At 34.2% G+C, this 144179-nt stretch overlaps 4 protein-coding genes and 1 pseudogene across 7 annotated transcripts; all 5 read right to left on the bottom strand.

The window, feature by feature from the left end:
- Positions 1–16666: 16666 nt before the first annotated feature.
- LOC101396619 (NKG2-A/NKG2-B type II integral membrane protein-like) lies at positions 16667–41728 on the bottom strand. 2 transcript variants are annotated; one of them, XM_087442762.1, is made up of 6 exons: positions 41545–41728; positions 41055–41186; positions 40503–40556; positions 39817–39968; positions 19791–19894; positions 16667–19557 (listed from the first exon to the last, which is right to left on the bottom strand). In XM_087442762.1, the coding sequence occupies exons 1-6, from the start codon at positions 41726–41728 to the stop codon at positions 19437–19439; spliced, it is 747 nt and encodes a 248-aa protein (XP_087298888.1). In that variant the 3' UTR covers positions 16667–19436. The 2 variants fall into 2 exon arrangements, with proteins under 2 accessions (XP_087298888.1, XP_087298889.1); XM_087442763.1 differs by having other exon boundaries at positions 41055–41153.
- Positions 41729–63153: 21425 nt separating this feature from the next.
- LOC147914812 (NKG2-A/NKG2-B type II integral membrane protein-like) lies at positions 63154–75734 on the bottom strand. The gene is made up of 6 exons (XM_087441985.1): positions 75513–75734; positions 75011–75136; positions 74458–74511; positions 73759–73910; positions 65050–65153; positions 63154–64815 (listed from the first exon to the last, which is right to left on the bottom strand). The coding sequence occupies exons 1-6, from the start codon at positions 75697–75699 to the stop codon at positions 64695–64697; spliced, it is 744 nt and encodes a 247-aa protein (XP_087298111.1). The 5' UTR covers positions 75700–75734; the 3' UTR covers positions 63154–64694.
- Positions 75735–83000: 7266 nt separating this feature from the next.
- LOC147914811 (NKG2-A/NKG2-B type II integral membrane protein-like) lies at positions 83001–93574 on the bottom strand (annotated as a pseudogene).
- Positions 93575–106860: 13286 nt separating this feature from the next.
- Positions 106861–123393, bottom strand: LOC101390718 (NKG2-A/NKG2-B type II integral membrane protein-like). Of its 3 annotated transcripts, XM_014779658.2 has the most exons (6): positions 123106–123393; positions 122612–122710; positions 122057–122110; positions 121372–121523; positions 110058–110161; positions 106861–109823 (listed from the first exon to the last, which is right to left on the bottom strand). In XM_014779658.2, exons 1-6 carry the CDS (start codon positions 123290–123292, stop codon positions 109694–109696), a joined length of 726 nt encoding a protein of 241 aa, XP_014635144.1. In that variant the 5' UTR covers positions 123293–123393; the 3' UTR covers positions 106861–109693. The 3 variants fall into 3 exon arrangements, with proteins under 3 accessions (XP_014635144.1, XP_087298886.1, XP_087298887.1); XM_087442760.1 differs by lacking the exon at positions 110058–110161 and having other exon boundaries at positions 109699–109823; XM_087442761.1 differs by lacking the exons at positions 106861–109823; positions 110058–110161 and adding an exon at positions 117067–117573.
- A 5593-nt stretch (positions 123394–128986) lies between these two features.
- LOC101389953 (NKG2-A/NKG2-B type II integral membrane protein-like) lies at positions 128987–134957 on the bottom strand. Its single transcript, XM_004443654.3, has 6 exons — positions 134755–134957; positions 134258–134356; positions 133706–133759; positions 133016–133167; positions 130955–131055; positions 128987–130639 (listed from the first exon to the last, which is right to left on the bottom strand). Exons 1-6 carry the CDS (start codon positions 134939–134941, stop codon positions 130528–130530), a joined length of 705 nt encoding a protein of 234 aa, XP_004443711.2. The 5' UTR covers positions 134942–134957; the 3' UTR covers positions 128987–130527.
- Between the last annotated feature and the right edge of the window lie 9222 nt (positions 134958–144179).

The raw sequence follows: 144179 nt of genomic DNA, 5'->3' as shown, positions 1-144179 counted from the left end.
GATTCTAAGAATTTGTCCGTTTCTTGTAGGTTATCCAATTGGTTAGTGTATAGCTTTTCATAGTAATCTCTTATAATTCTTTATATATCTGTGGTATCCACTGTAATCACTCCTCTCCCATTTTTGATTTTATTTGAGCCCATTCTCTTTTTTCTTAGTGAGTGTAGCTAAGGATTTGTCAATTTTATTTATCTTTTGAAAGAACCATCTCTTAATTTCACTGATCTTTTCTATTGTCTCTTTAGTATCTATTTCATCATTTCCACTCTGTTTTATTATTTCCTTCCTTCTGCCGACTTCAGGCTTCCTTTGTTCTTCCTTTTCTAGTTCTTTTAAGTGTTTTATTAGACTCTTTATTTGAAATTTTTCTTGTTTCTTAAGGTAAACTTGCATTCTTATATACTTTCCTCTTACTACCACTCTTTCCCATAGGTTTTAGTATATTGTATTTTCATTTTCTTTTTTCTCCAGGTATTTTTTTGTATTTCTCCTTTCATTCTTCATTGATCCAATTGTTCAGTGGCATGTTGTTTAGTCTCCTCATATTTGTGACTTTTCCAGCTTTCTTATTGTAGTTGATTTCTAGTTTCATACCATTGTGGTTAAAAAAGATGCTTCATATGTCTTCAATCTTCTTAAATTTATGGAGACTTATTTTGTTTCTCAAGATATGGTTTATATTTGAGAGTTTTCCATGTGCATTTGAGAAGAATGGGTATTCTGTTGCTTTTTGTATGGAATGTTCTATATGTATCTTTTAAGTCCATCTGGTCTTGTGTTCCATTTAAGGCCAATTTTTCCTTCTTGACTTTCTGTCCTGATGACCTACCAATTTGTGCTAGTGGGGTATTAAATTCTCTTGCTATTAATGTATTTCTGTCAATTTCTCCCTTTAGGTCTCTTAATAGTTGCTTTATATACTTTGGTAATCCTCTGTTAAGTGCATATATATTAATAAGTATGATGTTTTCTTGTGGAATGTCCAATTTATCATTACATAATGCCCATCTTTGTCTCTTGTTACCTTTTTTGACTTAAAGTCTATTTTTTCTCATATAAGTACAGTGACATCCACTTTCTTTTGGTTGCCATTTGCTTGGAGTATAATCTTCCATCCCTTCACTCGGAGCCTACGTTTGTCTTTACAGATGACATGAGTCTCCTGGAGGTGGCATATTTTGGGGTCGTGTTTTTTAATCCATTCAGCCACTCTGTGCCTTTTGATTGATAAATTCAATCCATTTCCATTTGCAGTGAATGTTGATATATGACAGATTAATACTGCCATTTTATGTTTTGTTTTCTGGTTATTCTATATTTCCATTGTTTCTTTTCCCTTGTGTTTCTGTCTACCATTTCAGTTTGGTGCTTTTCTATGGTGTATTTCTCAGTTTCCTCTTTTTTTATGTTTTGTGATCTGCTCTTAGTTTTTGTTATATGGTTATCGTGAGGTCTGTATGAAAGAGCTCATAGATGAGATTGTCCTTTTTCTGCTGATACCATCTTATCTCTATTTGCCTATGCAGAATCCATCCTTTTCCTCTTCCCCTTCTATGTCTTTGTTGTTACCAATTATTCTTTTCTGTGTCATTACCAAATTGAAGTAGTTATAGCCATTTTCATTGCTTTCTTTCCCTTTAGCTTTTATGTTATAATTAAGTGTTTACTAACGTATTCTGATATAGAGTTGCAGTTTCCTGATTCTCTGTCTATTTATCATCTTGCTCAAAGCTTTGTAAATCTTTCACTTTTGTTTCTGATAAGAGGGTACCTTTCAACATTTCTTGTAAGGCAAGGCTACTGGCAATGAACTCCCTCAGCTTTTGTTTGTCTGGGAAAGCTTCTATTTCTCCTTTACATCTGAAGGATAACTTTGTTGGATAGAGTATTCTTGGCTGATAGTTTTTACCTTTTAATATTTTGAATATATCATTCCACTCTCTCCCAGCCTGTAGAGTTCCTGTTGAGAAATCCACTGATGGCCTAATGGGGGTTCCTTTGTAAGTTATTTTCTTCTGTCTCGCAACCTTTTGTATTCTTTCTTTGTCATTTACTTTTGGCAGTTTGAAGATAATGTGCCTGGGAGAACATCTTTTTGTTTTGAGATAATTATGTGTTCTATTAGCTTCATGTGTTTGTAAATCCAGTTCCTTCCCCAAGTTTGGGAAGTTCTGAGCTATTATTTCTTTGAATAAGCTCTCTGCTCCTTTCTCTCTCTCTTCTCCTTCTGGGGTACCCGTTATCCTTATGTCGCTTTTCCTAATTTAGTCAACTGTTTCTCATATAATTTTTTTCCGTTTTTTTTTTTTTCTTTTTTAGTCTCTCTTTTCTTCCAACTGAATTATTTCTAGTTTTCCATCTTCAAGCTCACTAATTCTGTCTTCCATATGGTCTTCTCTATTTCCAATTCTTTCTACTTTATCTTTACTCTCTTTTAATGTTTTCTTCAGCTCCATAATTTCTATTTGGTTTTTTAATTTTTCAGAGTTTCAACCTCTTTGGTGAAGTATTCCTTCTACTCATTAATTTTATTCCTTAGCTCATTGAACCGTCTTTCTGAGTTTTCCAATAACTCAGTGAGATCTTTCATGACAGCTATTTTGAATTCTCTGTCAGATCGCAAACTTCCATAACGTCGAGTTTGGTTTCTGGAAATTTGTCACCTTCTTTTTGTACTATCATGCTACTGTTGTTCTTCATGGTGCTTGATGAGTTGTTCCTCTGTCAGTGCTTTTGTGGTAACAAACACCTTTCTTATTTGTGTAAGGTTTTGTTTATTTTGATTCTCAGCTCTTCTGGTTGTATTTGAGATCCTGTGCTTTTCACCCTCCACTGCCTCTTCGAGTGTCTTTTTCAGCACCCACTTTATACTGTTTCTGCCTATGAGGTTGCTGGTGCCCTGCTGCCCATGAAGTTGCCGCAGACATGGACATTGCCACTGCATTCACCATGCTGGAGCACCTCTGCTGCCTTCAGGGTTGCCTGCGTCATGTGTTCCCCTACTGTGGTGATTGGGAAGGGAAGGTTGGGGCTGGAGCTGGGGTCACAAGCACCTCTGCCACATTTGGGTTTGTTGAGTCTGCAGGTTCTGCTCATATGGGTGGGGGTGACTCTGCAGCTATGGGGACTGGAATTGTGGGCTCTGTTATTGCTGTAACTTGGCTCTCTGCACACTTTCCATTGGCTCAGTCACTGGCACCACATGTGCCACCTGCACTGCTGCTCCTAGGTTATCTGGGGGTGCTGGCATTGCCACTGTGGGTGGTGCTGGATTCATGAGTGTCACCACCACTGCTGGGGCCAGAGGTCTTGTATGCAGGCCCTGCTGCTGGAAGGCCCTCTGTAGGATGTACTGCTGTCATGGAAGTGGGAGGTGGCTGGGTCATGGGCTTCTCTGAATTTCCTGAAAGCTTAGGTCAAAGGTGCCACTTAGCTTTTCTGTGGGAGGGGTAGGGGCTGAGCCATGAGTGCCTCCACAAAGCATGCCAGCACTGCTGCCATTGCAAGGGATATCCATATCTCAGATGCAGGCACCACTGCTGGAAGGACCACTGTCAGAGATGCTGCTGCCAGGGAGAGGGAGGGTGCTAGGTTTCAGGCACCAGTGCATTTCCTGAAGCTTCAGGTCTTGGGAACCACCCACCACTGTTGGGGGAGGTAGAGGGGATGAGCCAGTAGTGTCACTGCTGTTCCTGCAGTCCCTGGTTTCAGGTGCTGGTGTGTTCTTTGCAACCTCAGGTCATGTGCAATGCTGCCACTGCATTAGGGGCATCTGAATCTTGCATGCTACCCCTCCTACTGGAAGGGCTGGTGTTTGAGATACTGCTGCTGGGGGAGAGAGAGGGCACTCGGTCACAGGTTTCATCGCAGTTCCTGGAGTCTCCAGTCACGGGCTTACAGTGATTCCGGTGCCTCTGACAGCATGGGCTGCCTGGATTTGGGAGCTCCCTTCATGGGAGTTACCTCAGATCCTGGAATCTCTGGTCTCGGGAGCTGACACCCTGCTCTCCTGATTCCCATGCCTCCAGAATATCTAGACCACCCACCTTCAGATGTATAGATACATGGATTTGTCAGGCATCCTGGTGTGCTGGGCAGAGAGGCCTTTGTTGATCAGTGGATGTCCTACTGGTTGTAACTTACAGAGGAAAGACAAAGGGAACAACTCACTTCACCATGATGCTGACCCACAGAAACATTTTAACACTATTAGAATAACTGTGTTAAAATTAAAATGATGCATTGGAAAGAAAATGCAACAATTTTTATGAAAATTCTTAAAGCCATTAATGGTTGAACATTGAGTGTTATGAAGTTGGGAGAATAGTAGTGTTAAGATATACAGCAATTTTCTCTACTAAATTACTTTTATTTAGTGAATTACATTTATTGATTAAGAGGGAATGAGGTGTTGTCAAATGACAGTTTCTTTTGAAAAATTGTGTGGTTCTGAGAAATGATTAAAATTCTAATGAAATATGTTATACTTTGAAAAGTGTTGCATGACTCACTACAGTTATCCAAAACATAATATATAATGAAAACTAATATAAAAAGATTTCTAAAAAATACTTATTCTATACAAATAATTGACAGTTGATTTAATGGCAAAGATATGAAACCATAAAATGAGAAGTAACAGTGTAGGTCATGTGTGGAAGAGTACTGTTGGTGCAAACTCCCAGGAAGATTCTAAGACTGTCACAGTGAGTGAAGGTAGCTTTAATTGTGTCAGCAACTATAATAATTCAGATAATGTAATTTAATAATTCAGTCAATGAGCTTTGTCGTCAGTGAGATTAAGAATACATTCTGGTTTTGAAATGTACAATGTATGACCTTTAAAAAGTTATGTAGTTCTAGCAAGTCGGTTTAGTATTCTAAAATGAGAAGAAAAATACGTATGATATAATGAATGTAAAACAATTAACACTCAATTGGTATTTATAAGGTCTCAGTAATATGTTAGTTATTTTAGAAATTATTTTATCACAATTGCCATTGTTTTATTTCTGATTTATATCCGTAGAAAATGTAACGTCATTAAACAGGAGTCTCTTTTCAGTGTGGTGTATCTTTTTTTGCAACCTTTTGTTCAATTCTTAAAAACATCTTTTCACTTTTCATAATTAAGTTCAAATTAGCATTTTATGAAAGCTACGTCATCCTGATTTATATTAACAATCAAACTGCTTATATTTAATCAAAGGAGTGTATACAGAATCATGTTTGACATTTGTGATTTGATGAATTCAATTTAAAAATCTATTTTTAAAGGGTAGGATAAATATAAAATAATATATATATATAATTACATCTGTGTTTATTACAAAATCCAAAATTAACAGTTCATTGTCACGATGCTTAAGGGATTTCACTTTAAGTTGTATTGATTTTGTTGTTATTAGTGCCATCGAGTTAATTCCCACTCCAAACAACACTGTGTACAACAGATTGGAACCCTGCCCAGTCTTTTTGTGCCATTCTCTCATTTTCCAGTGCTATATTCAGACAATGCTCCACTGCTATTCATAGGGTTTCCATGGCCAATTTTTTGGAAGTGGGTGCCAGCTCTAACATCCTAGTCTGCTAATATGGAAGCTCTACTGAAACCTGACCACTATGGGTGACCCGACTGGTATTTGAAATACGATGGCTTAGCTTTTAGCATCACAGCAATGCACAGTTGCCGCTTTATGACAACTGACAGACTGTTGGTGTGGTTCTTTGACTGGGAAATGAACCTGGTCCACAGGGATGATGACACCGAATCTTAACCACTAAACAACCAGGGCTGGCTATATTGATACACAAGCCCAATTATGCACATGTGTATGCATTCTCCACAGACAAGGATTGGAATATTTTAAGGAATCCTTGAACATTTTTCATGTTTTATACTTATTTTTTTACTCTGTATTGTACAAAGATAGCAGTATTATTTTTTATTTGCTTGCATATTAATTGTTGCAGCACATGTAGCACTTGTAATCTCCCACTAAATAAGATGGGCTAGTAGAGAGACAGGAGAGTAGCATCACATACCTTCTGTCAGCCAGAGAGTTGTACATCCTCTAGTGGGAGACCAGGTTACTCTTGTAAACAAACCATATCTCTGGTCATCACAGACTGCCCTGTGGAGCCTCAGAGTGAAGAAATAATGGACAAAGTAGATTCTCCTCAAGGTGTCACTTAAAGTTGAACAGAAAATTCTTACACTTGGGCTATTTTGAAGACAGTTTATTTAATCATACATTTCCGGAATACAGGAGACTATGAGCTTGTAGTGTGTCATTTAGTTTGTCCATTGGCAAGTGCCCCTGAGAAATTGTTTTAATACTCTAAAAGATATCAGTAGACAGACTTGACCACCCATACAGTTAACAGTTAACCCATGCAGTTAACAGTTAACAAGTACCATATGATCTAGCAATCCCACTTCTGGATGTATGTCCAAAGGAAATGACACCATTATCTCGAAGAGATATCTGTATTCTCATGTTCACTGCAGCATGATTCACAATAACCAAGGTATGGAAACAACCTAAGTGTCTATCAATGGACAAATGGATTTAGAAAACATGGTATATATACAATGGATTATTATTCAGCCATGAGAAAGAGGAAATCCTTTCACTGTGAGAAGGATGAAATCGAGGCCATTGTGCTAAGTGAGAAGATAGACAGAGAAAGACAAACACTGCATGTATCAGTTATATGTGGAACAAAATAAAACCAAACTCATAGAAACAGTAGAAAAGTGGTTGCCAGTGTCTAACGGGTCGAGAAAATAGGGAAATGTTGGGCAAAGGGTACAAACTTTCACTTATTAAATAAATAAAGTCTGAGGATCTCATGTATAACATGATGACTATAGCTGATAACACTGTATTGTTTATAATTGAAATTTACCAAGAGGGTAGAACTTAAATATTCTCACCCCCCAAAAACTTAAAAAAATAATGCACAATAATGCAATTGGTATGCAGTCGTACTAAATATAAAAGCTGCAGCAGAAAATTCTGTAATATGTTTTATGTCACTATTAAGTGCAATTTTTAACAGCTTTGTGCCCAATGCCATTGCTGTTGCATTCTGAGAAATATGATTGAGGTCAGACTATTAATTGGTGAAAGTTTGGGGTATTAAAAACCTGGAATTCATCAATAAAAAAGAACAGAAAAGCCAACACAAACAATTTTCTCTGAGTGAATGATATGTTTTTTCATTAGGAAAAAGATTAGCAAATGTTTTGCTGTTTTGAGAAAAAGCCTGAATTATTTATTGTTGTTAGCTTGATTTTCACTCCATAAGTTTTTAATTTTCTATATTAATAAAGTTAAGAAATATGTTTATGGCATCAAGGAGATTATTTCCATTACATCATTGGAGAGAGAAATAATAATCTGACTGATCATTTTATTTTTAACCAATTGGCTTAACTGTGTAATTAGTCTAAAATGATTTATCTAGAAAGTATTCACAAAAAAGAAAATTATGTAGTCTCAGATATCATGTTTACCCATCATTTTTTTTTTTTTTTTGCAGGAGAAGTTTCGCCCTAAGTTAACATCTTTGCCAATCTTCCTCCTTTTTTCTTCTTTGTCCCCTGCAAAGCCATAATACATAGTTGTGTATAGTTCAAGTTCTTCTGGTTCTTCTATGTGAGCCGCCGCCATAGCATGGCTACTGACAGACGATAAGTAGTGTGGTTCTGCACCTGGGAACCAAACCCAGGCCACAGGAGCAGAGCACGCTGAACTTTAACTGCTAGGATATCAGGGCTGGCTCACATCATGTTTTTTTGCCATTGTTTTCCTAGATTTTCTTCTGTCCTTTGTCTTTTCACTCTGTCTCTAAACTGTCAGAATCAGTAAATGTTATAAGATAATGTAAACATGGCCTTCTAAACTCTGAAGCACAAATAGGCAAAGGATCACCGTTCAGTCTGGTCTCTCTGCTTCTGATAGGGTTAGTTCAAAAGCAACTTTTAAACAAATCATATCATTGACAAGTGATGACTGTTGTGAAGAAACTGTGGAAAGAGTAAATGAGCAGCTTAAGCATGTAATCAAAGAAACACGTTGTTAACTATATAAATTGTAAATTTAATTATTAAAAAATGAGGTATGTTACAAATAGGATTTGTCTGTAAATCAAGTTAAAATTTTGACACTTTCTAAACTGAAATGGACTCAAGTCAAGGAAATTACAGTCTGGTTAAGGAAATTCCTATTGTAGTCTTTTGTATTAACCATAGAACGGCTGGATAATTTCTACACAGATGAGATCCTGTAATTTTACTTCTCAGATCCTCATCTTCTAGGCTTCCTCAGCCATTTATGGGAGAAATTCTAGTGAACTGGTATCTATCACTATTCTTCTTTTGCTATACTTATGTATTTTTTGTGTTATTTGAATTTTATTATACTCTGTCTTGTTGATCCCTAAAAGAATTGAAGAGTTTAATTTGAGGAAAGAATAAAAACACAATGTTAAAAAATTCAGAAATTTAATTGTGATACAAAAGGTGATATATGTGTAAGTGGTAATCTTTCCAAAAAAGTTATCAATACTATCTACTAAAACCAAATACTTTATTTGGTTTTCTTAGTGTTACATATTAAAATGTTAAGAATATTTAGAGATTTGGAATGCCATGGAGAGATGAATACTAAGTGAACTGTTGCTTCTTATTTTATGCTCAGGACTTTTTTTCTCTGGTTCCTCTGAGAACCTTGACATCACTCTGACAGTCTATCATGTATATGTGATTGGAATCAAGTTTTCACAAATATCAAGTCAAATATTATTTCTAGTTACACTGACACCCAGATAAAAGATTTCAAACACTGACTTGCTATTTTTAGCTATTTTCTGTTTTTCACATTTTACTGAATAGTATCACACTACCCCACTGCCCCACTACCAAATTCATGTCCACCTGGAGCCTGTGAATGTGATCTTATATGGAAATAGAGCCTTTACAGATGTAATCAAGGTAAGATGAGGTCATACTAGAGTAGGGTAGGCCCTTAATTAATACATCTGATGTCCTACAAGAAGAGGGAAATTGGGACAAGGAGACAGTGACACACAGGGAGGACTGCATGTGAACAGAGGTGGAGGTTGGAGTAATACGTTTATCAGCTAAGGAATACCAAGGACTGCTGGCTAACCTAAAGCTAAAAGAAAGTCAAGAAACAGGCTCCCCAGGAGTCTTCAAAGTGAGCATAGCTCTGTGGACACCCTGATTTCAGACTTCTAGCCTCCAGATCCGTACTAGAATAAATATTTGTTCTTTTAATCCCCAAAAAGTTAAATTATGTAACATGTTATGTGAAATGAAGGAGAATAATCTCCACTAAATTGGAGTGAGGAAGGCCTGTAGGGGGAGCTCTCATGCCCTGTCATACATGTTAATGCTCCAAACAGGAAGAGATATGAGCTTGCATCTCTGGAAGGAAGTACAACTACTTTACTAATGAAGGACGATTTCTCCCCACCCTGGAAATAGCTCAGCCAATGAGCAAAGCTCCAGCTCAGAGAATAGAAGCCATTGCCACCCTGAACTGTTACTTTCACCCAGTGGACTTTCCGTTAGAATAGCCCCTACTCCTCCCCCTTTTCTCTACAAAAACAAGCTCCCACCTTTGTTCTCTGGGTTTGCTTATGGTTTCCATAGCATGCACATTCTGAAATGCAATTCTTTTGGTTAGTTCCAAATAAACTTGTTTGAGGGTAAAATAACATGTGAATTTGCTCTTTAAGTTGACAGTTAGAACGTGATAAATGTTATATGAAAACCTTTTTGAACAGAGTAAGAGGAATTGGGAGTGCCATCTACACATGAGAACTGCAATTCAAGTGGGATTCATTGCGGAGGTAATAACAGGACAAAGACATGAGGTAGGTGAGGAAACTAGCAATGCAGATAAATGGGGAAGAGCATTTCTCATAGAGCAAATAACTAATAGAATTTCCTATTGAAGAAGCTGACATCTGAGGATGAGCAAGGAGGCTCATATAGCTGGAGCAGAGTGAGTGAAGGGAATAGTGTTAGAGCATGCATTCTCATGGAGATGATCCCTCCGACAAGGGGACAAAAATTGATTCTTGAGAGTAGTCAAAAAATCCTGTTCATTTAATGTATACAACACAGATATACATGAACTACATAAAGAGAGGTGTAGTATATTTGTGGTTTTGAATTTTCATGGGGATAGGTTAATAAAAGACATCTGTAAAGGTTCCTTAGTGGGTTGAAGTTGGAGGTGATAATGAAAAAATGGTTGAGAAACTCTGTATTAGAAGATAAGCTGCAGAGGTCACAGGGCTCGCATCATCCAGGCTTTTGTAAGGCTTTAGCTTCTTCAGGGAAAAGCATGGAGAGCCACTTCTCACTTTGAACAGATGAGTAACATAATCTGACTATGTTTTAATAGTGTCAATTTGGCTGAAGAAACGAATACAGAGTAAGGCAAGAAATAGGAAGACGCAAAATAATTCAAGCAAGAGATGATGGTGACAAAGAGTAGAAATGATAAGTGATTGAATTTTGGCATATTTTGAAGTTAGTGCTAACAAGACTCTCTAATGTAAAATGCGACCTGAGAAAGAAGGAGGGGAGTCAAGGATGAACCACCGTTTTTGCTTTGAGAAACTAGAAATACTGTAATTCCAATAAATGAATTGGGAAAGATCATACATGAAGTAGACGTAGGATAGAGAGATCAGCAGTTTGTTTTTTGGATTGGACATGTCAAGTATGAATTCTCTCTTAAACAAACAAGTAATGCTGTTGAATAGGAACTCAGATATCTAAATATTGAGTTAAATAGTGATATTTGGACTGGAAAGTATAAAATTGGGCTCTTCGGCTTATATGTGGTGCTTAAAATAAAGGGACTGATAATATCACCAGGGAAATTAATGTAGATATAAAAAAAGAAAATCTAAAGACTGAGCCATGTGGCACTCAGAGGTTAAGAGGTAAAGGTAAAGAGGTGAAATCAGCCAGCAAAGGAGTAACAATGAGATAGGAATAAAAATCCTAAGAAAATGCATTGCCATGGGTGCCAAGTGAAAAAAGGGCTTCCACGAGGCACAAGTGATCCACTGTGTCTACTGCTGAACCTAATTCAACTAAGATGAGTATTTATTAATAGATTTACAAAATAGGGAATAGTTTCAGTGTGCTCTTGGGGCAAAAGCCCAATGTGATATATTTAAAAGAAAGTAGAGGAATCAGAAATAGTGTTATGATGGAGCCAAATGTTTATGAAATGTATGTTTTCTGATAGTGGTGAATTGTGCTTCTTGAATCTGAGTATCGTATGCGTTATCAATCCTGAATACAGTAGCTGGTGGTCTCTTCTAATGTTACTTGTCCTTGTTTTCCATATCTTCCCATTCTGGAAATTTTATTCTTTACTTAAATATAATTTAAGTAAATTATATTTACTTAATTAACTTATATATATATATATATATAAGTTAATTAACTTAATAAACTCTAATGTATTTTATAGTTTCTATCTCCTTTTCTCTCTTCTTCAATTGTTTTTCCATGCACTTACTTTCTCCCTAAGTGTTTCTATTCTTGTTCTTTAATCACATTGCGAAGTTTTCATTTAAATGATTTTGTTTTCATTTCTAGAATTCTTTTTTGTGACTTTTCCAAATTTCTGTGGCTCCTCCCCATCACTCAACCCTCAGACACTAACTCCATTTCTGGTGTGTCCATTTCTATCTCTTCTACTTTTATTGACTTTAAGTGTTTTTACCTTATAATCTATATTCAAGAATATCATCATTCAGTGTCATTTTTTTTTTTTTTTGCATGAGTTGCCATTTAGGATTGTGCCTTCCAAATCCTATGTGGCCTAGGTTGAGAATGATTCTAGAATTTTTCTATTTTATTCTATTTATATTTTATAATTACAGTTTCATATTTATATTTTATCCCCAGTCAAAACACAATATCAATCTTCCTGATGGTTTCAAGTACATGCTCCATCCCTCATACCTTGTTTCTTATTTCTCTATTTGTGTTTATGATGGATATCTCCAAAGAGATTCATATTCAAACTCTTCAAGTATCACATGCTGCTTCGGCTAGTTGTTATTATTACCAGAGTAGTAGCTGTTGAGATGAAGAGAGATTTAACTATATTCACAGAAGCCATCATTTTTCCAAAATCATTCCCAGAAGTCTGATTACTTTTACTTGGAATTCTTGTCTTTGATCAATTAATTTACTGTTCAGACTTATTCTCTTCTTCTCTTAGTTGGTCATTTTTTTCCTCAAAAGTTTGGCGATTCTTATTTGTCTATTCATATTGATAATTGGTACTTTAAATATGAGCAATGTTTTTCTATCATGAAATAGTGTGTCTTTTAATTTGTTAACTAATTCAGATAATATACAAAGAAGTTTATCTCTGGCAATATTGAAATTGTGGAAGGAACTTTGTAGCTGAGCAGAGTATGTGGATATCTTAGATTCTGACTTCTGCCATTTCCATACCTCCTGCAGGTGATTGTAACTGGAGGTACGATATCCTCGTCACCACGTTTAGTGTAAAATCTTGTATCTTCTATGCCAAAAATCACATTCTTGTGTGTCATTCTCGCAGAGTCATAATAACAGGGCAAAATCTATTGCTTTTTGTTTTTTCAAGGTTGATAAAGATGCCAGAGAGCCTAGATCAACTTTAAAGCAAATTAAAGAATTTAATGAAGGTCTGTAATTTCTTGCTCTGACAATGGTCCTAAGCATCCAACTTTTCTTACCTGTTACCTTTAAGCTGATCTTATATCTTATTTCTGTTTTATTTTCTATATTTGGCCTTAAATGATGTAATTTATAATTTAATTTTGATTTGTAATTTAATTTAATTTTAATTAAGTTTTGTGTGAATCCCAGTGCATTTGTCTTGTCATGTCAAGTAGTTTCACAAAATTTTTTCTGCATTCATTTGACATCGTTTTCAAGGTCTGGTAGGAATTGGTTATTTTTTAAGTATTTTTTCTTATGATTTCAATGGATATGCCATGGGAAGTGAAATACCCATATACACTAAATCTCTTCATCTTGATCCAATAAAGTAATATTTTTAAATGGAAAAAAATTATTTGTTAATTTCTTTTTATTCTTATATTTAAACAGCCCAAAAGTGCCTGTATTACAACCTTCTCCCAGCATAGCCATGGTTTTATATCTAAAAAGCATATTGAGCATATGGGAATCTTGTGTGATATATATATAGGGAATACTATAGTAACGTAAAAATTACTTCATAGAAATTTATAGAGAAATTCAATTAGGGAAATACATTTGTCTTGGCCAGGAATCAAAAAGAAATCAAAAGCAAATAAAGCACACAAAACTATTATATCAGTCAAGAGAGGCGAGATTATCCTGCAGTAACAATCCCAAAATATTGGAGGCTTACATCAACACACATTGATATCTGCAGTAAGAGAGCTTAATTTTTACTTATGCCACAGAACCCCTCACCCACATCACCTTCACTCCTGGACAGTTTTATGGTGGAACATTGCTGGTCACTGTGTCAGAGAGAAAAAAGCTACAGAAAACCATGAACTGCCTCTTAGTATTTCATCACAGAAGTGTCCAATTTGAATTAAACAGGGTAAAGACATATAATCCTCTCACCAGGAAAATTAGTATACAACAGCCATTAAACTGAATTTAACAGTTACAAATTCAGCTAGCCTGATTAATTTATGTATGCAAGTGGAATAAATAGAACACTAGAAGAATATAACAAAAGTGAAAAAATATATTTCTTATATATGTAAATATCTCAGAAATATAAAGAAATAACGATATATATGTGGGGAGAGAGGGAGAATCCCCCTCTGCCCTTTCCCTTAAGGTTCTTATGGCTGGCCAAATAATCAACAAGACAGGTTAGCAGGAGAAGATAATACCAAGTTTAATAACATGTATACATGGGAGAAACTCAGAAATGAGCAACTTGTCCCTCTCTCTAAGCTGCTTGTTTAAGTATTGTAGCTAAAGGCAAGGAAGGTGTTGGGGGTGGGTAGCAGTCTGGGTCTCCAGAGGGCAAGAAGGTAATTCACATGGAGATAGAAATGCAAATGTTTGTTTGACAATTCTTTTCAGGTACATCTATAGATAATGTGGCCAGGGAGAGAGAGAGTTTTTGATAAAAGGGGCTTAGTGCTTTTAACATCTCTTTTACATTATCATTACAGCCATCATGAGAATAACTCCTTCCTGAAACAGATCTTTTGTTTTAAATTCTTTAGGCAGTTTGGGTGGGGAAACTCAAATATTCTTCCTGAGTTTTCTGAGTCTTTATTGTCTTCAGCTCGAAATAATCGGTATACCAGAGTGGTGTTTCCTGGGGTAACTTGCCCTGAGCACCATCTTATATATAACAAATATATAAATATACGCACATACAATATCTCTGAAATAAATGCTCACAAAGACTAGACTATTCAAAAGCTGTGAAAAGACAGTATAAGGAAGACACGGAGGAGTTGTCATTTCTCTTGAGACAGGTCACATTTTTCTGTTTTTTATATGTTAAATTACTTTAAATATTGACTCTCTTGTGAGCACTCTGGATTCAGTTATATTTTTCTGAAGAGTGTTGATGTTATTTTTTAGAAGGCATTTAGGTTAGCTAGACTAGTACTGAAAATTTTCTCTTGGCTGGCAGCTCAAATCTCATTTTAGTTCTCTAATTTATGTTTAGGTTGAGTTTTTTTCACACAAGGATTGTTTTGGTGTCAGCCAGGATTTGGGGCAGAGTTTATACACCAAATTTTTTATTGCCACTCTCTGGCTCTCTCCTTTATGGAATTCCACCACAATTTTCCAGCAGCTGTGGTTGTCTTGAACTCTGTCCTCTGTTTTTTTAGATAGCAAATACAGCAAGATTTTTATTGGAGTTTTAGTCAAATTAATTGAGTTGAATTTGGTCTACCTTCACGTACCAAGTGGTAAAAACAGGTAACTCTCTGTGACATTTCGTTTTTGGAAATCTGAACTGTCTTTCAAAACTCTTTGCCTTTTTTCCCCCCCATCTTCAGAGAGGGGTGTGTGTGGTGTGTGTGTGTGTGTGTCCTTTGTTCAGAGTTTATAATTGTTATCAGCAGTGGAGTCCAGTAAGAGCTTATTTAGCCAAACCAAAAGCAGAACACAAATTCCTTTAAATTTAAATATCTTTTTACCTTAATTTGAAAGAGATCTTTGTTTTACCTATGGGAATCTCGATAGTGCCTATTAAATTTTGAGGTTTCTCTCTGATGCTGGCATTTTATCATTTGCATGTATTTATGCATTTATTATTGTAGTACCTTTATGTTGTTATTGAATTTTATTCCAGAATGTCTGATAGGGAATCTTGGATAATGCTGACATATATAATTTGGAAGAGAATGTGAAATAGAACAGAAAAGTATAAACCTTGGGTACAGAAGGGAATTGTGCTCATTTAAGTATATGGTCTTTAGCCAATTCAGAGCCTTTGGGGGGAAAAAACTTAAATTTTTGCATGTTGTCTTAGGAGAAGGCACAAAAAACAATGGTTGTAATTAAGGGAGGAGACATAAAATTTAGAGCAGAAGGACACATTAAATGATAATGTTTATCCATAACTTTACACTCATTATTCACTAGAAAATAGAATTTTCAGATTAGTAAATTTGGAACACAAGATTGGACATACACAAATCAATCCTTCCTCCATTCTCTTTGGAACTGGCTGCCTGCAAAGAACACACATTCTGCTCTGCTCCAATATATAGTAAACTTCAAAGGGGCACCATCTTTCTTTGATATTAGTACTGTAATGATACTGTTTAATTCTGGAGTTCAGAATAAGAAGCCCAGTATTTTCCACACCGAAGGTGGTACATTCTCAGAAAGTTAGACACAAATAACACTACCATTGAGATCTAACTTCTTTATGAATTTCTATTCTAAACTTACCCTTGTTTAGCATCCCCCTAATGTTGTTCCATATATATATATCAGGTCGTTTCGGGGCTATGACCTAAGCTCACTGTACCAAGTAATTCCCATGCCTTATTACGTACACATATGAAACTTTAGGCACCTTTTTTGTACCTGCAAAACTTTCATCTGTTCTCAAATCTAGGAACCATTAAAGGCTATCTCACCAAAACTTAACAATTTCTTTGAAAATTTCTTCAATTCCAAAAAAGATAGCCTTTACATACGTATAAAAAACCACATTGAGCAGGAGGTGGGAGGTCTTAACCAATGTAATTGCAACTTGATTTCAATAATGGAAATGCATGCCCAGTAAAAAACTAGTTTCGTTATTGTCCACATACGACATGTATTGCATTTGTTAAAAGCCTACTTTAAAATGAAAATATCTTTGATGTATATGATTTAATTGGTTAAATCAGACATATTTTTTTTGCCTGGCTAAAACTAGGTCATTGAAACAATAGAGGCTTGATAAGTGAACAAAGGAAGACAAAGTTTTGGAGCTTGGGTCCTCTTGGAAATCAGACTTCATTAAATATTTAGGGAAGTAAAATGTAAAAAAGATCACACAGAAAACACTTAAAATAGTTAGGCTTTATTTTAGGGATCTTTAAGCATTATGCTATTTATTCCTAGCAACTATTAAGTGCTACAATTATGGTAATCATGTCACAAGTGATAGAACTGAAGCATAAAGTTATTAAATAAAAATAACAGATATTTAGTGAATACTTATGTGCCAGGAGATGTTTTTCAAGGGCTTTTCAAATATTCTTCAAGTAACGCTATGAATAAGATCCATTCTCTCATAGTTCACAAGAGAAGAAATGGAGCCAGCACATTTACAAAACTAAGTCACAGGGCTAATAGGGTGCATGTACAATTTATACTCAAATGACCTGGTTTAATTTCCATGTCTTTAAACTGGACGCCACACTGCTCACTCCTCATTTGTATATGGATCAAGGATCTTGGTGAAAGATCTATATGATGATCTTTACCACTATACAAAACCACTTCACCAGAATTTTTGGCACAGAGGAAACAAAAACCTAGCTGGGAAGTCAAAAAAGTGTTATCTTTTTTTCTGTTTTCCAATATTTTTCTTTTAAGAATAAACTTACCTATCTCATGAAACATAATGAGAAAAATATTCCTATGGCTATGATGGTGGATTAGCTTATTTATCAGTGAATCTACATTTCCTCTTTCTGACCACTATGAGAAAGCATATACTTTGCAGAAAATTAATAAGTTTGGCCATGTGACTTCTTTTGACAATACCATGTAAATGGGAAGTGACAGCCATGAGTTCTGAGCCCAGGAATTAAGCAGCACATTTCTGCTTGCTCCTCTGAGAGCTGCTAATCTCTGCTATAGAAGGTCATGTACCAAGTAGCCCATTGTTCTGAGAATAACATATATTAAAAAAAGATGTGACCTGAATCTGTGGTCTAAAGCCAAACCCATTTATGCCTAGGCTACCTCAACTGAAACCCAGCCAAACCACAAATGGCTTAATGAGAAATAAATTCTTATTTTTAAGTGTCGGTGCTGTCTTGGGTTTTTAACACAAGTTTAGCAATTAGTTACATCTACCATTAACATATTATATGAAATTAATTTTGAACAGTCATATATTTTCTCTACATGAATACAAGGAATAAATATAGAGAGTATAAAGAATATGTATATATTAAAAGAGATAAATGTGTATGAAATATTAAGTTATTTTTTAAATAGTAATCAAGTGTAAGCTTTCTCCCTCTTGTAATTGAATTAGGTAGAAATATCTCTGCATCATTGTCAAGTTACTAAAGTTTATCTCAAATTCTGTCAATAACTAGCAGTTTGACCCACACAAATATTTTTATCCACTTATTCTTGTTTTCTTCATTAACATTTTATTTTTTCCATGAAAGTATTTTCTAACCATGCTAATAAGCAGTCACAGAAGGGGAGAGATAGAAAATTTAGTAAAACAAGATACCTTCCAAAATATCTCATATCCAGTGGAGGTAAAAAACAGACATGTAAAAAATATCAGCGGACACCAATTATTACCAAACGAAAATGCCAACCTCCACCAAAAATAAATCTAATCATTGATAATGCTAGACAAAAACAGATTCAGAACATACAAACAGGTTCCATTCTCGGAGGAGGTGGGGCAGATCCAAATGGTACTTATACAACAACCTTGTTGTTTTGCATAGTAACCTTGAGTGCCAATAAGAAATTTATTACTCTCAGCTCCAAATCTAACACTCATTGCCCTGTTCTGAGATAATGGAGCTAGATCCTGTAAACTTTTCTTCCTTGTAGGCTCACATGCTCTTTCGTCAGTAAAAGGCACTGGAGAGACACTGCAGGAGAAGGGGCTCTTCTTCCTGGTTTCATGGTGTTTTCTCTCCTTTGGCTGCTATGGTGCTGTTTCCAGCTGCATGATGCAGGAAGTCCTGTGGTATTCCCTCTCCAGCAAGTTTTGTGTCCAGTCCCAGTCATAGTTCCTTGCCCTTCAGTCTCTGCTTGCTGACACTCTGGTAGGGAGGTCTTCCTGCTTCCCAGTCACAGCCTGAGATCCATCCTCACCCACTGACTGAGGAACCGCTCTGTCCCAGGGCCATCCAGTGAACATGACTGCCACGAAGTTGTCTGCAGACACACTGTCTGCAGTGATGTCTGAAACCCAACCTCAGTGAGTAGACCTGGCTGCAAAGTGATTCCTCCTTTGGGTACTCTCCTTTAACCCTAAGGCAGTTTATGTAATTTTCTTTTACTCCCTCTTACTAGGCTATCCCCTACAAATAGTTAATAATTCTTTACATCAAACTTCTCCTGGTTTCCGTCTCCTGGCTCGACTCTGACTTATGCACTTTACCACTTTGGGGTTGAATACACATTTTCAACACATTCATGGGCTAGGACAAATGAATTAATTTGAAAATATGAGTGGAATTATTCAGCTTATCAAGCCTTATAAATAACAGTTCTTGATGTTATGTTTTGAGATTTATATATCATTTGTTTTAATAAATAACAAAAGTTTAAAAAATATATAATATGTACCTGGGTATATATTTTAAAAATTAACAGATACAAAGATTTAAAAATAATTCTACACACAAAAGGTGAAGCCTTAGAAAACTGCGGAATTTGGTGATTATGATACATCAATGTGGAGTCATCCTTGGTAACAAATGTCCATTCTGGTGAGTGATGTTGATAATAGGGGAGGCTATGCATGTGTGAGGACAAGGGGCATATGGGAAATTTCTGTACCTTCCTCTTAATTTTGCTTTCAACCTAAAACTACTCTAAAAAATAGTATCTTAAAAAGTAGTCTGCTTTTGAAGAAATGACGAATATGATTTTTATAGATGGTGAGAGTAGCATTATACCAAATTTAGTTCAGCTAAAGTGCCTGGTGCTTACAAACATATCTTTTTGTATCTGAACAGGATTCAGAAGACAGTCTGTTTTCAGGAAAATCCAAGAATGCACAATTCTTATCTCCCTCTGAAGATATTGAGAACCTGAAATACGTAGGTAATATATCATTTATTTTAGGAATATATAATAATATTTTGATAAATAAATACTATATTTAGACTAGGAGTTTTATATCTAAATCTGAATAGTTGCCATATATTTTTTTCTATGGAAACAGTTAAATAACTATGTTTGTACAATTGTTCATATATTGCTTTTTTCCTTCTAAGATTAATTCCTTCAAGGCATAAAATAGAAGAGCTCTCAAGAAACTTACAGTTTGGAAGAAAAAGTTGATCCGTTTGGCCACACCCATGAATTAGTATTGCTTCTATGGAAGAGTCCAATCCATGAAAAAACCCTGAACAATTTCAAAATATTCTATGGAAGAGAAATTTTATTAGAAGTGAAATAAATTATGATGATGATGAAGATGATGATGATGATGATGATGATTTTTGTTGGAGAAGATGTGCCCTGAGCTAGCATCTGTGCTGATGTTCCTCAATTTGGTATTTGGGTTGCCACCACAGCATGGCCATTGACGAGTGGTGTAGGCCCACACCCGGGAACTGAATCCAGGCTGCCGAACTTAATCACTGGGCCACAGGCCAGCCCCTAGAAGTCAAATAAATTTTTGGTACTAATTTGAATTTTGTAATAAGAAATAAAGTTAATTCTTTTTACTTCATAGTGTCTTTCAATGTAGAATATAATGTTACACACTGGAACATTAGGTAAATATGTTAGTATGACTAAGTGAAGTGGATAAACTGACAAAGATGCAATTTCTAGGCTCTGAGAATTAATCAAAGACTAACAATAATTTGTGAGGTGGAAAAACTGCTAGAGATTCAAGTGAAATAGAGCAAATTTGTAGTTTTCTCGCCTAGCACTACTCCAGTGTCTACCCTCATCCCCACTCCAGCTCAGTGAGCAAGAAAAATTGTAGTTTTTACATTTGGGGAAGGCTGCAAAAATCAACACTCTAGTTGCCAAAGGGGCAGACTTGATTAGCAGAGGGGAACGGGTCATGAGATAGCCCACTACTTTTTCATTTCAAAGTGCTGAATTTTCTTGATAACTAATGAGAAAAACCCATACATTTTCTTCTTCAAGGTTGTGATATTCTTTGTGTCAAGCGCAGTGCCAACCATAAATAAATGTGAAGGGAATAAAATGAGAGCACAAGAGAAGATATGACATTACTCTACACAGTCTTGGATGATGGAAAATATGTGCAGATGTGTGGAGGAGACCAAGATGAGCCCAATAAAAAGTAGACACCAAAGAAGACATGAGAACTGAGTGCAAAGTTATAAGCACTCCCCAAAACACACACACACACACACACACACACACACACAAGTGGCAGAGAGTAGAAGCCCTACTGACTTGTAGTATTTGAATACAGCCTTTTAAAAAAATTACTGATTGACAACTAAGCTATGTAATCACAAGGGTAATCCTTAGGAAGTCAGGCTAGAAAATAAAAACAAACAATAAGAATTTGAAAAAAAAACTGAACGGAAATATCAGAGGCACACTTCCGAGGAGAAGATTCTGCAGAAAAGTTTATGCACATTACAAAAAATAATAAATCTAAGAAACATGAAATAAAATCCACATTTACTAAACTATATTATAAAATGTATCTACTTAAAAAAATAGAAAACTTGCAAGGAAATTGGAAATTATCTTCCATACTCAGGGGAAAAAAAACAGACAATAGAATCTTTTACTGAGATTAAATGTTGGATGTATTAGAAAAATGTTTTAATGTAATTATTATAAATATATGTAATTTATAGAGTAAAGTATGTTTGAGTAATTAAATGAAAATATGATGGCAGTGACAAAACAAGCAGAAAATTTCAATAGAGAAATAAAAATTATATAAAAGAACTCAATAGGAATTCTGAGTCCAAAAATATATTGTGTGAAATGAAAACTTCACCAGATTGATTCTACAGAAAATTTCAGATGCAGAAGAAAGAACTGATGAAATTGAGGATGGAATAATACAAATTATTTATCCCAGAGGATGAGAGAGAAAAATTAACACAGTTCAGGACCTTTGAAACAGTATCAAGAAAATCAACAAAGGTGTAAATATAGTCTGAGAATAAGAGAGACAGGAAGGGACAGGAAAACAATTTTAAGACACTATGAATGAACAACTTCTTAATTTTGATTTTAAAAATATTTATAGAGCTAAGGAGCCCAGAAAATACTAATAGACTCAGCACATTGAAATTCACATCTCAAAACATCATAATCAAATGACTGAAGAACACTTGAAGACAAAGACAAAAAAATAATCTTGAAGGAACAGGCAGGATTATGAAGTGACTAGAGTCAGTGAGAAAATCAGGGAATGGGTGGGATATCTCCCACCCCCAGCAACACGTAGGCCACGTCACCTCCACATTTGTCCTAGACACTATTTCAGATTGGGGTTGGTGACATTAGCAAGATGGAGGAATAGGAAGCCTCAGGTCCTTATTCTCCCATGAAAACATTTGAACAATATATCCAGAAATAAACTGTTTTATTTGATCTAATGATTTTTGACAAGAGTGTCAAGACATTCAATGGGGAAAGGACAGTATCCTCCACAAATAGTGTTAGGAAAACTGGCTATCCTCATGCAAAACAATGAAGTTGGATGCTTACATTACACTATAAGCAAAAGTTAACTCAAAATAGATTAAAGATTACATCATGTTCACCACCAAAATACTAATTACAACCCATCACCACGCACATGTACCGAATTATCCCTTTCACCCTCCTCCCTCCCTCCTTCCCCTCTGGTAACCACCAATCCAATCTCTGTCCCTATGTGTTTGTTTATTGTTGTTATTATCTACTACTTAATGAAGGAAATCATACGGAAATAGAAGTACAATGATGTACACCAGAAATTTTTACAATGTTATAAACCAACGTTACTGCAATAAACAAAAAATTTTTTAAAAAGGCAATAATAATAGACTATTAAAAAGGCTTACCTAAACCATAAAAAAAAAATAGATTAAAGACCTAAACATAAGACCTAAAACTCGTAGAAGAAAACAAATGGGGAAAGTTAATGACATTGTATTTGGCATTGATTTCTTGGACATGACACCAAAAGAACAGGCCACAAAAGCAAAAATAGTCAAATTGTACTACATCAAACTAAAACTCTCTCTTCATTAAAGGACACAAGGTATAGAATAAGAGAAAATATTTGCAAATCATATCTGATAAGGGATTAATATCCAAAATATATAAGGTACTTCTACAATTCAACAACAACAAAAAACAACCTAATTAAAAAATGGGCAAAGCAATTGAAGAGATACCTCTCCAAGAAAGATATTCAGAGGCCAACAAGCCTATGAAAAGATGCTCAATAGCACTAATTATTAGAGAAATGCAAATCGAAACCTCAATGAGATATCACTTCATGCCCATTAGGATGGCTATTACCAAAAAAAAAAAAACAAAGAAAATGATAAGTGTTGGAAAGGATGTGGAGAAAAAAACTCTTGTAGACTGTTGGTGGGAATGTAAATTGGCATCCACTATGGAAAACAGTACGGAGGTTCCTCAAAAAATTAAAAACAGAATTACTATATAAATCAGCAATCCCACCGGTGGAAATATATCCAAAAGAATTGAAAGCAAGATCTCAAAGAGATGTTTGTACACCTATGTTCATTGCAGTCAAGAATGTTCAATGTTCAAGATAGGCAAGTGGTAAAAGCAACCCAAATGTCCATTGATGGATGAATGGATAAAGAAAATGTGGGGTATACATATGTGATATTATTCTTTCTTAAAAAGGAAGGAAATACTGTCACATGCTACAACGTGGATGAAACTCCCCAAATATGCTAAGGCAAATAAGCCAGTCACAAAAAAAATATATGATTCTAGTTATATGAGGTTTCTATAGTAGTGAAACTCATAAAAACAGAAAGTAGAATGGCAATTGCTAAGGGTTGGGTGGTTAGAGAGACAATGGGATTTATTGGTCATGAGTATAGAGTTTGAGTTTTGAAACTTCAAAAAGTCCTAGATATAGTTCTAGATATCTGTTGCACAACAATCTGAATATAGTCAACATGACTAAACTGTACACTTGATTTCTTTGTAGTGTACAGAGATATCAAATCATAATGTTGCACACATGACTCTTATATAATAAAAAAGAAAGATCCTCCTAATTTAAAAAAATGGTTAGGATGCATTATATAGTTAAAATGTAATAAATAATTTGTAAGATATTGAATGATTCCACTCTATGACATTCTGGAAAAGGCAAAACTATGGTAAATACTGTTAAGTGTTTTTGCAATCATCAAGAGAAAAACTGCTGATTACATATAGGAAAAAAATATGATTAATAGATGAGTTCTCATCAGAAGCAATAAAGATGAGAAGACACTGGATGACAAATTCAAAGAACTGAAAGTACCAAAAAAAAACAATGAAACTCTCAAACAACAATTCTAAATTCAGCAAAACAGTCCTTCAAAAGAGAAGGTACAATAAGGATCTTACAACACACACGAAAAGGAGAGAATTTATTAGCAGAACTGTCTTCAAAAAATATTCTTCAGCTAAAAGCAAATGATCCTAGATGTAACTCATATCCACAAGAAGGAATGAAAAGCAACCGAAATGTTAAATATGGGGGTAAATATGAGGTTTTTTTGTGTGTTCATTTTCTTCTCTTAGTTTCTTTAAAAAATAAGATTATTTAAACAACAATTATAACACCGTATGGTTGGGTCTTTATCACGAGTACAACCTTGGCAAGTGGGTATCTCGTGGGAGGAAAGTAAACTTAATTTTTTAGCATTTGTTGATTTCTGTGATGTAAAGACTCCTAGAATTGTTCATTTCAAGACACCGATGTGAAATCATAAATGCAGTGCTAGAAAGGATGTGCATAATTGGTGTTCCCAAAGCAGGGCTAGCTGGCTTCAGTACAACATTGTTAGAAGTAATATTAAGACCACAAAGGAGGGGGAGAGGAAATGGAGCTGTTAGTGCTAAGTTTCTGTATTTACTGGAATTCAGTCAGAATTAATTTGAAGTAGATGGTAATCAGTTAAAGATATATTTGTAATACTCTCAGCAACTACTGAGAAAATAATTTTTAAAATATAGCCGAACTATCAACAGAGGAATTAAAACGGAACACCAAAATAATGTGTTTTAACACCGAGATGTCAGAAAAGGTGGAAGAAAGGATCAAAAGACACAGACATAGAACAAAGGGTGAAATGGCATATCTTAATCCAACTATACCAATGATTAACTTAAATGTGAATGGATAAACATTCTAATCAAAAGATAGAAATCATTATACTGAATAAAAAAGTAAGATGCCGGGGCCGGCCTGGTGGCATAGGGGTTAAGTTCACACGCTCCGCTGCAGCAGCCCAGGGTTCGCAGGTTCGGATCCTGGGCATGGACCGATGCACTGCTTATGAAGCCATGCTGTGGTGGCATCCATATAAAGCAGAGGAAGATGGGCATGGATGTTAGCCCAGGGCAATCTTCCTTAGCAAAAGAGGAGGACTGGCAAGAGACGTTAGCTCAGGGCTAATCTTCCTCACAAAAAAAAGTAAGATTCATCTGTCTCTATATCAAACATACTTTAGATTCAAAGGCACAAATAGGCAAAAGTAAAGGATGACTTTAGATTCAAAGGCACAAATAGGCAAAAGTAAAGGATGGAAAAAGATATACCCTATAAACACTAATCATAAGTGAGCAGAAGTGGTTCTTTTAATATCAGAAAAAGTAACTGTTAAAACAAGATATATTATTAGAAATAAAAAAAAAATTTCAAAATGTTAAAGCTGTCATTACAAAGGAAGGTAAAACAACTAAAACATACATTCACCTACCAACAGAACCCTCAAACACATGAAGTGGCAACTATCAGAATCAAAAGATGAAATAAACAATTTAATAATTATTGTTGGAGATTTAAAAGTTCTTCTTTCAGTGATTGATAGAACAGCTAGCATTAAGACTATGGAAGACTGTAAAAACATTATGAACCAGCTTGATATAACTGGCATTTATAGAAACTATTCTAGTTTATAAAGGTTCACATAGTTCAAAGATGAAATCAAAAAGGAAATCAGAAAATACCTTATACTAAATAATAATAAAATGAGAATATATAAAAAAGTCAGGATGGAACTACATTAATACTTAAAGACTATTCATAGCTTTGTCTCTCATATTTAAAATGAAGAATGTTCTAAAATGAATGATCTGAGCAGCTTCCTTCTCTAGAAGCTATAAAAAGAAGAGTCACTTAAAGTTATAGAAGGAAGAAATGATAAACATATATTTAGCTGAAAGTTTATGCTGAAATCTGTATACTGTTTATTCTGAAATCTGTATATTGTTTATGCTGAAATTTGTATACCAGCATAACTCATGGTGGCCCCAAATGGATCACTACCCAAATATCCATGAGCGTCAGCAATAGAATAGATAAATACGCTGTAGTATAATCAGAAAATGGAACAGCAAGGAGGTATTGACCGTTTACAACTTCATGGAACAACATGGATGAATCTCACAAGTTTAGCTTTACCTGAAAAAGCCAAAAATAAAGAATACGTAAGGTATGATTCCATTTATATAAAGTAGTTTTTAATTCAGAAGACTACGAGAGGGTCATTTTGTAGTGCGGGGGAATTTCAATTTCTCATTTCAGGTGATGATTACATTTGATGAAAATTCAGTAAGCTGTTGGGATATAGTACATGCATCCCTCTGTGTGTATATTACTCTTCAATAAAATTATCATAAAAACAATATTATGAAAATATGCAAATATACTTTAAAATATATATATAATGTGGAAGAAATTCTAACAAATACAACTTGTAAAAACTAAAACCAAACAAAAAGAAATACAAATACTAGAATTGTCTTACAACTTCTATTAGAATTTTACCTGTAATTCAAAAAACTTTCCACATTCAGTTGCAGATCATTTTGATGCTGAAGTAAGCAACATGTACAAAGAAAATATAATGCCAATCTTACAATATCTTTTGTAGGGTAGAGAAAAGAGAAGATACTTTCAACAAGATGAAACAGGCTAATAAAATATCAGTTATGAGTATTTTTGATGATAGTATCACACAAAAAAGGAAATTACATGTCAATGGCAATCATAAATTGACATAAAGATTGCAGCAATACATAAAAATAATAGACCATGACACAAGTGGATTGATTGAGCAATACCATGTTGGATTCACATTTGAAATTCCATAAAATTAATCCATCTCATTAACAGAGTAAAAAAGAAAAATGATGTCATCGGGGCCGGGCTGGTGGTGTAGTGGTTAAGTTCTCACACTCCACTTTGGTGGCCCGGGGTTCGCAGGTTCGGATCCGGGGTGCAGACCTATTGTACCACTCATTAAGCCATGCTGTGTTGATGTCCCATATACAAAATCGAGGAAGATGGGCACAGATGTTAGCTCAGGGCCAATCTTCCTCAGCGAAAAGAGGAAGATTGGCAATGGGTGTTAGGTCATGGCCAATCTTCTTCATGAGAAAAAAATTTTTTTTAATTAGAAAAAAAAGAAAAATGATGTCGTCACTTTGATGCAGAAGGTATTGATAAAATTATCACTCATTCTTGCTTTAAACAAGAAAAGCAAAACGATCTTTAAAAAAGATAGGAATAAAAAGGAAAAATCCATGCAAAGACCTTGAACAGACAGGATAATTTTGAGAAAGAAGAACTGATAAAGTAGTATAAATTTACCATTAAAAAAAACAGTGCCTAAAGTAGTAAGGAATTGACATAAAAACAGATAACTAGATCGTGAAACATGTTAGAAAGTGCAAAACTATACCTACACATATACAGAATGCAGATTTCAACAAAAACGCAAACTCATTAAGTGGAGAAAGTACAATCTTTTCAATAAACATTGTGGAAACAGTTGACTATCAATATGAAATATAATAAAAATAATAATTTTATCCTTACCTTACACTGTATGTACAAATAAGCTCAAAATTGGTCACAAACCAAAGTGTAAATTATAAAACCTCAAAAAGATGTATTAGATAATCTACATGACCTTGGGTTAGGTAGAGATTTCTTAGATACAACACCAAAGCTATGATCCATAAAAGAACAATTTAATGAACTGTTCCTCATCAAAATAAAAAATGTCTGCTCTTTCAAGAGAAAAACAAGACAAGTCATAGACTTGGAGAAAATATTTGCAAATCATACATCTGATGAAAGGCTAACTTCCAGTGTGTATAAAGAACTCTCACGGGGCAGGCCTGGTGGCACAGCAGTTGCTTTTGCCTGCTCTGCTTTGGCGGCCTGGGGTTTGCTGGTTCGGATCCCGGGTGCGGACCTAGGCACCGCTCATCAAGCCACGCTGAGGTGGCATCTCACATGGAGCAACTAGAAGGATGCACAACTACGACATACAGCTACCTACTGGGGCTTTGGGGAGAAAAAGGAGGAAGATTGGCAACAGATGTTACCTCAGGGCCAGTCTTCCTCAAAAAAAAAAAAAACCTCTCAAAATAAATAACAAAAAATATGCAAAATATTTCAATGAATATTTCACCAAAAACATATAGATTGCAAATAAGTACATGAAAGGACGCTCAATATTTTTAGCCTTAGGAAAATTAAATTAAAACTACTACACATGGGACTTCCTGTTCTGGAAACATGGAATGGATGAACTTTTTAGGGGTAGCAGTTTTACTGGATAGTACTCCCGGAAAGAGAGAGTGGATAGTACTTTTCCCTATTCCTCCCACTAAATACAGCTCAGAGCAGTGGGCATTGTACATAAGACAAGGAAAGAAGATTCTGAAAGCTGAGAAAGCTGACGGAACTGGGACCTGGGAGCTGAGGGGTTGTACGTGCTGAGCTCCCTGGAATTTCTTTGACCTCATGTATCTCAGACTGGATGCTGGAGAAGCAGGCAAACCAGAACACCAATGGCTACAGACAACAGTCCCAAGAAAAGTCTTTTCTCTCCAGTCAAAGGACCAGAAAAGGGGCAGGCTAGAGAAGCAGTAAACTTTGCATGTAAAACATGCAAAGAAACTGAATATTGTCTGTCATAATCAAGGAGAAAAATCAGATAATAAAATCTTTTATTGGGATAAGATGTTAGATTTGTTAGACAAAATATTTAAAATAATTTTTATAAATATATGGAAATTATATAGAAAACTAAATGAAAATGGTGGCAGTGACAAAACAAGTAGGAAATATCACTAGGGAAATAAAAACTATATGAATGAAACAAATAGAAATTCTGAGTTGAAAAATACACTACCTGAAATGAAAAATTTACTAAGTTGATTCCACAGAAAATTTGAGATGCAGAAAAAAGAGTTGATGAAATTGGAGATGGAGTAATAGAAATCATTTATCCCAGAGGATGATAGAGAAAAATTAACACAGTTCACAGACCTTTGAATCAGTATCAAGAAAAACAATATAGATGTAAACATAGTCTGAGAAGAAGAAGACAGACAGAAAGGGACAGAAAAGCTATTCTAAACTCAATGAATGAACAAATTTTTAATTTTGATTTTAAAAATATTTGTAGACCCAAGGCCCTCAGTGAATACTCATAGACTCAGCACATTGAAATCCACATCTGAAAACGTCATAACCAAAGGACTGAAGAACTTTGAAAGACAAAAACAAAAATAATTTTGATATAACAAGCAGAAGTATTAGGTAATTATCAAGTCAGCATGAAAATCAGGGAATGGGTGAGATATCTCTCACCTCCAGCAGCACTTAAGCTGCATTACCTCACACAGAATCCACGTTTTTCTGAAATCTGTTCCAGATAGGAGGAGGATGACATTAGCAAAATGGAGGAATAGGAAGCCTCAGCCCCTCATTCCTCTATGGAAACAACTTAACAAATATCCAGAAGTGAACCCATGGAAATTTGGTCTAATGATTTTTGACAAGGGTATCAAGACTCTTCAATGGGGAAAGGACATTATCTTTCATAAATGGTGCTGGGAAAACTGGCTATTCACATGCAAAAGAATGAAGTTGGAAGCTTACGTTACCCTATACACAAAAGTTAACTCAAAATGGATTAAAGATCTAAACATAAGACCTGAAACTCCTAGAAGAAAACATGGGGAGAAAGCTAATGACATTGTATTTGGCAATGATTTCTTGGATATGACATCAAAAACACAAGCAGCAAAAGCAAAAATAGACAAATGGGATTACATCAAACTAAAACACTATGTGCATCAAGGGACACAAACAAGAATGAAAAGCCAAGGTACAGAATAGGAGAAAATATTTGCACATCATATCTGATAAGGGGTTAATATCCAAAATATATAAAGAGCTCCTACAATTCAACAACAAAAAAATAAATAATCCAATTAAGAAATGGACAAAGGAATAGACATTTTTTCAAAGAAGATATACAAATGGAAAACAAGCATATGAAAAGATGCTCAATATCATTAAATATTAGAGAAACACAAATCAAAACCACAATGAGATATCACCTTATACCCATTAGGATGGCTAGTATTAAAAAAAAAAAAACACAAAATATCAAGCATTGATGAGAATGTGGAGGAAAAGGAATCCTTGTATACTGTTGGTGGGAAGGTAAATTGGTCAGTCATCATAGAAAACAGTATGGAGTTTTCTCAAAAAGTTAAAAATAGAATTACCATATGAATCAGCAATCTTACATGTGGAAATATATCCAAATGAATTAAAAGCAAGATCTTGAAGAGATATTTGTACACCCATGTTCATTGCAGTCAAGAATGTTCAATGTTCAAGATAGCTAAGTGGTAAATGCAACCCAAATGTCCATTAATGGATGAATGGATAAACAAAATGTGATATACACAGACAATGTAAGATTATTCAGTCTTCAAAAGGAAGGAAATCCTGTCACGTGCTACAACATGGATGAAACTCCAGGTCATTATGCTAAGGGAAACAAGCCAGTCACTGAGAAAAGTGTGTAATTCCAGTTGTATGAGGTTTCTAAAATAGTGCTACTCATAAAAACAGAAAGTAGAATGGCAATTGCTAAGATTTGGGAGGCTGGGGGGACAAGGAGATTTATTGTTCAATGCGCATAGAGTTGCAGTTTTAGATGGTGACAAAGTTCTAGACATCTGTTCCACAACAATGTGAATATAGTCAACACTATTCAACTGTACATTTGATCACTTCGTAGTGTAAACAGGTGTCAAATATAATGTTTTACAGTTGAAACTTACATAAAAAAAGATACTCAACTAAAACAAATTGGTTAAGATGCACGATATATTTAAAAAGTAATGAATAAGATATAAGATATTATATGATTCTACTGTATGACTTTCTGGAAAGGCAAAACCACGGAGACAGTAAAAAGTCAGTGGTTGCCAAAATTTAGCAAGGAGGAAAGGATTAATAGAGAGACCATGGAAGATTTTTAGGACAGTAAAATTATTCTGTATAATTCTACAATGGCAGATACATGTCATTATACATTTGTCCAAATTCATAAAATGTACAACACCAAAAGTAAACCTTAATGCAAACTATGGTTTTGGATGATAATGATGTGTCATTGCAGGTTCATCACCTGTAACAAATGTACCACTCTGATGGGAGATATTGATAATGGGAGAGACTATGCATGTGTTGACCCTGGGGGTGTATAGGAAATCTCTGTACCTGTCCCAATTTTGTTTTGTAAACCTAAGAATGCTCTCAGAAAATAAAGTCTATTTCTAAAAAAAGTGGGTAATGTGGCAAATTCTATGTTATGTCTTTTTGAAATCAGTAGTGGGAAAACTGCTAATTATATATAAGAAAATAATAACATGATTATTAGGTGAGTTCTCATCAAAATTGAAGAATAAAAGGCAGGGAATGACATGTCCAAAGAACTAAAAGTACAGAATAATAATAAATAAAAAAACTCCTTGAAACAAGAATTCTAAATTCAGCAAAACAGCCCTTCAAAAAACAGAAGGTACAATAAGGACCTTACACCATACAAAAACACTGAGAGAATTTATTAACAGAACTGCCTTCCAAAATATTCTTCAGCTAAAAATAAATGACATTAGAAGGTAACTCACCTCAACAAGAAGGAATGAAGAGCACAGAAATGGCCTGCATAGATTGGTGACTGGATTCTCTGCAGCCTGGCAACTGAGCCGACTTGAATGGTGCAGGGTGTGCACAAGGAGCGGGTGGAGAGTGTGGGGCGGTGGCAGAGTGTGTGGGGCTCCCACCTGGAGAGACTGGGTCCACTTGGGGAGGTCGGGGCACTCACACGGGGCAGGACTGTGTTGACTGTGTGTGTGGACCTGTGGGCGGCAGGGCTTCTCAGCCGCAGAAGACTTGTGCTTCTCAAAGACCCACATAGGAGGCTTGCTCCACCTTCCAAAACCTGAAACAATTGGGTGCTCCTGTGCCTGAGGCCAGCCCCACCCAGCTGCAATCCTCAGAGAGCTGACAAGAGACCTAATAGGCTAGAAGCTTACAGCAATTGTAAGGCCCTGAGCCTAACAACCTGCCACCCTGGGGGCCTACTCACTTAAAAGAAATACTGCAACACAAATGTGGTATTAGAACTTGCAGCCAACAGTGCTGGGGCTCCCCACACCTGATAAAGAGACTGAAGGGCCCACAACAACTACAAGCAGCTGAGCATTACAACAGCTGGACAGGAGCATAACTCAGCCTCCCTGGGCACCTACAGGGAGAGCAAACAGGCCACAGCAGAAGGATACACATAGCCCACATAGGGGTCACCCCTGGAACACGGAGAACTGAGGGAAGCACACTGGAAGCCTCCTAAGCCATCACTTACATAAGGTCACCTATCCAAGAGCAGGAGATGTAGCTGACTTACCTAATACGTAGACACAAGCACAGGGAAAGAGGCAAAATGAAGAGGCAAAAGAATACATTCCAAGTAAGGGAACAGGACAAAACCCCAGAAAAGGAACTAAGTGAAACAGAAATGAGCAACCTACCCGACAGAGAGTTCAAACTAAGAGTGTTAAGGATGCTCACTGATCTGGGGAGAAGAATAGATGAACTCAGTGAGAATGTCAACAAAGAAATGGAAGATATAAAAAAGAACCAATCAGAAATGAAGAATACAATACTGGAAAGGAAAAATTCATTAGAGGGACTCAAAAGCAGTGTAGAGGATACAGAAGAATGGATCTGTGAGCTGGACGAAAGACTAGAAGAAATTACCGGAGGTGAACAGGTAAAAGAGAAAAGAATTAAAAAGACTGAGGACAGTCTAAGGGACCTCTGGGACAACATCAAGTGCACTAATATCCACGTTACAGGTGTCCCGGAAGGAGAAGAGCGAGACAAGGGGTCAGAGAATCTATTTCAAGAAATAATAGATGAAAACTTCCCTAACCTGAGGAAGGAAACAGTCATCCAGGTACAGGAAGCACAGAGAGCCCCAAACAAGATAAACCCAAAGAGGCCCACACCAAGACACATCATAATCAAAATGTCCAGAATTAAAGATAAAGAGAGAATCCTAAAAGCTGCAAGAGAATGTCAAGTTACATACAAAGGAAACCCCATAAGGCTATCAGCTGACTTCTCAGCAGAAACCTTACAGGCTAGAAGAGAATGGCGCAATATATTTAAAGTGCTAAAAGGAAAAAAACTTACAGCCAAGAATACTCTACCCAGAAAGGTTATCATTCAAAATGGAAGGAGAGATCAAAATTTTCCCAGATAAGCAAAAATTAGAGGAGTTTGTCACCAAGAAACCAGTGCTACAAGAAATGTTAAAGGGACTGATTTAAGGGGAAAAGAAAAGACCACAAATAGGAAAAATTATCTATTTCCATCATTAGAACGTAATGGATACAAATGCACAACAAAGAGGTTAGATATGATATCAAAAACATGAGGGAGGAGGGGAGTTAAAGAGTACAGCTTTCAGACAGAGGTCAAACTAAAGTGACCATCAATTCTGTATAGAAGAACAAAGGAACAGAGAAGGACTACTAAAACACTGAGAAAAAAAGAGTTAAAAAATGGCAGTAAGTACATACTTATCAATAGCTACTTTAAACGTCAATGGACTAAATGCTCCAATTAAAAGGCATAGGGTGGCTGACTGCATAAAAAAATAAGACCCATATATATGCTGCATACAAGAGACACACTTAAGACCTAAAGACACTCACAAACTGAAAGTGAAGGGATGGAAAAAGATACTCCATGCAAATGGCAATGAAAAGAAAGCTGGGGTAGCAGTACTCATATCAGACAAAATAGACTTTAAAACAAAAACTGTAAAAAGAGACAAAGAAGGGTATTACATAATGATCAAGGGAACAATCCAACAAGAGGATATAACACTTGTAAATATCTACGCACCCAATGTAGGTGCACCTAAATATATAAAGCAATTATTAACAGACATAAAAACAGAAATAGACGGTAACACAATAATAGTAGGGGACTTTAACACTCCACTTACACCAACGGATAGATCATCCAAACAGAAAATCAATAAGGAAACATTGGCCTTAAATGACACACTAGAAGAGATGGACCTAGTAGATATATACAGAGCATTTCATCCAAAAACCGAAGAATACACGTTCTTTTCAAAGGCACATGGAACATTCTCCAGGATTGATCACATATTAGGCCACAAAACAAGTCTCCATAAATTTAAGAAGATTGAAATAATACCAAGCATCTTTTCTGACCAAAACTGTATGAAACTAGAAATCAACTATAGGAAGAAAATCAGGAAAGCCACAAATACGTGGAGATTAAAGAAAATGCTACTGAACAACGACTGGGTTACCGAAGAAATCAAAGAAGAAATCAAAAAATACCTGGAGACAAATGAAAATGAAAATACGACATGCCAGAATTTATGGGATACAGCAAAAGCGGTTCTAAGAGGGAAGTTTATAGCGATACAGGCCTATCTCAACAAACAAGAAAAATCTCAAATAAACAATCTAACAATGCACCTGAAGGAACAGGAAAAGAAGAACAAACAAAGCACAAAATCAGTAGAAGAAGGGAAATAATAAAAATCAGAGCAGAAATAAATGAAATAGAGACCAAAAAAACAATAGAAAAAATTAATAAAACCAAGAGCTGGTTCTTTGAAAAGATCAACAAAATTGACAATCTTTTAGCTAGACTCACCAAGAAAAAAAGAGAGAAGGCACAAATAAGTAAAATCAGAAATGAAAGAGGAGAGGTTACAACAGACACCTCAGAAATACAAAAGATTATAAGAGAATACTATGAAAAGCTATATGCCAACCAATTCGACAATCTGGAAGAAATGGATAAATTCTTAGAATCATACAACCTTCCAAAACTGGATCAAGAAGAAGTAGAGAATTTGAATAGACCAATCACCAGTAAGGAGATCGAAACAGTAATCACAAACCTCCCCAAAAATAAATGTCCAGGACCAGACGGCTTCCCTGGTGAATTCTACCAAACATTCAAAGAAGACTTAACAGCTATCCTTCTCAAACTCTTCCAAAAAATTGAGGAGGGGGGGAAGCTCCCTAACTCATTCTATGAAGCTGACATTACCCTGATACCAAAACCAGACAAGGACAACACAAAAAAAGAAAATTACAGGCCAATATCTCTGATGAACATCGATGCAAAAATCCTCAACAAAATACTAGCAAATCGCATACAACAATACGTTAAAAAGATTATACACCATGATCAAGTGGGATTTATTCCAGGGATGCAGGGATGGTTTAACATTCACAAATCAATCAACGTAATACACCACATTAATAAAATGAAGAATAAAAATCACATGATCATCTCAATAGATGCAGAGAAAGCATTTGACAAGATACAGCATCCATTTATGATAAAAACTCTGAATAAAATGGGTATAGAAGGAAAGTACCTCAACATAATAAAGACCATATATGAGAAGCCCACAGCTAATATCATCCTCAATGGTGAAAAACTGAAAGCTATCCCTCTAAGAACAGGAACCAGACAAGGATGCCCACTGTCACCACTCCTATTTAACATAGTACTGGAAGTCCTAGCCAGAGCAATCAGGCAAGAGAAAGAAATAAAAGGGATCCAAATTGGAAAGGAAGAAGTGAAACTGTCACTATTTGCAGATGACATGATTTTATATATAGAAAACCCTAAAGAATCCACCAGAAAACTTTTACAAGTAATAAACGAATATGGTAAAGTTGCAGGATACAAAATCAACATACAAAAATCAGTTGCATTTCTGTACACTAACAACGAAGTAGCAGAAAGAGAAATTAAGAATACCATCCCATTTACAATTGCAACAAAAAGAATAAAATACCTAGGAATAAACTTAACCAAAGAGGTGAAAGATCTGTACACCGAAAACTATAAAACATTTCCGAAAGAAATGGAAGAAGACACAAATAAATGGAAAGATATTCCGTGCGCTTGGATCGGAAGAATTAACATAGTTAATATGTCCATACTTCCTAAATCCATCTATAGATTCAATGCAGTCCCTATCAAAGTTCCAACAACATTTTTCACAGAAATAGAACAAAGAATCTTAAAATTTATATGCAACAACAAAAGACCCCGAATAGCTAAAGGAATCCTGAGAAAAAAGAACAAAGCTGGAGGTATCACACTCCCTGATTTCAAAACATGCTACAAAGCTGTAGTAACCAAAACAGCATGGTACTGGCACAAAAACAGACACACAGATCAATGGAATAGAGTCGAAAGCCCAGAAATAAACCCACACATCTATGGACAGCTAATCTTTGACAAAGGAGCCAAGAACATACAATGGAGAAAAGAAAGTCTCTTCAAAAAATGGTGTTGGGAAAACTGGGTAGCCACATGCAAAAAAATGAAAGTAGACCCTTACCTTACACCATACACAAAAATTAACTCCAAATGGATTAAAGACTTTAATGTAAGACCTGAAACTATGAAACTTCTAGAAGAAAACATAGGCAGTACGCTCTTCGACATCAGTCTTAGCAACATCTTTTCAAACACCACGTCTGACTGGGCAAGAGAAACAATAGAAAAAATAAACAAATGGGACTACATCAAACTAAAAACCTTCTGCATAGCAAAGGAAACCATCAACAAAATGAAAAGACAACCTAACAATTGGGAGAAGATATTTGCAAACCATACTTCTGATAAGTGCTTAATCTCCAAAATATATAAAGAACTCATGCATCTTACCAACAAGAAAACTACCAACCCAATTAAAAAATGGGCAAAAGACCTGAACAGACATTTCTCCAAAGAAGATATACAGATGGCCACCAGACACATGAAAAGATGTTCAAAATCACTAACTATCAGGGAAATGCAAATCAAAACTACAATGAGATATCACCTGACGCCCGTCAGAATGGCTATAATTAACAAGACAGGAAACAACATGTGTTGGAGAGGATGTGGAGAGAAGGGAACTCTCATACACTGCTGGTGGGAGTGCAAACTGGTGCAGCCACTATGGAAAACAGTATGGAGATTCCTCAAAAAATCAAGGATAGAACTACCATATGATCCAGCTATCCCACTGCTGGGTATTTATCCAAAGAACTTGAAAACACCAATTTGTAAAGGTACATGCACCCCTGTGTTCATTGCAGCCTTATTCACGATAGCCAAGACTTGGAAGCAACCTAAGTGCCCATCAAGGGACGAATGGATAAAAAAGCTGTGGTATATATACACAATGGAATACTACTCAGCCATAAGAAACGACGAAATCCAGCCATTTGTGACAACGTGGATGGACATTGAAGGTATGATGCAAAGTGAAATAAGTCAGAGGAAGAAGGTCAAATATCGTATGATTTCCTTCATTAAGTAGTAGATAATAACAACAATAAACAAACACATAGGGACAGAGATTGGATTGGTGGTTACCAGAGGGGAAGGGGGGAGGGGGGAGGGTGAAAGGGATAATTTGGTACATGTGTGTGGTGATGGGTTGTAATTAGTATTTTGGTGGGGAACATGATGTAATCTCTGCAGAAATAGAAGTACAATGATGTACTCCTGAAATTTTTACAATGTTATAAACCAATGTTACTGCAATAAACAAAAAATTAAACAAAAAAAAGAAAAAAAAAGAAACTCCAAAATATGAATCCATCACATTAACAAGATAAAATGAAGTGATCACTCCGATGCAGAAGGCATTGGTAAAATTAAGATTCATGCTTGCTTAAAAAAAAAATAAAGCTAAACAATCTTCAAAAAGATAGAAATAATTAGGAAACATCCATACAAAGTCCTAGAACAGAAAAGACACCTTTGAAAAAGAACTAATGTAACTAATATAAACTTACTGTAAAGAAAAAGAGTGCTTAAATTATAGATTTGGCATGAAAATTGATTACTAGGTCAATGAAACAGATTAAAAAGTGAAAAACTATACCCACACATATATGGAATACAGATTTCAACAAAGATGCTGACTGATTAAGTGGAGAAATTATAGTCTTGTCAACAAATGTTGTGGAAACAAGTGGCTAAAATATGCAAAATAATACTAATATAATAATAGTTATTATTTTAGCCATACCTCACACTATATACAAAAATAAGCTCAAAATTGCTCACAAACCTAAGTTTAAACTAGAAAACTTCAAGAAGATAAATTATCTATATAAAGAAGATTAGAGCATATATATGTGTATATGTAACTTTATATATACATATATATTTATGTATATATATATATATTTATGTATATATATATATATATATAAAGTTATTTATGGAGAAAAGATCACCTTTGCTCTAAATAATGCTTCATGATTTAGATAATGATGTAGAAAAGTATAAACTTCACTTCCACCTCCCAGCATCACAAAAAATAAATTCTCGGTGGATTATAGACCTAAATGTAAAACTTTAAAAATAAAAAGATATAACTTAGAGAGTAATGTAGATTATCTTCATGACTTTTGACTAATTTCTGAAATAGGTCCAAAATAATCATACACACTCAAAATGATATATTGGACTCTGATAATATGAATAACTTCTGTTCATTAGAAGACTCCAATATGAGAGTAAAAATGTAAGTCACAGAGTCAAAAAAGCTATTTGCAGCTTATAAAATCCAAAACGGTCTCATATGCAAAAAGGAGCAGCAACTTCTAGGAAGGAGAAAGACAGACACCACATAGGAGAAATGGGCAAGAGACACAAACAGGCATTTCTCATTCTCACACAAAAGAATATTCTAATGATTAAGAGCTCAGAAAAATGTGTTCAATCTAATAGTAACCAGGAAAACCTCTACTAATGTAATAATGATACTGTTATACAACAATCAGAATTATTAAAAATTCCTGATAGCACTAAGTATTGGTTCAAGGTACTATTCATTAAACTGTGTATTTACACAATAAACTAAAAAAAGGTTAAGATAATATAATAAATTTGACATACACTTATATTTATGACCTTGCAATTTCATTCTGATGCATAGATGACAGTATACTATAATTATACCGAAATACAGTTATAATACAATTATATTTATAAATTATTATAATATTGTTATAAATACAATATTTATATTGTATAAAGATAAATTATTAAATAGGATATATTTATATATATTATGATTTTACCAAAATGTCATAATCATATAATACAGAAGTGAAAATTAACACACTGCAGATAAATGTAATAATATAAAAATATCATAGGGAGTAAAAGACATAAAAATGTACACTGAATGTTCCATTTACATAAAGTTTAAAAATAAGCAAAGATCATTTATAATATTAAATATGAAAAATCAGAATAGTGGTTAAGTGAGGAGGCAGGAGAAGCGATGAGAGTACACTCAGGGGCGGGCTGCTGTGGGTCTGAAACTTCTATTTCATGACGTGATTTGTAATTGCATCTGTTTTTTCACTTGCAATCAACCTGCACAATTGTGTTACGTTTAGTTTCCTTGATGTATGGTAAAATTAAACAGGCAAGTTTATTTTAGAAAAGAAAAAGCATTTATAGAAAGATGGTTTTCTCTGAAAAGCAAGAACTGGAAATTATCAAATGTGCATTAGTGATATAAAAATATAAATAAAATATTATAAAATCAAGAAGTGGAACAGTAACAGACTTTAAAATAAAGACTACAAATATGTACAAAAATATGGATGATTTTCACAAATATTGACTGAAATAGCTTTTAATAAAATGTTGGAAACATTTAAAATCTTACCAGTTCTTCTTCATTATCTATATAAAGCAGGTTAGAGTTCTTAGAAGCACAGGCCATCAAACTCTCATTCCATGTTTTTCTCTCAATACTAATGTAATAGCAGTTGTTGGAATATGTTAACCACTCCTTTGGACAATGACCACAATGATATGCTGAAGAAAGATTATGAATTGTTATCCAAAAACAATTCGAATTTTAAAAAATGAAAATTAACCTACATATTTGCATAGGTAGAAACATATGTGTACATAACATATCTATGCGCCCTCACAAGCTGCTACATATAAAACAAAACACACTCACACACACACGTCCAGAGAAGGGTCAGCCTCTCAACCCCTAATTTATATGCTCGTATAAAGAAACACACAAACAAAAATATTCACTCTATATTGTCTTGAAATTCAACCAACAAAACCACTTTTTTTAGAATAGTAAAATATTTATCTCTCATCAGTAGAAAATTTGGGCCAATTAGCAACAATGAGTATGGTGATTTTAAATGAATTTCCTTCCTATTGCTGCACAAAAAGGAAGACTGTGCGATAATTATTATAAGTGAACATGTATTACCTGATATTGTAATTCATTGTCCCCCAAAAAGTCTATTATCATATTTAACTAGCCCAATATAGTGACAAAATAAAAAGTATACTAATATCAGAACTTTGAAAATCATTATATACCTTTCTGGTTCCTTGTTACCAGGGATGAATTGTTCCACTCCAGGATTACAGCAGCTAGAAAAATCAAGTAATTTTTATACAAAATAATATTGATCTAAATAAATAGAAATAATTTTAGTATTTTGCTTTGAAATTTGGCATATTGTTTAGAATTAGAATAATCTGGAAAAATATGATTTTACCAAAAAAATAATAAAGTAATGAAGATTGGGGGAAAAATATTTCAAAGCCTAAAGAACCAAACGTCACAATGTCTTGCAGTATTTGGTTTAACCAATCTCAAAAATTAATTTGTATTCCTCAACAAGGTCTGTCAGTCTCCTAAAGAAGTCTTTGAGTTATGAAATCAGAATATGTGTATATATATATAAAATACTGTCTACAATCATTCTGTTATTTATACTTTTGACAAATTCAGAATAACCATTCCACAGTTAGTCTAAATGCATACATTAAAATGAGAGTTCTAGTCCATAATATTAGAAATGTTTAGAGGCACTGATGATCATTAAAGCGAAAAGTTCCCTTATAATCTTTCAAAAATTTACTTACAGGGACCAAAAAGTATAATTTTTACTACAATGTACATCAAGACAACGCAGATGATTCCCAGGATCCCCGCAATGAGCTTCTCGGGAGGTGATGGTAAACCTGCACGGAGAGAAATGGAAACACTGAGAAAGAGAGATGGAGACAATTGTTATACAGTTTACACAGGAGAGAACCCACATGCACAGGGAATCATATATATAAACTTGGGCCCCCAAACCCACACCTACCATTGTAATCTTTCTCTCAGAATATGCTATTGCATTTTCAGTAAATATAATGCTCTGTGGTTTGTTGGTCAAAGACTACAAATTTTACCAATGCCTGAATTCAATTGTTCCTCGGATTTTATATTAGAATATCATATTCCTACTTCACGTTCTGATTCTCGCAAATGAAAAATATGTGAGCTTATTCCGTACCCCTTCCCCACACCTCCGCACCCCAGCTGCATATCCTAGAAGTTACACTGTGTGTCTATTAAATGTTTTACCTTTGCAGTGGTCGTTCTTGTCATTGCACTGAAGATACTGAGAAGCATTTTGAAGGTTTAATTCCACATCAGTTATTTCCTGTTCAGTGACTGAAAGGAGCTTAGTGTCCTTACCTTTCGTTTGCTGTCTCCTTGCGCCTTTAACCAGATTCAGTTCTGAGTAGTTTTCTCTTTGGTTTTTCATCCCTGCAGCTGAGTAACGACAGGGACTGTGCTCCATGATCACTGTACTAAAGTAGTTAATCAATGGTGTGTATAACGACGAGATCCCTAGTATAGTAAAATGGGTAGAGTGAGGTGAGTAATAGTACTTATTTTGCCTTTGAACAACGTAAAATCTAGTTCTAATTTCCCTAGACCTTTATTTATTAATTTTTTTTGAGGTATAACTGACATACAACATTACACTAGTTTCAGGTGCCTTAAAGCTTTAAATAAATGTTTTATGAGAGAATAAGTAGTTTTTAAAACAATATTCTACATTTCACACAATGTTATTGGTTGGAGTAATGAAAAGAATCAGTGTGGAATAAAGAAGTTGATGAATAATAATGTCCTCATTAATTTAAATTCAGATTCTATAGAAACAATTTAACAGTATTAAAATGACCATTAAAATTAAAATGCCATACTGGAAAAAAAATGATGCATCAGTTTTTATGACAATTTTTAAATCCATTGATGGTTAAAGTTTGAGTGTTCTAAAGTTGAGGAAATAATAGTGTTGGCGTCTATAGTAATTTCCTGCGATAAATTATTTTTATTTAGTAACTTAAATTTATTTTTTAAAAGGGGATGAGGTGTTATCCATTAAACTTTATTTTGAATGACTGTGTAGTTCTGAGAAACTATTAAAATTTCAAAGATATATTTTATATGTTGAAAAATGTTACATGACGCACTAAATTTGTCCAAAACCTAATACGTATTAACAAAACAACAGAAAGTTTTTTTAAATATACATTTTACATACGTAATTGGCAATCGATTTAATGGCTAAGATACGAAACTATAAAATGATGAATAAAAGTGTAGATGATCTATGGAAAAACACTGTTTGTGCAAACCTCCAGAAAGATCCTATGGCTGCCAAAGTCAGTGAGGGTAGCTTGAGTTGTGTAAGCGATTGTAATAAATCAGATAATGTAATTTAATAATTCAGTCAATAGGCTCTCTAGTCAGTAGGATCTGGAATTAATTCTGGTTTTGAAACTTACAACGTGTGACCTTAAAAAGTTACTTAGTGTCTAGCAACCTAGTTTACTAACTTAAAATGAGAATAAATATATATATGATATGACACGTGAAACAATTAAGACTCAATCTGGCATATAGAAGCTCTCAATAATATGTTAGTTATGTTAATTATTATTTTAAAACAGCAATTTATTATTTCTGAACCATATCAGTCAGACAATATAACAATTCATTAGACAGGAGTCTCTTGATCATTGTGGCATACTGTTTTGTGCAATGTTTTGTTTAATGTTTTAAAGTCTTTTGATTGTTTATACTTAACTCTAAATTAGCATTTTATGGAAATTACCTCCTTGTGATTTTTATTAAAAATCAAACTACTTTTATTTAATGTAAGAAAGTGTATGGGTGATTACATTTCATCTTCGTGATTGGATGAATGCATTTTAAAAATCTATTTCTAAAGGCTGGGATAAATATAAAATAATGTATAAAATAGTGTTTATACTGATTACAAAATCCAAAATTAACTGTTCATTGTCATGCTCCCTATGAGATTTCCCTTTAAATTATATTGATTTACAAGTCCAAATATCCATGTGTATAGGCAGTTGACCCCATAGGTAAGAATTTCAAAATTTAAGAAATTCTCCAATATATTTCGTATTTTTATGCTTTTTTTACCCTGAATTATTCAAATAACGATACCAATGTTCTCTGTGATTTGATTATATGTTAATTGTCGCATCACATCTAACATTTGTAATCTCCCACTTAATGAGAGGAGCTAGGAGAGAGACAGGAGAGTAACGTCACATACCTTCTGTTGGCCAGAGTCTTGCATCCTCTAGTTGGAGACCAGGTCACTCTTGTAACAGGCAATGTCTGTGGTCTTCACAGACTGGCCTGTGAAGTCTCAGAGTGAAGTAATAGTGGACAAAGTAAATTTCTCATCGACGTGTCACTTATAGTATGAACAGGAAATTCTTACACTTGGTTATTTTGAAGACAGTTTATCTCCTCACACAGCCCTAGAATACAGGAGACTTTGAGCTTGTAGTGTGTCATTTAGTTTGTCCATTGGCAAGTACCTCTGAGAAATTGTTTTCATATTCTAAAAGATATCAGGGGACAGACTTGACCACCCATGCAGTGTAAAAACCTGCAGTTCATCAACACAAAACAACAGAAAAGCCAACACAAACGATTTTCCCTAAGTAAATGATACGCTTGTTTGCTAGGAAAAAAGTTTTGCTATTTTGAGAGAAAAATGCTAAATCAGTTCAAGTTATAAGCTTGATAGTCATCCCATAAGTTTTTAACTCTTTTAAGCTAATAAAATGAAGAAATATGTTTGGCATCGAGGAGATTATTTCCATTACAGCATTGGAGAGAGAAATAATAATCTGACTGATGATTTTACTTTTTAACAATTGGTTTCACTGTGTAATTAGTCTAAAATAAGTTATGTGGGAAATATTCACTAAAAAGACAATTATGTAGTCTCAGTGTCATGCTTACTCATGATATATTTGCTATTCTTTTTCTAGTTATTTTTTCTCTCCTTTGCCTTTTCACTCTGACCCTAAACTGTGAGAACCAGTAAATGTCATAGGATCATGTAAACATGGCCTTCTAAACTCAGAAGCATAAAAAGGCAGAGAATCACCATTCAGTCTGGTCTCTCTGCTTCTGATGGGGCTCGTTCTAAAGAAACTTTTAAACAATCTTATAATTGACAAGTGGTGACTGTTATGAGGAAACTATGGAAAAAGAAGATGAGCAGCTTAAGCAGGTAACGAAATAAACACATTGTAAACTACATAAATTGTAAATCTATTCTTAGAAAAATGAGCTATATAACCAATAAGATTTGTGTATGCACCAAATTAAACTTTTGACATTTTCTAAACTGAAATTTACTCAGCTTAAGCAAATTACAGTCTGGTTAAGGAAATTCATATTGCAGTCTTTTGTATTAACCATAGAACAGCAGGATAATATCTATGCAGGTGAGATCCTATAATTTTACATCATTAGATCCATATTTTGTGGATTTTCTCACCCTTTAGGGGAGAAATTCTAGGTTAACTGGTCTCTGTTAAAATTCATCTTTTGCTATACTCATTGGTCTGTGTGATTTGAATTTTCTATATTCTGTCATATTGACCTCTAAAATAATGGAAGAATTTAATTTGTAGAAAGAATAAAACACATAATGTTAATAAAATTCAGAAATTTGTGTCATACAAAATGTGATAAATGTGTATGAGGTAATTACTCCAAAATAATTCTCATTACTATCTACTAAAACTAGTTTGTTTTTTGGTTGTTATATTTTATTTATTTATTTATTTATTTGAGTTTATTGTGGTAACGTTGGTTTTTAACATTGTATAAATTTCAGGTGTACATCATTGTATTCTATTTCCGCGTGGATTACATGGTGTTTTCATGTTCACTGTCAAAATACTAATTACAATCCATCACCACACACATGTGCCAAATTATCCCTTTCACCCTCCTCCCTCCCCCCTGCCCCTCTGGTAACCACCAATCCAATCTCTGTCTCTATGTGTTTGTTTGATGTTATTATCTACTACTTAATGAGTGAGATCATACGGTATCTGACCTTCTCCCTCTGATTTATTTCACTTTGCGTAATACCCTCAATGTCCATCCATGTTGTCACAAATGGCTGGATTTCATCGTTTCTTATGGCTGAGTAGTATTCCATTGTGTATATATAGCACATCTTCTTTATCCGTTCTTCCCTTGATGGGCACTTAGGTTGCTTCCACGTCTTGGCTATTGTGAGTAAAACCGCAATGAACAGAGGGGTGCATGTATCTTTACGCATTGGTGTTTTCACATTCTTTGGATAAATACCCAGCAGTGGAATAGCTGGATCCTATGGGAGATCTATCCTTAATTTTTTGAGGAATGTCCATCCTGTTTTCCATAGTGGCTGCACCAGTTTGCACTCCCACCAGCAGTGTATGAGAGTTCCCTTCTCTCCACATCCTCTCCAATACTTGTTGTTTCCTGTCTTGTTAATTATAGCCATTCTGATGGGCATGAGGTGATAGCTCAATGCAGTTTTGATTTCGATTTCCCTGATAGTTAATGATGCTGAACATCTTTTCATGTGCCTGTTGGCCGTCTGTATATGTTCTTTGGAGAAATGTCTGTTCAGGTCTTTTGCCCATTTTTTAATTGGGTTGTTAGATTTTTCCTTGTTGAGATGCATGAGTTCTTTCTATATTTTTGAGATTAGCCCCTTATCAGATCTATGGTTTGCAAATATCTTCTCCCAGTTGTTAGCTTGTCGTTTCGTTTTGTTGATGGTTTCCTTTGCTGTGCAGAAGCTTTTTAGTTTGATATAGTCCCATTTGTTCATTTTTTCTATCGTTTCTCTTGCCCAGTCAGACATGGTGCTTGAAAACATGTTGCTAAGATCGATGTCGAAGAGCGTACTGCCTATGTTTTCTTCTAGGAGTTTCATTGTTTCAGGTCTTACATTCAAGTCTTTAATCCACTTGGAGTTAATTTTTGTGTATGGTATAAGGTAATGGTCTATTTTCATTTTTTTGCATATGGCTGTCCAGTTTTCCCAACACCATTTGTTGAAGAGACTTTCCTTTCTCCATTGTATGTTCTTGGTTCCCTTGTTGAAGATTAGCTGTCCATAGAAGTGTGGGTTTATTTCTGAGCTTTCAATTCTATTCCATTGATCTGTGTGTCTGCTTTTGTGCCTGTACCATGCTGTTTTGGTTACTATAGCTTTGTAGTATATTTTGAAGTGGGAATGTGATAGCTCCAGCTTCGTTCTTTTTTCTCAGGATTCCTTTAGCTATTCAGGGTCTTTTGTTGTTGCATATAAATTTTAAGATTCTTTGTTCTATTTCTGTGAAAAATAATGTTGGAACTTTGATAGGGATTGCATTGAATCTATAGATTGCTTTAGGAAGCATGGACGTCTTAACTATGTTCATTCTTCCAATCCAAGAGCATGGAATATCTTTCCATTTCTTTGTGTCTTCTTCAATTTCTTTCAGCAATGTTTGATAGTTTTCAGTGTACAGATATCTCACCTCTTTGGTTAAGTTTATTCCTAGTTATTTTATTCTTTCTATTGCAATTGTAAATGGGATTGTATTCTTAATTTCTCTCCCTGCTACTTTGTTGTTAGTGTATAGAAATGCAAATGATTTTTGTATGTTGATTTTGTACCCTGCAACTTTACCATATTCATTTATTACTTCTAAAAGTTTATCAGTGGATTCTTGAGGGTTTTCTATACACAAAATCATGTCATCTGCAAATAGTGACCATTTCACTTCTTCCTTTCCAATTTGGATACCTTTTATTTCTTTTTCTTGCCTGATTGCTCTGGCTAGGACTTTCAATACTATGTTAAATAGGAGTGGTGAGAGTGGGCATTTTTGTCTGGTTCCTGTTGTTAGAGAGGTAGCTTTCAGTTTTTCACCATTGAGGATGATATTAGCTATGGGTTTGTCATATATGACCTTTATTATGTTGAGGTACTTTCCTTCTATACCCATTTATTCAGAGATTTTATCATAAATGGATGCTGTATCTTGTCAACTGCTTTCTCTGCATCTATAGAGATGATCATGTGATTTTTATTCTTCATTTTATTAATGTGGTGTATCAAGTTGATTCATTTGTGAAAGTTGAACCATCCCTGTATCCTGGACTAAATCCCACCTGATCATCGTGTATAATCTTTTTAATATATTGTTGTATGCGAATTGCTAGCATTTTGTTGAGGATTTTTGCATCAATGTTCATCAGTGATATTGGCCTGTAATTTTCTTTCTTTGTGTTGTCCTTTTCTGGTTTTGCTATCAGGGTAATGTCAGCTTCATAGAATGAGTTAATGAGCTTCCTCCCGTCCTCAATTTTTGGAAGAGTTTGAGAAGAATATGTATTAAGTCTTCTTTGAATGTTTGGTAGAATTCTCCAGGGAGGCCATCTGGTCCTGGACTTTTATTTTTGGGGAGGTTTTTGATTACAGTTTCTATCTCCTTACTGATGATTTGTCTATTCAAATTCTCTATTTCTTCGTGATCCAGTTTTGCATGATTCTAAGAATTTGTCCATTTTTTCCAGATTGTCACATTTGTAGGTATATAGCTTTTCATTGTCTTCTCTTATAATCTTTGGTATTTCTGAGGTGTCCGTTATAATTTCTCCTCTTTCATTTCTGATTTTACTTATTTGAGAATTCTCTCATTTTTCTATGTGAGTCTAGCTAAAGGTTTGTCAATTTTCTTTATCTTTTCAAAAAACCAGCTCTCGGTTTTATTAATTTTTTCTATATTTTTTTTTAGTCTCGATTTCATTTATTTCTGCTCTGATTTTTATTATTTCCCTTCTTCTACTGATTTTGGGTTTGTTTGTTCTTCTTTTTCCAATTCCTTTAGGCACATTGTTAGATTGTTTATTTGCGATTTTTCTTGTTTGTTGAGATAGGCCTGTATTGCTATAAACTTCCTTCTTAGAAGTGCTTTTGCTGTAGCCCATAAATTCTGGCGTGTCATATTTTCATTTTCATTTGTATCTAAGTATATTTTGATTTCTCCTTTGATTTCTTCATTGACCCAATCATTGCTCAATAGCATTTTGTTTAGTCTCCACATATTTGTGCCTTTTCTGATTTTCTTCCTATAGTTGATTTCTAGTTTATACCATTGTGGTCAGAAAAGATGCTTGGTATTATTTCAATCTTCTTAAATTTATGGAGACTTGTTTTGTGGCCTAATATGTGATCAATCCTGGACAATGTTCCATGTGCATTTGAAAAGAATGTGTATTCTTCAGTTTTTGGATGGAATGTTCTGTATATATCTACTAGGTCCATCTCTTCTAGTGTGTCATTTAAGGCCAATGTTTCCTTATGGATCTTCTGTTTGGAAGATCTATCCGTTGGTCTAAGTGGAGTGTTAATGTCGCCTACTGTTGTGTTCCTGTCTATTTCTCTTTTTATGTCTGTTAATAATTGCTTTATATATTTAGGTGCTCCTGCATTGGGTGCATAGATATTTACAAGTGTTAAGTCCTCTTGTTGGATTGTTCTCTTCATCATTCTGTAGTGTCTTTCTTTGTCTCTTTTTACAGTTTTTGTTTTAAAGTCTATTTTTTCTGATATGAGTATTGCTACCACGGTTTTCTTTTCATTGCCATTAGCATGGAGTATCTTTTTGCATCCCTTTACTTTTAGTTTGTGAGTGTCTTTAGGTCTGAAGTGTGTCTCTTGTAAGCAGCATATGTATGGGTCTTGTTGTTTTATCTAGTCAGCCACCCTATGCCTTTTAATTGGAGCATTTAGTCCATTAACGTTTAAAGTAGCTATTGATAAGTATGTACTTACTGCCTTAAAAAAATTTTTTTTTCTTGGCATTTCTGTAGTTCTTCTCTGTTCCTTTCTTCTTCTCTTGTTCTCTTCCCTTGTGGTTTGATGGCTTTCTTTAGTATTGTGTTTCGGTTCCTTTCTCTTAGTTTTTTGTGTATTTACTATAGGTTTCTGGTTTGTGATTACCATGGGGTTCATAAATAGTAACCTACGTATATAGCAGTCTATATTCAGGTGATAGTCTCTTTAATTTGACCTCTGTTTGAAAGCTCTACTCTTTTACTCCCCTCCTCCCACATTGTATGTTTTTGATATCATATCTAACCTGTCTTTTGTGCATTTTTATCCATTAACTTCTTATCATGGAAATAGATAATTTTTCATATTTGTGGTCTTCTCTTTTCCTCTTAATTAAGTCCCCTTAGCATTTCTTGTAGTACTGGTTTCTTGGTGACAAACTCCTTTAATTTTTGCTTGTCTGGGAAACTTTTTATCTCTCCTTCCATTTTGAATGATAATCTTGCTGGATAGAGTATTCTTGGCTGTAGGTGTTTTCCTTTTAGCACTTTAAATATATCATGCCACTCTCTTCTAGCCTGTAAGGTTTCTGCTGAGAAGTCAGCTGATAGCCTTATGGGGTTTCCTTTGTATGTAACTTGTCTTTCTCTTGTGGCTTTTAGGATTCTCTCTTTATCTTTAAATCCGGACATTTTAATTATGATGTGTCCTGGTGTGGGCCTCTTTGGGTTTATCTTGTTTGGTTCTCTCTGTGCTTCCTGTACATGGATGTCTGTTTCCTTCCTTAAGTTAGGCAAGTTTTCAGCTATTATTTCTTTAAATAGATTCTTTGCCCCTTTGTCTCGCTCTTCTCCTTCTGGGACACCTATAACACGGATCTTAGTGCGCTTGATGTTGTCCCAGAGCTCCCTTAGACTGACTTCACTCTTTTTAATTCTTTTTTCTTTTATCTGTTCAGCTTGGGTGATTTCTTCTAGTCTTTCATCCAGCTTGCAGATCCGTTCTTCTGTATCCTTTACTCTGATTTTGAGTCCCTCTAGTGAATTTTTCATTTCCAGTATTGTATTCTTCATTTCTGATTGGTTCTTTTTTTATCTTCCATTTCTTTGTTGATGTTCTCACTGAGTTCATCCATTCTTCTCCCAAGATCAGTGAGCATCCTTAACACTCGTTTTGAACTCTCTGTTGGGTGGGTTGCTCATTTCTGTTTCACTTAATTCCTTGTCTGGGGCTTTTTCCTGTTCCCTTACTCGGAACATATTCCTTTGCCTCCTGTTTTGCCTCTTTCCCTGTGCTTGTGTCCGTGTATTAGTTAGCTCGGCTACATCTCCTGCTCTGGGAGAGGTGACATTATATAAGTGATGCCTTAGGAGTTCTGGCAGTGTGCTTCCCTCTCCTCTCCAGTTGCAAATCTTCCAGGAGTGACCCCTATGTGGGCTATGTGTGTCCTTCTGTTGTAGCAGGGTTGTTCTTTCTGTAGGTGCCCAGGGAGGCTGAGCTATGCCTCTGGCCAGCTGCTGTAATGCTCAGCTGCTTGTAGTTGTTGTGGGCCCTTCAGTCTCTTTACTGGTTGTGGGCTGTCCCAGCACAGTTGGCTGCAAGGTCTAAAAGCACATTCCTGTTGCCGTATTTCTATTAAGTGAATAGGCCCACAGTGTGGCTGGTTGTTAGGCTCAGGGGCTTACAATTGCTATAAGCCTGCAGCCTTTAGGTCCCTTGTCAATTCTCTGAGGATTGCAGCCAGATGGGGCTGGCCTTAGGCACTGGAGCACCCGATTGTTTCAGGCTTTGGAAGGTGGGGCCAATCCCCTACATTGCTCTTTGAGAAGCACAAGTCTTCTGCAGCTGAGAAGCCCCACCACCTATAGGTCCACAGCACAGTCAACACAGTCCTGCCCCATGTGCATGCCCTGACCTCCTGAAGTGGACCCAGTCTCCCCAAGGAGTGAGCCCCACACTCTCCACCACCACCCCATACTCTCCACCCTCTCCTTGCACACACCCTGCCCTACAGAGGCAGACCCAGTCACCAGGCTTTGGAGAGTCCAGGCAGCTCCATTAGCAGCCCCACAAGTTGCCCAAGGGCTTGTTATTGGGTGGAGCCAGTCCCTAGGGTGGACTGCCTGCCCTGGCTGAGCCGGATTAAATCAGTGCTCTAGCTGGTGGGGCAGACCCTGGGCTAGCAGGCCCCAGGGAGAACTCCAATGGCACCTGCCAGCGTCTGTGTCAACATGCCCACACCACAGCAATGGCCGCCACCAATATCCCAGTCCCTGGAGAGGTCTCACCTCTCGCCGAGATGCACTCAGAGCCTATCAGGTGAGTCTCTTTTCCCCAAAGGGCTGTGCACCTTTCTTTCTGCTGATTTTAGGTTGCTTTCCGAAACTGGTGAATTTGTGTGTGGGCCCTTTAAGAGCCAGTTCTAATTTCTTTGTGCACCAGCTTTTCTGGGGGTACTCCCCAATGTTTTAGTAGCAGGAAAAGTCAGATATTATGCCACTTGTCTCGATTCTGCTGGGTCCAAAAAATGCCTATTGCGGGAGCACTCCTGGCTCAGGGCCCCCCTCCTCCAGGGAGGCTGCATATTTTTGGGCTGCTCCCCAGCGGCCATGAGGCGCTGCGGCTTGTGAAGGTGGCGTTTTTTCTGTCCAGAAGGGAATTTCTGTCTCTTCCACCTCAATTAGGATTGTCGTTTGTTGCAGGAGGTCCTCATATCCAGCTTTCAGTTCTCTCTCAGGGGTAATTTTTCCAAGAGTAGTTGTCAATTGGCTGTGTCCACGGGAGGAGGTGAGTTCAGTGTCTGCCTATGCAGCCATCTTGACTTCTCCCTGGTTGTTATATTTTAAAGTGTTAAGAATGTTTAATGATTTATTAACATTCCATGGGGAGATGAATACTAGGTGAACTGTGTCTTCTGATTTTTATGTCCAGGACATTTTTCCCTCTCTCTTCTAAGAGCCTCCACATCACTCTTACAGCCTTTAATATATACATGTTGGAATCAAGTTTTCACAAACACCCAACAAAATACTATTTCCAGTTACAGTGACACCCAAATACAATTTTTGGACATTGACCTGCTATTTTTAGTCATTCTCTGGTTTTACATTGTACTGAATTGTGTTACACTACCTTTCCCCACTCAATTAATCCAAATTAATGTCCACCTGGAGCCTGTGGATGTGATTTTATTTGGAAATAGAGTCTTTGTAAAAGTAAACAGGTTAAGAAGAGGTCATACTTGTGTAGAGTGGGCCTTAATTCGTACATCCTATGTCCTATAAGAAGAGGGATTTTTGGACAGAGAGACTGAGACACACAAGGAGAATACCATGTGATGACAGAGGATTGGAATAATATGTCTGTAAGCCAAATAATGCCAAGGACTGGGGTCTACATTAAAATCTAAGAGAGAGGCATGAAACAGAGATCCCCAAGAGTCCTCAGAGGGAAGATAGCCCTGTTGACACCTGACTTCAGACTTCTGGCCTCAAGAACTGTGATGGCATAAATATTTGTTATTTTAAGCACAAAAAACTCAAATATACAATATGTTAGAAGGTGATAAATTTTGTATGAAAACTTCTGAACAGAGTAACAGAAATTGGGAGAGCCATCTATAAGAGGGAACTGCAATTTAAGTAGGTTTCACTGGGAAAGTAAATATTTAGGACAAAGATATGAAGTAGGTGTGGCAACTAGCAATGCACATAAGTGGAGAAGAACATTTCTAATAGAGCAAATAACTAATGAAATTTCCTATTGAAGAAGCATGCCTGACATATCTGAGGATGAGCAAGGAGGCTGATACAGCTGGAGCAAAGTGGGTGTGGGGAATATCCTTAGACCTGCATTCTCCACGGAAGTGACGTCACAGACAACGGGACAAGATTGGCTCTTGAGGGTGGTGAAAAATCTTACTCATTTTATGTATACAGCACAGATATACACAAAAGGCTTAAAGAGAAGGGTAGTGTATTTGTGGTTTTGAATTTTCATGGAGATGGGTTAAGAAAATATGCCTGTAAAGTCTCCTTAGTGAGTTGAGGGCAATAATGAAAAAAAAAAGTTGAGAAACACTGTACCAGAGAATAGGATGCAAGAGGTCACAGGGCTCAGATCATCCAGGCTTTTGTAAGGCTTTAGATTCTTCATGGAGAAGCATGGACAAGCCACTTCTAACTTTGAACAGATGAGTAACACAATCTGACTATATTTTAATAGTGTCAATTAGGCTGCTAAAATGAAAAACAGAGTAAGGTCAGAAATAAGGAGACCCTTTAAATAATTCAAGCGAGAGATGATGATGGCCTGGACCAGGGTAAACAGTGGAAATGGTGAGAAGTGGTTGGATGCCGGCATATTTTGAAGTTAGTGTTAACAGGACTCACTAATGTAAAATGTGGCCTGAGAAAGAAGGAGAGGAGTCAAAGATGAAGCACAGTCTTTGATTTGAGAAACTGGAAATATTTGGTTTCCATTAAATGAGTTGGAAAGATTATTCATGAAGTAGATATGGGCCAGAGAGATTAGGAGTTTGTTTTCTGATTGGACATACCAAGCGTGAATTATCTATTAACCATACAACCGAAGCTGTTGAATAGCAACGCAGACATCTAAGTTGTGAATTAAATCGTGAGATTTGGGCTGGAAAGTATAAAATTGGGCTTTTCAGTTTATACGTGGTGCTTAAGAGTAAGGGACTGATAATATCACCAAAGAAATTACTTGTAAAAAAGAGTAAGTCCAAGGACTGAGCCTTGTGGTACTCAGAGGTTGAGAGGTAAAGGTGAAGAGGTGAAATCAGTGAACAAGGCTGAAAGGTGTAGCAGTGAGATAGGAATAAAAAGCAAGAAAATGTATTTATTGCCCTGGGTGCCAAGTGAAGAAAAGTTTTCCATGAGGCATGAACGATCCACTGTGTCTAATGCTGCTGCTAATTCAAGTAAGATGAGAATTTATTAATAGATTTACAAAACAGGGAATAGTTCGTGTGATAGTGGGGTAAACATCTGATGTGATAGATTTAAAGAAAAATAGGAGAGGAGTACAAAATAGTTTTACCATGATGCAGCCAGATATTTATTAAATGTATTTTTTCCGCTAGTGATGAATTGCGCTTCTGGAATCTGAGTATCTTACGTGTTATCAGTCCTGAATACAATCAGTTGTGGTCTCTTCTAATATTACTTGTCATCAATTTCCCTATCTTTCCATCCTGGAGATTTTGTCCTTCATGTCTTAGTATCTTTTATATTTTCTACAGTTTCTCTTCTCTTCAATTGTTCTTTCAATTCACTTACTTTCTCCTTAAATGTTTCTAATCTGTTCTTCAATCCCTCCACTGACTTTTCATTTAAATGATTACGTTTTAATCTCTGGAATTCATATTTGTGACTTTTCCAGTTTCTCTGGTTCTTTCCCATCACACAAACCTCAGATGCTAACTTGTTTTTTATTTTACTTTATTTTTGGTGAGGAAGTTTAGCCCTGTGCTAACATCTGCCAATCCTCCTCTTTTTGCTGAGGAAGATTGGCCCTGGGCTAACATCCACGCCCATCTTCCTCTACTTTGTATGTGGGAAGCCGCCACAGTACAGCTTGATAAGCAGTATGTAGGTCCACACCTAGGATCCAAACCTGCAAACCCTGGGCTTCTGAAGCAGAGTGCACAAACTTAACCACTACGCCAACAAGCCAGCCCCCTAATTTCTTTCTTAATGTGTTCCTTTCCATCTCTTATATTTTATTCATTTTAGTATCTATATTTTATAATCCATACTCAAGAATTACAGCATTTGATGTTTTTTTTTTTTTGCAAGACTTGCAATTTTGAATTGTGGCTTCCAAATCCTACGCAGCCTGGATTGAGAATGTCTCTGGAATTATTTTGTTTATATTTTTTATCTGCATATAATAATTTTATTTCATATTTATAGTTTCATGTTTATATTTTGCCCTTAAGCATCACAAAATATCAGTCTTCCTGATGGTTTCAAGGAGATTCCCCATCCCTCATACCTTGTTTCTTATTTCTCTGTTATTTATGCTGAATATCTCTGAAGAGGAGAGGGCTTCAGATTCAAACTCTTCAATCATTACCATTCTGCTTGTTGTAGGTGTTATTTTATACCAGAGTGGTAGCTGTTGAGATGAAAAGAGATTTCACTACATACACAAAAAACATCATTTTCCCAAGATCATCTGAGGAAGTCTGATTACTTTTGTTTGAAAATCTTGTCTTTGATCAATTAATTTCCTCTTTAAACTTATTCTGTTCTTTTGGTTGATGATTTCTCCTCAAAAGTTTGGTGATTCGTATTTGTCCATTCATATTGATAACCGGTGCTTTCAATTTGATCAATGTTTTTCTATCATAAAATAGTATCTCTATTAATTTATTAACTAATGCAAATAATCTCCAAAGAAACTTATCTCTGGCAATACTGCAGTTGTGGCAGGAAGCTTTAGCTGAACAGGGTATGTGGATATCTTATATTCTGACTTCTGGGATTTCCATACCTTCTGCAGGTGGTTATAATTTGTGGTACAATGCTCTTTTCACCACACTTAGTGGGAAAGCTGGTATCTCCTATGCCAAATATCACATTCCAGACTGCCTTTCTCACAGAGCCATAATAACAAGGAAAATTCTATTGCTTTTTATTTTTCAAGGTTCCAAAAAAATAAAGGCCACATAGCCTAGATCATCTTTAAGTAAAATTTTAAAAATTAATCCAGGTCTTTAATTTCTTGCTCTGACAATGGTCCTAAAAATCCAACAACTGCTATTACCTGTTACCTTTAAGCTGATCTTGTATCTCTCATTTTTGTTTCATTAGCTCTATTTACATTTAAATAATTTAATTTACATTTATAATTTAATTTGATTTACTTTTATATTTAATTTAATTTTCCGTAAATCTCATTACATTTGTCTTATCATGTCAAGTAGTTTTGAAAATTTTTTTGTGTGTGTTTATTTTATGTTGTTTTCAAGTTGTGGTAAGAGTTGGTTATAAGTATTTTGTCCTATGATTTCAATGGATTTGCCACGGGAAGTGAAGTAGCCATATATGCTAAATCTTTTCATCTTGATCCAATAAAGGAGTTACATTTTTAAATGAAAAAACTTTATTTGTTAATGAATCTTTCATTCTTATATTCAAACAGTCGAAAAGCACCTGTGTTATAATGTTCTCCTAGCATAACTATGCCTTTGTCTCAAAGAGCATATGGAGGTTCTCTGTGAAAAGGTACATGTGTATATATATTGAGGATAAATTGAGGATCCTATAGTAAAGTAAAAACTACTGCATAGAAAGTTATTGAGAAAGCCAATTAGAGAAACACAGTTGTCTTGGCCAGGGATCAAATGGAAAGAAAAAGCAAATAAAGCACTCAAAACCATTATATTAGTCAAGATAGGCGAGGTCATCCTGTGGTAACAAATAATCCCAAAATGTTGGAAGCTTTCATTCACAAACATTTATATCTGCCGCAAGAGAGCTTTATTTATTGCTTATGCCATAGAACCCCTCACCCACATCAACTTCACTCCTGGACAAAGTTTTACGGAACAGCCTCTATCTGGAACATTACTGAACCTTGTGTCAGAGAGAAAAAAGCTACAGAAAACCATGAACTACCTCTCAGTATTTCAGCTCAGAGGTGTCCAATTTGAATTCAATGTGGTGAAGATATGTAACCCTCTCACCAAGTACATCAATATACCACAGCCATTAAATTGAGCTTGATGATTACAAGTTCCACTAGCCTGATTAAATTGAGTAGGCAAGTGGAATAAATAAAACACTAGAGGTATACAACAATAGTCAACAAATATGTATATAAATATCTCATAAATAAATATTTATAAAGGATAATGATATATAATAAATATTTATATTCACATATATGTATATCTCAGAAATAAATGCTAGCAAGGACTAGACAATTCAAAAGCTGTGAAAAGACAACATCAGGAAGACATGGAGGAGTTATTATGCCTAATCATGTCTCTAGACTGGTTATAAGTATCAGTAGTGGTTTGAGTTTAGGAGTATGGTAAAGATGACTTTTCCAGTTACCATCGTGAAAGAGGTATGAAAATCTTCCTTAGGATACAGATTTCATAGACCTAAATATTTCCAAATCCAAAGGCTATCATAGCAGCCAGTGTCAGATAAGATGAAATTGCCAATTCAGAGAGAATGTAGACGTTATGTCACTAGAAATGACCTACACTCAATGTTCTATCAGAGTTCCAGCACACAGAGATCAAAGGGAGAAGGAAAATTCAGAGATTTTTGAATGTACAAGTAAAGTACTTCTAGTAAGACCTGCTAAATTGAGTAGAAAACCTTTTACATTTCTAAATTTTACAATAAAAGCACCATATCTAAGAGAAGATCATACTAGAATTTTATTTTTATTTCTGATATATAAACGTACTGTCATATTTAACTATCTAAAGAAGATTTCTCCCAAGATGTACAAGCTCATATGTCAAGTAAAGTGGACAATTAGCATTTAAAATAGGCAGTCTCCCAGAAAATGTCAAGATATTTTCCTTTGATCTGATATCATTATATTTGCCGTTATCTTTGCCAACAATGATCCCTATGTTTCGAGAAAAAAATTTTGCCTATGAGAAACTCTAAGGGTGGGGCATTTTGTTTTTTATGAAGACGATGATGATGATGTGGATGAGAGACTAACGTTTGGTGTTTTATTTGTTTGTTTTGGTGAGGAAGATTCACCCTGAGCTAACATCCATTGCCAATCTTCTTCTACTTTGTATGTGGGATGCCTTCACAGCGTCACTGATGAGTGGAGTAGGTCCAGGACCAGGATCTGAATCCACGAACCAAGGCCTCCGAAGTGGAACGCGCAGAACTTTCACCACTTGGCCACGGGACCGGCCCCAAGACTAATGTTTGAATAATTCTTTATGTTCTAATACATATTTGGAGATTTAAAAATAAGTAACATGAAATTTTTAAAATCCATTTCTTTGTGGTCTGGAAAATACCACATCCACTTCAGAGGAGGCAAACTAAATTGAATTTTCCAAAGGAACACTAACTTAATCCAGACAACACAATCTTTATGGTGAAGAATAAATAGAACAAGGATTTTGCGTACATGAATTTTTTCCATAATTATTTTTAGTCTTTTATATCATATAAGTGTTAGTTCCAAAATTAAATACTTTTGGATTTTTAGTTTATTTTGACTTTGTGCCCTCTGTTCCTGCCTTCTTTGGGATTACTTGAATCTTTTGTAGAATTCCATTTTAATCAATATATTGGCTTCTAGGCTATCCCTGTTTACATTATAATTTCCATGGTTGTTCTAAAGATTATTGCATACATTCTCCACTTTTCACAGTCTGTTTAGAGTTAATCTTCTACAATGTAGGAAATTTTATATCATACAATTTGTCACCTCCCGTATCCGTAATGGTATACTTGTCATATGTATTACGTGTTATATGCATTGTAAACATTGGAAAACAATGTTATAATTTTTGCTTTAAATAGTCATGCATGCTGTAAAGAAATGAACAGAAGAGAGTCTTTCACATTTACACAGATATTTAAAATTTTTGATGCTCTTCTTACCTTCTCAAATACCCAATTTTCCATTTGGTATTATTACTGATAACCTGAAGAATTTTTTCCTTTAGCATTTCTTGTAATGCGGGACTGCTGGTGATGGACGTTCTCAGTAGTTTTTTGAAAATGTTTGAATTTACCTTCCTTTTTGAAGGATATCATTGATATGGAATTCTGAGTTGGTAGGTTTTACTTTTTTCTTGAGATGAAAATTCTATTTTCTTATTTTCATTATTTCTAATGAATTTCTGGGTTTATAACGTGTCATTATTCTCTGGGTGCTTTCAATATGTTCTCTTTATCTAATTCAGAAGTTTAACTATTATAAATATTTTAAATTCATGATTTAGTTTTTATTTATCTTGTTTGGGTTTTGCTGGGCTTTCTGAATCTAAGTTTGTGTTTTTCAACAAATTTGGTATCATTTCAGACATTATTTCTTCCAATATTTTTCTGGCAAAAGTTTCGTGCTCCTGCTTGTAAGATTTTAATTACATGTTTCAACTTTCGATGTTATCTCATTGGTCACTTTTTTAAAATGTGTTTTTGCTCTCTACTTCAGATAAGATTATTTCTGTTGATCTACGTTACAGTTAATTGACTCTTTGTCATGTCCGTTGTGCTATGAAACCAGTAAAGTGAATTTTTTATTTTATATATTCTACATTTTGTTGTAAATGTTTTGTTTTATACCATTTACAGGGATGTCTTACCTTTTTATTTATTGTGAGTACATTTTCTTATACATCCTTGAGAATTCTTTTCATACTGCTTTAAAAATATTTGTCTGATAATTTAAAAATCTTGTTCATCTTGGGAGTGGTCTTATTTGATTGTCATTTCTCCTGAGACAGGTCACATTTCTCTGGTTTTTTTAATATGTTACTTTAAATCTTGAATCTCCTAGGAGGACTCAGGGTTCACTGATATTTCTCTGAAGAGTGTTGATATTATTTTTTAGAAGGCAGTTAATTAGGGGCACTGGCACTGAAAACTGTTTCTTGGCTGGCAGCTCAGATATCATGTTAGTTCTCTAATTTATCCTCAGGTGGAATCTCTTTCACACAAGATTGTTTTGGTGGCAGCCTGAATTTGGGGCAGAGTTTATAGACTGAATTTATTATTCCCACTCTCTGGCTCTCTCTTTTCTGGGATTCCACCATCATGTCTAAGTGGCTATGGTTGTCTTCAATGCTATCCTCTGTTTTTTTGAGATAGGAAAGACTGCAAGGTTTTTGTTGGAGTTTTAGTCACATAAATGCAATTGAATTTGGTCTGCCTTCAGGCTAAAAATGGTACAAATAGGTAACTATCATTGTGCCATTTTCTTCATCCAGGTTTGAACTATTTTTGCAAAACTCTCTATGGTTTCCTACTTAATCTCCAGGGAGGGGTGTCTGTGTGTGTGTTTGCGTCGTCCAGCGTTTATAATTTTTATCGGTGGTAGGTTCCAGTAGGAGCTTACTTAGCCACACCAGAAGCAGAAGCCCAAATTCCTTTGGCTTCAAATGTCTTTTTACTTTAATTTGAAAGAGATCTGCAATTGTTTTACCTCTAGTATACTCAAGATCTCTATACTGCCTATTAAAATTGGAGGTACTTCCTCATTGCCGGCATTTTATTATTTGTATGTGTCTATACATCTTACTATTATAGTAATTCCATGATGCTATTGAATTTTATTCCAGAATCTGTGATAGGGAATTTTGGATAACATTGACATATGTAATTTGGAACAGAAGGTGAAATCGAACAGAAACATATAAACCTTGGATACAGAAAGACATTTGGTTCATTTCAGTAGTGCAAGGTTTTTATCCAGTTCAGAGCCTTAAGGGAGCAAAAGCTAAATGTTTACATGTTGTCTTAGGAGGAGCCACAAAGAAACAATGGTTGTAATTAAGGAAGGAGACCCATAAAGTGTAGGGCATAACACTGATTAAATGCTAATGTCTTATTTTATCCATAACTTTACACCCATTAATTACCAGAAAATAGAATTTTGAGGTCAGTAAATTTGGAACGCAAGATGGACATAAACCAGTCCTTCCTGCATTCTCTTTGAACTGGCTGTCTGTAAAGAACACATGTTCTACTCTGCTCCAACAGACAGTAAATGTTAAAGGGGCACCATTATCCTCTGAAATTAGTGCTGAAATGAGGACTGTTTAATTCTGGAGTCCAGAACACAAGGTCAATATGTTCCACACTGAAGGCACCTTCTCAGAAAGTTAGACACAAAGAAAACTACCATTTTGGTTTTTATATACCTGACTTCTCTCTGACTCTTTCTACTCTAAATTCACCTTAGTTTAACATCTGCAGATATTATTCCCTATATTTATATCAGGTGGTTCTTTAGGGCTATGACCTAAGCTCACTCTACCAAGTAATTCCCACGGCTTATTATGGACACATGTAAAAATTTAGGCATCTTTTCTGTGCAAGATTTAAATATGTCAAAAATAGTTTGGGAGACAATTGTGAGGCTTTCCTCATTAGAATGGAGTAAGCAGCTTCTCTATTACTTTTCTCCATTTTCAATGGTAAGAGATGCACATATGTGAATGGGATACTACAACTTTGGAAGGAAAAGGGGATTTCAGTCTCTTCTTCCCCCAGGAGTCTGTCACACTTTCATCTGGTCCCAAATCTAGGAGCTGTTAGAGGTTATCTTGCCAAAATTTGACAATTCCTTAAAAAGTTTCTTCAATTCCAAAAAAATAGCCTTTAAATATGCCAAAATAACACATTGGGGAGGAGACTGGGGCTCTTGACCAATAAGAAAAAAGATAGTTATGTAATTGGAGTTCAATAATAGGAATTCACGTTCAATAAAAAATTACTCCCGTTTGTTGTCCACATGTAACTTGTATTGAATTGTCATAGTCTTCTTTAAAATGCAAATATCTTTCACATATATGATTGAATTGGTTACACCAGATTATATTTTTGACACCCGACTAAAACTAATTTATGAAACAGTAGAGATTTGATAGGTGAAAGAAGGAAGACAAAGGTTTAGAGCTTGACGCTTCTTAGAAGTCAAACTTTACTGAATATTTGGGGAAGCAAAGTACAAAAAGATCACATATAACAAACACTTAATATGGTTAGGCTTTATTTTAAGGATCTTTAGGCATTACATTATTTATTCCTCAGAGCAGACTTATTAGGTGGCTACAATTATGGTCATGATGTCACAGGTGATAGAATGGAAGCATAAAGGGTTTAAATAAAAATGACTTTGATTTAGTGAATGCCTACGTGCCAGGAAGTACTTTTCAAAAAATCTTCAAATATTCTATGGATAAGATACTATTTCTATCATATTTTGCAGAAGAGGAAACTGAGCCAGAATGTTTATGTAATGAAGTCATAGGGTTAACAGGATGCTTGTAGTATTTACACTCAAATGACCTGGTGCTTAAATTTTGTGCCATACTGCTCACTTCCCATTTGTACATGGATCAAGGACCCTGGTGAAGGCATCTAGATGACGATCTTTACCACTATACAAACCACTTTACCAGAGTTTTTGGCACAGAGGAAACAAAAACTTAGATGGGAAGTCAAAAAGTACTAATATTTCTTTCAATTTTCCAATATTTTTCTTTTAAAAATGAACTTATCTCATGAAATATAATGAGAAAAATATTCCTATGGCTATGATGTAGATTAGATTAGTTTTCAGTGAATGTACATTTCCTCCCTCTGACCACTATGAGAAGAGTATACTTTGCACACAACCTATGATAGGTTTGGCCATGTGACTTCTTTTGACAATACAATGGGAGTGGGAAAGTGACAGCTTATGAGTTCTGAGCCCAGGCATTAAGAAGCACATTCTACTTGGCTCTCTGAGAGCTGATAATCTCTGCTTTACAAGGTCTTGTACCAACTAGCCCACTCTTCTTAGAATAAATGTATAAAAAGAGGTCTGAGCTGAATCTATTGTTTGGAGCCAAATCCATATATTCCTAGCCTACATCAACTGAAACCCAGGCAAACCACAAATGAGCGGATGAGAAATAAATGCTTGTTTTTAAATGTCAATACCATCTTGGATTTTTGTAACAGAATTTTAGCAATTTGTTACAGCTGCCATTTACATATTATATAAAATTAATTTAAATATTCACATATTTTCTCTATATGAATGTAAGGAATAATTATAGAGAATATAAAGGATATGTCTATGCTCAAAGAGATAAATAAATATGAAATCTTAATTTATTTTGCAAAAATAATCAAAGGTATGATCTATCACTCTTGTAACTGAATTATGGCAGATTTATTTCTGAATCATTGTCCAATTACTAAAGTTTATCTCAATTTGTTCAATAACTAGCTGTTTGACCACACAAATATTTTTATTGTTTCAAGTCATTTTGTTCATTATTTGACACTTTATTTGTTCCATCAAAGTATTTTCTAAGCATGGTAATAAACAATGACAGAAGTGGGAGCAACAGAAAATTTAATAAAAGAAATACCTTCCAAAATATTTGAAAACTAGTAGAGAAATATAAAAAGATATGTAAAACATATCAAATGTTTTAACCCAATGAAAATACCAATCTCCACCAGAAAAAGCCTCTAACCATTGATAATGCTGCCCTAAAACAGATTCAGAAGATACAAGTTGGTTCCATTCTCTGAGGAAGTGGGGCAGATCCAAATGACTCTTATACAGCAATGTTCTGGTTGTTGCATAGTAACCCTGAGTGCCAATTAACAATTTATTACTCTCAGCTCCAAATCTATCCTTCATTGCCCTGTTCTGAGATAGTGGAGCTAGATCTTATAAACTTTTCTCCCTTGTAGGCTCACATGATGTTTCGTCAGTAAAAGGCACTGGAGAGACACTGCAGGACAAGGGGCTCTTCTTCCTGGTTCATGGTGTTTTCTCTCCTTTGGCTGCTATGGTGCTGTTTCCAGCTGCATGATGCAGGAAGTCCTGTGGTATTCCCTCTCCAGCAAGTTTTGTGTCCAGTCCCAGTCATAGTTCCTTGCTCTCCAGCCTCTGCTTGCTGACACTCTGGTAGGGAGGTCTTCCTGCTTCCCAGTCACAGCCTGAGATCCATCCTCACCCACTGACTGAGGAACCACTCTGTCCCAGGGCCATCCAGTGAACACGACTGCCATGAAGCTGTCTGCACCCACACTGTCTTCCGTGATTTCTAAAACCCATCCTCAGGGAGTAGACCTGGCTACATAGTGATTCCTTCTTTGGGTACTCTCCTTTAACCCTACGGTAGACTTGTAATTTTATTTTATCCCCTCTTAGTAGGCTATTCTCTACAAATAGTTAACAATTCTTTGTATCAAACTTCCCCTGGTTTCTGTCTCCTGACTCGACTCTGTCTTATACACCTTGCCCCCTGAGATTGTTAAGTCCTCATTTTCAATACTTTCAAAGATAGGACAAAAAAAACTAATTTGAAAATATGAATGGAATTATTCAACTTACTGAGGATAGAAATAACAGTTCTAGATATTGTTATTTGCAATTTATACATGATTTATTTTAATAAATAGCATGAGATTAAGAAATGTATAATATGTACCTGGGTATATATTTTAAAAATTAATAAAGATAAAGAATTAAAAATAATTCTACAACACCAAGAGTGAAGCCTCAGGCAAACTATGGACTTTAGGTGATTGTGCTGCATTAATGTGGATTCATCCTAGGTAACAAATGTCCATTCTGGTGAGTCATGTTGATAATGAGGGAGGCTATGCATGTGTGGGGACTGGGGGTATATAGACATATTTGTAACTTTCTCTTTATTCTGTTGTGAACCTAAAACTGCTCCAAAAAATAATACCTTGAAAAATTAACTCTAAGAAAATAATTTATGGCTTTGGAGGAAACTACAAATATGTTCTTTATAGATGGTGAGAGTAGCCTTATATCAAATTTAGGTAAGCTAAAATGCTGAGTGCTTACAAACATATATTTTTTTTTCCAAACAAGATGCAGGAGAAAGTGTATTTTTTCGAAAATTAAAAAATGCACAATTTTTGTCCCTTTCTGATGATATTGAGAACCTGAAATACAGAGAATAATATATCATTAATATTGGTAATATATAACTTCATATTTTGATGAATAAACAATGTATTTAGACTAGCGGTTATTTACCTAAATCTGAATATTTCCCATATATTTTTCTACGGAAACACTTAAATAAATGTGTTTATATATTGTTCATCTATTTCTTTTTTTCTTTCTAAGATTACTTCCTTCAAGGCATAAAATATAAAAATTCTCAAGAAACTTACAGTTTAGACGAGAAAGTTGAGCCGTTTGGCCACATCCATAAATCACTATTGGTTCTATGGGAGACTCTAGTCCATGAGAAAACATTTAAGAAGTTCAAAAAATTCTATGAGAAACAAAATTTGATGAGAAGCCACAAAAGAGCTTTTATACTAATTTGAATTTTGTAATAACAAAGTTAATTCTTTTTCATTTATACAGTCTTTCAATTTATAATATAATGTTACACAATGGACATATCAGGAAAATGTATTAGTATGACTAAGTGCAGAGGATAAACTGACAAAGACACAATTTCAGGGCTCTGAGAATTGATCAAAGATTAATAATAATTTGTGAAGTATTTATTATTGGAAAAACTGTTAGAGATTCAAGTAAGAGTGAAGCAAATTTGTAGTCTTCTTGCCTAGGACTACTCCCATGCCTGCTCTCTTCTCCAACCCAGCTCACTGAGCAAGAAGAATTGTAGTTTTTACAGTTTCAGTAAGAATGAAAACAATTAGTGGTGCTGTCACCACAGAGGCAGACTTGATTAGCAGAGGGGAATGGGTCACTAAATAGCCCACTACTTTTCAGCTCAAAGTGCTGAATTTGCTGAGTAATGAATGAGGGAAACTCATACTTTTTCTTGTCCAAGGTTGTGATCTCCTTTGTGTCACACGCAGTGCCAACTATAAATATAATGAGAAGGTACTAAAATTGAGAGTACAATAGAAGAGATGACATAAGCTCTACGCATTCTTGCATAATGCAAAAATGTGTACATGTGTAGAAGAGATCAAGATGATCCAGTAAAAAGTAAAAACCAAGTAGACTTGAGAACTGATTGCAAAGTTATGAGCACTCCCCAAAACACACACAGATACCCACACACACATCAATTGGCAGAGCGTGGAAGCCAAACTGACTCGTGATATTTCAATATAGCCTTTTGAAAAATCATTGCTTGGCAACTAAGCTATTCAATCACAAGGGCAATCCCTAGGAAGCCTGGCTAAAAAGTAGAAATAAACAATAAGAATTGGAAAAAAACTGAGCAGAAATATCACAGGCACACATTAGAGAAGAAGGAGCTGCAGTAAAAGTTTATGCAAGTTACAAAAAGTAATAAATCTAAGAAAAAATAGAATCTATGTTTACTATAGTATATTATCAAAAATGTCTCCTTAAAAAAATGTAAAACATGCAAAGAAACTGAATATTGTCTGTCATAATCAAGGAGAAAAATCAGATAATAAAATCTTTTATTGGGATAAGATGTTAGATTTATTAGACAAAATATTTAAAATAATTTTTATAAATATATGGAAATTATATAGAAAACTAAATAAAAATATGGTGGCAGTGACAAAACAAGTAGTAAATATCACTAGGGAAATAAAAGCTATATGAATGAAACAAATAGAAATTCTGAGTTGAAAAATACACTACCTGAAATGAAAAATTTACTAAGTTGATTCTACAGAAAATTTGAGATGCAGAAAAAAGAGTTGATGAAATTGGAGATGGAGTAATAGAAATCATTTATCCCAGAGGATGATAGGGAAAAATTAACACAGTTCACAGACCTTTGAATCAGTATCAAGAAAACCAATATAGATGAAACATAGTCTGAGAAGAAGACAGACAGAAAGGGACAGAAAAGCTATTCTAAGACTCAATGAATGAACAACTTTTTAATTTTGATTTTAAAAATATTTATAGACCCAAGGAGCTCAGCAAATACTAATAGACTCAGCACATTGAAATCCACATCTGAAAACGTCATAACCAAAGGACTGAAGAACTTTCAAAGACAAAAACAAAAATAATTTTGATAGAACAAGAAGAAGTATTAGGTCATTATCAAGTCAGCGTGAAAATCAGGGAATGGGTGAGATATCTCTCACCTCCAACAGCACTTAAGCTGCATTACCTCACACAGAATCCACGTTTTTCTGAAATCTGTTCCAGATTGGAGGAGGATGACATTAGCAAAATGGAGGAATAGGAAGCCTCAGCCCCTCATTCCTCTATGGAAACAACTTAACAAATATCGAGAAATGAACCCATGGAAATTTGGTCTAATGATTTTTGACAAGGGTATCAAGACTCTTCAATGGGGAAAGGACAGTATCTTTCATAAATGGTGCTGGGAAAACTGGCTATTCAAAGGCAAAAGAATGAAGTTGGAAGCTTATGTTACCCCATACATAAATGTTAACTCAAAATGGATTAAAGATCTAAACATAAGACCTGAAACTCCTAGAAGAAAACATGGGGAGAAAACTAATGACGTTGTATTTGGCAATGATTTCTTGGCAAAAGCAAAAATAGACAAATGGGATTACACCAAACTAAAACCTTATGTGCCTTGAGGGACACAAACAAGAATGAAAAGCCAAGGTACAGAATAGGAGAAAATATTTGCAAATCATATCTGAAATGGGTTAATATCAAAAATATATAAAGAGCTCCTACAATTCAACAACAAAAAATAAATAATCCAATTAAGAAACGGACAAAGGAATTGAATAGATACTTTTTCAAAGAAGATATGCAAATGGAAAACAAGCATACAAGATGCTCAATATCATTAATTATTAGAGTTATGAAAATCAAAACCACAATGATATATCACCTTATACCCATTAGGATGGCTACTATTAAAAAAAAAAACAACAAAATAACAAGCATTGATGAGAATGTGGAGGAAAAGGAATCCTTGTATACTGTTGGTGGGAATGTAAATTGGTCAGCCATCATAGAAAACAGTATGGAGTTTTCTCAAAAAGTTAAAAATAGAATTACCATATGAATCAGCAATCTTACATGTGGAAATATATCCAAATGAATTGAAAGCAAGATCTTGAAGAGATATTTGTACACCCATGTTCATTGCAGTCAAGAATGTTCAATGTTCAAGATAGCCAAGCAGTGAATGCAACCTAAATGTCCATTAATAGATGAATGGATAAACAAAATGTGATATACACATACAATGTAAGATTATTCAGTCTTCAAAAGGAAGGAAATCCTGTCACATGCTACAACATGGATGAAACTCCAGGTCATTATGCTAAGGGAAATAAGCCAGTCACTGAGAAAAGTGTGTAATTCCAGTTGTATGAGGTTTCTAAAATAGTACTACTCATAAAAACAGAAGGTAGAATGGCAATTGCTAAGGGTTGGGAGGTTGGGGGGACAAGGAGATTTATTGTTCAATGGGCATAGAGTTGCAGTTTTAGATGGTGACAAAGTTCTAGACATCTGTTCCACAACAATGTGAATATATTCAACAATATTAAACTGTACATTTGATCACTTCGTAGTGTAAACAATGTCAAATATAATGTTTTACAGTTGAAACACATAAAAAAGATACTCAACTAAAACAAATTGGTTAAGATGCATGATATAGTTAAAAAGTAATGAATAAGATGTAAGATATTGTATGATTCTTGTATGACTTTCTGGAAAGGCAAAACCATGGAGACAGTAAAAAGTCAGTGGTTGCCAAAATTTAGCAAGGAGGAAAGGATTAATAGAGAGACCATGGAAGATTTTTAGGACAGTAAAATTATTCTGTATAATTCTACAATGGCAGATACATGTCATTATACATTTGTCCAAATTCATAAAATGTACAACACCAAAAGTAAACCTTAATGCAAACTATGGTTTTGGATGATAATGATGTGTCATTGCAGGTTCATCACCTGTAACAAATGTACCACTCTGATGGGAGATATTGATAATGGGAGAGACTATGTATGTGTTGTCCCTGAGGGTGTATAGGAAATCTCTGTACCTGTCCCAATTTTGTTTTGTAAACCTAAGAATGCTCTCAGGAAATAAAGTCTATTGTTAAAAAAAGTGAGTAATGTGGTAAATTTTATGTTATGTGTTTTTGAAATCAGTAGTGGGAAAACTGCTAATTATATATAAGAAAATAATAACATGATTATTAGGTGAGTTCTCATCAAAATTGAAGAATAAAAGGCAGGGAATTACATGTCCAAAGAACTAAAAATACTGAATAAAAAAAAAAAAAAAACTCCTTGAAACAAGAATTCTAAATTCAGCAAAACAGTCCTTCAAAAAAAGAAGGAACAATAAGATCTTACACCACACAAAAACACTGAGAGAATTTATTAACAGAACTGCCTTCCAAAATATTCTTTGGCTAAAAATAAATGACACTAGATGGTAACTCACATCGACAAGAAGGAATGAAGAACACAGAAATGGCAAATATACTGGTAAATAAGAGTCTTTGTGTATATGTGCTCTTCTCTTAATTTTTTAAAAAATAAGATTATTTAAAGCAATAATTATAACACTCTATGGTTAAGGCGATCTCATATATGGGTGAAACCCTGTATTGCTAAGTCGGCACCTTGGGGGAGGAAAGAAAACTGTATTTTTTAGCATTTGTTGATTTCTCTGGTGCAAGGACACCTAGAATAGCTCATTTCAAGTCACAAATGTGAAATCATGAATGCAGTGCTGGAAAGGATGTGCTTAATTGGTGTTCACAAACCAGTGCTAGCTGTCTTCAGTACAAGTAATTGTAGAAGTGATATTCAGACCACAAAGGAGGGGGAGAGGAAGTGGAGCTATGATGGTGTTTCTATATTTTACTGGAATTTAGTAAGAATTAAATTCAAGTAGATAGTAATCAGTTAAAGAAAGATTTGTAATATTTACAACTACAAAAAACAGTTTAAAAAATACAGCCAAACCATCAACAGAGGAATTAAAATGGAAGACTAAGATAACGTGTGTTTAACACAAAATATGTCAGGAAAGATGGAAGAAAAGATCAAAAGACATAGACACAGAACAAATAGCAAACGAGAAAGCTAAATCCGACTGTATCAGTTATTACATTAAATGTGAATGAATAAACATTCCAATCAAAAAATAGAAGTTGTCGTACTGAATAAAAAAGTAACATCCATCTATATGCTCTCTACAGACACTTTAGATTTAGAAGGAAGATAGGTGAAAGTAAAAAGATGGAAAAAGATACACCCTATAGATAGCATCCATAGTGAGCAGAAGTGGCTATTGTAATATCAGACAAAATAGCTGTCAAAATAACAAATATTAACAGAAAAAAAAGAAACATTTTAAAATGTTAAAGCTGTTAGTACAAGAGGAAGGTAAAACAATTTAAGCATATATTCACCTAGCAACAGAACCCTGAAGTACATGAAGTGAACTATCCGAACTAAAAGGAGAAATAAAATATCAATAATTGTTGTTGGGGATTTAAATCCTCTTCCCTTGGTATTTGATAGAACAGCTAGTCAGAAAATCAGTAAGACTATGGAAGACTGTAAAAACACTATGAACCACCTTGATATAACTGGCATTTATAGGAAGTATTCTAGTTCATAAATAGGTATCAACAATTTTAAAAGATTGAAATAATTCAAAGTATATTCTCTGAAGACAAAGCAATAAATTGGAAATTCACAAATGAAAGAATTATGGGAAATTCCGACACATTTGTAAAGTAATACACTTTTGGAAAACTTATATTTCAAAGATGAAAGCCAAAGCAAAATTAGAAAATGCCTTATAATAAATGAGAAATTGTAAAAAATTTTAGGGTGTACCAAAGTAGTGCTTAGAGCAAATTCATATCTTTGTCATATTTTCAAAAGGAAGAATGTTCTACAATGAATGATCTGAGCAGCTTCCCTCTCAAGAAACTATAAAAACAAGACTCAAAGTTATAGAAGGAAGAAATGATAAACATATATTTAGTTGAAAGTTTATGCTGAAATCTGTATAGCAGAATAACTCGTGGCAGCCCCAAATGGAGCACTACCCAAATATCCATGAGCCTCAGCAATAGAATAGATAAATACGTTGTAGTATAATCAGATAATGGAACAGCAAGGAGCTATTGACCATTTACAACTTCCTACAACAATATGGATGAATCTCACAAGTTGAGCTTTACCTGAAAAAGCCAAAAATAAAGAATACATACTGTATGATTCCATTTCTATAAAGTATTTCTTAATGCAGAAAAGAATACGAGAGGGTCATTTCGTAGTGCAGGTAAATTTCAATTTCTCATTCTGGTGATGGTTACCCTTGATGAAAATTCTGTAAGCTGTTGAGTAGAGTATGTGCATCCATCTATGTGTATATTAGACCTCAATAAAATTATCATAATATTATGAAAATATGAAAATATATTTTAAAATAGGCATAAAGTGGAAGACATTCTAACAAATAAGACTTGTGAAAACTAAAACAAAAAGAAATACAAATACTAGAATTGTCTTACAACTTCTATTAGAATTTTATCAGTAATTCAAAAAACTTTCCACACTTAGTTGCAGATCATTTTGATGTTGATATAAGCAATATATACAAAAATAATATAATGCCAATCTTATAAAATCTCTTGTAGTGTAGAAGAAAGAGAAAACACTTGCCACAAGATGAATGAGGCTAATAAAATATGTTATGTGTATTTTTGATGAGAATATCATAAAAAGTGAAATTACATGTCAATGGCAATCATAAATAGATATAAAGATTTCAGTGATTATAAAAACAATGGAATATGAGTAAAGTAGATTTAGTGAAGCAATTCTGTGTTGGATTTACATTTCAAACTCCAAAATATTAATCCATCACATTAACCAAGTAAACAAGATAAAATGAAGTGATCACTCTGATGCAGAAGGCATTGATAAAATTAAGATTCATGCTTGTAAAAAAAAAAATAAAGCAAAACAATCTTCAAAAGATAGAAATAATTAGGAAACATCCATACAAAGTCCTAGAACAGAAAAGACAACTTTGAAAAAGAGCTAATGTAACTAATATAAATTTACGGTAAAAAAAAAAGAGTGCTTAAATTATAGATTTGGCATGAAAATTGATAACTAGGTCAATGAAACAGATTAAAAAGTGCAAAACTATACCCACACATATATGGAATACAGATTTCAACAAAGATGCTGACTGATTAAGTGGAGAAAGTATAGTCTTGTCAAGAAATGTTGTGGAAAGAATTGGCTATCATATGCAAAATAATACTAATATAATAATAGTTATTATTTTATCCATACCTTACACTATGTACAAAAATAAGCTCAAAATTGCTCACAAACCTAAGTTTAAACTAGAAAACTTCAAGAAGATAAATTATCTATATAAAGGAGATTAGAGCATATATATGTGTATATATAACTTTATATATACACATATATTTACGTATATATATATAAAGTTATTTATGGAGAAAAGATCACCTTTGCTCTAAATAATGCTTCATGATTTAGATAATGATGTAGAAAAGTATAAACTTCACTTCCACCTCCCAGCATCACAAAAAATAAATTCTCGGTGGATTATAGACCTAAATGTAAAAGTTTAAAAATAAAAAGATATAACTTAGAAAGTAATGTAGATTATCTTCATGACTTTTGACTAATTGCTGAAATAGGTCCAAAATAATCATTCACACTCAAAATGATAAATTGGACTCTGATAATATGAATAACTTCTGGTCCTTAGATGACTCCAATATGAGAGTAAAAATGTAAGTCAGAGTCAAAACACCAATTTGCGGCTTATAAAATCCTAAATGGTCTCATATGCAAAAAGGAGCAACAACTTCTAGGAAGGAGAAAGACAGACACCACATAGGAGAAATGGGCAAGAGACACAAACAGTCGTTTCTCATTCTCACAAAAAAGAATATTCTAATGATTAAGAGCTCAGAAAAATGTGTTCAATCTAATAGTAATCAGGAAAATGTCTACTAATGTAATAATGATACTGTTATACAACAATCAGAATTATTAAAAATTCCTGATAGCACTAAGTATTGGTTCAAGGTACTATTCATTAAACTGTGTATTTACACAATAAACTAAAAAAAGGTTATGATAATATAATAAATTTGACATACACTTATATTTATGACCTTGCAATTTCATTCTGATGCACAGAAGACAGTATACTATAATTATACAGAAATACAATTATAATATAATTACATTTATAAATTATTATTATATTGTTATAAATACAATATTTATATTGTATAGAAATAAATTATTAAATAGGATATATTTATATATATTATGATTTTACCAAAATTTCATAATCATATAATACAGAAGTGAAACTTAACAAACTACAGATAAATGTAATAATATAAAAATATCATAGGGAGTAAAAGACATAAAAATGTACACTGAATGTTCCATTTACATAAAGTTTAAAAATAAGCAAAGATAATTTATAATATTAAATATGAAAAATCAGAATATCGGTTAAGTGAGGAGGCAGGAGAAGCGATGAGAGTACACTCAGGGGCGGGCTGCTGTGGGTCTGAAACTTCTATTTCATGACGTGATTTGTAATTGCATCTGTTTTTTCACTTGCAATCAACCTGCACAAACGTGTTATGTTCAGTTTCCTTGATGTATGGTAAAATTAAACAGGCAAGTTTATTTTAGAAAAGAAAAAGCATTTATAGAAAGATGGTTTTCTCTGAAAAGCAAGAACTGGAAATTATCAAATGTGCATTAGTGATATAAAAATATAAATAAAATATTATAAAATCAAACAGTGGAACAGTAAGAGACTTTAAAATAAAGACTACAAATATGTACAAAAATATGGATGATTTTCACAAATATTGACTGAAATAGCTTTTAATAAAATGTTGGAAACATTTAAAATCTTACCAGTTCTTCTTCATTATCTATGTAAAGCAGGTTAGAGTTCTTAGAAGCACAGGCCATCAAACTCTCATTCCATGTTTTTCTCTCAGTACTAATGTAATAGCAGTTGTTGGAATATGTTAACCACTCCTTTGGACAATGACCACAATGATATGCTGAAGAAAGATTATGAATTGTTATCCAAAAACAATTCGAATTTTAAAAAATGAAAATTAACCTACATATTTGCATAGGTAGAAACATGTGTACATAACACATCTATGCGCCCTCACAAGCTGCTACGTATAAAACAAAACACACACACACACATACACACACACACACACGTACAGAGAAGAGTCAGCCTCTCAACCCCTAATTTATATGCTCATATAAAGAGACACACAAACAAAAATATTCACTCTATATTGTCTTGAAACTCAACGAACAAAACCACTTTTTTTAGAATAGAAAAATTATTTATCTCACATCAGTAGAAAATTTGGGCCAATTAGCAACAATGGGTATGGTGATTTTAAATGAATTTCCTTCATATTGCTGCACAAAAAGGAAGACTGTGTGATAAGTATTATATGTGAATATGTATTACCCGATTTTGTAATTCATTGTCCTCCAAAAAGTCTATTATCATTTTTAACTAGCCTAAGATATAGACAATGTAAAAAGTATACTAATATCGGAACTTTGAAAATCATTATATACCTTTCTGTTTCCTTGTTACCAGGGATGAATTGTTCCACTCCAGGATTAGAGCAGCTAGAAAAATCAAGTAATTTTTATACAAAATAATATTGATCTAAATAAAAATAATTTTAGTTTCTTACTTTGAAATTTTGCATATTGTTTAGAATTAGAATAATCTGGAAAAATATGATTTTACCAAAAATATAATAAAGTAGTGAGTTTTGGGGGAAAAATATTTCAAAGCCTAAAGAACCAAACGTCACAATGTCTTACAGTATTTGGTTTAACCAATCTCAAAAATTAATTTGTATTCCTCAACAAGGTCTGTCAGTCTCCTAAAGCAAGTCTTTGAGTTATGAAATCAGGATATATGTGTATATATATATATAAAATATTATCTACAATCATTCTGTTATTTATACTTTTTTTAAATTCAGAATAAGCACTTCACAATTAGTCTAAATGCATACATTAAAATGAGAGTTCTATTCCATAATATTAGAAATGTATAGAGGCACTGATATTCATTAAAATTAAAAGTTCCCTTATAATCTTTCAAAAATTTACTTACAGGGAATAACAGCTGTCATTGTTACCACAGCGGACAGCAGAACAAGGCAGATTATTCCCAGAATCCCAGCAACGAGCTTCCATGTAGATGACGGTAAATCTGCAGGGAAACAGAGAAATGGAAACACTGAGAAAGGGAGATGGAGACAATTGTTTAGACAGTTTACACATAAGAGAACCCACATGCACAGTGGAATCATATACATAAACTAGGGCACCCAAACCCACATCTATCATTGTAACCTTTCTCTGAGAATATACTATTGCATTTTAAGTAAATATAATGCTCTCTGAGTTGTTGGTCCAAGTCTACAAATTTTAATAATGCCTGAATAAAATTAGTCCTCAGATTTCATGTTAGAATACCATATTCCAACTTCAAGCTCTGATCTTCACAAATGAAAAATAGGTGAGATTATTCCTTACTCTTTCCCCACACCTCTGTGCCTCAGCTGCACATCCTAGAACAGTGATACTGTTTGTGTGTCTATTAAATGTTTTACCTTTGCTGTGGTGGTGCCTGTCATTCCCTTGAAGATCCTGAGAGGCATTTGGAAGGTTTAATTCAGCACAGGTTATTTCCTCCTCAATTACTGAAATGGAGCTTTTAGTGCCCTTAGGTTTCATTTGCTGTTTCTTTGAGTCCTTAACCAGATTCAGCTCTGCATAGGTTACCCTTTGATTATTCATCTCTGCAGCTGAGTGATGTCAAGGACTGTGCTCTATGAAAACTGTAGAGTGTTTAATAGATGGTTTATATAACAACAAGATGCCTAGTACTGTCGAATGGGTGGAGTTGAGGTGAGTAATAGTACTCATTTTGCAGTTGAACAATGTAAAAGTGTGGTTCTAATTTTCTTACAGCTTTAAACATGTTTCATGATGGAATAAGTAGTTTTTGAAATGATTTCCTATGTTTGACACAAGATTATTGGTTAGAGAAATGTAAAGCGATAAATTAGTGAGGAATAAAGGAGTTCATAAAGAATAATGTCTTTATAAATTTAGTCAGATTCCACAGAAACATTTTAACACTATTAGAATAACTGGGTTCAAATTAAAATGCCATATTGGAAAAAAATGGTGCACCAAGTTTTATGACAATTTTAAAATCCATTCATGGTTGAAAATGAGTGTTCTCAAGTTGGGGGAATAGTAGTGTTAGCATTTATAGTAATTTCCTACGCTAAATTAGTTTGATTTAGAAACTTACATTCGCTTATTAAAGGGGATGAAGTATTATCAAATGATCATTTACTTTGACTGGTTGTGGAGATCTGAAAAATCATTAAAGATTTAAAGAAATATTTTTATGTTGAAAAGTCTTATATGACACACTAAACTTATTCAAAACCTAATAAATAATGAAAACAAAACAATTAAAAAAATTTTTAAAATACTTATTTAACACAAGTAATGGGAAATTGATTCAATGGCAAAGATGTGAAACCATAAAATGATAAATAGGAGTGTAGATAATTTATGGAAGAACACTTTTGTTTCAAATTTTCAGAAAGATCCTATGGCTGTCTAAGTCAGTGAGGGTAGCTTTAGTTGTGCAACCAATTGTAATAAATCCGATAATATAATTTATTAATTCAGTCAGTGAGCTCTGCCGTCAGATCTGGAATTAATTCTGGCTTTGAAACTGATAATGTGTGACCTTTAAAAAGTTACTTAGTATCGAACTAGCAACCTAGTTTTACTAATCTAAAGCGAGAGTAAAAATATGTAATATAGAATGCATGTAAAACACTTAATACTCAATCTGGGCTTTATAAATTCTCCATAATATGTTAGTTATTTTAACTATTATTTTAAGACATTTGCCAGGTTGTTATTTCCTATTCCTATTAGTTAAACCAGTAAAGTAATTCATTAGGTAGATGTCTCCTTATGAGTATGTTATGTCTTTTTTGCAATGTTTTCTTCAATTTTTTAAAGTTTTTTGTTTAGAGTTAAGTTTAAATTAGCATTTTATGAAACCCACCCCAACATGGTTTTTATTAAAAATCAAACTACTTTTATTTCATCCAGGTACCTGTATGAGGAGTTACATTTGACCGTCATGATTTGATGATTTCATTTTGAATCAATTTTTAAAGGCTGGGCTAAATACAAAATATATATAATTCTATCTATATTGATTACAAAATCCCAAGTTAACTGTTCATTGTCATGATGGTTTTTGTATTTCACTTTAAATTTTATCATTTTACAAACACAATTATGCATGTGTATGCACTGTAATTCTCCACAGGCAAGAATTTGAATAATTTAAGAACTCCTCCAACATATTTCATCTTTTATGCTTTTTTATACCCTGAGATAAAGATACTAATGTTCTCCTTGATTTGATTGTATATAAATTGTACCTCAGTGGCCTATCCAGCCTTTGTAATCTCCCACTAAAGGAAATGGACTAGCAGACAGGAGAATAGCCACACATACCTTCTGTTGTCCAGAAAGTGGTTCATCCTCTAGTGGGAGGTCAGGTTACTCTTGTAAACAAACAATATCTGTGGTCTTCACAGACTGCCCTGTGAAGGCTCAGAGAGATGCGATAGTGGAAAAAGCAGATTTCTGATTAATGTGACGCAGGAAATTATTACACTTTGGCTATTTTGAAGGCAGTTTTTCTTATCACACACCTCCAAAATATAGGAGACTGGGTTTTGTAGTGTATCATTTGGTTTGTCCATTGACAAGTGCCTCTGGAATATTGTTTTCATATTTTAAAAGATATAGGAGGACAGACTTGAGCACGTTATGCTAATCTCAATCCCAAACACTGGAAATTTAGGCCTTGTGTAGATGTTTAAGTCTTACTCTCAGACAAGTTGCTAAATTCTGGCATTACATACTTTTTTCCTGTATACCCTTATTATGTCAGCTCTATTACCATGGAAAACATTCTAAATTCTAAATGTTTCTGAGAAGGATAAAACAGTAAACAACATTGAACTATATGATCATGCCAGAGATTGAACTATTAAATAACTACTTATTATATTATCATTTATTCATCCTCCAATCATAACTAGTTGTCTGTATTTTAATAGAAATATTTGTTGTAAATGACTAAAGCCCAAGTCTAACTATGTAGATGGTAAAAAAAGGTATTTTTTAAAAATTTCACTTAACCCAAAAATGGAGAGGGGAAAGTAGACTTTTAAAACACAAGCTAAACAATACATGAACATCAAAACGATCAAAACTGTAATTTAAACGACCTAGGTGTGGCAAATGGAATTCTTTTCATCATTCTTCATCTTGTATCAAGAAAGGAGGAAATGTTTATCATTCCTAAGGATATTCACTTCTAATGAAGTCTCTAGGAGATTGAGTTCAGACAAACTCAAATTAACTTTCTAAAATTTAGAAAAGTGGTAACTGAATCCAAAGTTATGTCCTCATAATCTGGGCTAATATTTGAGCCTTCTATAATGATGGTTAAAGTTGGCTTGCTGTATGTATATTTCTAGTAATTATATTTTATTATATTTTCTTAAACTAAATGAATAATTTCCCTTCTATTAGCCAATTATAGAATTATAATGCTCAAGTCATTTATTAATGATGTCAACTAATGTAAAATTCACTCATGTTGTCTTTTTAAATTTTAGGTACTCATATCTCCTATTCCTATAGTCATCCACTTTGGTGTTTTCAATTAAATAACGTTATATATGATGTATCCTTTGGTTACATGTACAAACATGGGTTTATTCTACTGGCATTTAACTTGAATGAAATGTATGTTCAGACAATGTAAAGCCATAATGAAATTACTCAAAATAGTGAGTAGTTAGAATTTACTCCTTATTATATAAATACTATATGTACTTGTGACTATTTCTAATAACAGTAATACTTGATATTTACTTGAGAGATGCATAAATTAGAAGTCAATAACAAGTGAAAATATTATTTTAATATGGTTGCACTATGTATTCGTTTTCAAAGAATTTTAAAAAAAGGAGAGAATTAATTATCAGTTGACTCTAAAGAAAATATTTAAGGATCTTCTAAAGATGAAACACTTATTCTGAGTCAAAAATTTGGATATGCAGAAAGGAAAGAAGAGTTGAAGAAAAGAAATTATGTGGATATATCTATATGGATATTGAGTGAATAGAATATTAATGATAAGGTTTCACATTTTAAAATATATAGTTGTATTAGAATTCAAGAGAGCAAATACTGCGTAAGCAGTAAATAAAAGCAGGGGTTTGTTAGGTCTTTTCACTGCTTGAGGGGGCGTAAAAGTACTAGTTTGTAAGACTTTAATGAGTAAAGAAAGTATGCTATAAAATGTTAAGGCACTCATAAAGAATATTTAAAGCATATCAAATTAACAAGTTCTTATAGAGGAAGGTGAAAATAAAAATATTTTTTGTGAAAGATAAGAAAACAAAGGAAAAGTAAAATTCAAAGAAGTGGTAGTGTTCATCCCAAATTAAATATTAACTATATTAAACTTAACAATTAATTCCACTCTATATTTACACACATGAAAAATATATAAATAATACTACGTTATATAATAATTATATTAAATATAAATAGAATAATTTTCAATTTAAATTCAAAGAATGTTGACACTTAAAATAACTGTCTTCTGTCTTAATGAGACACTCCTTTAACATAAGCATAAAGAAAGTAAAAGTAAAAAGATGAAAAAATACACCACGCAACACAAACCAGTAGAAAACTGCTATAAGTAACGTACTGTCCCAATATAAGACAGGAACCATTGTTGGAAATGATGAAGCATGTTTCATAATAATAGGTTGAATATCAAAACCATTAGGAATGTTTTTTTTTGAATCTGTATTTACTCAACAATACAAGTTCAACACAGATTTGAAAAAAGTGAAGAAGTAAACAATTAAAACTGGAGATTTAAACAATTCTCTCTCACTGCTTATCAAACAAGCAGAAATGCAGTAAGGCTATAGAAAGATTTAAACTAGACGGTTAACCAATACATATATACCCACAAACACACTATACTAACATAGAATACTCATTTTAAGTTCACAGGGAAATTTTCCTAAAATACACTATATACTCATATTTCCAGGTATATTAATATAAAATATATAGAACGGTGGTGTCACTGCAGTAACTGCTAGACTAGTTTGACAAGTGGGTACTTGAAATTTGGATATTCAATTTTAATTTTTAATTAAAAACCAAATTTTAAAATTGTTTCTCAGTCAGACTAGCCACATTTAAACAGAGAGGTACAACGTTTCCAGCTTCAGAAAAAATTCTCTAACTACATTTTATCAAAAATAGATATTAATAATCAAAAATTTGAAAATATTTATATGGTTTTAAATTCAGTAATCAATTTGTAAATAACATATGGGCCAAAGAAATGATCACAATGAACAGTCACAATTTGTATATGAATTATAAGGAAAATATACCAGCAAAATTCTGTCTTGTGAAATATTGATTGCATTAAATGCATATCTTACAAAAGAAAAAAAAAAGCAGAAATTGGAGCATACATCACAAGAAACTAAAAATGGAAATACTAAAATTAGGTTAAATTAAATCCAAATGAAGTAGAAGGAAGTAAACAATAAATAGTAAAAAATCAAAACAATGAACAAAATTACAGTAGAGAGGATCAACGAGGCCAAGGTTATTCTCACTGAAAACACTTAATAAAATTGGCAAGACTGTTGAAGAAAAAAATTGAAACAAATCTTTTAATTCTACATTATACAAAGGAAGACCCTTATGGTTTTTACATATATTAAACAGATAATAAAGCCACAATATGAATACATCTTAATATCTATATGAAATAGAAAAGTCCCAGAAAATGCAAATTACCAAAATGCAGTACAACAAAGAGAAACCTAGGTAAACCTAACATACGCTAAAGAAATTGAGTCCATTATATAAACCTTTGTACCAAAAAACTCTACAAGCTGAAATGCTATCAGTAGTGAATAATAATACTTGAAAATATAACAATACTCTTACACAAAGGCTTCCAGGTAATAGAAAAAGAAGAATGCTTCCCAATATAGCCTTAATAACAAAACTGGTCAAGTATGCAACATAGATGAAAATACAGTCTAGTCTCTTTGTGATTATGGATGAGGAAAAACTACTTAATCTAAATAGAATATGCACAGATTTTTTAAAAAGGACAATACAGAATGATTATTGTGGTTTTACTTCCGAAATGCAAGATTGGTTTAAAAATTGAGAAATAAAGTAATTTACTTCATAAACATTACACTGAGAAAACATTGATCATTCAATTTGATGCAAAAATAATAAAAGGGCAACAACGATTAGTTATAAAATCTATTATAAAAATAGGATATTATGGAATTACTTTAATATGAGAAAGGTATGATTTTAAAAAACCTTAAAACAAAACTCATACTTAAGGATGAAATATTGAAATCTTTTCCCCTAAAATAGGGAAGGATACGTATAGAATCTTTTACCATACCTTCTATTCAACACTGGAAATAAAACCCTAGCCTGTAAAAATAAGTCAGGAAAAAAAGTAATTGCACCTGGACAGAAGAAACAAAAGTGTGATTATTTACAGATGAAATCGTTGTTTATACAAAGAATCCAGAAGAATACATATTTGAAATGGTGGAATTAATACCTAAAATGAGTGAAGTCGTTGGATATAAGATCAACATGTAAACCTCAAATGTATTCTTATTTAAATCAGCAAAAATTACTAAAGGAAATTTAGAAATAATGATGTCGTTTATAAAAGCATGACTGTGAAATATCCATATTTCTGTAAGACCTCAATATGGGAAAAGACAAAATATAATAGAGAAATTAAAGAAAACCCAATACATGGGAGGATAAAACATGATATTGATGGGAAGAGTCAATATTGTAAAGTTGACTAATCTTTACATCTTACTTTAAAGATTAAATGCAAAAAAATAAAAAATAAAATAAAAATAAATAAATAAAAAATAAATAAATAACAAAAAAGATTAAATGCAGTCCTAAATATTATCCCAGGATTGCATGAAAAGCTTTATTAAGGTATAATTTTCACAACATAACATCTATCCAGAGTGTATACATCAGTGATTTGTAGTATATTCACAGAGTTCATAACCATCACTACTGTCAAAATTTAGGAGGTTATCATCACTCCAAAAAGAAACACTCTACTGATTAGCGGTCATTTCCTATTCCCCCTCCACTCAGTCCTTGGCAATCACGAATACACCTTCTGTCTCTTACGGGTTTGCCTCTTCTTGATATTTCATATAAACGGACTCACATAACATGTAATCTTTTAAAAAGGTTGAATGCCGCAAATATAATGTTGAGCAAAAAAAGCCAGACACAAAAGTAATGGTATCTGTACTTTTTGGTGTGTATATTATATCTCAATAATTGTTTTTGAAAAAAAATTCATTAGAACAAATAATATAATCCATTTTAAGACTTATACAATTATAACATTATTTCTGTTTTATGAAATAGAATCTTATCCGACAGAAGCCAAATTCAAATACTTCCATTCTAAAGCTCATACTTGCCATTATATCTATTTAGAGATCCACAACTCTCCGCTTTGAGGCCAGATGAGTACAGTATAGCACGGTTATGTTTACCAGAAGATGATTCTGTTACCCTGTAATGGAAAAATGCATAATTCTGTTGTTATATTGTATGGCGGCAATACATGAAACAATAGCATTTTCCATGTAACTATAATAAATAATATGTTGAAAACAGGTAATGACATTTTTCATATAATGTTAGTAAGAGTTGGTTATTAGGAATACTGAATAGTCATTTTTTAATATCTATATCAACACTTTGTAAACTTGCAACACCTTGCTTCATGTCTATAATTCAACTGAAACAAATGTGTTAACATTCTTCTGAATTTTTCATTTTTATATTTTCTTCTTCTATATAACATTATTTAAAAAATCTTACTTTGGTTTGGAAGTTGAGCCATTTATTTACATCCATGAATGATCACTGCTGTTACAAGAGACTCCAATCCAGGATAGAAGTGATAGGGAATTCAGACTTCTCTACCCCAAAATGAAGAATTTTCATTTAAATAATCAGTAAGAAAGCTTTCATCATTTTAAAAAATGCAAGTAGTATATTCTTTCCTAGGACCCTGAATTTTCAGAATGAAATGAGTGTTAGATTCTAATCTAACATTAGAGATATATTGAAGTTGGAAATCACATTTTCAACAGTGTCAAAATCTTTCACCCATGTTTGTTGTTTTGGTTAAAAGTCACTCAAATATTTATACTTAGTATTTCATTCTTCTTCTTAGGTTAATAAGGAAAATTCTGATTCACGTAATTTAATAGTTACCCGTTTGGACAAAACTAACATAGCAAGGCTTTAAATAGGTTGCCAGATATAGTTATAATCATTTCTTCAGATACTGCGGCTAAATCAAAGTATTTTTTCTACTGTGTTTCTCAGAGTTTGGGTTTTCAAAAGAAATTAAGGGATTACCATTGAGGAAATAAAAGACATGGAAGCCAAAAATTTGATTTTCTGGGTCCTACACCATTCTTTAACTAGGTAAGCCCCAAACCTGTTTCTATATTGGTGGAATCCAGTGGTCAATATAAGGTGTCATAGACTCAATTCTCTCGGCTATTCTCTGCTAAGTACTACTATAAATTCTGGAATGAATGAGAGATACAAGTAAAGAAAAAATCCAAAAGATGGAAAAAGAAAGGCAAAATGGTTTGGGACCCTAGTGTTAGGAGACAAGCGTGACAGAGCATCTTATATCCCCCATCAACAGAAGAAAGTGACCTGCATCCCAGCTGCTGCATCCCAACACCCAACCCAGCTAGCAATAGGAGGTGGCTGAAAAAAGCCATTCCTCCTCTGTGTTGAAAGGAATCTGTCAGTCAACACCAGGCAAGCCTTACAAGGGTGATCCATCAGGAAACCTGCTAACAATCAGAAGCCAGAGGAAGTGCTTTTTCTCCCCCACCAAGAGACACCAGGGTGTGTGAGTTTGTGCAGAGGGGGGAGGTGGAAGCAGCAAAGGGTGTCCTCTGAATAAAACTACTCAACCCAGGAAGCGTCTTTGTTCCTGAGAATGTGAGACTCATGTCCCCAACCAGAGACATCAGATAGAATGGATTTTAAAATGTTACATTCACATAATTGAGCAGTGAAAATTAACAAACTAAGATAAATGCAATAATATGGATGAATTGCAAAAATATAATATGGGAATGAAAAGAGATAGGAAGAAAAATGCACACTATATGATTCCATTAATATGCAGTTCAAAAGTAAGCACTGATCATGTATAATATTAAAAACCAGAATAGCAGTTGAGGGAGAAGGGAGGAGAAATGAGGAGAGGACACCCAGGGGTGGGGCTGCTGAGGCCTGGAAACTCCTATTCTGTGAATTGATTTGTAATTACATGGTTCTATTCACTTGTGATCAACCTGCACAATCATGATATGTTTAGTTCCTGGTTGTGTGGTAAAATTAAATAGCAAAGTTTATTTTAGAAAAAAAGCATTAACAGAAGCATGGTTTTCTATGAAAAGCAAGAGCTGGATATTATCAATGGTCATTAGTGGTATAAAGATATAAATTAAATACCATAAGGTCAAACAATGGAATAGTAACAGACTTTAAAATAAACTACAAATATGTACAAAAATATGTATGAATTCTACAAATATAATATTGACTGAAATAAGCCTTTAATAAAACGTATGAAACACTTAATATCTTACCATTTCTTCTCCACTCTCTATATAAAGCACGTTAGAATTCTTAGAAGCACAAGCCATCAAACTCTCATTCCATGCTTTTCTTTCGATACTAATGTAATAGCAGTTGTTGGAATATGTTAACCACTCCTTCGAACAATGACAATGTTAATATACACTAACAAAAGATTATGAATTATTATCCCCCAAAAATTTGAATTTAAAAAATTGAAATTAATTTACACATTTGCATAGATAGAAACATATATGTTTATAACATAGCTATGCACCCTCACGGGCTGGTACATATAAAGCAAACACACTCATGCACGTTTACAGAGAAGGGTCAGCCTTTCATCACCTAATTTATGTGCCCGTAGAAAGCAAACACACAAACAAAAATATCCACTCTATACATGTCCTGAAAGTCAATGAATGAAAGCACTTTTTTAGAATAGTAATGTTATCTCTTATCATATTATAGCAGTAGGAAATTGGAGCCAATCAGCAACAATGGGTATGGTGATTTTAAATGAATATTTCTTCATATTGTTGTGTAAGAAGGAGCACTCTCCTACAATCATTACTCATGAACATGTATTACCTGATTTTATAATTTATGTTCTGCCCAAAAATCTAGTATCATTTATGCCTAGCCTAAGATAGAGACAAAATAAAAAGTAAACTAACATCAGAACTTTGAAAATTGTAATCTACGTTTTTGGATCCTTGTTATCAGCGAGGAATTATTCTGCTCTGGTATTACAGTATCTAGAAAAAATTAAAGTAATCCTTATAAAAAATTAATATTGATCTAAATAAATCATAGTAATTTTAGTTTCTTAGTTTGAAATTTGGTGTATTATTTAGGATTAGAATAATCTACATTAAATTGATTTTACCAAGAAAAGTTAATAAAGTAATGAAGATTTTGGAGGAAAATATTTCAAAGGCTTAAAGGACCAAACTTCAACATCTCTTAGAGCATTTGGTTTAACTGATCTCAAGAATTAATTTGTTTCTCAATGATGTCTTTCAGTCACCCAAAACATGTCTTTTGAATTAAGAAATCTGAATATATCTATAATACTATCTATAATCATCCTGTTATTTATAATTTTGACAAGTTCAGAATAACCATTCCATATTAGTGTAAATGTGCACATTAAGATGAGAGTTTTATTCCATAATATTATGAAATGTTTAGAGGCATTGTTACCTTCTAATCTTTCAAAAATTTATTTACAGGCACTAAAGACTACCATTTTTACTACAATGTACATTAAGACAAGGTAGATGATTCCCAGAATTCCAGCAATGAACTTCCCTTCAGGTGATGGTAAATCCGAAGGGAGAAAAATGGAAACCCTGAGGAAGGAGAGATGGAGGCAATTGTTTACAAAGTTTACGTACAAGAGAACCCACATACACAGGGAAACATGTATATAAACTTGGACCCCATATCTACCATTGTAATCTTTCTCACAGAATATACTATTTCATTTTCACTAAATACAATGCTCCATGAGATGTTGGTCAAATAATGCAAAATACAGATAATGTCAGAATAAAATTAGTCTGCAGATTTCATATTAGAATACTGTATTTCAGCTTCAAGCTCTAATTGTCACAAATGAAAAATATGTGAGATTATTTCCTACTCTTTCCTCACACCTCTGTACCCCAGCTGCACTTCCTAGAACCATTATACTGTGTGACTATTAAATGCTTTACACATATAGTGTTAGTTCTTGTCATTGTATTGGAGATCCTAAGAAGCATTTTGAAGGTTTAATTCCATGTAAGTTATATCCTGTTCAGTTACTGAAATGGAGCTTTAGTGTCCTTAGGTTTCATTTGCTGTCTTCTTGAGTCCTTAACAAGATTCAGTTCTGCATAGGTTACTTTTGGTTGTTCATCTCTGCAGCTGAATAATGTCAGATGTGATGCTTTATGAAAACTAAGTAGTTATATGCAGCACTATGATAATTAAGTAGTTAATAAATGGTTATTATTTATTAACTTATATTAATATAAATATATATTTATATATTATATATATATAGATATAACATTATATTTATTAACTTTAATAAATATAATGACAAGATCCCTGGTATAGTCGAATTGAGTGGAGTGTGAGATGAGAAATAGTACTCATTCTGCAATTGAGCAATGTAAAAGTCTGATTCTAATTTCCTTAGAGCCTTAAATAAGTGTTTCACAATAGAATAAGTAGTTTTAAAAGTGGTAGTCTATGTTTGATACAATGTTATGAGTTGGAGCACTGAAAAGCAATAAATTAGTAGGGAATGGTGTTCCTGAATAATAACTTCATTGTTAATTCAAAGTCAGGTTCACAGTAATATTTTTTTCTTTTTTTCTTGCGTTTTGAAGTTTTATTTATGAAAACTGTCTACACTCATAACTTTGAGGATTCTTCAACTACTTTAGTAATTTATAAGTAATATCTATGATTTCTTTATATTTTCTTTTTTTGTCCCTTTTGGTGAGGAAGATTAGCCCTGAGCTAACATTTGTTGGCAATCCTCCTCTTTTTGCTGAGGAAGATTGGCCCTGGCCTAATATCTGTGCCCATCCTCCTCTACTTTATTTTTGGGACGCCTGCCACAGCATGGCTTGATAAGCAGTGGATAGATCTCTGCCCGACATCTGAACCTGCAAACACTGGGCCACCGAAGTGGAGCGCACAAACCCAACCACTGCACCACTGGTCTGGCCCCCACAATCTATCTTCTTTTTTTAGTTAATTAAGTTTTTTATTGAGATCACATTGGTTAATAACATTAAATAAATTTCAGGTGTCCATCATTGTATTTCGAATTTTGTATAGACTGCGTCGTGTTCACCACCAAAAGTTTAGTTGCCATTTGTCAGCTTACACATGTGCCCCTTTACCCGTTTTGCCCTCCTCCCACTCCCTTCCCCTGTGGTAACCACCAATCTGGTCTCTGCAACTATGTGTTTGTTTATCTTTCACATATCAGTGAAGTAATACAGTAATTGTCTTTTTCTGTAGCTTAGCTTAGCTAAGGTATTTAGCTTTGCATAATACCCTTAAGCTTCATCCCTGTTGTCACAAATGGCAAGATTTCAACTTTTTTAGACTAAATACTATTCCATTTATATATGTATATATACCACATCTTCTTTATGCATTCATCCATTGACGGGCACTTAGGTTGCTTCCAGGTATTGGCTATTGTGAATAATGCTGCAATGAACGTAGGAGTGACTACATCTTTTTGAATTAGTGTTTCTGTGTTCTTTGGATAAATACCCGAAAGTAGAATACTGGATCATATGGTAGTTCTATTTTTAGTTTTTTGATGAACCCCCATACTGTTTGCCATAGTGGATGCACCAGTTTACATTCTCAGCAGCAGTATACAAGAGTTCCCTTCTCTCCACATCCTCTCCAACACTTGGTATTTTTTGACTTTTTAATAATAGCCTTTCTGGTTTGATTTTCATTTCCCTAATAATTAGTGATTTGAACATCTTTTCATGTGCCTTTTGGCCATCTGTATCTCTTCTTTTGAAAAATGTTTGTTCATATCCTCTGTCCATTTTTTTGGTCAGGTTGTTTGTGTTTTTCGTGTTGAACTGTATAAGTTCTTTATATAATTGGATATTGACCCTCTTAATGGATATGTGATTTGCAAATATCTTTTCCCAATCGGTAGGTTGTCTTTTTTTGTTGTTGAGGTTTCCTTTGCCATGCAAAAGTTTTTAGTTTAGTGTAGTCCCATTTGTTGATTTTTTTCTTTTGTTTCCCTTCCCTGGTAGGACATGATATTCAAAAAGATATGACTAAGACTGATGTTAAGGAGCACACCGCCTATGTTTTCTTCTAGGGGTTTTATGGGTTCAGGTCTTACATTCAAGTCTTTAATCCATTTTGAGTTAACTTTTTTTGTATGGTCTAATATAATGGTTTATTAATTTTTTTGGCATGTGGCTGTCCAGTTTTCCCAACATCATTTATTGAAGAGCCTATCTTTCTCCATTGGATGTTCTTGGCTCCTTTGTCAAAAATTAGCTGTCCATGGATGTGTGGGTTTATTTCTTGGCATTGGTTATGATCCAATGATATGTGTGTCTGTTTATCTGCCAATACCACCCTGTTTTGATTAATATAGCTTTGTAGTATACTTTGAAATCAGAGAATGTGATACCTCCAGCTTTGTTCTTCCTTCTCAGGATATCTTTGGCTATTTGGGTCTTTTGTTGTTCCATAAATTTTAAGATTCTTTGCTCTATTTCCACGAAAATAGTTGTTGGGATAATGATTGAGATTGAATTGAATCTTTAAATTGCTTTAGCTAATATGGACATTTTAACTATGTTAATTTTTACAACTCATGAGTATGGCATATCTTTCCATTTCTTTATGTCTTCTTCAATTTCTTTCAACATCTTGTAATTTTCAGAGTACATGTCTTTCACTTCCCTAGGTGAATTTATTCTTAGGTATTTTATTCTTTTTGTTGTGATTGTAAATTGGAATGTATCTTGATTTCTCTTTCTGCTAGTTAATTGTTAGTATACAGAAATGCAACTGATTTGTGTATGTTGATTTTTGTATCCTGCAACTTTACTGTATTTGTTAATTATCTAATAGTTTATGGTGGATTCTTTAGGCTTCTCTATATATGGAATCATGTCATCTGCAAATAGTGATAGTTTTACTCTTTCTTTCCAATTTAGATAACTTTTATTTCTTTTTGCTCTGCTAGGACTTCCAGTGCTATATTGAATAAGAGTCTTGAGAGTGGGCATCCTTGTCTTGTGTCTGTTCTTAGAGGAATAGCTTTCAGGTTTTCACTGTTGACTATGATGTTAGCTGTGGGTTTGCTGTATACATCCTTTATTATGTAAAAAGACTTCCCTTCTACATCCATTTATTTGAGAGTTTTTATCATAAATGGATTTTTAATATTGTGAAATGGTTTCCCTACATGTATTGAGATGATCATGTAATTTTTATTCTTTATTTTGTTAATGTGGTGTATCACATTGATTGCTTTGCAGTGGTTGAACCATCCCACTTGATCACGGTGCATGATCCTTTTAATGTATCATTGTATTTGATTTCCTTATATTTTATTGAGGATTTTTGAATCTATATTCATCAGCGATATTGGCCTGTAATTTTCCATTTTTGTGTTGTCCTTGTCTGGTATTGGTTTCTGGGTAATGTTACCCTTGTAAAAGGAGTTAGGAAACATCCCATTGTCTTCAATTTTTTGGAAGAGTTTGAGAAAAATAGAATTAAATCTTCTTTGAATATTTGATAGAATTCACCACAGAAGACATCTGGTTCAGAATTCTGTTTTTTGGGAGGTTTTTGACTACTGTTGCAATCTCTTTACTTGTGATTGATTTATTTAGATTCTCTATTCGTTGATTCAGTTTTGAGAGGTTGTGTGATTCTAAGAATTTGTCCGTTTCTTGTAGGTTATCCAATTGGTTAGTGTATAGCTTTTCATAGTATTCTCTTATAATTCTTTATATATCTGTGGTATCCACAGTAATCACTCCTCTCCCATTTCTGATTTTATTTGAGCCCATTCTCTTTTTTCTTAGTGAGTGTAGCTAAGGATTTGTCAATTTTGTTTATCTTTTCAAAGAACCATCTCTTAATTTCACTGATCTTTTCTATTGTCTCTTTAGTATCCATTTCATCATTTCCACTCTTTTTTATTATTTCCTACCTACTGCTGACTTCAGGCTTCCTTTGTTCTTCCTTTTCTAGTTCTTTTAAGTGTTTTATTAGACTCTTTATTTGAAATTTTTCTTGTTTCTTAAGGTAAGCTTGTATTCTTATATACTTTCCTCTTACTACCACTCTTTCCCATAGGTTTTAGTATATTGTATTTTCATTTTCTTTTGTCTCCAGGTATTTTTTGTATTTCTCCTTTCATTTCTTCATTGATCCAATTGTTCAGTGGCATGTTGTTTAGTCTCCTCATATTTGTGACTTTTCCAGCTTTCTTATTGTAGTTGATTTCTAGTTTCATACCATAGTGGTTAAAAAAGATGCTTGAAATTTTTCAATCTTCTTAAATTTATGGAGACTTATTTTGTTTCTCAAGATATGGTGTATATTTGAGAATTTTCCATGTGCATTTGAGAAGAATGGGTATTCTGTTGCTTTTTCTATGGAATGTTCTATATGTATCTTTTAAGTCCATCTGGTCTTGTGTTCCATTTAAGGCCAATGTTTCCTTCTTGACTTTCCTTCTGGATGACTTACCCATTTGTGTTAGTGGGGTATTAAAATCTCTTGCTATTAATGTATTTCTGTCAATTTCTCCCTTTAGGTCTGTTAATAGTTGCTTTATATACTTTGGTAATCCTCTGTTAAGTGCATATATATTAATAAATATGATGTCTTCTTGTGGAATATCCAATTTATCATTACATAATGCCCATCTTTGTCTCTTGTTACCTTTTTTGACTTAAAGTCTATGTTTTCTCATATAAGTACAGCAACATCCACTTTCTTTTGATGGCCATTTGCTTGGAGTATAATCTTCATTCCCTTCACTCGGAGCTTACCTTTGTCTTTAGAGATGAGATGAGTCTCCTGGAGGTGGCGTATTTTGGGGTCACTCAGTGCCTTTTGATTGACAAATTCAATCCATTTACATTTGCAGTGAATGTTGATATATGAGAGATTAATACTGCCATTTTATCTTTTGTTTTCTGGTTGTTCCATATTTCCATTGTTTCTTTTCCCTTGTGTTTCTGTCTACCATTTCAGTTTGGTGCTTTTCTATGGTGTTTTTCTCAGTTTCCTCTTTTTTTATGCTTTGTGATCTGATCTTAGTTTTTATGTTTTATGGTTATCATGAGGTTTGTATGAAAGAACTCATTGATGAGATTGTCCTTTTTCTGCTTATATCATCTTAACTCTATTTGCCTATGCAGATTCCATCTTTTTCCTCTTCTTCGTCTATGTTTTTGTTGTTACCAATTATTCTTTTCTGTGTCATTACCAATTGAAGTAGTTATAGCCATTTTCATTGCTTTCTTTCCCTTTAGCTTTTATGTTATAATTAAGTGTTTACTAACGTATTCTGATATAGAGTTGCAGTTTCCTGATTCTCTGTCTATTTATCATCTTGCTCAAAGCTTTGTAAATCTTTGGCTTTTGTTTCTGATACGAGGGCACCTTTCAACATTTTTTGTAAGGCAAGTCTAGTGGCAATGAACTCCCTCAGCTTTTGTATGTCTGGGAAAGCTTTTATTTCTCCTTTACATCTGAAGGATAACTTTGTTGGATAGAGTATTCTTGGCTGATAGTTTTTACTTTTTAATATTTTGAATATATCATTCCACTCTCTCCCAGCCTGTGGAGTTCCTGCTGAGAAATCCACTGATGGCCTAATGGGGGTTCCTTTGTAAGTTATTTTCTTCTGTCTCACAACCTTTAGTATTCTTTCTTTGTCATTTACTTTTGACAGTTTGAATATAATGTGCCTGGGAGAACATCTTTCTGTTTTGAAATAATTATGTGTTCTATTAGCTTCATGTATTTGTAAATCCAGTTCCTTCCCCAATTTTGGGAAGTTCTCAGCTATTATTTCTTTGAATAAGCTCTCTGCTCCTTTCTCTCTCTCTTCTCCTTCTGGGGTACCCATTATCCTTATGTCATTTTTCCTAATTAAGTCAGCTGTTTCTCATATAATTTTCTTCTTTTTTTTTTTTTTTTCATTTTAAGTCTCTCTTTTCTTCCACCTGAATTATTTCTAGTTTTCCATCTTCAAGCTCACTAATTCTGTCTTCTGTATGGTCTTCTCTATTTCCAATTCTTTCTACTTTATCTTTCCTCTCATTTAATATGTTCTCCAGCTCCATAATTTCTATTTGGTTATTTATTTTTTTCAGAGTTTCAACCTCTTTGGTGAAGTATTCCTTCTACTCTTTTTTTTATTCCTGAGCTCATTGAACCGTCTTTCTGAGTTTTCTTGTCACTCAGTGAGATCTTTCATGACAGCTATTTGGAATTCTCTGTCAGATCGCAAACTTCCATAACATTGAGTTTGGTTTCTGGAAATTTGTCACCTTCTTTTTGTACTATCATGCTACTGTAGTTCTTCATGGTTCTTGATGGGTTGTTCCTCTGTCAGTGCTTTTGTGGTAACAAACACCTTTCTTATTTGTGTAAGGTTTTGTTTCTTTTGATTCTCAGCTTCTTCTGGTTGTATTTGAGATCCTTTGCTTTTCACCCTCCACTGCCTCTGCCAGCGGCTTTTTTCAGAGCCCTCTTTATACCGTTTCTGCCTCTAAGGTTGCTGGTGCCCTGCTGCCCATGAAGTTGCTGCAGACATGGGTATTGCCACTGCATTCACCATGCTAGAGCACCTCTGCTGCCTTCATGGTTGCCTGGGTTATGTGTTCCCGTACTGTTGAGATTGGGTAGAGGAAGGTTGGGGCTGGAGCTGGGGTCACAAGCACCTCTGCCACATTTCGGTTTGTTGAGTCTGCAGGTTCTGCTGCTATGGCTGGGGGTGACTCTACAGCTATGGTGACTGGAGTTGTGGGCTCTGCTATTGCTGTAACTTGGCTCTCTGCACACTTTCCGTTGTCTCAGTCACTGGCACCACATGTGCCACCTGCACTGCTGCTCCTAGGTTATTCGGGGGTGCTGGCAATGCCCTGTGGGTAGTGTTGGATTCATGAGTGTCACCACCACTGCTGAGGCCAGAGGTCTTGTATGCAGGCCCTGCTGCTGGAAGGCCCTCTGTAGGATGTACTGCTGTCATGGAAGTGGGAGGTGGCTGGGTCATGGGCTTCTCTGAATTTCCTGAATGCTTAGGTCAAAGGTGCCACTTAGCTTTTCTGTGGGAGGGGTAGGGGCTGAGCCATGAGTGCCTCCACAAAGCACGCCAGCACTGCTGCCATTGCAAGGCATATGCACATCTCAGATGCAGGCACCACTGCTGGAAGGACCACTGTCAGAGATGCTGCTGCCAGGGAGAGGGAGGGTGCTAGGTTTCAGGCACCAGTGCATTTCCTGAAGCTTCAGGTCTTGGGAACCACCCACCACTGTTGGGGGAGGTAGAGGGGCTGAGCCACTAGTGTCACTGCTGTTCCTGCAGTCCCTGGTTTCAGGTGCTGGTGTGTTCTTTGTAACCTCAGGCCATGGGCAATGCTGCCACTGCATTAGGGGCATCTGAATTTTGCACGCTACCCCTCCTACTGGAAGGGCTGGTGTTTGAGATACTGCTGCTGGGGGAGAAAGAGGGGACTCGGTCACAGGTTTCATCGCAGTTCCTGGAGTCTCCAGTCACGGGCCCACAGTGCTTCCGGTGCCTCTGACAGCATGGGCTCCATGGATTTCTGGGAGCTCCCTTCATGGGAGTTACCTCAGATCCTGGAATCTCTGGTCTGGGGAACTGATACCCTGCTCTCTTGATTCCCATGCTTCCAGGATATCTAGACCACCCACCTTCAGATGTATAGATACATGGATGTGTCAGGCGTCCTGGTGTGCTGTGCAGAGAGGCCTTTGTTGATCAGTGGATGTCCTACTGCTTGTAACTTACAGAGGAAAGACAAAGGGAACAACTCACTTCACCATGATGCTGACCCACAGAAACATTTTAACACTATTAGAATAACTGTGTTAAAATTAAAATGATACATTGGTAAGAAAATGCAACAATTTTTATGAAAATTCTTAAAGCCATTAATGATTGAACATTGAGTGTTATGAAGTGGGGAGAATAGTAGTGTTAACATAACAGTAACTTTCTGCACTAAATTACTTTTATTTAGTGAGTTACATTTATTGATTAAAAGGGAATGAGGTGTTGTCAAATGACATTCTCTTTTGAAAAATTGTGAGGTTCTGAGAAATCATTAAAATTTTAAAGAAATATGTTATACTTTGAAAACTGTTGCATGACACACTAAACTTATCCAAAACATAATATATAATGAAAACAAAGTAATATAAAAAGATTTCTAAAAAGTACTTATTCTACACAAATAATTGACAATTTATTTAATGGCAAAGATATGAAACCATAAAGTGATAAGTTACAGTGTAGGTCATTTGTGGAACAGTACTGTTGGTGCAAACTCCCAGGAAGATTCTATGACTGTCAAAGTGAGAGAAGGTAGCTTTAATTGTGTCAGCAACTATAATAATTCAGATAATGTAGTTTAATAATTCAGTCAATGCGCTTTGTAGTCAATGAGATCAAGAATACATTCTGGCTTTGAAATGTACAATGTATGACCTTTAAAATTTTATGTAGTTCTAGCACGTTGGTTTAGTATTCTAAAATGAGAAGAAAAATATGTATGATATAATGAATGTAAAACAATTAACACTCAATTTGGTATTTATAAGGTCTCAGTAATATGTTAGTTACTTTAGAAATTATTTTATCATAATTGTCATTGTTTTATTTCTGATTTATACCCGTAGAAAATGTAACGTCATTAAAAAGGAGTCTCTTTTCAGTGTGGTGTATCCTTTTTTGCGACGTTTTCTTCAATTTTTAAAAACATCTTTTGATTTTTATAATTAAGTTCAAATTAGCATTTTATGAAAGCTACCTCATCCTGATTTATATTAACAACCAAACTGCCTATATTTAATCTAAGTAGTGTATAGAGAATCATGTTTGACATTTGTGATTTGATGAATTGAATTTAAATATCTATTTTTAAAGGGTAGGATAAATATAAAATAATATATATATAATTACATCTGTGTTTATTACAAAATCCAAAATTAACAGTTCATTGTCACGATGCTTAAGGGATTTCACTTTAAGTTATACTGATTTTGTTGTTATTAGTGCCATCGAGTCAATTCCGACTCCGAACAACACTGTGTACAACAGATTGGAACCCTGCCCAGTCTTTTTGTGCCATCCTCTCATTTTCCAGTGCTATATTCAGACAATGCTCCACTGCTATTCATAGGGTTTCCACGGCCAATTTTTTGGAAGTGGGTGCCAGCTCTAACATCCTAGTCTGGCTAATATGGAAGCTCTACTGAAAGCTGACCACATGGGTGACCCTGCTGGTATCTGAAATACTGATGGCATAGCTTTTAGCATCACAGCAATGCACAGTCGCCGCATTAGGACAACTGACAGACTGTTGTTGTGGTTCTTTGACTGGGAAATGAACCTGGGCCACAGGGATGACAACACCAAATCTTAACCACGAAACAACCAGGGTTGGCTATATTGATACACAAGCCCAATTATGCACATGTGTATGCATTCTCCAGAGGCAAGAATTGGAATATTTTAAGAAATCCTTAACATTTTTCATGTTTTATACTTATTTTTTTTACTCTGTATTGCACAAAGATACCAGTATTATTTTTTATTTGCTTGCATATTAATTGTTGCATCACATCTAGCACTTGTAATCTCCCACTAAATAAGATGAGCTAGTAGAGAGCCAGGAGAGTAGCATCACATACCTTCTGTCAGCCAGAGAGTTGTGCATCCTCTAGTGGGAGACCAGGTTACTCTTGTAAACAAACCATATCTCTGGTCATCACAGACTGCCCTGTGGAGCCTCAGAGTGAAGGAATAATGGACAAAGTAGATTCTCCTCAATGTGTCACTTAAAGTTTGAACAGAAAATTCTTACACTTGGGCTATTTTGAAGACTGTGTATTTAAAAATACATTTCCGGAATACAGGAGACTATGAGCTTGTAGTGTGTCATTTAGTTTGTCCATTGGCAAGTGCCCCTGAGAAATTGTTTTAATACTCTAAAAGATATCAGTAGACAGACTTGACCACCCATACAGTTAACAGTTAACCCATGCAGTTAACTGTTAACAAGTAACATATGATCTAGCAGTCCCACTTCTGGATGTATGTCCAAAGGAAATGACACCATTATCTCGAAGAGAGATCTGTATTCCCATGTTCACTGCAGCATGATTCACAATAACCAAGTTATGGAAACAACCTAAGTGTCTACCAATGGACAAATGGATTTAGAAAATATGGTATATATACAATGGATTATTATTCAGCCACGAGAAAGAGGAAATCCTTTTACTGTGAGAAGGATGAACTTGAGGGCATTGTGCTAAGTGAGAAGATAGACAGAGAAAGACAAACACTGCATGTATCAGTTATATGTGGAACAAAATAAAACCAAACTCATAGAAACAGTAGAAAAGTGGTTGCCAGTGGCTAACGGGTGGAGAAAATAGGGAAATGTTGGGCAAAGGGTACAAACTTTCAGTTATTAGATAAATAAAGTCTGAGGATCTCATGTATGACATGATGACTATAGCTGATAACACTGTGTTGTTTATACTTGAAATTGACCAAGAGAGTAGAACTTAAATATTCTCACCCCCCAAAAACGTAAAAAAATAACGCACAATAATGTAATTGGTATGCAGTCGTACTAAATATAAAAGCTGAAGCAGAAAATTCTGTAATACGTTTTATCTCACTATTAAGTGCAATTTTTAAAAGATTTGTGCCAAATGCCATCGAAGTTGCATTCTGAGAAATATAATTGAGGTCAGAAAATTATGTGGTGAAAGTTTGGGGTGTTAAAAACCTGCATTCATCAGTACAAAAGAACAGAAAAGCCAACACAAACAATTTTCTCTGAGTGAATGATATGCTTATTCATTAGGAAAAAAGATTAGCAAAAGTTTTGCTATTTTGAGAAAAATCCTGAATTATTTAAAGTTGTTAGCTTGATTTTCACTCCATAAGTTCTTAATTTTCTATATTAATAAAGTTAAGAAATATGTTTATGGCATCAAGGAGATTATTTCCATTACATCATTGGAGAGAGAAAGAATAATCTGACTGATCATTTTACTTTGTAACCAATTGGCTTTCTGTGTAATTAGTCTAAAATGAGTTATCCAGGAAGTATTCACAAAAGAGAAAATTATGTAGTCTCAGATATCATGTTTACCCATCATTTTTTTTTTTTTTTGCAGGAGAAGTTTCGCCCTAAGCTAACATCTTTGCCAATCTTCCTTCTTTTTTCTTCTTTTTCCACTGCAAAGCCATAATACACAGTTGTGTATAGTTTAAGTTCTTCTGGTTTTTCTACGTGAGCCGCCACCATAGCATGGCTACTGACAGACGATAAGTAGTGTGGTTCTGCACCTGGGAACCAAACCCAGGCCACAGGAGCAGAGCACGCTGAACCTTAACTGCTAGGACATCAGGGCTGGCTCACATAATGTTTATTTGCCATTTTTTCCTAGATTTTTTCTGTCCTTTGCCTTTTCACTCTGTCCCTAAACTGTCAGAATCAGTAAATGTTATAGGATAATGTAAACATGGCCTTCTAAACTCTGAAGTACAAATAGGCAAAGGATCACCGTTCAGTCTGGTCTCTCTGCTTCTGATAGGGTTAGTTCAAAAGCAACTTTTAAACAAATCATATCGTTGACAAGTGATGACTGTTGTGAAGAAACTGTGGAAAGAGTAGATGAGCAGCTTAAGCAGGTAATGAAAGAAACACATTGTTAACTATATAAATTGTAAATTTAATTATTAAAAAATGAGGTATATTACAAATAAGATTTGTCTGTAAATCAAGTTAAAATTTTGACACTTACTAAACTGAAATTGACTCAGGTCAAGGAAATTACAGTCCGGTTAAGGAAATTCCTATTGTAGTCTTTTGTATTAACCATAGAACAGCTGGATAATTTCTACACAGGTGAGATCATGTAATTTTACTTTTCAGATCCTCATCTTGTAGGCTTCCTCAGCCATTTATGGGAGAAATTCTAGTGAACTGGTATCTCTTACTATTCTTCTTTTGCTATACTTATGTATTTTTTGTGTCATTTGAATTTTATTATACTCTGTCTTGTTAATCCCTAAAAGAATTGAAGAGTTTAATTTGAGTAAAGAATAAAAACACAATGTTAAAAAATTTAGAAATTTAATTGTGATACAAAAGGTGATATATGTGTATATGTGTAAGAAGTAATCATTCCAAAAAAATTATCAATGCTATCTACTAAAACCAAATACTTTATTTGGTTTTCTTAGTGTTACATATTAAAGAGTTAAGAATATTTAGAGATTTGGAATACCATGGAGAGATGAAGACTAAGTGAACTGTTGCTTCTTATTTTATGCTCAGGGCTTATTTTCTCTGGTTCCTCTGAGAACCTTCACATCACTCTGACAACATTTAATGTATCTGATTGGAATCAAGTTTTCACAAATACCAAGTCAAATATTATTTCTAGTTACACTGACACCCAGATAAAAGATTTCAAACACTGACTTGCTATTTTCAGCTATTTTCTGTTTTTCACATTTTACTGAATAGTGTCACACTACCCCGCTGCCCCACTACCAAATTCATGTCCACCTGGAGCCTGTGAATGTGATCTTATTTGGAAATAGGGCCTTTACAGATGTTATGAAGTGAAGATGAGGTCATATTGGAGTAGGGTGGGCCCTTAATTAATACATCTGATGTCCTACAAGAAGAGGGAAATTTGGACACGGAGACAGTGACACACAGGGAGAACTCCATGTGAACAGAGGTGAAGGTTGGAGTAATACATCTATAAGCTAAGGAATACGAAGGACTGCTGGCTAACCTAAAGCTAAAAGAAAGTCGTGAAACAGGCTCCCCAGGAATCTTCAAAGTGAGCATAATTCTGTGGACACCCTGATTTCAGACTTCTAGCCTTCAGATCCGTACTAGAATAAATATTTGTTCTTGTAATCCAAAAAAAGTTAAAATATGTAACATGTTATGTGAAATGAAGGAGAATAATCTCAACTAAATTGGAGTGAGGAAGGCCTGTAGGGGGAGCTCTCATGCCCTGTCATACATGTTAATACTCCAAACAGGAAGAGATACGTGCTTGCATCTCTGAAAGGAAGTAGAACTACTTTGCTAATGAAGGAAGATTTCTCTCCCAGCCTGGAAATAGCTCAGCCAATGAGCAAAGCTGCAGCTCAGAGAATAGAAGCCATTGCCAACCTGAACTGTTACTTTCACCCAGTGGACTTTCCTTTAGAATAGCCCCTACTCCTCCCCCCTTTTCTCTATAGAAACAAGCTCCCTCCTTTGTTCTCTGGGTTTGCTTATGGTTCCCATAGCATGCACATTCTGAAATGCAATTCTTTTGGTTAGCTCCAAATAAACTTGCTTTGAGGGTAAAATAACATGTGAATTTGCTTCTTAAGTTGACAGAACGTGATAAATGTTATATGAAAACATTTTTGAACAGAGTAAGAGGAATTGGGAGTGCCATCTGCACATGGGAAGTGCAATTCAAGTGGGATTCATTGCTGAGGTAATAACAGGACAAAGACATGAAGTAGATGAGGAAACTAGCAATGCAGATAAATGGAGAAGAGCATTTCTCATAGAGCAAATAACTAATAGAATTTCCTATTGAAGAAGCATGCCTGGCATCTGAGGATGAGCAAGGAGGCTCATATAGCTGGAGCAGAGTGAGTGAAGGGAATAGTGTTAGAGCATGCATTCTCATGGAGATGATCCCTCCGACAAGGGGACAAAAATTGATTCTTGAGAGTAGTCAAAAAATCCTGTTCATTTAATGTATACAACACAGATATACATGAACTACATAAAGAGAGGTGTAGTATATTTGTGGTTTTGAATTTTCATGGGGATAGGTTAATAAAAGACACCTGTAAAGGTTCCTTAGTGGGTTGAAGTTGGAGGTGATAATGAAAAAAAGGTTGAGAAACTCTGTATTAGAAGATAAGGTGCAAGAGGTCACAGGGCTCGGATCATCCAGGTTTTTGTAAGGCTTTAGCTTCTTCAGGGAGAAGCATGGAGAGCCACTTCTCACTTTGAACAGATGAGTAACATAATCTGGCTATGTTTTAATAGTGTCAATTTGGCTGAAGAAACGAATACAGAGTAAGGCAAGAAATAGGAAGACGCAAAATAATTCAAGCAAGAGATGATGGTGACAAAGAGTAGAAATGATAAGTGTTTAATTTTGGCATATTTTGAAGTTAGTGCTAACAAGACTCTCTAATGTAAAATGCGGCCTGAGAAAGAAGGAGGGGAGTCAAGGATGAACCACCGTTTTTGCTTTGAGAAACTAGAAATACTGTAATTCCAATAAATGAATTGGGAAAGATCATACATGAAGTAGATGTAGGATAGAGAGATCAGCAGTTTGTTTTTGGATTGGACATGTCAAGTATGAATTATCTCTTAAACAAACAAGTAAAGCTGTTGAATAGGAACTCAGATATCTAAATATTGAGTTAAATGCTGATATTTGGACTGGAAAGTATAAAATTGGGCTCTTCGGCTTATATGTGGTGCTTAAAATAAAGGGACTGATAATATCACCAGGGAAATTAATGTAGATATAAAAAAAGAAAATCTAAAGACTGAGCCATGTGGCACTCAGAGGTTAAGAGGTAAAGGTAAAGTGGAGAAATCAGCCAGCAAAGGAGTAACAATGAGATAGGAATAAAAATCCTAAGAAAATGCGTTGCCGTGGGTGCCAAGTGAAAAAAGGGCTTCCACGAGGCACAAGTGATCCACTGTGTCTACTGCTGAACCTAATTCAACTAAGATGAGAATTTATTAATAGATTTACAAAATAGGGAATAGTTGCAGTGCGCTATTGGGGCAAAAGCCCAATGTGATATATTTAAAAGAAAATAGAGGAATCAGAAATAGTGTTATGATGGAGCCAAATGTTTATGAAATGTCTGTTTTCTGATAATGGTGAATTGTGCTTCTTGAATCTGAGTATCGCATGCGTTATCAATCCTGAATACAGTAAGTGGTGGTCTCTTCTAATATTACTTGTCTTTGTTTTCCATATCTTCCCATTCTGGAAATTTTATTCTTTACTACTTAATATCTTCTATAGTTTCTATCTCCGTTTCTCTCTTCTTCAATTGTTTTTTGCATGCACTTACTTTCTCCCTAAGTGTTTCTATTCTTGTTCTTTAATCACATTACGAAGTTTTCATTTAAATGATTTTGTTTTCATTTCTAGAATTCTTTTTTGTGACTTTTCCAAATTTCTGTGGCTCCTCCCCATCACTCAACCATCAGACACTAACTCCACGTTTGGTGTGTCCATTTCTATCTCTTATACTTTTATTGACTTTAAGTATTTTTACCTTATAATCTATATTCAAGAGTATCATCATTCAGTCTTTTTTCATTTTTTGCATGAGTTGCCTTTTAGGATTGTGGCCTACAAATCCTATGTGGTCTAGGTTGAGAATAATTCTAGAATTTTTCTATTTTATTCTATTTATATTTTATAATTACAGTTTCATATTTATATTTTATCCCCAGTCAAAACAAAATATCAATCTTCCTGATGGTTTCAAGAACATGCTCCATCCCTCATACCTTGTTTCTTATTTCTCTATTTGTGGTTATGCTGAATATCTCCAAAGAGATTCATATTCAAACTCTTCAAGTATCACATGCTGCTTCTTCTAGTTGTTATTATTAGCAGAGTAGTAGCTGTTGAGATGAAGAGAGATTTAACTATATTCACAGAAGCCATCATTTTTCCAAAATCGTTCCCAGAAATCTGATTACTTTTACTTGGGATTCTTGTCTTTGATCAATTAATTTACTGTTCAGACTTATTCTCTTGTTCTTTTAGTTGTTGATTTTTTTCCTCAAAAGTTTGGTGATTCTTATTTGTCTATTCATATTGATAATTGGTACTTTATATATGAGCAATGTTTTTCTATCATGAAATAGTGTGTCTTTTAATTTGTTAACTAATTCAGATAATATACAAAGAAGTTTATCTCTGGCAATATTGAAATTGTGGAAGGAACCTTGTAGCTGGACAGAGTATGTGGATATCTTACATTCTGACTTCTGCAATTTCCATACCTCCTGCAGGTGATTGTAACTGGAGGTATGATATCCTCGTCACCACGTTTAGTGTAAAATTTGGTATCTTCTATGCCAAAAATCACATTCTTGTGTGTCATTCTCGCAGAGTCATAATAATAGGGCAAAATCTATTGCTTTTTGTTTTTTCAAGGTTGGTAAAGAGGCCACAGAGCCTAGATCATCTTTAAAGCAAATTAAAGAATTTAATGAACGTCTTTAATTTCTTGCTCTGACAATGGTCCTAAGCATCCAACTTTTATTACCTGTTACCTTTATGCTGATCTTATATCTTATTTCTGTTTTATTTTCTATATTTGGCCTTAAATGATGTAATTTATAATTTAATTTTGATTTGTAATTTAATTTAATTTTAATTAAGTTTTGTGTGAATCCCAGTGCGCTTGTCTTGTCATGTCAAGTAATTTCACATTATTTTTTTCTCCATTCATTTGACATCATTTTCAAGGTCTGGTAAGAATTGGTTATTTTTTAAGTATTTTTTCTTATGATTTCAATGGATATGCCACGGGAAGTGAAATACCCATATACACTAAATCTCTTCATCTTGATCCAAATAAGAAATATTTTTAAATGGAAAAAAATTATTTGTTAATTTCTTTTTATTCTTATATGTAAACAGCCCAGAAGTGCCTGTATTACAACGTTCTCCCAGCATAGCCATGGTTTTATATCTAAAAAGCATATTGAGCATATGGGGGTTTTGTGTGATATATATATAAATATATATAGAGAGAATACTATAGTAATGTAAAAATTACTTCATAGAAATTTATAGAGAAATTCAATTAGGGAAATACATTTGTCTTGGCCAGGAATCAAAAAGAAATCAAAAGCAAATAAAGCACTCAAAACTATTATATCAGTCAAGAGAGGTGAGATTATCCTGCAGTAACAATCCCAAAATATTGGAGGCTTACATCAACACACATTGATATCTGCAGTAAGAGAGCTTAATTTTTACTTATGCCACAGAACCCCTCACCCACATCACCTTCACTCCTGGACAGTTTTATGGTGGAACATTGCTGGTCACTGTGTCAGAGAGAAAAAAGCTACAGAAAACCATGAACTGCCTCTTAGTATTTCATCACAGAAGTGTCCAATTTGAATTCAAGAGGGTAAAGATATATAATCCTCTCACCAGGAAAATTAGTATAGAACAGCCATTAAACTGAATTTAACAGTTACAAATTCAGCTAGCCTGATTAATTTAAGTATGCAAGTGGAATAAATAGAACACTAGAAGAATATAACAAAAGTGAAAAAATATATTTCTTATATATATAAATATCTCAGAAATATAAAGAAATAAAGATATATCTGTGGGGAGAGGGGAGAATCCCCCTCTGCCCTTTCCCTTAAGGTTCTTATGGCTGGCCAAATAATCAACAAGACAGGTTAGCAGGAGAAAATAATACCAAGTTTAATAACATGTATACATGGGAGAAACTCAGAAATGAGCAACTTGTCCCTCTCTCTAAGCTTCTTGCTTAAGTATTGTAGCTAAAGGCGAGGAAGGTGTTGGGGGTGGGTAGCAGTCTGGGACTCCAGAGGGCAAGAAGACAATTCACATGGAGATAGAAATGCAAATGTTTGTTTGACAGTTCTTTTCAGGGTCATCTATAGATAATGTGGCCAGGGAGAGAGAGAGTTTTTGATAAAAGGGGCTTAGTGCTTTTAACATCTCTTTTACGTTATCATTACAGCCATCATGAGAATAACTCCTTCCTGAAACAGATCTTTTGTTTTAAATTCTTTAGGCAGTTTGGGAGGGGAAACTCAAATATCCTTCCTGAGTTTTCTGAGTCTTTATTGTCTTCAGCTCCAAATAATCCGCATACCAGAGTGGTGTTTCCTGTGGTAACTTGCCCTGAGCACCATCTTATATATAACAAATATATAAATATATGCACATACAATATCTCTCAAATAAATGCTCACAAAGACTAGACTATTCAAAAGCTGTGAAAAGACAGTATAAGGAAGACACGGAGGAGTTGTCATTTCTCTTGAGACAGGTCACATTTTTCTGTTTTTTATATGTTAAGTTACTTTAAATATTGACTCTCTTGTGAAGACTCTGGATTCAGTTATATTTTTCTGAAGAGTGTTGATGTTATTTTTTAGAAGGCAATTAGGTTAGCTAGGCTAGTACTGACAATTTTCTCTTGGCTGGCAGCTCAAATCTCATTTTAGTTCTCTAATTTATGTTTAGGTTCAGTGTTTTTCACACAAGGATTTTTTTGGTGTCAGCCAGGATTTGGGGCAGAGTTTATACACCAAATTTTTTATTGCTACTCTCTGGCTCTCTCCTTTATGGAATTCCACCACCATTTTCCAGCAGCTGTGGTTGTCTTGAACTCTGTCCTCTGTTTTTTTAGATGGCAAATACTGTAAGATTTTTGTTGGAGTTTTAGTCAAAATAATGGAGTTGAATTTGGTCTACCTTCAGGTACCAAGTGGTAAAAACAAGTAACTCTCTGTGACATTTCCTTTTTGGAAGTCTGAACTGTTTTTCCAAAACTTTTTGCCTTTTCCCCCCCCAATCTTCAGAGAGGCTTGTGTGTGTGTGTGTCTGTGTGTGTGTCCTTTGTTCAGAGTTTATAATTGTTATCAGTAATGGAGTCCAGTAAGAGCTTATTTAGCCAAACCAAAAGCAGAACACAAATTCCTTTGAATTTAAATATCTTTTTACCTTAATTTGAAAAAGATCTTTGTTTTACCTATGGGAATCTCGATAGTGCTTATTAAATTTTCAGGTTCCTCTCTGATGCTGGCATTTTATCATTTGTATGTATTTATGCATTTACTATTGTAGTACCTTTATGTTGTTATTGAATTTTATTCCGGAATGTCTGATAGGGAATCTTGGATAATGCTGACATATATAATTTGGAAGAGAATGTGAAATAGAACAGAAAAGTATAAACCTTGGGTACAGAAGGGCATTGGGCTAATTTAAGTATATGGTCTTTATCCAATTCAGAGCCATTGGGGGGAAAAACTTAAATTTTTACATGTTGTCTTAGGAGAAGGCACAAAAAACAATGGTTGTAATTAAGGGAGGAGACTCATAAATTTAGAGCAGAAGGACACATTAAATGATAATGTTTATCCATAACTTTACAGTCATTAATCACTAGAAAATAGAATTTTCAGATTAGTAAATTTGGAACACAAGATTGGACATACACAAATCAATCCTTCCTGCATTCTCTTTGGAACTGGCTGCCTGCAAAGAACACACATTCTGCTCTGCTCCAACATATAGTAAATTTTAAAGGGGCACCATCTTTCTTTGATATTAGTACTGAAATGATACTGTTTAATTCTGGAGTTCAGAATAAGAAGCCCAGTATTTTCCACACCGAAGGTGATACATTCTCAGAAAGTTAGACACAAATAACACTACCATTGTGGTCTAACTTCTTTACGAATTTCTATTCTAAATTTACCCTTGTTTAGCATCCCCCTAATGTTGTTCCATATATATATATACATATATGTATATATATGTATATGTATATATATCATATATATACATATGTATATATATGATATATATATATATATATCTCTCAAGTCGTTTTGGGGCTATGACCTAAGCTCACTGTACCAAGTAATTCCCATGCCTTATTACGTACACATGTGAAACCTTAGGCACCTTTTTTGTACCTGTAAAACTTTCATCTGGTCTCAAATCTAGGAACCATTAAAGGTTATCTCACCAAAACTTAACAATTTCTTTGAAAATTTCTTCAATTCCAAGAAAGATAGCCTTTACATTCGTATAAAAAACCACATTGGGCAGGAGGTTGGAGTTCTTAACCAATAAGAAAAAGAACTGTAATTGCAACTTGATTTCAATAATGGGAATGCACGTCCAGTAAAAAACTAGTTTTGTTATTGTCCACATATGACATGTATTGCATTTGTTAAAAGCCTACTTTAAAATGAAAATATCTTTGATATATATGATTTAATTGGTTAAATCAGACATAATTTTTATGCCTGGCTAAAACTAGCTCATTGAAACAATAAAGATTTGATAAGTGAACAAAGGAAGACAAAGTTTTGGAGCTTGGGTCCTCTTGGAAATCAGACTTCATTAAATATTTAGGGAAGTAAAATGTAAAGAAGATCACACATAGAAAACACTTCATATAGTTAGCCTTTATTTTAGGGATCTTTAAGCATTATGTTATTTATTCCTAAGAGCAGACCGATTAAGTGCTACAATTATAGTAATCATGTCACAAGTGATAGAACTGAAGCATAAAGTTATTAAATAAAAATAACAGATATTTAGTGAATACTTATGTGCCAGGAGATGTTTTTCAAGTGCTTTTCAAATATTCTTCAAGTAACGCTATGAATAAGATCCATTCTCTCATAGTTCACAAGAGAAGAAATGGAGCCAGCACATTTATAAAACTAAGTCACAGGGCTAATAGGGTGCATGTACAGTTTATACTCAAATGACCTGGTTTAATTTCCATGTCCTTAAACTTGACGCCACACTGCTTACTTCTTATTTGTATATGGATCGAGGATCTTGGTGAAAGATCTATATGATGATCTTTACCACTATACAAAACCACTTCCCCAGAATTTTTGGCACAGAGGAAACAAAAACCTAGCTGGGAAGTCAAAAAAGTGTTATCTTTTTTTCTGTTTTCCAATATTTTTCTTTTAAGAATAAACTTACCTATCTCATGAAACATAATGAGAAAAATATCCCTATGGCTATGATGGTGGATTAGCTTATTTATCAGTGAATCTACATTTCCTCTTTCTGACCACTATGAGAAAGCATATACTTTGCAGAAAATTAATAAGTTTGGCCATGTGACTTCTTTTGACAATACCATGTAAATGGGAAGTGACAGCCATGAGTTCTGAGCCCAGGAATTAAGCAGCACATTTCTGCTTGCTCCTCTGAGAGCTGCTAATCTCTGCTATAGAAGGTCATGTACCAAGTAGCCCATTGTTCTGATAATAAAATATATAAAAAAAGATATGACCTGAATCTGTGGTCTAAAGGCAAAGCCATTTATGCCCAGGCTACCTCAACTGAAACCCAGCCAAACCACAAATGGCTTAATGAGAAATAAATTCTTATTTTTAAATGTCGGTGCTGTCTTGGGTTTTTAACACAACTTTAGCAATTAGTTACACCTACCATTAACATATTATATGACATTAATTTTGAATAGTCATATATTTCCTCTACATGAATACAAAGAATAAATATAGAGTATAAAGAATATATATATATTTAAAGAGATAAATGTGTACAAAATATTAATTTATTTTTTAAATAGTAATCAAGTGTAAGCTTTCTCCCTCTTGTAATTGAATTAGGTAGAAATATCTCTGAATCATTGTCAAGTTACTAAAGTGTATTTCAAATTCTGTCAATAACTAGCAGTTTGACCCACACAAATATTTTTATCCACTTATTCTTGTTTTCTTCATTAACATTTTATTTTTTCCGTGAAAGTATTTTCTAACCATGCTAATAAGCAGTCACAGAAGGGGAGAGATAGAAAATTTAGTAAAACAAGATACCTTCCAAAATATCTCATATCCAGTGGAGGTAAAAAACAGACATGTAAAAAATATCAGCGGACACCAATTATTACCAAACGAAAATGCCAACCTCCACCAAAAATAAATCTAATCATTGATAATGCTAGACAAAAACAGATTCAGAACATGCAAATAGGTTCCATTCTCGGAGGAAGTAGGGCAGATTCAAATGGTTCTTATACAACAATCTTGTTGTTTTGCATAGTAACCTTGAGTGCCAATAAGCAATTTATTACTCTCAGCTCCAAATCTAACACTCATTGCCCGGTTCTGAGATAATGGAGCTAGATCTTGTAAACTTTTCTTCCTTGTAGGCTCACATGCTGTTTTGTCAGTAAAAGGCACTGGAGAGACAGTGCAGGAAAAGGGGCTCTTCTTCCTGGTTTCATGGTGTTTTCTCTCCTTTGGCTACTATGGTGCTGTTTCCAGCTGCATGAGTGCAGGAAGTCCTGTGGTATTCCCTCTCCAGCAAGTTTTGTGTCCAGTCCCAGTCATAGTTCCTTGTCCTCCAGCCTCGGCTTGCTGACACTCTGGTAGGGAGGTCTTCCTGCTTCCCAGTCACAGCCTGAGATCCATCCTCACCCACTGACTGAGGAACCGCTCTGTCCCAGGGCCATCCAGTGAACACGACTGCCATGAAGCTGTCTGCAGCCACACTGTCTTCAGTGATGTCTGAAACCCAACCTCTGGGAGTAGACCTGGCTGCAAAGTGCTTCCTCCTTTGGATACTCTCCTTTAACCCTAAGGCAGTCTATGTAATTTTCTTTTACTCCCTCTTTCTAGGCTATCCCCTACAAATAGTTAATAATTCTTTACATCAAACTTCTCCTGGTTTCTGTCTCCTGGCTCGACTCTGATTTATGCACTTTACCACTTTGGGTTGTTGAATACGCATTTTCAACACCTTCAAGGGCTAGGACAAATGAATTAATTTGAAAATATGAGTGGAATTATTCAGCTTATCAAGGCTTAGAAATAACAGTTCTTGATATTATGTTTTGAGATTTGTACATCAATTGTTTTAATAAATAACAAAAGTTTAAAAAATATATAATATGTACCTGGGTATATATTTTGAAAATTAATAGACACAAAGATTTAAAAATAATTCTACAACACAAAAGGTGAAGCCTTAGACAAACTATGGACTTTAGGTGATTGTGATACATCAATGTGGAGTCATCCTTGGTAACAAATGTCCATTCTGGTGAGTGATGTTGATAACAGGGGAGGCTATGCATGTGTGAGGGGAGGCTATGCACAAGGGGCATATGGGATATTTCTGTACCTTCCTCTTAATTTTGCTTTGACCATAAAACTACTCTAAAAAATAGTATCTTAAAATTTAGCTCTAGGAAAATAGTTGTATGGCTTTTGAAGAAATGACAAATATGTTTATTATAGACGGTGAGAGTAGCATTATACCAAATTTAGTTAAGGTAAAGTGCCTGGTGCTTACAAACGTATATTTTTATATCTAAACAGGATGCAGAAGACAGTCTGTTTTCAGGAAAATCCAAGAATGCACATTTCTTATCCCCCTCTGAAGATATTGAGAATCTGAAATACATAGATAATATATCATTTATTTTAGTAATATATAATAATATTTTGATAAATAAATACTATATTTAGACTAGGAGTTATATATCTAAATCTGAATAGTACCCATATATTTTTTCTATGGAAACATTTAAATAACTATGTTTGCCTAATTGTTCATATATTGCTTTTTTTTCTTTCTAAGATTAATTTCTTCAAGGCATAAAATAGAAGAGCTCTCAAGAAACTTACAGTTTGGAAGAGAAAGTTGAGTTATTTGGCCACACCCATGAAGTATTATTGTTTCTGTGGAAGAGTCTAATCCATGAAAAAACACTGAAGGAGTTCAAAAAATTCTATGGAAAAGATATTTTATTAGAAGTGAAATAAATTTTTATTATTATTATTTTTGTTGGAGAAAATTTGCCCTGAGCTAGCATCTGTTGCCAATCTTTCTCTTTTTGCTTGAGGAAGATGCACCCTGAGCTAACATCTGTGCCAATGTTCCTCAATTTGGTATTTGGGTTGCCACAACAGCATGACTATTGACGAGTGGTGTAGGCCCACAGCCGGGAACTGAATCCAGGCCACCAAACTTAATCACTGGGCCACAGTGCCAGCCCCTAGAAGTCAAATAAAGTTTGGTACTTATTTGAATTTTATAATAACAAATAAAATTAATTCTTTTTACTTCATAGTGTCTTTCAATTTAGAATATAATGTTACGCACTGGAACATTAGGTAAATATATTAGTATGACTAAGTGAAGTGGCCAAACCGACAAAGATGCAATTTCTAGGCTCTGAGAATTAATCAAAGACTAACAATAATTTGTGAAGTGGAAAAACTCCTAGAGATTCAAGTAAAATAGAGCAAATTTATAGTTTTCTCACCTAGGACTACTCCAATGTCTACCCTCATCCCCACTCCAGCTCAGTGAGCAAGAAAAATTGTAGTTTTTACAATTTGGGGAAGCCTGCAAAAATCAACACTAATTGCCAAAGGGGCAGACTTGATTAGCAGAGGGGAATGGGTCATGAAATAGCCCACTACTTTTTCAGTTCAAAGTGCTGAATTTGCTAGATAACTAATGAGGAAAACCCATACGTTTTTTTGTTTTATTTTTTTAATTGTTTATTTATTGCAGTAACATTGGTTTAATAACATTGTATAAATTTCAGGTGTACATCATTATACTTCTATTTCTGCATAGATTACATCATGTTGACCACCCAAATACTAATTACAACCCATCACCACACACATGTGCCGAATTATCCCTTTTGCCCTCCCCCCTCCCGCCTTCCCCTCTGGTAACCACGAATCCAATCTCTGTCTCTATGTGTTGGTTTATTGTTGTTGTTATCTACTACTTAATGAAGGAAATCATACGGTATTTGACCTTCTCCCTCTAACAATGCACCTAAAGGAATTGGAAAAAGAAGAACAAACAAAGCCCAATATCAGTAGAAGAAGGGAAATAATAAAAATCAGAGCAGAAATAAATGAAATAGAGACCAAAAAAACAATAGAAAAAATTAATAGAACCAAGATCTGGTTCTTTGAAAAGATCAACAAATTGACCAACCTTTAGCTAGACTCACCAAGAAAAAAAGAGAGAAGGCATAAATAAGTAAAATCAGAAATGAAAGAGGAGAAAATACAAGAGACAACTCAGAAATACAAAAGGTTATAAGAGAATGCTATGAAAAGCTATATGCCAACCAATTTGACAAACTGGAAGAAATGGATAAATTCTTAGAATCATACTTTTTCTTGTTGTAGGTTGTGATATTCTTTGTGTCAAGCACAGTGCCAACCATAAATAAATATGAAGGTAATAAAATGAGAGTACAATAGAAGATATGACATTAGCTCTACACAGTCTTGGATGATAGAAAAAATGTCCAGATGTGTGGAGGAGACCAAGATGATCCCAGTAAAAAGTAGACGCCAAAGAAGACATGAGAACTGAGTGCGAAGTTATAAGCACTCCCCAAAACACACACACGCACACATACAAGTGGCAGAGGGTAGAAGCCCTACTGATCTGTAGTATTTGAATACAGCCTTTTAAAAAAATTACTGATTGACAACTAAGCTATGTAATCACAAGGGTAATCCTTAGGAAGTCAGGCTAGAAAATAAAAACAAACAATATGAATTTGAAAAAAAACTGAGCAGAAATATCAGAGGTACACTTCCGAGGAGAAGATTCTGCAGAAAAGTTTATGCATGTTACAAAAAAATAATAAATCTAAGAAACATGAAATAGAATCCACATTGACTAAACTATATTATAAAATGTATCTATTTAAAAAAATAGAAAACCTGCAAGGAAATTGGAAAATATCTTCCATACTCAGGGGAAAAAAAAAACAGACAATAGAAACTTTTACTGAGATTAAATGTTGGATGTATTAGAAAAATGTTTTAAAGTAATTATTATAAATATATGTAATTTGTAAAGTAAACTATGTTTGAGTAATTAAATGAAAATATGATGGCAGTGACAAAACAAGCAGAAAATTTCAATAGAGAAATAAAAATTATATAAAAGAACTCAATAGGAATTCTGAGTCCAAAAATATATTGTGTGAAATGAAAAATTCACCAGATTGATTCTACATAAAATTTGAGATGCAGAGGAAAGAATTGATGAAATTGAGGATGGAATAATACAAATTATTTATCCCCGAGATTGAGAGAGAAAAATTAACACAGTTCAGGACCTTTGAAACAGTATCAAGAAAATCAACAAAGGTGTAAATATAGTCTGAGAATAAGAGAGACGGGAAGGGACAGGAAAACAATTTTAAGACACTATGAATGAACAACTTCTTAATTTTGATTTTAAAAATATTTATAGACCTAAGGAGCCCAGAAAATACTAATAGACTCAGCACATTGAAATTCACATCTCTAAACATCATAATCAAATGACTGAAGAACACTTGAAGACAAAGACAAAAAAATAATCTTGAAGGAACAGGCAGGATTATGAAGTGACTTGAATCAGTGAGAAAATCAGGGAATGGGTGGAATATCTCCCACCTCCAGCAACACTTAGGCCACGTCCCCTCCACGTGGACACAATAGTGTCCTAGACACTATTCCAGATTGGGGGGAGGTGACATTAGCAAGATGGAGAAATAGGAAGCCTCAGGTCGTTATTCTCCCATGAAAACAATTGAACAATATATCCAGAAATAAACTGTTTTATTTGATCTAATGATTTTTGACAAGAGTGTCAAGACATTCAATGGGGAAAGGACAGTATCCTCCACAAATAGTGTTAGGAAAACTGGCTATCCTCATGCAAAACAATGAAGTTGGATGCTTACATTACACTATAAGCAAAAGTTAACTCAAAATAGATTAAAGACCTAAACATAAGACCTAAAACTTGTAGAAGAAAACAAATGGGGAAAGTTAATGACATTGTATTTGGCATTGATTTCTTGGATATGACACCAAAAGCACAGGCGACAAAAGCAAAAATAGTCAAATGCTACTGCATCAAACTAAAACACTCTCTTCATTAAAGGACACAAGGTATAGAATAAGAGAAAATATTTGCAAATCATATCTGATAAGGGATTAATATCCAAAATATATAAGGAACTCCTACAATTCAACAACAACAAAAAACAAATAACCTAATTAAAAAATGGGCAAAGCAATTGAAGAGATACCTCTCCCAGAAAGATATCCAGAGGCCAACAAGCATATGAAAAGATTCTCAATAGCACTAATTATTAGAGAAGTGCAAATCGAAACCTCAATGAGATATCACTTCATACCCATTAGGATGGCCAGTACCAAAAAAAGAAGCAAAGAAAATAACAAGTGTTGGAAAGGATGTGGAGAAAAAAAACTCTTGTATACTGTTGGTGGGAATGTAAATTGGCATCCACTATGGAAAACAGTATGGAGGTTCCTCAAAAAATTAAAAACAGAATTACTATATAAATCAGCAATCCCACGGGTGGAAATATATCCAAAAGAATTGAAAGCAAGATCTCAAAGAGATATTTGTACACCTATGTTCATTGCAGTCAAGAATGTTCAATGTTCAAGATAGGCAAGTGGTAAAAGCAACCCAAATGTCCATTGATGGATGAATGGATAAAGAAAATGTGGGGTATACATATGTGATATTATTCTTTCTTAAAAAGGAAGGAAATCCTGTCACATGCTACAACATGGATGAAACTCCACAAACATGCTAAGGCAAATAAGCCAGTCACAAAAAAAATATATGATTCCAGTTATATGAGGTTTCTATAGTAGTGAAACTCATAAAAACACAAAGTAGAATGGCAATTGCTAAGGGTTGGGTGGTTAGAGAGACAATGGGATTTATTGGTCATGACTATAGAGATTCAGTTTTGAAACTTGAAAAAGTTCTAGATATAGTTCTAGATATCTGTTGCACAACAATCTAAATAGAGTCAACATGACTAAACTGTACACTTGATTTCTTTGTAGTGCAAAGAGATATCAAATTATAATGTTGCACACCTGACTCATATAATAAAAAAGAAAGATTCTCCTAATTTAAAAAAATGGTTAAGACGCATTATATAGTTAAAAAGTAATAAATAATTTGTAAGATATTGAATGATTCCACTCTATGACATTCTGGAAAAGGCAAAACTATGGTAAATACTGTTAAGTGTATTTGAAATCAGCAAAAGAAAAACTACTGATTACATATAGGAAAAAAATATGATTAATAGATGAGTTCTCATCAGAAGCAATAAAGATGAGAAGACAGTGGATGACATATACAAAGAACTGAAAGTACCAAAAAAAAACAATGAAACTATGTCAAACAAGAATTCTAAATTCAGCAAAACAGTCCTTCAAAAGAGAAGGTCCAATAAGGATCTTACAACATACACGAAAAGGAGAGAATTTATTCGCAGAACTGTCTTCAAAAAATATTCTTTAGCTAAAAGTAAATGATCCTAGATGTAACTCGTATCCACAAGAAGGAATGAAAAGCAACAGAAATGTTAAATATGTGGGTAAATATGAGGTTTTTTTGTGTGTTCATTTTCTTCTCTTAGTTTCTTTAAAAAATAAGATTATTTAAACAACAATTATAACACCGTATGGTTGGGTCTTTATCATGAGTACAACGTTGGCAAGTAAGTACCTCGTGGGAGGAAAGAAAACTTAATTTTTTAGCATTTGTTGATTTCTGTGATGTAAAGACACCTAGAATTGTTCATTTCGAGACACCAATGTGAAATCATAAATGCAGTGCTAGAAAGGATGTGCAAAATTGGTGTTCCCAAACCAGTGCTAGCTGGCTTCAGTACAACATTGTTAGAAGTAATATTAAGACCACAAAGGAGGGGGACAGGAAAGGAAGCTGTTAGTGCTAAGTTTCTGTATTTACTGGAATTCAGTCAGAATTAATTTGAAGTAGATGGTGATCAGTTAAAGATATATTTGTAATACTCTCAGCAACTACTGAGAAAATAATTTTTAAAATATAGCCGAACTATCAGCAGAGGAATTAAAACGAAACACCAAAATAACATGTTTAACACCAAAGATGTCAGGAAAGGTGGAAGAAAGGATCAAAAGACACAGACATAGAACAAAGGGTGAAATGGCATATCTTAATTCAACTATACCGATGATTAACTTAAATGTGAATGGATAAACATTCCAATAAAAGATAGAAATCATTATACTGAATAAAAAAGTAAGATGCCGGGGCCGGCCTGGTGGCATAGGGGTTAAGTTCACATGCTCCGCTGCAGCAGCCCAGGGATCGCAGGTTCGGATCCTGGGCCAGGACTGCTGCACTGCTTATGAAGCCATGCTGTGGTGGCATCGCATATAAAGCAGAGGAAGATGGGCATGGATGTTAGCCCAGGGCAATCTTCCTTAGCAAAAGAGGAGGACTGGCAAGAGACGTTAGCTCAGGGCTAATCTTCCTCACAAATATAGTAAGATTCATCTGTCTCTATATCAAACATACTTTAGATTCAAAGGCACAAATAGGCAAAAGTAAAGGATGGAAAAAGATATACCCTATAAACACTAATCATAAGTGAGCAGAAGTGGTTCTTTTAATATCAGAAAAAGTAACTGTTAAAACAAGATATATTATTAGAAATTAAAAAAAAATTCAAAATGTTAAAGCTGTCAGTACAAAAGGAAGGTAAAACAACTAAAACATACATTCACCTAACAACAGAACCCTCAAACACATGAAGTGGCAACTATCAGAATCAAAAGGAGAAATAAACAATTTAATAATTATTGTTGGAGATTTAAAAGCTCTTCTTTCGTAATTGATAGAACAGCTAGCATTAAGACTATGGAAGACTGTAAAAACATTATGAACCAGCTTGATGTAACTGGCATTTATAGAAAGCATTCTAGTTTATAAAAGGTTCACATAGTTTAAAGATGAATTCAAAAAGGAAATCAGAAAATACCTTATACTAAATAATAATAAAATGAGAATATATAAAAAAGTCAGGATGGAACTACATTAATACTTAAAGACAATTCATAGCTTTGTCTCTCATAATCAAAATGAAGAATGTTCTAAAATGAATGAACTGAGCAGCTTCCTTTTCAAGAAGCTATAAAAAGAAGAGTCAATTAAGGTTACAGAAGGAAGAAATGATAAACATATATTTAGCTGAAAGTTTATGCTGATATCTGTATACTGTTTATATTGAAATCTGTATGCTGTTTATGCTGAAATTTGTATACCAGAATAACTCATGGTGGCCCCAAATGGAGCACTACCCAAATATCCATGAGCGTCAGCAATAGAATAGATAAATACGCTGTAGTATAATCAGACAATGGAACAGCAAGTAGGTATTGACCGTTTACAACTTCATGCAACAATATGGATGAATGTCACAAGTTTAGCTTTACCTGAAAAAGCCAAAAATAAAGAATACATACTGTATGATTCCATTTATATAAAGTAGTTTTTAATTCAGAAGACTACGAGAGGATCATTTTGTAGTGTAGGGGAATTTCAATTTCTCATTCCAAGTGATGGTTACACTTGATGAAAATTCAGTAAGCTGTTGGGATATAGTACATGGATCCCGCTGCGTGTATATTACACTTCAATAAAATTATCATAAAAACAATATTATGAAAAAATGCAAATATACTTTAAAATATATATATAAAGTGAAAGAAATTCTAACAAATACAACCAGTAAAAACTAAAACTAAACAAAAAGAAATACAAATACTAGAATTGTCTTACAACTTCTGTTAGAATTTTATCTGTAATTCAAAAAACGTTCCACATTCAGTTGCAGATCATTTTGATGCTGATATAAGCAATATGTACAAAGAAAATATAATGCCAATCTTGCAATATCTCTTGTAGGGTAGAGAAAAGAGAAGATACTTTCAGCAAGATGAAACAGGCTAATAAAATATGAGTTATGTGTATTTTTGATGATAATATCACACAAAAAAGGAAATTACATGTCAATGGCAATCACAAATTGACATAAAGATTGCAGCAATACACAAAAAAAATAGACCATAACAAAAGTGGATTGATTGAAGCAATACCATGTTGGATTCACATTTGAAATTCCATAAAATTAATCCATCACATTAACAGAGTAAAAAAGAAAAATGATGTCATTGGGGCCGGGCTGGTGGCGTAGTGGTTAAGTTCGCACCCTCCGCTTCGGTGGCCGGGGGTTCCCAGGTTCGGATCCGGGGTGCAGACCTATGCGTCACTCATTAAGCCATGCTGTGGTGATGTCCCATATACAAAATAGAGGAAGATGGGCACAGATGTTAGCTCAGGGCCAATGTTCCTCAGCGAAAAGAGGAAGATTGGCAATGGATGTTAGGTCATGGGCAATCTTCTTCATGAAAAAAAAAATTTTTAATTAGAAAAAAAGGAAAAATGATGTCGTCACTTTGATGCAGAAGGTATTGATAAAATTAACACTCATTCTTGCTTTAAACAAGAAAAGCAAAACGATCTTTAAAAAAGACAGGAATAAAAAGGAAAAATCCATGCAAAGACCTTGAACAGACAGGATAACTTTGAGAAAGAAGAACTGATAAAGTAATATAAATTTACCATAAAAAAGAACAGTGCTTAAAGTAAGGAATTGACATAAAAACAGATAACTAGATTCTGAAACATGTTAGAAAGTACAAAACTATTCCTACACATATACAGAATGCAGATTTCAACAAAAACGCAAACTCATTAAGTGGAGAAAGTACAGTCTTTTCAATAAACATTGTGGAAACAGTTGGCTATCAATATGAAATACAATAAAAATAATAATTTTATCCTTACCTTACACTGTATGTAAAAATAAGGTCAAAATTGGTCACAAACCAAAGTGTAAATTATAAAACCTCAAGAAGTTGTATTAGATAATCTACATGACCTTGGGTTAGGTAGAGATTTCTTAGATAGACCACCAAAGCTATGATGCATAAAAGAACAATTTAATGAACTGTACCTCCTCAAAATAAAAAATGTCTGTTCTTTCAAGAGAAAAACAAGACAAGTCATAGACTTGGAGAAAATATTTGCAAATCATACATCTGATAAGAGGCTAACTTCCAGTATGTATAAAGAACTCTCACGGGGCAGGCCTGGTGGCACAGCAGTTGCTTTTGCCTGCTCTGCTTTGGCGGCCTGGGGTCTGCTGGTTCGGATCCCGGGTGCGGACCTAGGCACCGCTCATCAAGCCACGCTGAGGTGGCATCTCACATGGAGCAACTAGAAGGATGCACAACTACGACATACAGCTACCTACTGGGGCTTTGGGGACAAAAAAGGAGGAAGATTGGCAACAGATGTTAGCTCGGGGCCAGTCTTCCTCAAAAAAAAAAACAAAACTCCCCAAATAAATAACAAAAAATATGCAAAATATTTCAATGAATATTTCGCCAAAAAACATATACAGGTGGCAAATAAGTACATGAAAAGATGCTCAATATTTTTAGCCTTAGGAAAATTAAATTAAAACTACTACACATGGGACTTCCTGTTCTGGAAATATGGAATGGATGAACTTTTTAGGGGTAGCACTTTTACTGGATAGTGCTCCCGGAAAGAGAGAGTGGATAGTACTTTTCCCTATTCCTCCCACTAAATACAGCTCAGAACAGTGGGCATTGTATATAAGACAAGGAAAGAAGATTCTGAAAGCTGAGAAAGTGCCGGAACTGGGACCTGGGAGCTGAGGGATTGTACGGTGCTGAGCTCCCTGGAATTTCTTTAACCTCATGTATCTCAGACTGGATGCTGGAGAAGCAGGCAAACCAGAACACCAATGGCCACAGACAACAGTCCCAAGAAAAGTCTTTTCTCTCCAATCAAAGGACCAGAAAAGGGGCAGCCTAGAGAAGCAGAAAACTTTTAGACTCTTAACTGTCTTATTCCAACCAAAATCCACAGAAAAATCCAGTGCAAGTATCACTCAGGAATTAAGGGGAAATCAAGACATTCTCAGATAAAAGAAAACTAAGAAAATGTGGCACCATCAGGTCCACTCTAAAAGAATAGCTAATGGGAATCGTCTAAGCAGAAATTAAATCTTGGATATTCAGGAAGGAAGAGAGAACAAAAGAAGGAATAGAAATATCATTACATATGATAGACTTTCCTTTTCCTCTTGTGTTTTCCAAATTGATAGTTGAAGCAAAATTAGAAGTTGAAGCAATATTATAACAGTCTTCCATGTGATTCTCAATGTATGTAGATGAAACATATAAGACAATTATATTTTAAATAGATACAGTAAAGGGACATAAAGGAAGGTAAGCCTTCTCCATTTCACTCAAATTTCTGTAGACTATGATAGACTGGATAGACTGTGATATTATATACATATTATCACCAATATAATGATAATATATATTATATATTATCCATATAAAGCAGATTAGAGCCTATATGTGTGTGTATATAACTTCATACATATATGAAAATCTATTTATGAAGAAAAGATCATCTTTGCTATAAACTATGCTCCATAAATTACGCAATGTTGTAGAAAAGTATAAACTTCACTTCCATCTCACAGCATCACAAATACAGCATCACAAATATAAATTCCCAACGGATTATAGACCTAAATGTAAAAGTTAAAAATTAAAGAAAAAAGATAAAACCTAGAGAGCAATACAGAAGATTATATTCATGAGCTTTGACTAATTGCTGAAATAGGTCCAAAATGATCACTAACGCCCAAAATGCTAAATTGGACACTAATAACATGAATAAATTCTTGTCATTAATAGATTCCAATATGAGAGTAAAAATGTAAGTCACAGAGTCAAAAAAGTTATTTGTATCTCATAAAACCAAAAAAAAGCTCATATCCAAAATATAACAAAAACATCTAGGAAGGTAAATAGACAACATGTAGGAGAAAGGGTAGACAGAACTAGAGACATGAACAGTCACTTCCCAAAGGAGAATATCTTAATGATTAAGAGCTCAGAAAAATATGTTCAATCAAATAGTAATCAGTAAAATGTCTATTAATGTCATAATAGTACTGTTATATAACAATCAGAACCTACAATATTAAAATTCCTGAGTACTAAGTTTTGGATCAAGGAACTATTGGATAAAATATGTATTCACACAAAACTAGGAAAATGTTGAGATAATTTAGTAAATTTGATATAAACATATATTTATGACCCTGCAATTTCATTCTGACGCATAGAGTACAATACATTATAATTATACATAAATGCAATTATAATAATATAATAATATTTATAAATTGTTATATTTTACAAATATAATAATATTATATAAATATAATTTGTTATATATGACATATTTACATGTCATATAAATTATAAAAATGCAATATAATATGTACACAAGGATTTTCATAAAATAATTATTTATAATACCCACATATTAAAAAGCAACTAAATGTTTGCTCTGTAGAATAGATTAAAAAATGTCAAATTCATATAATACAGAGGTTAAAATTAACAAACTACAGATAAATGCAAAAATTGGATGAATTGCAAAAATACAATACGAGAGTGAAGAAGACATATAAAAATCATACTGAATGTTGTATAATATAAAGTTCAAAATTTTTCAATGATGATTTATAATATTAAAAATCAGAATAGTGGTTAAGTGAGGAGGGAGGAGAAATGATGAGAGTACACTCAGAGGTGGGCTGCTGGGGGCGGGAAACTTCTATTTCATGACCTGATTTGTAATCACATGGGTCTTTTTAATTTGTGATCAACCTGCACAATCATGATATGTTTAGTTTCCTTGATGTATGGTATAACTAAATAGAAAAGTTTATTTTAGGACAAAAAGCATTTATAGAAACATGGTTTTCTATGAAAAGCAAGAACTGGAAATTATCAAATGTGCATTAGTGATATGAAAATATAAATAAAGTCAAACAATGGAATAACCACAGACTTTAAAATAAAAACTAAAAATATATACAAAAATATGGATGAATTCTACAAATATAATATTGATCAAAATAAGCTTTTAATAAAATTTTAGTAACATTGAAAATCTTACCATTTCTTCTTCATTATCTATATAAAGCAGGTTAGAGTTCTTAGAAGCACAGTCCGTCAAACTCTCATTCCATGCCTTTCTTTCAATGCTAATGTAATAGCAATTGTTGGAATATGTTATCCACTCCTTTGGACAACGACCACAATGATATGCTGAAGAAAGATTATGAATTGTTATCCAAAGCAATTTGAGTTCTAAAAAATGGAAATTAACTTACATACTTGCATAGGTATAAACATATATGTACATAACATATCTATGCACCGTCACAAGTTGGTACACATAAAACAAAAAAACACTCATATACACAGTTACAGAGAAGGGTCAGCCTCTCGTCTCCTAATTTATGTGCCCATAGAAAGCAAATACACAAAGAAAAATATCCACCCTGTATATGTCCTGAAAATCAACAAATGAAACCACTATTTTAGAATATTAAAATTATTTATCTCTTATCAGTAGGAAATTTGAGCCAGTTGACAGCAATGGGTATGGTGATTTTAAATGATTTTTCTTCATATTGTTGCATAAGAAGAATAATCTCCTCTAATCATTATTTATGAACATTTATTACTCAATTTTAATTCATTGTATCCCCAAAAACCTATTATCATTTTTAACTAGCCTAAGATTGAGACAAAATAAAAACGATACTAATATCAGAACTTTGAAAATTGTTATATACCTTTCTGATTCCTTGTTATCAGGGATGAATCGTTCTGCTCCAGAGGTACAGTAGCTAGAAAAATTAGTATTAAAAAAAGTAATTTGTATAAAAATTAATATTATCCAATTAAATCACAATTTAAATTTCTTACTTTGAAATTTGGTGTATTGTTTAGAGTGAGAATAATGTGGAAAAATACTATTTTATGAAAAAATTAATAAGGTAATAAAGACTGGGAGAAAAATATTTCAAAACCCTAAAGGACCAGACTTCACCATCTTTTACAATATTGGGTTTAACCAACCTCAAGAATTAGTTTGCTTTCTCAATAAAGTCTTTTAGTCTTCTAAAGTATGTCTTTGAGTTATGAAAACAGAATACATATATATGTAATACTTTCTACAATCATTCTCTTATTTATACTTTTGATAAATTCAGAATAACCATTCCATATCTAGTCTAAAAGCATATACTAAAATGAGAATTCTAGTCCATAATATTATGAAATGTTTAGAGGCACTGATGATCATTAAAGTAAAAAGTCCCCGTATAAACTTTCAAAAATCTACTTACAGGGAATAACAGCTATCATTGTTACCACACTGGAGAGCAGTACAAGGCAGATGAGTCCCAGGATCCCAGCAATGAGCTTCCCTGGAGGTGATAGTAAACCTGCAGGGAGAGAAATGGAAACACTGAGAAAGGAGAGATGGAGACAGTTGTTTAGATAGTTTCCATATAAGAGAACCGACATGCACAGGGAATCATATACATAAACTTGAACCCCCAAACCCATATCTACCATTGTAATCTTTGTCTCAGAATATACCATTGCATTTTCAGTAAATATAGTGCTCCTTGAGTTGTTACTCAAAGACCACAAATCTTAACAATGGCTGAATGAAATTAGTCCTCAGATTTCATGTTAGAATACCATATTCCAGCTTCAAGCTCTGATACTCACATATGAAAAATATGTTAGGTTATTCACTGCTCTTTCCCCACACCTCTGTGTCCCAGCTGCACATCCTACAACAGTTATACTGTGTGTCTATTAAATGTTTTACCTTTGCAGTGTTCGTTCTTCTCTTCCCCTGGAAGATCCTGAGAAGCATTTTGAAAGCTAAATTCCACATAAGTTATTTCTTGTTCAGCTACTGAAATGGAGCTTTTAATGACCTTAGGTTTCATTTGCTGTCCCCTTGAATCCTTAACCACATTCAGTTCTGAGTAGAGTTGTCTTTGGTTATTCATCTCTGTGGCTGAGTGATGTCAAGGACTATGCTCTATGAAAACTGGACTGAAGTAGTTAATAAATGGTGTGTATAATGACAAGATGCCTAGTATAGTCAAATGGGTGGAGTGCGAGGTGAGTAATAGTACTCATTTTGCAATTGAACAATGTAAAAGTGTGGTTCTAATTTCCTTAGAGCTTCAAATATGTGTTTCATGACTGAATAAGTAGTTTTTAAAATAATATTCTATATTTGACACAATATTATTGATTGGAGAAATGTAAAGCAATAAATTAGTGACGAATATAGAAGTTCATGAATAATAATGTCCTTATAATTTAGATTCCATAGAAACATTTTAACAGAATTAGAATAACCAGGTTAAAATTAAAATGCTGTAACAAAAAAATGATGCACCAATTTTCATGACAATTTTTGAATCCATTCGTGGTTAAAAACTGAGTGTTAACAAGTTGGGGGAATAGTAATGTTAGCATATATAGTAATTACCTGCACTAAATTACTTTTATTTGGTGACTTACTTTTATTTATTAAAAGGGGATGAGGTGTTATCAAATAATCTTTTATTTTGAATGATTTTGGAGATCTGAAAAATCTTTAAAATTTTAAAGAAATATTTTATATGTTGAAAAATGTTACATGACACTAAACTTATTCAAAACCTAATAAATAATGAAAACAAAAAAACCAAAAAGTTTTTAAATAATTATGGGCAATTGATTTAATAATTTAAATAAGAAATGGACAATTGATTCAATGGCAAAGATATGAAATCATAAAATGATAAATAAAACTGTAGACAATTTATCGAAGAACACTGTTGTTTCAAAATTCCAGAAAAATCCTATGGCCTTCAAAGTCAGTGAGAGTAGCTTTAGTTATGCAAGCAATTGTAATAAATCAGATAATGTAATTTAATAGTTCAGTCAATGAGCTCTGAAATCAGTGAGATCTGGAATTAATTCCAGTTTTGAAATTTACAATGTATGACCTTTAAAAAGTTACTTAATGTCTAACAACCTGCTTTACTAATCTAAAATGAGAATTAAAATATGTAGGATATAATGCATGTAAAACGCTTAATACTCAATCTGGCTTTTATAAGATCTCAATAATATGTTAGTTATTTTAACTGTTATTTTAACATAATTGCCATATTATTATTTCTGAACCATAAAAATTAGACCTCATGTAACATAATTCATGAGACAGGAATCTCTTTATCAGTGTGGTACATCATTTTTGCACTATTTTCTTCATTTAAAAAAAAATCTTTTGATTGTTTATAGTTAAGTTTTTACTAGCATTTTACAGAAGGTACCTCATCCTGATATTTATTAAAAATAAAACTACTTTTATTTAATCTAAGTACATGTATGAGGAACTACTTTTGACCTTCATGATTTGATGAATTCATTACGAATCTATTCTTAAAGGCTGGGCTAATTATAAAACAATATCTATTTATATCTGTCTATTATAAAATCCAAAATTAACTGTTCATTGTCATGATGCTTATGAGATTTCACTTTAAATTGTATTGATTTACAAACCCAATTAGGCATGTGTGTATGCACTTGACTATTCCTCCACAGGCGAGAATTTGTTTTAAGAAATCTTCCTACATATTTTATACTTTATTCTTGTTTTTTACCCTGAATTATTCAAATAAAGATACCAATGTTCTTTTTGATTTGATTGTATATTAATTGTACCTCAGTCACATCATATCTAGCACTGTAATCTCCCAGTAAATGAGATGGGCTAATAGAGAGACAGGAGAGTAGCATCACATACCTTCCAGAAAGTGGTGTATCCTGTGGTGGGACACCAGGTTACTCTTGTAAACAAACAATATCTGTGGTCTTCATAGACTGCCCTGTGAAGGCTCAGAGTGAAGCAACAGTGGAAAGAGCAGATTTCTCGTCAATGTGTCACAGGAAATTATTACACTTAGGCTATTTTGAAGACAGTTTATCTCCTCACACACCTTCAAAATACAGGAGACTTTGAGCTTGTAGTGTGTCACTTAGTTTGTCCATTGGTAAGTGCCTCTGAGACATTGTTTTCATATTCTAAAAGATATCAGGGGACAGACTTGAACACCCACGCTGTTAATTTGCCTCTATCTCAATTACAAACACTGAAAACTTAGACCTTGTTGAGAGTGTCTTATATGTTTAAGTTTTACTTTCAGACAAGTTGCTAAATCGTGGCATTGCATACTTCTTTTCCTTATACCCTTATCATGTAATTTCTATTATCATGGAAAAAATTCTAAAATCATAATCCCATTAACAATAGATATTTAATGATATTTGTCACTAATTATTCTGAAGAATTACATTTTCAACTTTATTGTAACTGTTACAAAGACATCCATTCCCAAATTTATCTTCTCAATTTCTCTACCATAGTTCTCAAAATACCTACATTCAATTTTACAATTCTAAATAAGTTCTTTAGATTTCCCCTGATAAAAATAAATGTCTCTGAGAAGGATGAAACGTTAAAAATATAGAACAATATCACCATGCCAGAGACTGAGATGTTAAATAACTACTCATTATATTATTCATTGATTCGTCCTAAAATCATAACTAATTGTGTGTATTTTAATACAAATATTTGTGGTAAATGGCAAAAACCCAAGTCTATCTATGTGGGGGTAGACAAAGGCATTTTTTAAAAATTTCACTTAAACAAAAAATGTGGAGGGCATAAAAGTAGACTTTTAAAAAACAAGTTAAATGACACATCAACATCAAATGAAATAGAACGTTAAATCTGAATTAACTAGTTTGTATCAAACGGGATTCTTTTCATCATTCCTCATCTTGTATCAAGTAAAGGAGGAACGTTTATCTATCATTTCCAAGGAAATTCACATCCAATGCTGTCTCTAGAAGATTGAATTCAATCTCAAATTGTTAATTTTCTAAAATCTAGAAAAATAGAATTTAAATACACAGTTATGTCTTCGTAATCTGGACTAATATTTGAGCCTTCTATAACAGCTGCTAATGTTGGCTGGCCATATGTGTATTTCTCTTAATTACATATTTTTTTCATAAACTAAATAATCTATTCTTTTCTATTAGCCACATTATAGAATTGTAACAATTAAAGTATTCATTAATGATGTCAAATAATGTAAAGTTTACTAATGTTGTCTTTTTAAATTTGAGGTACTTATATCTACTATTCCTATAGTCACACACTGTGCTGTTTTCAATTAAATACTGTTATATATACCACGGCCCTTGTTACATGTAAGAGTATGCGTTTACCCTTCTGGCTTTTAACTTTAATGAAATCTATGTTCAGACAATATAAAGCCACAGTAAAAATTACTCAATATAAAAAGAACAGTTAGAATTTCCTCTTTATGATATAAATATATTTATTTATATATATCATATATGATGAATGCATATATAAATATAAAAAATATATATATCTGTAACTATTTCTAATAATGACAATACCTAATGACCTAAGAGACATGGATAAATTGGAAGTCAATAGGTGAAAATATCCTTTTATATGATGGCAAAATTCATCTTCAAGAAAAATTTTTTTAAGGGAGAAATTAATTACAAACTGACTGTAACTAAAGGAAATAGTTAAGGATCTTCTAAAGATGATACTTTTATTTATTCTAGGTGAATACTTGGATATGCAGAAAGAAAGACAGAGTTGACCAAAAGAAATTATGCTGATATATCTAAATATATATTTGTATTAGAATTCAAGGGGGCAAATATTGCATAAGCAATAAATAAAAGTAGAGGGTAGTTAGTCTTTTTGCTGTTTGAGCAGGAGTCAAAGTACTAAATTGTTAGACTTTAATGAGTAAAGAATGTATGCTGTAAAATGTAGGGCACTCATAGAAGAATATTTTAAGCATTTAAATTAACAAATTCTTATAGAGGAAAGTGAAAATAAAAAATTAATCATGAAAGATAAGCAAGCAAAGAAAAAATAGAGTTCAAGAAATGGTAGTGTTCATCCCAAATTAAATAATAACTATATTATACTTAACAATTAATTACATCATATATTTATATATAAATAATAGTATATTATATAATAATTTAATAATTATATTAAATATAAATAGAATAATTTTCAATTTAAATTCTAAGAATGTTTATATTTAAAATAACTGTTTGTTGTCTTAATGAGACACTCCTTTAACATAAGCATAAGGAAAGATGAAAGCAAAAAGATGAAAAAATACACTATGCAACACAAACCAGTAGAAAACTGCTGTAATTAATGTACTGTCACAATATAAGACAAGACCCATTGTTGGAAATGATGACCCATGTTTCCTAAGGATAGACTGAGTATCTGAACCATTAGCAATGTGGGTTGTTTTTTTTTGTTTGTTTGTTTCTTTTTTGGTGAGGAAGATTCACTCTGAGCTAACATCTGTGCCAATCTGCCTCTATTTTATATGTGGGTAGCCACCACAGCAGGGCTGACGAATGGCATAGGTCTGCCTCCGGGATCCTAACCCACAAACCCAGGCCTCCAAAGTGGAGTGTGACGATCTTAACTACACAACAGGGTTGGCCCCCTAGCGATGTGTTTTTAATCTACATGTACCTAATCATCCAAGTTCAACATAGATTTCAAAAAAGTGCAAGTAAAAAATCATGAGTGGAGCTTTAAACAATTTTCTCTCACTATTTATCAAATAAGCAGATATATCAGTAAGGCTATTGAAAGATTTAAACCAAATAATTAACAACTATATATACGTGCACACACACACTATACTAATATAGAATACTCATATATTTAAGTTCACATGGCAATTTTCCAAAAATACACTGTATACTCATATTTCCAAGCATTTTAATATGAAATATACAGAACTGTGGTGTCACTTCAGTAGCTGCTAGACAAGTTTGGCAAGTGGACACTTGAAATTTAGATATTCACTTCAATTTTTTATTAGTTAATAATGAATAAAATTTTAAGATTGGTTTCTCAGTCACACTAGCCATGTTTAAACAGAGATAGAACATTTCCAGCTTCATAGAAAATTCTCTAACTACAGGTTACCAAAAATAGATATCAATAACTGATAATTTGAAAATCTTTGTCTGTGGTTCTAAATGCAGTAATATTTTTTTAAATAACATATGGGCCAAAGAATTAATCACAATAAATGTTTACAAATTTTACACGAATTACAAGGAAAATAAAACAGCAAAATCTGTCTTGTGAAATATTGATTGCCTTACATGTATATCTTTAAAAAAGCAGAAATTGGTGCACACATCACAAGGAACTAAAAATGGAAAAATCAAAATTTGAGGAAAGTAAATCCAAATGAAGTATAAGGAAGACAACAGTAAATAGTAAAAAATCAAGACAAACAACAAAATTACAGTAAAGAGGACCAACAAGGCGAAAGTGATGCTCATTGAAAACACTTAATAAAATTGATCAGACTGTTGAAGAAAAAAATTGAGAAGACATAAATCTTTTATATCTATATTAAACATGAGAATGCCATTATGATTAAAAAAACAGATAATAAAGCCATATTATGAATACATTTTAATTTCTATATGAAATACAAAATTCCTAGAAAATGCAAATTACCAAAATGATGTACAAGAAATACAAACATGAGTAAACCCAACGAGTGTTAAAGAAATTGATTTCATTATATAAACCTTTTTCCAAAACAATTCTACAACCTCAGATGGTGTCAGTAGTGAATAATAATATTTGAAAATATAACAGTACTCTTACACAAAGGCTTCCAGGTAACAGAAAAAGAGGAATGCTTCCCAATATAGCCTTGATAACAAAACCGGTCAAGTATGTAACATAAATGAAAATGCAGTCTAATCTCTTTGTGAACATGGATGAAGAAAAACTACTTAATCTAAATATAACGTGTACACTGATTTGAAAAAAAGACAGTAGAGAATGATCATTGTGGTTTCATTTCAGAAATGAAAGATTAGTTTAACATTTAAAACAAAGACAATTTACTTCATAAACATCATACAGAGAAAATTATTATCATTCCAACTGATGGAAAAATAATAATGTGATATTGATTGGTTATAAAATCTATTAGAAAAATAGAAATTTTATGGGATTTCTTTAATATGAGAAAGGTATGATGAAAAAAACTTAAAACAACCTCATACTGAAGGATGAACTATTGAGATATTTTCCCTTAAAATAGGGGAGGATACATATAGAACCCTTTACTGTACCTTCTATTCAACATTGGAAATAAAACACTAGCCTGTGAAAATAAGTCAAGAAAAAGAGAGTAACTACACCTGGCAAGAAGAAATAAAAGTGTGATTATTTACAGATAAAATAGCTGTTTATATAAAAAACCCAGAAGAATATATATTTGAAATGATGGAATTAATACATAAAGTCAGTGAAGTCATTGAATATAAGATTAATACATAAACCTCAGTTATATTTGTGCTTCAAGCAGAATGAATTACTAAAGGAAGATTTAAAATAAGGATGCCATTTATAAAAGAATGACTGTGAAATACCCATTTTTCTGTAGACTTCAATATAAAAAATACAAAATATAAAATAAATTAAAGAACCTAATACATACAAAAATAAAGCATGATATTGATGGGAAGAGTCAATACTGTAAAGATGACTAATCCTTACAAATTTAAAGATTCAATGCAGTCCCAAACATAAGCCCAGGAGATTTTGGAAAGCTTTTTTGAGGTAATTTACACAGCATAAAATTCATCCATTTGGAGTATATAAATCAGTGATTTTTAGTACATTCACAGAGTTTGTAACCATCACCACTATGAAAATTTAGGAAGTTTTCATCACTCCAAAAAGAAACACTGTACCTGTTAGCAGTCATTTCCTATTGCTCCTCGCCTCAGTCCTTAGCAACCACGAATCCACTTTCTGTCTCTTATGGGTTTGCCTCTTGATATTTCACATACACGAACTCACACAACACGCAGTCTTTTAAAAAAGTTGAATGTCACTAACATAATGTTAAGCCAAAAAAGCCAGACACAAAAGTAACGGTGTCTGTACTTTTTGGTGTGTATATTATATTTCAATAATTGCTTTTGAAAAAACTTTTCGTTACTAGAACAAATAATATAATCCATTTTAAGACTTATCCAATTGTAATATTATTTCCGTTTTATGAAATAGAATGTTACCCGACAGAATCCAAACTCAAATGCTTCAATTCTAAAGCTTATGCTTGCAATTATATCTATTTAGAGATCCACAACTCTCTGCTTTGAGGCCCAATGAGTGTAGTATAGCGCAGTTATGTTTACCAGATGATGATTCTGTTACCCTGTAATGGAGAAAAATGCATAATTCTACTGTTACATTGTATGGGGGCAATTCATGAAACAATAGCATTTTCCGTATAACTGTAACAAAAGAATATGTTGAAAATGGGTAACGACATTTTTTTATTCAATATTCGTAAGAGTTGGTTACCAGGAAAACTGAGTCCATTCTTTAACATTTATATCAACATTTCATTAACTTTCCACGTCTTTCTTCATTTCTATAATTCAACTGAAACAAATGTATTAATATTATTTTCCGAATTTTTCTTTTTTATAGAATCTTGTTCTATATAGCATTATTTAAAAAATTTTACCTTAGTTTGGAAGTTAAGCCACTTGTGGACATCCATGGATGATCACTGCTGTTACGAAAGACTCCAATCCATGATAGAAGTGATAAGGAATTCAGAAATTTCTACTCCAAAATAAAGAATTTTCATTTAAATAATCATTAATAAATCTTTTATCATTTTTTTAAATACAAGTAGTATATGCTTTCATAGGAACTTTAATTTTCAGAATGAAATGCGGATGTTAGATTTTAATCTAACACTGGAGGTATATTAAAGTTGAAAACTACATTTCCTGTTGTCAAAAACTTTCACCAATGTTTGTAGTTTGGGTTAAAATTAACTCTTAAACATGTATATTTAGTAGTTTCATTCTTCTTATGTTTATAGGGAAAATTCTGATTCACGTAATTTAATAGTTATCTTGTTGACAAGACTAACATAGCAAGGCGTTAAATAAGTTTCCAGATAATATGACCATTGATTTCTCTGGATATTGTGACTAAATCAATGTTTTTTTCTGTGTTTATCATACTATCTCTCTCTATTATGTTTCTAAATTAGAAGGAAATTAATGGATTGATAATGAGAAAATAAATGACATGAAAGCCAAAAATTTGGTTTTCTGGTCCTCACACAATTTTTTAGGTAAGATTCAAATCCATCTGTTTCTGTTTTGGTGGACTCCAATAGCACGAAAAGGTGTCACAGACTCGTTTCTCTCTGCTACTCCCTGCTAAGTACTACTATAAATTCTGGAACTAATGAAAAATACAAGTAAAGGAGAACTCTGAATGGTGGAAGAGAAAGGAGAAACGGTTTGGGCCCCTGGGATTAGGGAACAACAGAGTGACAGGTCATCTTATATTTCCCACCCAAGAGAAGAAAGTGACCTAAGCTGCTGCTTCCCAACACCCAACCTAGCAACAGGAGGTGGTTCAGGGAAGCCATTTCTCCTCTGTGGTGAAGCAGCAACAGCAGGCAAGCCTTACAAGGGTGATCCATCAGGAAACGTGCTAACAATAAGAAGCCAGAGGAAGTGCTTCTCCCCCCAACCAAGAGACACAAGGGCATGAGGGGTGGAGGTGGGACCAGCAAAGGGGATCCTATGACTAAAAGTACTCTACTCAGAAAACCTCTATTCCTGGGGGCATAAGACTCATGTCCCCAACCAGCGACATCAGATAGAATGGATTTTAAAACGTTACATTCACCTAATTCAGTGGCGAAAATTAACAAACTAGAGCAAAGCACAATAATAAGGATGAATTGCAAAATTATCATATGTGAGTGAAAAGAGAAATGAAGAAAAATGCACACTGTGTGATTTTATTAATATGAAGTTCAAAACCAAGCAGACATTCCATAATATTGAAAGTCAGGACAGTGGTTAAATAAGGGAGGAAGAGAAGTGATGAGAGAACACACAGGAGCAGGGCTGCTGGGGGCTGGAAACTTCTATTTCGTGACTTGATTTGTAATTAAATGGTTGGTTCTATTCCCTTTGTGATCAAAATGCACAATCATGATATGTTTAGTTTCCTTGATGTATGGTAAAATTAAATAGCAAAGTTTATTTTATTTATGTATTTTTTTTGTGAGGAGGATCGGCCCTGAGCTAACATCTGCCAATCCTCCTCTTTTTGCTGAGGAAGACTGGCCCTGGGCTAACATCCGTGCCCATCTTCCTCCACTTTATATAGGACGTCACCACAGCATGGCTTGCCACGCGGTGCATTGGTGTGCGCCCAGGATCTGAACCGGCGACCCCCAGGAAACCCTGGGCAGCCGCAGTGAAGCGTGCGCATTCAACCGCTTGTGCCATCGGGCCGGCCCCCACAAAGTTTATTTTAGAAAAATAACCATTTATAGAAACATGGTTTTCTATGAAAAGCAAGAAAGGGAAATTATCAAAAGTGTATTAATAGTATAAAATATAAATAAAATATCATAAAGTCGAGCAATGGAATATTACAAACTTTAAAATAAACTACAAATATGTACAAAAATATAGAGGAATTCTACAAATACAATATTGACTGAAATAAGCCTTTAATAAAATGTATGAAACATTTAATATCTTACCAGTTCTTCTTCACTCTCTATATAAAGCAGGTTAGAGTTCTTAGAAACACAGGCCATCAAACTCTCATTCCATGTTTTGCTTTCAATACTAATGTAATAGCAGTTGTTGGAATATGTTAACCACTCCTTTGGACAATGACCACAATGATATGCTGAAGAAAGATTATGAATTATTTTTCAAAAACAATTTGAATTTTAAAAAATGAAAATTAACTCATATATTTGCATAGGTAGAAACACATATGTACATAACATATCTATGCACCCTCACAGGCCGGTATATATAAAACAAAACACACTCATGTACACACTCAAAGAAAGAGTTACTCTCTTATCCCCTAATTTACATGCTCATATAAAGCAATCACACAAACAAAAACATCCACTCTTTACATGTGCTGAAAGTCAATGGATGAAACCACTTTTTTAGAATAGTAATGTTATTTATCTCTTATTATATTGCAGCAGTAGGAAATTTAAGCAATTGGCAACAAAGGGAATGATGATTTTAAATATATCTTCTTGTGGCATAAAAAGGAATACTCTCCTATAATCATTATTTATGAACATTTATTGCCCAATTTTGTAATTTATTAACCCCAAAATAATCTATTACCATTTTCACCTAGCCCAAGATGGAAACAAAATATAAACTGTACTAATATCAGAATTTTGAAAATTATTATGTACCTTTCTGGATCCTTGTTATTGGGGATGAATTCTTCTGCTCCACCATTTCAGTAGCTAGAAAAATTAAAGTAATCCTTTTAAAAAGTTAATATTTATCTAAATAAATTATGATAATTTTAGTTCCTTAGTTTGTAATATGGTATATTTTTTAAGATTAGAATAATTTGGAATAAAATTGATTTTACCAAGGAAATTTAATAAAGTAATGAAGATTTGGGGGAAAATATTTCAAAAGCCTAAAGGATCAAACTTCAACTCGCTTACAGTATTTGTTCTAACTGATCTCAAGAATTATTTTGTATTTCTCAGTAAGGTCTTTCAGTTTCCTAAAGCGTGTCTTTGAGTTATGAAATCAGAATATATATATACATAATACTTTCTACAGTCATTCTTCTATTTATACTTTTGACAAATTCAGAATGACCATTCTACATTTAGTCTAAATGCATACATTCAAATGAGAGTTCTAGTCCATAATGTTAGAAATCTTTGGAGACACTGAGGATCACTAAAGTAAAAAGTTCCCTTATAATCTTTTAAAAATTTACTTACAGTGAATAACAACTGTCATTGTTACCACTGTGGACAGCAGGACAAGGCAGATGATTCCCAGGATCCCAGCAATGAGCTTCTCTCGAGGTGATGGTAAATCTGCAGGCAGACAGAGAAATGGAAACACTGAGAAAGGAGAGATGGAGGCAATTGTTTACCAAGTTTACATACAAGAAAACCCACATGCACAGGGAATTATATACATATAAACTTGGACCCCAAACCCATATCTACCATTGTAATCTTTGTCTCAGAATACGCTATTGCATTTTCAGTAAATATAATGTTCTGTGAGTTGCCAGTCAGAGACTAAAAATTTTAACAATGCCTGAATAAAATTAGTCCTCAGATTTCATATTAGAATACCATATTATAACTTCAAGATCTGATCTTCACAAATGAAAAATAGGTGAGCTTATTCTCTACTCTTTCCTCACACTCTTGTGCCCCAGCTGCACATCCTAAAACATTTACTGTGTGTCCATTAAATGTTTTACCTTTGCCGTGGTGGTTCCTGTCATTCTCTTGAAGATCCTGAGAAGCATTTTGAAGGTTTAACTCAGCATAGGTTATTTCCTCCTCAGTTACTGAAATGGAGCTTTTAGTGCCCTTAGGTTTCATTTGCTGCCTCTTTGCGTACTTGGCCACATTCAGTTCTGCATAGGTTACTCTTTGGTTATTCATCTCTGCAGCTCAGTGATGTCTGGACTGCGCTCTAAGACAAGTGTACTTAAGAATAAAGGGCATATGAAATGATGAGATCCCTAGTTCTGTAAACTGGGCGGGGTGGACGGTGATTATCAGTGCTCATCTTGCAGCTGAAGAACCTAAGGCCTGCTTTTAAACTCCTCAGAGATTTAAACGTGTCACATGATAGAATATCTTTTTTAAAGATATTCAGCATTTGACAATATATTATCAGTTAGAACAATGAAAAGTGATAAATTCGTAAGGAATAAAGAAGTTCATGAATAACAATTTCCTTATTAATTTAAACTCAAATTCCACAAAAAGTTGTAACACCATTAGAATGCCTGTATTAAAAATTAAAATGCTATACTAGAAAGAGAATCACTAATATTTAAGAAAATTTTGAAGTGCAATAATGATTAAAGACTTGTTGCTCTAAAGATGGGGGAATATGAAAGTTGGCATATGTATAAACTTCTTGCACTAAATTACATTTATTTAGAGACACATTTATTTATTAGAGGGGTTACCAAATGGTCTTATATTTTGAATGGTTGACGAGTTCTGAGAAATCATTAAAAATTTAAAGAAGTATTTTATATGTTGGAAAATAATACATTACACACTACACATATCCATAACCTAAGCAATATTGAAAATAAAACAACAAAAATGATTTAAAAAAATACTTATTTTACAAAAGTAATTGACAATTGATTTAATGGTTAAGATATAATCCCATAAAATGGTAAAGAATGTGTAGGTTATTTATGGAAGAACACTTTTGTTTTAAACTTCCAGAAAGATCTTATGGTTGTCCAAGTCAGTGCAGGTTGTTATGGTTGTATAAGTAATTATAATATTCCAGGTAATGTAATATAATAATTCAGTCAATGGGCTCTGTAGTCAGAGAGTTCTGGAATTAATCTGGTTTTGAAACTTACAGTATTTGACCTTTAAAAAGTTACTTAGTGTCTAGTGACCTAGTTTACTAATCTAAAATGGAAATAAGAGTATGTAGCACATAATGCATGTAACACTTAGTACTCAATCTGTCACTTATGTGCTCTCAATAAATATTAGTTATTTTAATTATTATTTTTGTCACAATTTCCATGTTATTATTTCTGATTCATATCAGTTAGACCCTGGAAAACAATTTGTTAAGCAGGAGTCTCTTTAATCAGTATGGTACATCTTTTTCACAATGTTTGTTCAATTTTTTAAAAAAGGCTTTGATGGTTTATAATTAAGTTTAAATTGGCAATTTACAAAAGCTACCTCTTCCTGATTTTTATTAAAAATCAAGCTGCTTTTATTCAAGCTAGGTAAGTGTATGAGTAATTATGTTTGACCTTCATCATGGAATGAATTCCTTTTTAAGAATCTATTTAAAAAACTTAAGCAAAATGTAAATTAACATATTATTACACAAAAAACCTTGCACTCATTAGAAAATCCAAAACTAATTGTTCCTTGTCATGAAGTTCACAGATTTCACTTTAAATTATATTTATTTACAAACCCAAATATGCATGGATTTACAAACCCAAATATCCTTAACTAATTTTCTATGGGGAATAATTTGAATACTTTAAGAAATGTTCCAACATATTTTGTATTTTATGGTTGCTTTTTACCCTGAATTATTCAAATAAAAACACCAATGTTCTAATTTGGTTTTGTTGTATATTAATTGTACCTCAGTTGCATCACATCTGGTATTTGTTATTTCCCACTAAAGGAAGTGGGCTGGCAGAGAGACAGGAGAATAGCCACACATACCTTCTGTTGGCCAGAAAGTGGGACATCCTCTAGTGAGAGGCCAGGTTACTCTCATAAAAGAGGCCTGCTATAGCTGGGTAATAAAAGGAGAAATTTAAAAACACAAATCCAGAACAAGAATAAACAATATCTGTGGTCTTCACAGATTGCCCTGTGAAGGCTCAGAATGAAGCAATAGTGGAAAAAGCAGATTTCTCATCAATGTGGCACTTAGGGTTTGAACAGGAAACTATTATGCTTAGACTATTTTGAAGTCTGTTTATGTCATCACACAGCTCCAGAATATAGGAGACTTTGGGCTCCAGTTGAAAGGACAAATGGACCTCTAAGTGTGTCATTTAGATTGCCATTTTCAAATGCCTCTGAGAAGTTGTTTTCATATTCTACAAGCTGTAGGGGTACAGAGGCTTGACCACCCATGCAGTTACCTTGATTCCATCTCAATCACAAACACTGCAAATATAGAGTATCTCAAGTTTTACTTTTAGAACTAGGTTGCCAAACCTAGGCATTACATACATCTCTTCCTCGTATCCATACTACTTTATTTCTATTGTCATGGAAAAAGTGCTACAAATCATAGTCCCATAATCAACATGTATTTAATGATATTTGTCACTAATTATTTGGAGGAATTACTTCATTCCCAACCATATTGTAGTTGGCACAAAGTCCATCATTCCCAAAATAGCATCTCTATTTCTCTGCTAGTTCTTACATTAAATTTTATTATTTTTAAATAAATAATTTAGTCTGCATATTTCCTCTGATAAAAATAAATGTCCCTTGGAATGATAAAATACAAACAATATTGAACTATATCACCATGCCAGGGGTTGAAATACTAAATACATACTCAGGGGGAGAGAAGTCAAGATGGCAGTGTAGTCAGACTCTGAACTCAACTCCTCCCACGGACACAACAAATTTATAACTACTCTTGGAAAAATTACCCCTGAGAGAGAACTGAAAACTGGATAAGAGGAACCCCTGCAACAAACAACAGCCCTAATTGAGGAGGAAGAGGCAGAAATTCCCTTCTGGACAGAAAAAATTCACCTTCACAAGCCTCAACACTTTACGGCCACCTGGGAGCAGCCCAAAGATATGCAGCCCTCCCTGAAGGAGTGGGGGACGTGAGCTGGGGAGCATGCCAGCTATAGAAATTTTTTGGACCCAGCACAACCAAGATGAGTGACATAATATCTGACTTTGCTTGCTACTAACAACATTGGGGAGTACCCCCAGAAAAGCTGGTTCACAAAGAAATTAAAGCTGGCTCTTAAAGGGCCCATGCACAAATTCACCCATTTCAGAAAGCAATCTAAAATCACCAGAAAGAAAGGTGCACAGTCCTTTTGTGAAAAGAGACCCACCTGATAGTTTCTGAGTGCATCTTGGTGAGAGGTGACACCCCTGTAGGGACTGGGACATTGGCGGCAGCCATTGTTGTGACCTGGTGTGGGTGTGCTGACACAGATGCTGGCAGGCACCATTGGAGTTCTTTCCCTGGCCTGCTAGCCAAAGGTCTGCCCCACCCACTAGAGTACCAATTTAATCCAGCTCAGCCAGGGCAGGCAGCCTACCCTAGGGACTGGCCCCACCTGGCAACAAACCCTTGGGTAACTTGTGGGCCTGCTAAATGAACTGCCTGGATTCTCTGCAGAATGGTGAGTAGGTCCACCTCTGCAGGGCGTGCATGAGGAGCAGGTGGAGAGTGTGGGGCAGTGGTGGAGTGTCTGGGGTTCCTGCCTTGGAGAGACGGGGTCTACTTCAGGAGCTTGGGGTGTGTGCACTGGGCAGGAATGTGTTGACTGTGTGTGTGGACCTGTGGGTGGTGGGGCTTGTCAGTTGCAGAAGATTTGTCTTCTCAGGGAGCCACATCAGGGACTTGTTCTACCTTCCAAAGCCTGAAAAAAATGGGTGCTCCTGTGTCTGAGGCCAGCCGCACCCAGCTGTAATCCTCAGAGAGCTGACAAGAGACTTAAAGTCTGGAGCTTATAGCAATTGTAAGCCCCTGAGCCTAACAACCTGCCATGCTGGGGGCCTACTTATTTAATAGAAATACTGCAGCAAGAATGTGCTGTTAGACTTTGCAGCCAACTGTGCTGGGGCTCCTCATACCTGATAAAGAGACTGAAGGGCTCACAACAACTACAAGCAGCTGAGGTTACAACAGCTGGCCAGGGGGACAGCTCAGCCTCCCTGGGCGCCTACAGGAAGAGCAACCCTGCCACAACAGAAGGACTCATGTAACCCACATAGGGGTCACTCCTGGAACATTTGGAACTGAGGGGCCACACTGTCAGGCCTCATCAGGCATCACTTATATAAGGTCACCTCTCCAAGAACAGGAGAGGTGCCTGACCTACCTAATACATAGACACAAGCACAGGGTAATAGGCAAAATGAGGAGGCAAAGGAATATGTTCCAAGTAAGGGAACAGGACGAAACCCCAGAAAAGGAAGTAAGTGAAACAGATATGAGCAACCTACCCGACAGAGAGTTCAAACAAAGAGTGTTAAGGATGCTCACTGATCTGGGGAGAAGAATGGATGAACTCAGTGAGAATGTCAATAAAGAAATGGAAGATATAAAAAAGAACCAATCAGAAATGAAGAATACAATACTGGAAATGAAAAAAATCACTAGAGGGACTCAAAAACAGAGTAGAGGATACAGAAGAATGGATCTGTGAGCTGGACGAAAGACTAGAAGAAATCACCCAAGCTGAACAGATAAAAGAAAAAAGAATTAAAAAGAGAGAGGACAATCTAAGGGACCTCTGGGACAACATCAAGCGCACTAACATTCATGTTATAGGTGTCCTAGAAGGAGAAGACTGAGACAAAGGGACAGAGAATCTATTTCAAGAAATAATAGATGAAAACTTCCCTAACCTAAGGAAGGAAACAGAAATACAGGTATAGGAAGCACAGAGAGCACCAAACAAGATAAACCCAAAGAGGCCCACACCAAGACACATCATAATTAAAATGTCCAGAATTAAAGATAAAGAGAGAATCTTGAAAGCCACAAGAGAAAGACAAGTTACATACAAAGGAAACCCCATAAGGCTATCAGCTGACTTCTCAGCGGAAACCTTACAGGCTAGAAGAGAGTGGCATGATATATTTAAAGTGTTAAGAGGAAAAAACCTACAGCCAAGAATACTCTACCCAGCAAGGTTATCATTCAAAATGGAATGAGAGATAACAAGTTTCCCAGACAAGCAAAAATTAAAGGAGTTTGTCACCAAAAAAACAGTACTACAAGAAATGCTAAAGGGACTTATTTAAGGGGAAAAGAGAAGACCACAAATAGGAAAAATTACTATTTCCACAATAAGAGGATAATGGATACAAACGCATAAAAAAGAGGTTAGCTGTGATATCCAAAGGATAAAATGTGAGAGAACGGGAGTTAAAGTGTAGAGCTTTTCGACAGAGGTCAAACTAAAAAGACCATCAACTTAATATAGATTGTTATACATATAGGTTACTACATATGAACCCCATGGCAATCAAACCAGACCCTATAATAAATACAAAAAAACTAAGAGAAAGAAACTCAAGCATAAAACTAAAGAAAGCCATCAAACCACAAGGGAAGAGAGCAAGAGAAGAAGAAAGGAACAGAGAAGAACTACTAAAACACTGAGAAAAAAATTTAAAAAATGGCAGTAAGTTCTTTCTTTCTTTCTTTCTTTCTTTCTTTCTTTCTTTCTTTCTTTCTTTCTTTCTTTCTTTCTTTCTTTCTTCCTTCCTTCCTTCCTTCCTTCCTTCCTTCCTTCCTTCCTTCCTTCCTTCCTTCCTTCCTTCCTTCCTTCCTTCCTTCCTTTCTTTCTTCCTTCCTTCCTTCCTTCCTTCCTTCCTTCCTTCCTTCCTTCCTTCCTTCCTTCCTTCCTTCCTTTCTTTCTTTCTTTCTTTCTTTCTTTCTTTCTTTCTTTCTTTCTTTCTTTCTTTCTTTCTTTCTTTCTCTCTTTCTTTCGTGAGGAAGATCAGCCCTGAGCTAACATCCATGCTAATCCTCCTCTTTTTGCTGTGGAAGACCGGCTCTGACCTAACATCTATTGCCAATCCTCCTCCTTCTTTTTTCCTCCAAAGCCCCAGTAGATAGTCGTATGTCATAGTTGCACAGCCTTCTAGTGACTGTATGTGGGATACGGCCTCAGCATGGCCGGAGAAGTGGTGCATCAGTACGCACCTGGGATCCAAACCCAGGCCACCAGTAGCAGAGCATGCGCACTTAACCGCTAAGCCACGGGACCGGCCCTCGATAGCTATTTTAAATGTCAATGGACTAAATGCTCCAATTAAAAGGCATAGGGTGGCTGATTGCATAAAAAACAGGACCGATATATATGCTACATACAAGAGACACACTTATATCCTCTTGTTGGATTGTTCCCTTGATCATTATGGAGTGCCCTCCTTTGTCTCTTGTTACAGTTTTTGTTTTAAAGTCTATTTTGTCTGATATGAGTATTGCTATCCCAGTTTTCTTTTCATTTCCATTTGTGTGGAGTATCTTTTTCCATCCCTTCACTTTCAGTTTGTGAGTGTCTTTAGGTCTAAATAATACCAAGCATCTTTTCTGACACATCGGTACGAAACTAGAAATCAACTATAGGAAGAAAATCAGAAAAGCTAGAAATATGTGGAGATTAAACAAAATGCTACTGAACAACGATTGGGTCAATGAAGAAATCAAAAAATAAATCAAAAAATACCTGGAGACAAATCAAAATGAAAATACTACATGCCAGAATTTGTGGGATACAGCAAAAGCAGTTCTAAGAGGGAAGTTTATAGCAATACAGGCCTATCTCAGCAAACAAGAAAAACCTCAAATAAACAATCTAACAATACACCTAAAGGAACTGGAGAAAAGAACAAACAAAGCCCAAAATCAGTAGAAGAAGGGAAATAATAAAAATCAGAGCAGAAATAAATGAAATAGAGATTAAAAAAATAGAAAAATTAATAAAACCAAGAGCTGGCCTTTGAAAAGATAAACAAAATTGACAAACCTTTAGCTAGTCTCACTAAGAAAAAAAGAGCAAAGGCTCAAATAAGTAAAATCAGAAATGAAAGAGGAGAAATTACAATGGACACCTTAGAAATACAAAAGATTATAAGAGAATACTATGAAAAGCTATATGCCAACAAACTGGAAAATCTGGAAGAAATGGATAAATTCTTAGAATCATACAACCTTCCAAAACTGGATCAAGAAGCAATAGAGAATTTGAATAGACCCATCAACAGTAAGGAGATCGAAACAGTAATCAAAAACCTCCCCCAAAATAAAAGTCCTGGTGACGGCTTCCCTGGTGAATTCTACCAAACATTCAAAGAAGATTTAATACTTATCCTTCTCAAACTCTTCCAAAAAATTGAAGAGGAGGGGATGCTCCCTAAATCATTCTACAAAGCCAACATTACCCTGATACCAAAATTAGACAAGGACAACACAAAAAAAGAAAATTACAGACCAATATCACAGAGGAAAATTGATGCAAAAATCCTCAACAAAATACTAGCAAACTGCATACAACAATGGATTAAAAAGATTATACAACATGATCAGCTGGGAATTATTCCAGAGATGCAGAGATGTTTCAACTTTTGCAAATCCATCAACATCTTATATCACATTAATAAAATGAAGAATAAAAATCACATGATCATCTCAATAGAGGCAGAGAAAGCATTTGACAAGATACAGCATCCATTTATGATAAAACCTCTGAATAAATGAGTATAGAAGGAAACTACCTCAGTATAATAAAGGCCATATATGACAAACCCACAGCTAATATCATCCTTAATGGTGAAAAACTGAAAGCTATCTCTCTAAGAACAGGAACCAGACAAGGATACCCATTCTCACCACTCCTATTTAACACAGTATTGGAAGTCCTAGCCAGAGCAATCAGGCAAGAAAAAGAAATAAAAGGGATCCAAAATGGAAAGGAAGAAGTGAAACTGTCACTATTTGCAGATGACATGATTTTATATGTATAAAACCCTAAAGAATCCACCAAAAGACACTTAGAAGTAATAAATGAATGTGGTAAAGTTGCAGGATACAAAATCAACATGCAAAAATCAGTTGCACTTCTATACACTAACAATGAAGTAGCAGAAAGAGAAATTAAGTATACAATCCCATTTATAATTCCAAAATGAGAATAAAACACCTAGGAATAAACTTAACCAAAGAGGTGAAAGATCTATACACTGAAAACTGTAAAACCTTGCTGAAAGAAATTGAAGACACAAAGAAATGGAAAGACACTCCATGCTCTTGGATTGGAAGAATTAGCACATAGTTAAGATGTCCATACTTCCTAAATCAATCTATAGATTCAATGTAATCCCTATCAAAGTTTCAACAACAGTTCTCACAGAAATAGAACAAAGAATCCTAAAATTTATACGGAAGAACAAAAGAGCCCCAATAGCCAAAGGAATCTTGAGAAAAAGAACAAAGCTGGAGTTATGACACTCCCTGATTTCAAAATATACTACAAAGCTGTACTAACCAAAACAGCATGGTACTGGCACAAAAACAGACACACAGATCAACGGAACAGAATCTAAAGCCCAGATATAAACCCACACACCTATGGACAGCTAATCTTCAACAAAGGAGCCAAGAACATACAATGGAGAAAAGAAAGTCTCTTCAACAAATGGTGTTGGGAAAACTGGACAGCCACATGCAAAAAAAAAAAAAAAAAAAAGAAAGTAGACCATTATCTTACACCATACACAAAAATTAACTCAAAATGGATTACAGACTTGAATGTAAGACCTGAAACTATGAAACTTCTAGAAGAAAACATAGGCAGTATGCTCTTCAATATGGGTCTTAGCAACATATTTTCAAGCACCATGTCTGACCAGGTAAGAGAAACAATACAAAAAATAAACAAGTGGGACTACATCAGACTAAAAAGCTTCTGCACAGCAAAGGAAACCATCAACAAAATGAAAAGACAACTTAACAATCTGGAGAAGATATTTGCAAACCATATATCTGATAAGGGGTTAATCTCAAAAATGTATAAAGAACTCATACATCTCAACAACAAACAAACAACCTGATTAAAAAATGGGCAAAAGACCTGAACAAACATTTCTCCAAAGAAGATATACAGATGCCCAACAGGCACATGAAAAGATGTTCAACGTCATTAACTATCAGGGAAATGAAAATCAAAACTTCAATGAGATATCACCTCATGCCCGTCAGAATGGCTATAATTAACAAGACAGGAAACAACAACTATTGGAGAGGATGTGGAGAGAAGGGAACTCTCACACACTGCTGGTGAGAGTGCAAACTGGTGTAGCCACTATGGAAAACATTATGGAGATGCCTCAAAAAATTAAGGATAGAACTCCCATACAATCCAGCTATTCCACTGCTGGGTAT

The sequence above is a fragment of the Ceratotherium simum genome, chromosome 17 (genome assembly GCF_057802395.1).
Source record: "Ceratotherium simum simum isolate JZ-2026a chromosome 17, ASM5780239v1, whole genome shotgun sequence".
Taxonomy (NCBI): Eukaryota; Metazoa; Chordata; class Mammalia; order Perissodactyla; family Rhinocerotidae; genus Ceratotherium; species Ceratotherium simum.
Note: the sequence above shows the minus strand (reverse complement) of the source record. Positions and strands in the feature narration are given on the sequence as shown.

Excerpts from the sequence above, each read along its gene's own strand:
- LOC101390718 (XM_014779658.2), bottom strand. The coding sequence starts at position 123,292 with ATGAATAACCAAAGACAACTCTACTCAGAACTGAATGTGGTTAAGGAT. Across the intron at positions 122,711-123,105 it reads GAAGAACGAACACTGCAAAG|GTTTACTATCACCTCCAGGG; the intron begins GTAAAACATTTA and ends CTCTCCCTGCAG. Across the intron at positions 121,524-122,056 it reads GATAACAAGGAATCAGAAAG|CATATCATTGTGGTCGTTGT; the intron begins GTATATAACAAT and ends ATCTTTCTTCAG.
- LOC147914812 (XM_087441985.1), bottom strand. The coding sequence starts at position 75,699 with ATGAATAATCAAAGGGTAACCTATGCAGAGCTGAATCTGGTTAAGGAC. Across the intron at positions 74,512-75,010 it reads AATGACAGCTGTTATTCCCT|CTGCTCTAATCCTGGAGTGG; the intron begins GTAAGTAAATTT and ends TGATTTTTCTAG. Across the intron at positions 73,911-74,457 it reads GGTAACAAGGAAACAGAAAG|CATATCATTGTGGTCATTGT; the intron begins GTATATAATGAT and ends ATCTTTCTTCAG.
- LOC101396619 (XM_087442762.1), bottom strand. The coding sequence starts at position 41,728 with ATGAAAAACCAAAGAGAAAACTACTCAGAACTGAATCTGGTTAAAGGC. Across the intron at positions 40,557-41,054 it reads AATTATACTTTTTGGTCCCT|CTGCTGTAATCCTGGAGTGG; the intron begins GTAAGTAAATTT and ends TGATTTTTCTAG. Across the intron at positions 39,969-40,502 it reads GGTAACAAGGAACCAGAAAG|CATATCATTGTGGTCATTGT; the intron begins GTATATAATGAT and ends ATCTTTCTTCAG.
- LOC101389953 (XM_004443654.3), bottom strand. The coding sequence starts at position 134,941 with ATGAATAACCAAAGAGTAACCTATGCAGAACTGAATGTGGCCAAGTAC. Across the intron at positions 134,357-134,754 it reads CAGGAACCACCACGGCAAAG|ATTTACCATCACCTCGAGAG; the intron begins GTAAAACATTTA and ends GTCTGCCTGCAG. Across the intron at positions 133,760-134,257 it reads AATGACAGTTGTTATTCACT|CTACTGAAATGGTGGAGCAG; the intron begins GTAAGTAAATTT and ends TAATTTTTCTAG.